Genomic DNA, 144,179 nt, shown 5'->3' on the forward strand with positions numbered 1-144,179 from the left:
AGGGAAAAGTGATATGGAAAAAGACCTGGGGGGACTAGTGGATTGTAGACTAAACTGGAGTAACCAATGCCAGTCAGCTGCTGCAAAAGCTAATAAAGTCTTGGGGTGCATTAAAAGAGGTATAGGGGCGAGGGATGAGAACATTATTCTTCCACTATATAAGGCACTTATCAGGCCTCACATGGAATACTGTGTACAGTTCTGGTCATTGGTACTCGGGAAGGATGTTGCAGTGCTTCAGAGGATTCAAAGAAGGTCAATTAAATTAATAAACAGAATGAAAGGACTGGAATACCCAGAGAGGCATCAAAATTGGGATTATTTACCCTGGAAAAAACTGTTAAGGAGCGACCAAATAACTATGTATAAATACAGGAGGGGACACTATAAGGATCTCACCCATGATCTGTTTATACCCAGGACTGTGACGGTAATAAGAGGGCATCCGCTATGGCTAGAATAAAGCAGGTTTCATCACCAACATAAGGGTTTTTTTTTTAATGTAAGAGCATTTAAACTGTGGAACTCTCTGCCTGAGGACATGGTGATGGCAAAAATCATTTGAGAATTTTAAGAGGGGGACAAGACGTCTTTTTAGAGAGCTATGACATTACAGAATATAGACCTTAAATAACCAGCAGGGTTGTTGACTTGGGTCTTAGAATAATCCCTGGATCACTGTTTGAAAGTTCCTACCTGATTCTGACTGTCATTATGGAATCAGGAAGGATTTTCTTTCCCCCGAAGGGCCTAATTTGGTTTCTGCCTCATTGGGTTTTATTTGCCTTCCTCTTGATCAACTAGGAGGGTACAAACATGCCTTTACACCAAACGATGTATCGTTGGAATGAGCGAATAATGTGAGAGTTCTCTGACATCATTCGCCTGTTTTATAAAAAGACAAACATTTGCTCGCTATATCATCCAGTTGTTCATTCACTATATAAGTGAATGAGTGACTAAACAATCAGTATTTAAAAGCGAATACGCAAACAATGTGCGAACTAATTATTGTTCAATTATTCGATGTGTTTACACTGAAGAGTTATCTTCATTTTTGATTGTTTAAACTATATGTTTTAATTATAAGTTTGGTGTAAAAGGGCCTTAATAGTCTCCTGGTAGAGCTGGAAGAGAGTCCTCACAGAGTTCAGGCAGTGTCAGACAAGCTATGTAGGGAGCTAGGGGTGTACATACCATAGAGGGAGAGCATGCAACTGCTCTGGGGCCCTTAGAGAGAGAGGGCCCCAGCTCTGATCCCATTTTGTAGTGAGAACATATACATGACCTTCCTCCTATAAGGAAATTCCTCGGAGGAATGGCTTAGAACAGAAATCAAACACCTGGGTGGCAAAACTGGATATTGTAATGGGGGCCAATTTACATTTTTGCTATGGGGCCCCACTAGTTCTATGTATGCCACAGCAGGGAACCTGATCTGTGTATATATTGTTGGTTTCCTGCTTTATCTAATCAGTCAAACAATACAGCAGTCATTATAACACTTACCATCTCATAATACATGAGCTAGCTCAGTTTCAGTCTACATTGTAAAGTTAATAGGTAAACAACTTCAGAAAACCTCAGTGCCCAGTGTGAAAATTGGAATATTTAAGATTTTTTTAAATATATGGATATAATCACAGAAAGGGGGGGAAAAACACCAAAAATTATATAAATTTATTTAGAAATAAATTTATGAATTTGTTTTCACCGCCATGTGAATGGAGTGGCAGAAACACCATCATTGGCATGGAAGGCAGATTGCGTGTGATTTAGATATAGATGACATCTCAAATGATATCTCTTAAACAGACGATAGTAAAAACGCTGCATTTGTAAATGCATTTTTAATAGGGCAGAGCTGCTTCGTACAGCGTTATTACTGCGCTTTTAGTGTAGTAACGCAAACAAATCAAACCGATGTCACCACTTTCATTTTTCCTTCCCGTGGCATAGAACACTGCGTTCAAAAACACAATAAAACGCTGTAGACAGCATTCTACCACATTTTTGACAGCATTGAAAGTGCTCCCCATCCACTTCAATAGACAACGCATTGCGTTTAAAAACGCTGAAACGCACGAAAAGAGCGCTCAAAAAATGCCGCGTTAGAAGTGCCGCACTTTATCGCTTATCTGAGAAGCCCCATTGAAGTGAATGGAGACTTATTTACAGCGTTTAGCGTGGCGGTTGAAACTCCACGCTAAACGCTGTAAGAAATGGCCTGTGTAAGATTGGCCTTAGACTTATTATAAAAGATGACGGATTTTAATCAAATTTAGATGTGTTCAAGTATGTGAAATTTACGTAGACTTAGACCCCCAAATATAGACATAGCTGGACTGGCTCACCAGAGAATCGAAGGAACCAGCAGAAGACCACCTCACTTGGAGGTGACTTTGAAGCAATCACTTGTCACTAGGGTTTATTTCTTATGAGATGAACCCAAATATTAGATATTGATGCTTTGTTCTATATGTACAATGATAACAAAAGGTTCAATACTCCAAAGTATAGCTGGAGTATGGACCCACAGAATCATTTTGCCTGGTGGGCCCCAGAAATCCCAGTGTGACAGTAAATATCGAGTTAGCTTACTTGGAGAGCTTGCTTAGTAGCTGTAGAAAAATATCTATCTACATGAGGACAGATGCATTAAGAAAACCAACAAGTAATGGTCTTTAATATTTATTTTTAAAATATAGGATTTTTATTGAAAGTATATTATTACATATGATAAAGTAAAAGAACAATATGTAACATACGGTTACAGAGTTTTGGTTAACATTAACTAGAGACATTGCACACGGACTCAGCATCCAATCAAATATATTTAAAACAATTTGAAATAAAATAAAGAAATGCTTAGTCAATATAACACCACACCAGTATTTATTAGGAAATTATAGTGCCGGTATTTCTGGTGGCACAATGCGCTACTTACTAATGTAATATAGTGAAAGGGATTGGAGTTGTAAGCACACGGCTGCTGTTTTAGAACCTGTGATGTCACAGTCATGTGATCAGGGGCGGGACTCAGAGCCCCGGTGAAGGTATTGGAGTTGTTAGCACACGGCTGCTGTTTTAGGACCTGTAATGACATCACCATCATGTGATCGGGGCCGTGCTCACGGCCCCGGTGACTGATCACAAAACAGTGACATCACCACATGTAACTCACACAGTCACTCACGGACAGGTGGTCATTAGTATTTTGATTATTAAGTATATTCAATGAGTTGTAGAGGTGGACATCCCAATATTTCTAGAATTTTTATTTTTTATTTAAAGCCCATGTGTTCATGTATTCAAACCAACTATTATTATTAACAGTTAATTATGTCAAATATAGGAGGAATTGAGTTGTTGTTCCAAAACTGGGCAATAATAATTAAGAAGCAATTAAAATATGTAGTAAAGGAATACATAAGGTATTGGGAGATCGTTTCATGTCTAAATTTTACAAAGGTAGGGCAGGGTTAGATTTGAGATCAATTGTAAAACCTTAATCCAGAGACCAACAACATATGGACAATCCCACCATAAGTGGAGAAATGTACAATCTAATGAACCGCATCTCCAATAACAATTGGAAAATCGAAGTGATATTTTAAGAGTTTGAAGACATCTATAGAGCACTTTTTACAAAATTTTTCAAAATGGTTTGTACATCTAGATACTAAGAGTACTGAAGAAAACACTTGCAGGCATTGATCATCTGAAATTGGGATTTGTAAATCACTTTCCCATTTTTAAAGGGGTTTCCATAGGATCTAATGGATGACAATTTCAATCTAGTAACAGGTAGAAAGACCTGTATTAGAATTTTGGGAAGAAGGCCATGCATCTAGTTTTGAGGTGGGAAATTTTTAAGTAAATGGCAAACCTGAAAATATTTTCAAAGATCTGTTTTAAGTATTTGAAAATTAGAGGTGAGGTCAGTAAATGGCACAAAGTTTCCACTGTGCCAAAATTGGGGAATTTGAGATAAACTTAAAGTTTTCCAATTGGAAAGACATAGGTTCTCTACTGCAAGCTTGAGTAAATCTGTTGGTCTTTTGAAGAGGAAAATAAGTCATTTTTGAGCTATTAAGTAGATTTTTAGTGAGTATTTTCCTAAAAAGAAATTTTCAATCGGGATATCCTTAATAGAGATGAGCGAGTATACTCGCTAAGGCACATTACTTGAGCGAGTATCTCCCCGCTCGTGTCTCAAGATTTGGGGGCCAGCGGGGAGCGGTGGGGGAGAGCGGGGAGATCTCCCTCTCCCTCTCTCCCCCCCGCAACTCACCTGTCACCCGCGCCGGCCCCCGAATCTTTAGAGACGAGCGGGGAGATACTTGTCTAAGGCACTACTTGCTCGAGTGTGCCTTAGCGAGTATACTCACTCATCTCTAATCCTTAAGCAAGAGAGACCTGAGCTGGTCCACAATGGTAGTAAGTAGAATTAAATAATTGAAGGGGAGTTTAGACCTTTTTTGATGTTGGAATAGGATATCAAATTTGACAATGGATTTCCTTTTCCTTTATGTAAAAGATTGGAGAAATTGGATACGTTTTAAGATATGAAATTGGTATATAGATGGGAACATTACGAGAGAAATATAGAATTTTAGAAAGCATTATCTTCACTGCTGAGCTTTTGCCAAACCAGAAAATCCCATTGCTTCTTAAATGTATCCACTTCTATTTAATAGATGAAATAAGGGTTTAAAGTTTGCATTGAATAGTTTTGAAGATGAATTGTGAAAAGTGTTCTCAAGTGGAGAAGGGCAACTCGACTCAATTAAATGTACTGGCTAGAGAAGATATCCCCAATGAACCCTGTCAAATGCCTTTTCCGCGTCGAATGACAAGAGCAAGGAAGGAATCCAGTGTTTTTCAGCAAATTCAATTAAGTTGATGAAACACCTCGTAGCATCGGAGGACTGTCTATCTTTGATAAATCCCACCTGGTCATATTAAATGAGATTTTAAAGAATATCTGCAAGTCTGGAAACTAGAATCTTGGCATAGATCTTATCAGAATTTAGTAGACAGATGGGTCTAAAATTTGCAGGAGTAGTGTGTGATTTGCCCGGATTGGGAAGGGCAATGATTAAAGAAGTTAACATTTCAGGAGGGAAGGAACTATCTTTAGCAGCATGGTTAAAATTCTTTTAAAGCTATTGAGCAAGAATACTGGCAAATGTTTTTATAGTATTAATTTGTAAAACCATCGGGTCCAGAATAGTTTTCAAAGAAGCTAGGGAGTCTGAAGTTTCTGAGATGGAAAACTCTTTATTAAGAGATTCAATTTGGACATTAGAAAAAGGATGGGAATAGAGATGAGCGAACATACTCGGTAAGGGCGATTTCGCAATCGAGCACCGCGATTTTCGAGTACTTCACTACTCGGGTGAAAAGTACTCGGGTGCGCCGGGGATGAGCAGGGGGTTTCAGAGGGGAGTGGGGGGGGGGGGGGTAGAGGGAGAGAGAGAGGGCTCCCCCCTGTTCCCCACTGCTACCCCCCACTCCGCCGCGCCCCCCCCCTGCCCCCCGGCGCACCCGAGTACTTTTCACCCGAGTAGTGAAGTACTCGAAAATCGCGGTGCTCGATTGCAAAATCGCCCTTACCGAGTACGTTCGCTCATCTCTAGATGGCAAGTATATCTAAAATTATAAAAAAAAAGTGCATTTGTCAATGGAAGATATAAAGTATATAAAAGCAAGGAATACATTTGGTGAAAAATTTATAAAATGGTTTTAAACATTTGGAAAAACTAAAGTAAACTTTCTCAGCATTTTTATTTCTCCATTGGCATAGCCATTGTTTTTTCAGGAAGGACTCCTATTTTTTCATGGCACAATTTGTGCATTATATAATATACTGAGAAACATTTTTTTTAAAAAAAATTCTGGGTTGAAATGCAAAAAAAAATACAATTTTGTCGTATTTTTGATTTCACATATGGGTTTGTTTTTTTTTCAAATGGCTTAAAAAATGTGCAATTTTCAATTTTTGTTTTGTTTTTACAATGTTTACTGTGTGGTAAAACATACATTCATTTTATTGTGTGGCTCAGTACAAATACAAGGATAGCAAATTTGTATAGTTTTTGTACGCTTTTATTATTTTTACAAGAAAATGTTTTGTTTTTTTTTAATTTACTTTGCGTCGCCATATTTTGAGAACTTTTTTCATTCTCATGTTGATGGAGCTGTGTGGGGGAATTGTATTTGAGGATCGAGCTGTTTTCATAGTTACCATCTTGAAGTATATATAACCATCTTTTTTTTTTGAGAGGCAAGGTGATCAAAAACAATAGATAAAAAGAGATATAGCAATATGAATAATGTTATTTTTTTATTGTTTACATTTTGTCTATATAATGTCAAAGGAGGGGGTCATCTTTTAATATTTGGTTTCTCAAAGATTTAAAAATGATATTAAACTTTTTATACTTTTTTTTCCCCATTTGGAGACTTGAACATTCAATCAATTGATCACTTGTATGCTACACTGCTATACGTATGTATTGCTGTGTATTGTGACATCAGTGTTTTTCTATTACACCTGGCCTTTAGCATGGTTTAGTGGCAGTACTAAGATGGCAGACCTGGGGCCTTCACTAGACCCCATGGCTCCCTTTATCCACTTGGATGCTGTGGTCAACAAGCTGTTCAATTTTCAGGAGCAGAATAGCTCTGATTGGGTATAATATACCTTTCACTCATCATATATTGAGTAGACTCATCTCCTGAGCTAACTGTATATACTGCACTGCGGCATGTGATGTACATATACATCACATGTCACAAAGGGGTTGACTAAATAAGGTTTATTAGTTACCTAATACATAAATACAATATAGATAGATGACTACACAATTGTAATTAGCAGAATTTGAGATTGCAAAAAATAACAGCTCAAATTCAAATATTAAGGACATCTGCTAATAATGACCACACCTAATTAGTTGTACCCCTTCAAAAATTCCTTACTTTTTGTTAATTCTCAAGCAGTGTTTTTGATTAACAGATAAGGACATTTCAGTTGCCTAAACATTTCATTGTCTCCGCTCAAGGCTTGCTTCATTAACATAATAAAGTAAGTGTCTCTTCTAGCATTGAAGTTGGTATTGTTGAGCTTATCTAGATGAAAGTCTCAACATGGCGGCTTTTGATCCATATGTATGCGTGTTGAAAGAACCCTCAAGACCTCACTTCATTCTTGTAGAGTTTCTGATCAACATCTCCTGAGAGACTTTACAATAGACCTGTGCAAAGATGCCTTGAGTGATCTCCATTGTATACTTCACAATCAGAAAATGTCAGTATAATACTGAATGATACTTAACTATTCTCATTGAAAGAGCCAAGAATGAATCCGCTTGTCTAAATACTAGCACACTAAGTTTTTGTTGGTAACATGTAAAAAAAAAAAAAAAAAAGAGATATGGAAAAACATTATTTTGAACTCTGTGTCTGCGGCATTCAAGTGGGTCTTTTGAGCACAAAAAAACAACAAAAAAAACAAATCACATTTTTTCTATTACTTCTTTCCATGAAAGCAAACGTTAAATGGACCATTAAGGCCGTTAACGTTTAGATAGCAAATTTTAATAACCATTCAGCAATTTGACATATTGAGCTGAAAATTATCTGTAAAGATCGTGTCACCTGATAAAATGCCCACCAACATCCTGGAACAGAAAGTACTGTAGATTTGCTAATTTGTAAAACAATTTTTTAAAAAAAGAGGTCAACATAAGCCAAAGAGAGAAGCTTGGAAAAATAAAAATACACAAGATAAACAGACTTTTCTCATCATCCCTGGTTCTACGCAAACCATTATAGAAAATGCAGGCAAACAAATGTTGTACCTGTGTTCGGGGGTTAAAAACCAACTGAGAAAGGATCCTCAATCTTGCTTTAATGTCAAAATATGTTTATTGAAGTTATTCCATAAAGCATACAAATTAACGTACAGATTGACATTAAAAGACCTCGAAGTCAGATTAATATGTTTGTTGGAGAGAATACAGGTGGCAGTTACGGCGAAAACATCTAAGACCATACTGTGAGATCAGTGTAGATGGAGGACTATGCCCTAGGCAGCAGTATCTCGTTGGTCGATGTCACGTGTTTTATATCTCTAGACTTCAGGGTTTAGATTCAACAGCTAAATAATATCAAAATACCTATTTGAATTTGTTAAACCGTGTCTCAATCTTGCTTTAAAGAAAAGATCAAATCGCCATGACCAAAAGATAGTTATAAGAACATGTGAACACAAGTAAAATTGGGGATTAATCCGATTGTAAACAGGCATATAGGTGAACTATTTTCAAAAACGCTATACTCGAGAGAAAGCAACAAGAAAAAAGGAATATGGTTTCCAAATTTCAAGTTAAAACCTTAGGAGAACTGTTCTGGGTTACTCTGGTCCATTTCTGGTTGAGCGAAGAGGGTCTTTTCTTAGTTGAGGTTTTAGATTCTTCTTGTGGGAAGACAAAAGACCATTTGGCAAACAGATTTACGCTTCCTTAGGAGAGGAGATACTGCGAGTAACGCCATTTTAAAGATTAGAAATGCAACAGGAAACCCCATTTGTAGGGGGTTTTTCTTTTTTTTTTTTTTTAATTTTTGTAAACTTTTTAAATTCTCTCCGGTGAGAGATCGGAGAAAAGAGAATTCTGTTGAAAGCAATCTGGAAGATTTTTGGCTTGTGAGGAAATTCTCTGAGTTGAGAGCCCCTGATGGGTTATAGGAGGTTTGTAAACCTAATATTATTTCTTCTTGACCTGTCTTCTAGTTCTGCTAGTTTTAGCTTTATGGCTGCAATATCATACTCTACTTTGTTGTGTGTATCCACTAAAGAATTGTGGGCTACTACAAACTCCACTATTCTTTCCTCCAGATACGACATGAGTTCACCCATTTCTATAATATCTGCATGGATACATTAAACAGCTTCTCGGAAGTCTTTTTGAATTGTATTTTTTTAAATCTTGGAACATGGCTTTTAGTGCTTCAGGTGAGATATAATTGTAGTCTTTTATTAGGTAGACAAACTGTTTATGAGTTAAGAGTTATGATTGGTGATAGCTCATAATATAGTGGAAAGGAGGTACGTTTAGTAGAGGAAGTTGCCTTTAAGTCTTGTAGGGGATGAGAAGAGGTAATAAATCCTTGAACGGAATTCTCAAGTTTTAAACTTGACGGTCTTAGATGAGGCTTGAGGAGGAGAGTTGTGGGATATTGTTAATATTTCACAATCATTAGTATTTGCAATGTCTGTGTGAGAAGAAATTGCAACTGAGAAAAATGTTAATTTAGGTGGACTGGCTCCTTTCTTTTTACCTCTTATCATGGTTGTAGTTGTAAAAAGAAAGTTAAATAACAATTGAGAGACAAAGTAAAGTAGAGAAACGTGCCGCTTTTTAAAGTCATAGTGCCTTTAAGTGAGTAAAGGCCCATATATACAGGACGAATGTCAGGCAAAGGATGCCCAACACTCGTTCCCGTTCAGTATTGAATAGTCGCTTTGTCAAGTCAATAGAGAGGGGCGGGGGAGCGCTATGAGAGAAATCTCCTGCAGCCGCCCCGCCCCCCTGCTATCCACTTTGTGAGCGAGCCAACGATACTGGTTCTTTGCACGGGAGCGAGTGTATGGAGGGGACGAGTGTCGGGCATCGTTTGCCCGACATTCGGCCTGTCTAAATGGGCCTTAATTTAGACCACATTGAATATGATCCTTAGTAAACATTGGGCCAACGACATTGAATATATTGAAAGGCAAGAAGAAAAAAAAAGGAGGAGTAAACATAATTCAAGTAGGAGACCTCATTTATAAAAGATTTAAAAATTGAGGTGTAGCCTTTTTGTTATTTGGTTTAGATAAATTCTGGGGAGGATCAGGGAATCCTGAGGGTTGTAAAACTTCAACTCCTGTTTAGAAGGGAGAGAGTGTTGTAGGCCTTCAGATGTTAAATTCACGGTTCTTACTTATGGTTATAAAAGGCGGCCTTTCTATGGCAAGATCCCTTCTGAGATCACTGTGGAGCTTTTATATAAAGCTGAAAGTCTAGGCTGGGGTCTAGGGGCCTCTGTAATGTCTCCCGCAAGGCCGGGAGTGTGGGCACATCTATCACTGCATCTATGGGATCACAGGCTTCAGACCCCTTTAGGCCCGACTGCTAGGAAAGTCCAGAAACACAGCCAGCATGTAGGCTGCAGTGGGAATCACCAGCTGCTTTGCTCTAGGCACTGCTTAAGATGCCACTCAGAGCTCTTGGGTGCCAGCTCAGGTGGGTAATCCTCAGGTGCACTTCAGGTGAGGACCGGGAATTCCACTTTTCTTTGCAGTGACAATAGTGTAATATGAATATGCAGAACAGCCTCCGACATCGGAACTCCACTGTCCTGCATAATGTAACATAGATATGCAGAACAGGTTCTGACATCTAAGATCTGTCCTGCATACTCTTACTTCCTAATTTATCTAATGATATCTATCATTAGAAAAATTAGAAATGAATAGTCCTATTATATAAATGCATGTTATATCAATATACATATACTTACAGGATTATTACAAATGATCTTTCCGAAGTGAAAACACTAATAATACGTTTAATTTTCAAAATGACGGGTCAGTTTTATGTGTTTCGGTTGAGTAATTCCAAGGAATCTACAATGCGCTTTTCCACCCAAAATAAATAAGAATTGGGGAGTGTGTGGGTGGCTGGAAAATTGGATTGGAAAGGGTTAATATCAGTTGTCAAACCCGCCGCTGAACATTACGTAGTCCACAGAATACATTACAGTGGTAGATTTGGGGTCTGACAGCGGGGGAATGGTGGGGAAGACAAGTATAAAACTTACATCCCCAGACTCAGCATGCCATCTACTTTCAGACCATAAGCTTAGCTTATAGAGCTCAAGGCAGCTGATAGAGTATCTCTAATGGCTTTGGCTTAACGAATAGAGTGGAGAAAGGCCACTTTTTATAATGATTCGTCTCCTCAGCTCCACTTTCTCAACTGGCGGCAATTCCACCACTTTGGCTTTAAACTACCCCTTCAGTTGCCCATTTTCTCAGGTAATGAGGTTCTTTTTCAGTTTTTTTTGTTGCCTACCTTTAGGTTTTGCTAATTGTATGTTTAGATCCAAAGTCTAAAAAAAGGCCTTCATTGGGTATTCCCACAAAAAAAATCTTTATTACCTTTGGGCAGGATATGTGATGAATTTATAATAACTGGGGCCTCCCTAATGGGTAGAATAATAGTCCCGGGTACCACATTATTCCTCACCTCTTGACTTCAGTGCGGAGGAGTTTGAATGGAGTGGCAGTCTACTGGGCTGTTGGAGACAGTCAAGGGTCTAAGGTGGATGATGCATGACAGGTATTCTTTCTATGATGCCCTTTGAATCCCTAGGTCATGGGCCACCTCATTAGTTTCATAACTTATTGTCTCAGTCTTTCTGGAGTGTTCTTTTACAAATCACACTGCACTTCACATGTAGCTTCGTAGTCATGTGGATATTCGTTTCTTTCATGAATCTTCTGATGTTTTATGAGGTGTGAGCTATGGTAAAAGCTTCTGTCACAAACCGTGCAGGCATATGGTTTCTCTCCTGTATGCATTCGGAGATGAATGGCAAGATTCGAGTTACGAGAAAACATCTTTCCACACTCAGAACAGCCATAAGGTTTTTCACCGGTGTGAATACGTTGGTGTTTTCGCAGTGTGGAACTGTGCGTGAATTTCTGCCCACATTCCTTACATACAAAGTCTCTCTCTGTTTTGTGGGTTCGCTGGTGGCTTACAAGGTTAGACTTGTCCGTGAAGCCTTTTCCACATTCTACACACTCGTAGGGTTTTTCCCCTGTGTGCGTTCTTTGATGCACTGCAAGATGAGACCCCCGAATAAAAGTTTTTCCACATTCCTTGCAGACATAAGGCCTTTCCCCTGTGTGTATAATTTGGTGTTTTATGAGCGTTGAGCTACAGGAAAAACTTTTACCACAAACATCACAACCAAAGGGCCTATCACCTGTATGAACTTTTATGTGCAAAGTCAAGCGGGCCTTAGAGAAGAAGCTTTCCCCGCACTCGCTGCACACAAACGGCTTATCCCCGATGTGCACTCTCTTGTGTATCACAAATGCCGAGTGGTAGCTGAAGCTCTTACCACACTCATTGCATGTATACGGTTTCTCACCGGTGTGGCTTCTCGAATGACTTACAAGGTTCGGCCGATCTATGAAGGTTTTTCCACATTCATAACACGTGTATGGTTTTTCCCCTGTATGAATTCTATAATGGACATCAAGGTTGGATTTTCGAGTGAAGCATTTATCACACTGACTACACCGGTAAGTCTTTTCACTTACTTTGGGGCGTTTTCGGATACGGATGCTAGGTCTGTCTACTAAGCGTTGCTTGCAAGTTACACAATCTTTCTGTCCTGATTTTAGCTTTGTCCCGTTACCTATGAGGTGGCCACATTCAGAGCACCGTTCTTTACTAATATGAACGTTAAGGTGGGTAGACTGTGAAAGGTCTTTCCCACATTCAAGATACTGGTATGGTTTCTCACCTGAGTGAGTCCTTTGATGCCTCACTAGATTACTCTTCTCTGAAAAACACATTTTGCACTCTTCACAGTGGTATAGCTTCCTACCTGTGTGCATTTTCTGGTGAGACTTTAGTTGAGACCTTTGGCGGAATTGTTTTCCACACTCAGTACATGAGTAATGTTTAACACCCTTTTGACCAAAGTCCATATTAGATTGCATGGATTTCTTTGACTCTCCATTCTTTTGCAATACACCCTTCATAGAACTTCTTTTGACATTATATGGGCTAACGAGACCCATTTGTACCTGAAATTCTTGGTGTAGTCCAGGTGTCTTGTTGTCGAAAAACGTCCATTTATTTCTCTCCTCTTGGAATTGTTCTTCGGGTGTATGGCATAGAATATTATCATGACGGGTCCAATATGAACACTGGTTGAGATTTTTTGAATACACAGGAATCTTGGATGTAGAATCTGCAAAGACATTTTAGTCAATAATTTGGGTACAAAATGATGACAAATTTACTGGAATTGTATAAAGTAGTTTGAGTAAAGGCCCATTTAGACAACAATTATCGCTCAAAAGATGTCTCTTCTCCGAGCTGTTCCCTGCTCGGAGCGCCCGGCTGTTACACAGCCGAGCGGAGGATGCAGAAGGCAACCGCGGTGGCCCTGCTTGTCTTCTGCATCCAGCTGTTCTCTGCTCGGAGTGCCCGGCTATTATACAGCCGAGCGCTCCAAGCGGGGTATGAAGAACATAGCTGGACCACTCTGTTCTTCATACCCAGCCTGTCATCAGGGAGCGGGATACAACTGAAACAATAGTATAAGCTGTATCCCGCTGTCAATGCCTGATAAGGCTCATCGTTGTCTTTCAGCATGCTGAAAGATGACGATGAGCGACAGGATAACGAAAACTGTACGATGTCAGTGCAGTTACACACAATGATTATCGCCAATTTTGAGCGATAATTGTTGTGTCTAAATGGGCCTTAATTCTATTACGTTTTATCAATGGGTTCTTCTTCCTTCTAAAGGTATCTAATCTGGTCTTAACTACATGCTGTACAAAAAAGCATGTATAACTCTAGTTCCCCTATAATAAGTTAGGTCTACCTTTGCAATTACATGTATTGCGCAAGTGCAACTAAAATTAAAAAATGAAGTAACTTTATAAATAGCCCTGGTGTAAAATATGCTTTTGCTTCTGTGCCTTGAGTTCTTATAGGTCTCCGTGGTTGCCAAAAGGTATCTGAACCATAGAAGCAAACAACACATACACAGCATACATCGGAGGTTGAGGTTCAGAGTTTTCATTGAGGCCCATAAGTTTAAAGTTACACTTCTGAAAATGATAGTCTCTCCTAACCTATTAGCCAACATATGTCCTAAGCCTCATTCTCTCATAACTGTATAGTTGCTAATGCTGGTAATTCCAGATGCAGTGCTCATTGCTTTTAATGGAACCTGTGTCTGCAATTAGCAGCATCAGCCACTACACAGAGGTCAGAGCCATCGGCTTCCGCTCTCACCCTTGTGCATTACGGGGCTGACAGCGAACACCCAGTCAGCTGATCATCTGGGGTTCATAAGCGATGAACTGCAGCCAATCAACTATTGATGACCTATCTTGAGAGGGGTATGGTAACAATCTGTTAAAACCCATTTAGACACAACGATAATCGCTCAAAAGATGTCGCTCAAGCGACCTTTGAGCGATCATCGTTGTGTCATTTACAACGCAAGATGATCGCTCAAGATGAGCGATCTCCTTGCACTGCCAGTGGAGGATGCAAAAGACAAGTGGGGTGTCCCCACTTGTCTTCTGCATCCAGCTGTTCCCCGCTCCAGCGCCCGGCTGTTATACAGACGAGCACTCAGAAGGGAGGATGCAGAAGACAAGCGGGGTGTCCAAGCTTGTTTTCTGCATCCAGATGTTTTCTGCATTGAGCACCAGGCTGTTCTACAACCGAGCGCTCCGAGCAGGGTATGGAGAAAAGAGCTGGACCGCTGTGTTCTTCATACTCAGCCTGTCATGATGGAGCGGGATACAGCTGAAACAATAGTATTAGCTGTATCCCGCTGTGAATCCCTGATAAGGCTCATCGTTGTCTCTCAGCACGCTGAAAGACAACAATGAGCGATGGCATAACGAAAACTGCGCCATGTCAGTGCAGTTACAGACAACGATTATCGCTCAAAAGACGGATTTTAATCGAGTTTTTAGCGATAATCGTTGTGTCTAAATGGGCCTTAACACATCACAAAGATCAGCAACACACTTCAACTGTGGAACACATGGTAGTACCACCCAACGCTTCAACCCATCAATGGTTGGGGTTACCCAATAATTTGTCTGCAGATAAATATGTGTTCCTTTTGCTATCAGCTCAAGTCTGAATCTTTTAACTGGCCGGCCTGGACGGGAACATGACGCAACCTGTAGTGTGATTTTTCTGTCCAAAAAACGGAAACCTTACGGAATGGCAGCAAACGGAAGTCTTACTGTTTGCTTTATGTTTTTTTGAAACCCCCTTGAAATCAATGGGCAAAATGTCTTTTTTCTATTTTATTTCAGGTTTCTCTCCTTCAAAAATGGAGCAGAAAGACGAAAACCCAGAACTGAGCCCCGAGGCAGGTGTGAAAGCAGCCTTTGTTTACACTTTTAATTACTTTACAATGGGTTTCGGTGTGTTAAGAGAACAATTACTTTAGAATGGGTTAAAATAAGATAACTTTCTGCATAAAGAGCCATTTACATAGGACGATAATGGCGCTACATTTGTAGAGCACTATTCCTTTACTTTTCGTTTGTTGCTCATATTCAACCAGCATAAAGATCATCGCTGGTTCGCTCAATTCTCGCTGCATCTAAATGCTCCCCGCTCAGTGCTTCACATAGAGAAGTGATACTCAGCGGTGATGTGCCTGTCTAAACGTTCTGCATGAGCACCAACAACCAGCGGTGACGTCACCCGTTGGTGCAGATCATTTAGCAGACAGTCTTTCTGTGTGAATGGGGCATTAAGGGAAGATCTGTCCTGTCTGTAAAGCTCTTTTTACACTGCAGGATTCTCCTTTGCACGAGCAAACAAGATGGTGACGTCATCAGCAGCATGGTGATGTCATTAGACAGGCATATTTATTGTTGACTCGTTCAATGAGAATCATTCGCTTCTTGTTCGGCGTTCACATTCCCTATGTGAAACACAGAACGAGCGCTATTTAAATCTAAATGCACCTTAACTGCTTTTCATGATGAGCGTAGTCATTGTTAGTCAACGAACGGTTAAAGTACCAAAATCATGGCCATGGCCAACACTGCCTTTCTTTCATTGCTCTATATTCATATAAAACAACACAGACTGTAATTCTACAATCAAGCTGTATGTAGATAGTTCTCACCTGTGTCAGGTGGGCAGTTATATTCCCATAGGGCGTCTTCTCCATTTTCAATCTTTTGCACAATTTCCGGTTTTTCACCCACGAAACCTGAGACCAGAAGAGTTTTCTTATCTTTGTAATCGGATTTTGTGCAGAACATTTGCTCAAACAAAACAATGTCGCACCTCCATAATACTTCTCCCCCGTGCTTCACTCTTACCCCCTTAGTGATGAAGTCTGTTTGCGCCTTAATGACAAACTAGTTTTTTTCATTGTCACATTCCAGACTTCGCTGCTGGATCGCGGGCTTCTAGCTCAGCGCTTCAACTTTTAAGTGAAGTGCTGAGCGGCGAGCGTTTATACAGAACGACAAGCCCGCGATCCAGAGATGGTTTTTAAGCTGACAGTCAGCGATAAACACCTGTGAACGAATAACGAGCGATTCTTAGGCATTTAAACTGCACGATTATCACTCAAATTCGTTTGTTTGACAGAAGTTTGAACAATAATCGTCCAGTCTACATGGCCCTATACACAAGCTGTACTTTTTAATAGTATCATTTGCTGATCAATATGACTTTTTGACCACCTCCTATTATGTTTTTTGTAAGCCGAGTCAAGCCAAATTAGCTATTTTCGCCATGTTTTTTGTATTTTTTTTTCACGGTGTGCAATATGTAGGTTTAGTAACATACTACTTTTTTCCTGTGGGTCATTGCAAACGCAGCGAAACCAGATTTGTGATAGTTATTTTACCTTTTTTTACATAATTAAGGGGGAAACATAAAAAAACTAAAATTTTATTAATACCTTTTCACTTTTTATTTTTGTCGCACTAGGGGACTTGAATGCCACTATCGTTTATTGTTCTTATACACTGCTATTGTCAGGGATCTGGGGTCCGGGTACGGTAGTCAATGAGAACAACCCGCAACCCCTGTCCCTACCTACTTGCCCCTCTGGGAAGGGAAGCGTGGCACCGGGACTGATACAGACAAACACTGTAAACAAACGAACACAGAGGGGAGTCAGACAGTCCGAGTCGGCACCTGGAGGGTATGCAGTACAAAAGGGGTTAGGCAAGGCAAGGTCAGGACCGAAGTCCGAGCGTCAAGAGTCAGGAGGGCAATCCAAATATGCGGGTGTAGCCTGGAGACAAACATACACTAGCAATGCTGAAAGGAAACAGGCACGTTTAAATGCTGTCAGAACTCCCGCCCGAGCAGCTGATTGGGTCGGGGAGCCTGGCAGCAGCAGAAGCTAATCCAGAGTACAAGCAAGCCTGTCCCCAGCACTAGCTGGCCAGGTGGAGATAAAGGACATGTTCCCAGCTGCCATGGCAATGGGGACGCGGTGCTCGCTGCATCCCTAGCAACCTGGCGGCGGCCAGGGGTGGTCACCAGCACCAGGGTTTCCCTGCGCCACACGCCAGCCGCCCGGGTGATAGGACCAGCAATGTGAGCACAGAGGCCCCGGGAGCCACTGGTCCTGACAGCTATATTTCAGTACAGCAGTGTATTCTAAAGCCTATGAAACTCAGCTGGAGGCTAAGCCTCATTGGCCACCATAGCTGGTAGACCCGGAGACCATAATCAAGCCCCTATATGCCATAGCAACCCATAGGGACCCTGCAATTACATTGTGAGGAAACGATAGGAAACAGAGGGAGCTCCCTCGCTCTGCATGGCCTTTACATGTTGCAGTCGCATTGACTATGGCATGTGAAGGATTCAACAGTGGGGATTGGCAGTTTCTCCGGTCTCTGCTGTTAGAGCAAATGCCAGGCTATCATCTAACAGCTGAGCACCCACTACACCTGGAATGGGAGACCCGTGCCAGGCTTCTGATGTAGTGCCGTGAAAAGGCACATGCATCGGAAATATGCATGGATAGTCATTAATGGGTTAAACCCTCTTCCAAAGTACTTTCTCCAGTCATGTCTAAAGCTAAATTTAGGCACCTGCCAGTTTCCTGTTCCAGGGAGTAGCACATTTTGGCATTTCAGGTGACAGTTACACAGTCAGAACTACAATTGGTCATAAACATTAGACTTTGGCAGGATCGGCCAGCCATCCAATTTGTAAGGGGACCTCCAGATCCTTTGTCGATGGCAGATTTCTGGCGAGATAAGGATTCAGCAGTTTGTTTTCAATTGCCCGATCTTTTTGTTCTCCGGCAGCTGTGTGCGACAGCGGCTTACTCCCCCTCTCCCCATTCAGAACACATTATCTAATGTGTATGGTCAGCCTAAGCTTTGAGTTCACGGGACTGTAGAGTGTAGATAAATCATTGTCTTCTAACTGAATCTCTAAGAAACTCAGCTCCTTTGCTATCTTTTTTTATCCGTTTCCTTGTTTATGCCAATCAGTGATTTTTTTCTCTTAACTTTTTGGACCACTCTCTTGATTTAGCCATATTTCTAACATGCAGTCAAATGTAATAGTCCACATAGCCCTAGCTAGTCCAGCTACTACATATGTTTTATCTGAAGCACACCTGATACAACTAATGAAGCCCTTGATTAGTTGCATCAGGTGTGTTTGAGACAACAACTGATTTGCAAATGTCTTCTCTAATGAGGGATTCTATTCAGGGGGTTGAATAATTCTGAGGCTGCACCAGTCATTAAAAGTAGCATTTTGTGGTGAATTTGGTAAAACCACTTGTTATATTAGTTGTGAGATGCTATTTAGATTTTTGAAATTAATTTTGAGAATTATTTTGAAAACAACTGTATTTTAATATCAATTAAGACTGGAATTACTACTTAATATTTGAATACCTAATGACAGGAGCATTTGGTAATTATCCATAATGACGTCTTTGTAAAGGCACTTCTCCAGATATCTTAGACATGTCCACTCTTCCTTGGAAAAATGCACGGCAACGTCACTGAATGTTACAGAGCTCTATAATGAAAGAAGAAGAAGAAAAGTAGAAAACAGTTAAAAAAAAAAAGGTTTCTAAGATGTTAATGAGATTTAAATCATCTGTTCCATTAGAACAAACCCTGTCCATGTTCCTTATTCTTGGGACCAGTTCCCCTCTGTTAGCTAGAGTGGAGGGCTGCTGTAAACAGCCGGAGGACTCAGTTTGACCATGTATTATATGATCCCTATTCACCTGAAAGGGCAACATGCAATACCACACTTCTCCTGTAGTGGCCACCTCAGAAGAAACATGCGGCCAACTGCAGCGCCACCTAGCGATAACAAATGATCACCAAAAGGTTTCAGTTGCCAGATCCACAGCAATCAACTGATTGTCCACGTTTAAAGAAGACGTCATCCCGAAAAGACAACCCCTTTAACCCTTGTGTGGTACCATGGGGTCTATTTGACCCGTCTTATTCATTGCAGTTTGAAAATGGCAACACCACAGTTAAGAACTCTCATATTTTGAAACATTCTGTATTGTCTGTAGCAGAGAGTTATAGAAAAGCATATAGAGAAGAGTCTCAGCATTGGTTTATATATGCTCGGCCTTTTGGTTCTGGCTTTGTGAAGTTCCAGAAGATCTTGCACTACCCTACAGTAAAATAGATGCCGGACTATTGGAATTTCTGTATATTACTGTATTATCATTGCTCTATCAACTCAAGTACAATATCCATTGCTTACACAGTTCCTTGCAGGTTCTTGCTCACTTTCTGGTGCAATTTCCAAGGCTGCTGTGGATATTTCATGCACAGTTCTGAAGATGGTATTTTCGGATACATCCCTCTGGTTGTGTTGGGTAGATGACCTGCTAGAACCCACAGTTTTATGGGAAAATGGAATAGAATCTATCAGACTCATGTCCTCCCTGTTATAACCAGACTCATATTCTAGAACTTCTGATGTTCTAGGATACCAATCCCAGCTATGTTGAGAAGTTGAGGTGTCCATAACATGGTCCTCTAAGAATGCTCCCTCTAAAGCAAATGCATTGATCAGTTGTGAATGAGGATGTGCGCAGTCAAGAGTTGCCGAAGACAATTTTTCATCATCAGGTGGTGGTGCTTTAGTTGACGTCAAAGTCACAGAGCTCAGATGACCATCAGATTGTGAGTCTTTGGCCTCTTTATCTAAAAAAGTGAAGACGCCATCAGAAACAAGACAATCTATTTCCTCCAAATTAAGTAGGGTACTAAGGGGAGACTTTCTGTCAACAGTATGCACATGTCTTATGACCAATGGACTCATTGTATCCCAATTCTGAATACATTGTGGGGTTATATGCTGATTATCCTCAGGGAGAATCTTCTCAGAAGCAAAGGAACTACTCTGGGTGGACAAGACATGCATAAAACCAGGCATCCTTCCATCACCAGTACATACAGACTCCACAGGCACCAAATTCCTAACTTCTAGAGCTGTAGTGTCGATTTCCAATGTGCACTGTACGGCTATGTCTACCATTTCTTTAAGATGGTCTTTGGTCTGTATTGGCATGCATGTTCTGCAGGTAAATTTGCTTTGACCCACACCTATCAACTCCAACATCCACAAAGCTTTTAGGAGGCTTCTCATAAGGTTCTAATGAGGAAGCCGTGGTAGAAGTGGACTCCACTGCTTTTAGGAAGAGGGGTGGAAGAACATTCTTCTTCAACAACTTTTTGGTTCCACTTACTTTATAGTCCACATCCGTAGAATCTGTTGAACATATATTCTCATCACTTTTCTTGTCCTCCATAATCTCATTCATAATTTCTTCAAGATTCACAAGGCTTTAAGAATTCAGGCTTCAACCCGGCTGGAACTTCTAGGGAAGGTTGTAAGAATTTGGTTATGTTACAAGAAGATGTAAAATGTGGCCAATTACATTTCTTTCACATGATTCTGTAGGTTTATATTTGTCATCAAGCACTAGAACTTTAGATGACATCCAGACCCAATTATAAGTCGAAGAGATCCATCAGGATTTGTTGGGATCCATTGAAAAGCAGATCTACCATAGTTCCGTTACGAACAGAAGCCATGGCGTTGGTGTGAAGAGTGACTAAAGTAATCAACTGAGCAGCTAACATACAGGGGCACTTTTTAGTGCTGTTTCTAACAAGGCTACTAAGTAGGTGCTGTTTCTTGGGACGCCTACTAACAGCTGATATAGGAAAATGTAATAACTATTGAAGATATAAGCATATACATTTCTCCGTAACAAATGGATGGATAGGATGGAATTAACTACCCAGAGGCTTAACTCATTCAGAAGAGTGTACAGACACTGGTATATACATCAGGGGCATAATTACCACCATAGTGGATTCAAGGGGCCCCAGTGCTTCCTACAATAGTGTTAACTGAATTTGAATCAATGGATCGGTGCCACCTTGGGCCACCACTGCACACGAAGCCCTGACACAAGCCAATTATCTGGATTTATTTGGGGGTCTGAATTTGCTTAGGGGTCCTAATTTATTTAGGAGGACAGGCTTGGGTGTGAATTTATTTTGGTAACTGATCTGGAGTCTAAATATATTTAAGGGTCAGGATTAAAGGGGTATTCTGGTGACATTACTAAATTATTCCCAACCCAAAGGATAGGGGATAGCTAACTGATCATGGGGGACTGACCGCTGTAACGCTCACTAATCGTCAGAACGGGAATTCCGTGTCCCACAAGAAACAGGCAAAATTTATAGCGGGGCAGCGCACATGTTCGGCCACTGCCGCAGTCATTTGAATAAGAGTGGTAAAGATTTCCGAGTGCCTGAACTTGATGATTTCTTGCACTCGCATTGAATTGGATGGAGGGGTGGCTTAGTGCACTGCTGCTCCATTCATTTTGCCAGTCTTTCAGGGGACATGGGACCAGTGTTCTGGTGTTCAGTAGGGGTCCTGGGGGTCAGACCGCCAATGATCAGGTAGTTATCTCCTATCCTGCAATTAGGGAATAACCAAATATCACCAGATTACCATTTTAATTTTTAAGTCTGCCCTGAGGTTTGAATCTATGTTGGGGTCTGCACAGTATATCTCTGAGGGCACATGTTTGGCACTATACAGTACATATAGTACATCTCTGAGGGTACATGTATGGCACTATACCGTACATCTCTGAGGGTACATATATGGCATTATACAGTACCTATAGTATATCCCTGAGGGTACATGTATGGCACTATACAGTATATCACTGGATAGATGTATGGCACTATACACGATATCTCTGAGGGTTGTATTGCACTATACAGTATATCTCTGAGTGTACACGTATGGCACTTTACAGTATATCTCTGAGGGTACATGTATGGCACTATACAGTATATACAGTATATCTCTGAGGGTACATGTATGGCACTATACAGTATATCTCTGGGGGTACATGTATGGCACTATACAGTATATCTCTGGGGGTACATGTATGGCACTATACAGTATATCTCTGGGGGTACATGTATGGCACTATACAGTATATCTCTGAGGGTACACGTATTGCACTATACAGTATATCTCTGAGGGTACATGTATGGCACTATACAGTATATCTCTGAGGGTACTCGTATTGCACTTTACAGTGTATACAGTATATCTCTGAGGCTACATGTGTGGCACCATACAGTGTATACAGTATATCTCTGAGGGTACATGTATGGCACCATACAGTATATCTCTGATGGTTATATGGCACTATACAGTACATATAGTATATCTCTTAGGGTACACGTGTGGCACTATACAGTATATCTCTTAGGGTACACGTGTGGCACTATACAGTATAGCTCTGAGGGTACACGTGTGGCACTATACAGTATAGCTCTGAGGGTACACGTGTGGCACTATACAGTATATCTCTGAGGGTACACGTGTGGCACTATACAGTATATCTCTGAGGGTACACGTGTGGCACTATACAGTATCTCTTAGGGTACACGTATGGCACTATACAGTATAGCTCTGAGGGTACACGTATGGCACTATACAGTATAGCTCTGAGGGTACACGTATGGCACTATACAGTATAGCTCTGAGGGTACACGTATGGCAGTATACAGTACATATAGTATATCTGAGGGTACACGTATGGCAGTATACAGTACATATAGTATATCTGAGGGTACACGTATGGCAGTATACAGTACATATAGTATATCTGAGGGTACACGTATGGCAGTATACAGTATATCTCTAAGGGTTGTATGGCACAATACAGTACATATAGTATATCTCTGACGGTACACGTATGGCACTATACAGTATAGCTCTGAGGGTACACGTATGGCACTATACAGTACATATAGTATATCTGAGGGTACATGTATGGCAGTATACAGTACATATAGTATATCTGAGGGTACACGTATGGCAGTATACAGTATATCTAAGGGTTGTATGGCACAATACAGTACATATAGTATATCTCTGACGGTACACGTATGGCACTATACAGTATATTTCTGCGGGTACACGTATTCCTCTATACAGTAAATACAGGATCTCTCTGCGGGTACATGTATGGCACTATACAGTATATACTGGATATATATGGGCCAGGGAAATCTGATGATGATGATGAATTGTCACGCCATACTAGGAGTTGTGACTTGGCTGACAAATGTTCCCTCACCCTAAGGGCAGATTCACACAGGGGTGAATGCAAGTTGCGCCCAAAATTCTCGAACGCGACTCGCATCGCACAGGACGCTCTAGCCGTGTGCCGTCCGGAGACCGCATATCTACATGTACTATTCTCCTGCGAGACTTGCACAAAAATAAAACATGCTGTGATTTCTCCATCTCGCGAGAGAAAGTTGGCTCATGTAAATAGACCCATTGAGATGAATTGCTCCTATATTTGTGCGTCTCGCAGCGCTCAAAGCTCGCAGGATTCCATCACCCATGGCGTGTTACATGGCGCCGGTAGGGTCACTAAGGGGCTCAACCATTCCCCTTGTGTACACATATATACAGATAAGTTACATTCAGACTTCGCCCAGTTACCTATACGCCCCCCCTCTTGTTCTATAACGGCGTCTTGTTCCCCGCACCGCCCCCCTGAGAGCAGCAAAGACATCTGTAAACAATAGGGTCCTATTGATGGCCGCTCCTCATTGTGCTTATAATCACCAGGACATTATAGCAGCATGCAGCCAGGAGCACACAGCACACATACACAGGAGCAGGAAACACGGGTATATATATATATATATACATACACTGCACTACTCGCCAGGATCATCCCTTGCATTCCTCTCTACAGAAGATTTCCTGGGGAAATGATTGGAGGAAGTGATCCGTGGGCTTCTGCTGCAAAGCATATTGGGGATTGTAGTTCCAAACTGAAGGCAATGCGTGCAGCTGCAATTAATCAGCAGGACATCCAGCCGGGCAGCAGAGCCACTTGGTTCAACACACGGCGATTTGTCATGCGCGAGTTCTATCGAATTGCGAGGACAGAACTCCCACGTAAAAAGAACTCATTCATTTCAATGGCTCGATTCACACTAGCCATTTTTTTTTTCACGGACCGAAAATCTGAGGTAGAAAAATCGCTATTTTTGAACGATTCTTGTTCAAGAATCTTCCATTATTTGATATGACGGCGGAAAAAGAACCGCCACACGCTGTCATGCCATGCGATTTGCATGCGTGCGATACCTTTTTTAGAATCGTTATAACTATTTTCTCACGCCCATGAAAAATGCATGCATGGCGATGTGAATTGCACGAATTGCACCAAAACAACTATTTTTTTTTTTAATAATGTAAGAAATATGTTTTTTTAAATAATGACAACCTTCTACCTCCCTCACACTGGCGGGGGGGGGGGGGGGGGGGGGTTGCCAGCATTTAGTAGTGCGTTTTTAGCGCTGCATTAAACGCTGTACAACGCTCCCATTCATTTTCATGGGGCTGCTCACACAAGCGTTAAAACGCAGCCTTTTTAACTCTGCGATATACGTTCTATTTTACGTTGTTAGCGCAGTGGTCAAAAGCGCATCATTTTTTGCAAACGCCTGTGTGAGGGAGGCCTGAAAACTGTATTTATGATGGCTGCACATGACTGGGCCGGATTCCGTATGCGAGAGCCCACAGCAGTATCCGACCCTGTGCCGAGCCGTATTGGCGCATACCTGCTTTCTTCTTTCACTGGCTGTACTGCGGATATTCCGCACGGCGAGCCGTCAGATATGCGCAGTATGGGGTTTTTTTAAACCCGGCTTTTCCTGCGTTGCAGTCCAAATCTATATGGAATGAGGTCGGCAGCATAGCATAAATACTCACAAAGGAAGACTTTAACTTGCACCATCCTGCACGCTCAAGGGATATAGACTGCCGGATCCCAAATTAGTCCATAGACATATCAGCAGATCGAGCAGCAGATGGGGCCTATATAAAGGAATGTGAAATCCTCACATCAGAAAAAGATATCCTTTATTAGGTCTTTATCAAGCTAATGCCAAAACAAACATACAGACATATATATAAATACTAGCTGATATACCCAGCTTCGCCCGAGTTAATTTGGTACTGGTGTTTATCTGGTGTTCACAGGGAAAATCTTATGAAGTCGTGGTTACTTTAGAGATACCGGAAAAACATATGTTCACCATTTTGCATAGCTCTCTGCGTTACCCAGGAAACATCACGGGGAGGTAACCATGCGACATTTCCTTTATATAAAATGACATCAGGAAGTGAGAGAATTAGATTACGTACATAAAATTTGGACACTAATTCTTTTGCACTTAGAATTGAATAATCGAGTTGGGACCCATTAACTTTTCCTATTTATGACATAATCAATGCCCGTGCCAAATTTCACATTTCTATGACACCGGAAAGTGAGAAAATTACATTCTGTATGTAAAATTTGGACGCTAATTCTTTTGCGCTTAGAATTCAATAATCGAGGTGGGACCCATTAACTTTTCCTATTTATGACATAATCAATGTCCGTGCCAAATTTCAAGTTTCTATGACATTGGGAAGTGAGAGAATTAAATTTCGTACGTAAAATGTGGACGCTAATTCTTTTGCGCTTAGAATTGAACAATCGAGGTGGGACCCATTAACTTTCCCTATTTATGAAATAATCAATGACCGTTCCAAATTTCATGTTTCTATGACACCAAGAAGTGAGAGAATTAGATTCCTCACGTAAAATTTGGACGCTAGTTCTTTTGCGCTAGAATTGAATAATCGAGTTGGGACCCATTAGCTTTTCCAATTTATGACATAATCAATGCTCGTGCCAAATTTCATGTTTCTATGACACCGGAAAGTGAGAAAATTACATTCCGTACGTAAAATTTGGACGCTAATTCTTTTGCGCATAGAATTGAATAATCGAGTTGGGACCCATTCACTTTTCCTATTTGACATATTCAATGCCCATGCCAAATTTTAAGTTTCTATGTGAGAAAATTACATTCCGTACGTAAAATTTGGACGCTAATTATTTTGCACATAGAATTGAATATTCGAGTTGAGACCGATTAGCTTTTCCTATTTATGACATATTCAATGCTCGTGCCAAATTTCACGTTTCTATGACACTGGAAAGTGAGAAAAATACATTCCGTACGTAAAATTTGGACGCTAATTCTTTTGCGCATAGAATTGAATAATCGAGTTGGGACCCATTAGCTTTTCCTATTTATGACATAATCAATGCTCGTGCCAAATTTCCCATTTCTATAACACCGGAAAGTGAGAAAATTACATTCCGTACATAAAATTTGGATGCTAATTCTTTTGCGCATAGAATTGAATAATCGAGTTGGGACCCATTAACTTTTCTGATTTATGACAGAATCAATGCTCCTGCCAAATTTCGAGTTTCTATGACACCGGGAAGTGAGAGAATAGATTCCATACGTAAAATTTGGACGCTAATTCTTTTGCGCCTAGAATTGAATAATCGAGTTGGGACCCATTAGCTTTTCCTATTTATGACATAATCAATGCTCGTGCCAAATTTCACGTTTCTATGACACTGGAAAGTGAGAAAGTTACATTCCGTACATAAAATTTGGACGCTAATTCTTTTGCGCTTAGAATTAAATAATCGAGTTGGGACCCATAAGCTTTTCCTATTTATGACATAATCAATGCCCGTGCCAAATTTCGAGTTTCTATGACACCGGGAAGTGAGAGAATTAGATTCCGTACGTAAAATTTGGACGCTAATTCTTTTGCGCATAGAATTGAATAATCGAGTTGGGACCCATTAGCTTTTCCTATTTATGACATATTCAATATGTGTGCCAAATTTTAAGTTTCTATGACATTGGGAAGTGAGAGATTTAGATTACGTCTGCAAAATTTCGACACTAATTCTTTTGCGCTAGTATTGAATAATCGAGTTGGGACCCAATTACTTTTCCTATTTTGGAGATAATCTATGCTTCTGCCAAAATTCATGTTTCTACGACATCGGGAAGTTGGAGAACTTTTGGCGAGTCAGTCAGTCAGTCAGTGAGTCAGTGAGGGCTTTCAGCTTTATATTTATAGATATAAAATTGAATGTATGTCTGCCTGCGTGCGTGTCTGTCTGTCTGTTTGTCCTTTATGCGCTACTACGCCATTCATCCGATCGCCATGAAACTTTGGGAAGTTGTTGAGTACACTCCTGGGAAGATTATAGGCATAGTAAAACTATCCTACGATAAATGGCGCGCATGCGTGTGTCGTCGACAGTTACGACCCCCCCCCCACGTAGATCGTTCGATTTCCATCATTGCCACTAATTCTCTCACTTCCCGATGTTGTAGAAACATGAAATTTGACAGGAGCATTGATTATGTCATAAATAGGAAAAGTTAATGGGTCCCAACTCAATTATTCAATTCTAAGCGCAAAAGAATTAGCGCCCTAATTTTACGTATGGAATCTAATTTTCTCACCTACCAATGTCACAGAAACTTGAAATTTGGCACGAGCATTGATTATGTCATAAATAGGAAAAGTTAATGGGTCCCAACTCCATTATTCAATTCTAAGCGCCAAAGAATTAGCGTCCAGATTTTACGTACGGAATTTGCGTGCGTGTCTGTTTGTCCTTTATGCACTACTACACCATTCATCCGATCACCATAAAACTTTGGGAAGTTGTTGAGTACACGCTTGGGAAGATTACTGGCATAGTACATTTATGCTACGATAAATGGCGCGCATGCGTGTGTCGTCGATAGTTACGACCCCCCCACGTAGATCGTTCGATTTCCATCATTGCCACTAATTCTCTCACTTCCCGATGTTGTAGAAACATGAAATTTGACAGGAGCATTGATTATGTCATAAATAGGAAAAGCTAATGGGTCCCAACTCGATTATTCAATTGTAAGCGCCAAAGAATTAGCGTCCAAATTATATGTACGGAATCTAATTTTCTCGCTTCCCAATGTCATAGAAACTTGACATTTGGCACGAGCATTGATTATGTCATAAATAGGAAAAGTTAATGGGTCCCAACTCGATTATTCAATTCTAAGCGCAAAAGAATTAGCGTCCTAATTTTACGTATGGAATCTAATTTTCTCACCTACCAATGTCACAGAAACTTGAAATTTGGCACGAGCATTGATTATGTCATAAATAGGAAAAGTTAATGGGTCCCAACTCCATTATTCAATTCTAAGCGCCAAAGAATTAGCGTCCAAATTTTACGTATGGAATCTAATTCTCTCAGTTCCCAATTTAATAGAAACATGAAATTTGGCACGAGCATTGATTATGTCAAAAATAGGAAAAGTGAATGGGTCCCAACTCGATTATTCAATTCTAAGCGCCAAAGAATTAGCGTCCAAATTTTACGTACGGAATCTAATTCTCTCACTTCCCAATTTAATAGAAACTTGAAATTTGGCACGAGCATTATGTCAAAAATAGTGTCTTCACTGTGCCTGCGTGAGGCGTCACCTAACACACGCAAAGCTTCCAATCGTGTCATTAAAACATGCCCACAGTAGATTTCAGTACAAGTATCTTTATTGCGCCTGTGTGAGAAATCACCTACCAATCGCGAGATTTTGCTCTGTCGTACCTCCCTGGATTTCACATTCCTTTGTATATACCCCATCTGCTGCTTGATCCTCTGGCTTTTCCTGCATCGTCACTAGGTGATGACGCAGGTACACGTGACCTCTCCGCAATGTTTTTGTGAAAAAAACGCCGGTCGGACGGCTTCCATTAATTTCAACGGAAGCTGTTCATGCGGAATCTGCACAGAAATAAAGCATGCTGTGATTTTTCCTCCGCAAGCGGAAAATCGCAATTGCTTTCTAGAAGCTCGTGGAGAGGAAAGCACGTTTTGGCATAGCATGCTATGGGCAGGACTTTCTGTGGAATCCGGGGCCGGACTTCCGCTCCGGATTCTGCAATGCAAATTCGCCCATGTGCAGCCTTAATACCCATTTACACGCAAGATAATCTTTTAAATGATTGAAAGTTTTTACAGACAATGATTCGCTCAAAATTCACTCAGAAGTGTTGCGTGTAAATGTACTCATCTTTCACTTTTCTGCTGAACGATGATTTTATGTTCAGCATAAAATCCATTGTTCGGCAGAAGAGCTGATAGCAAGGACTTCACACTGTGTTCTCTGTGGGGAGCACTAATAACATTGTCTCAGCTGTCAGTCCCACGGCAGAACAAAGGAAATGTATTCAGAGAACAGACCACCTGCTATTCTGAATATAGCTCCCGGTGGCTCACACGCATTAATAAACTACTAATTGGCATTAGTACCAATTAGTAGTTTATGCAAAATGATCACTCAAAAGCCATTTTTTGAGCAATCAACTTTGTGTGTAAATGGGCTTTTAGCAATCTTTTTGCATAAAGTGTTAATGGACTCTTCCTTCTTTAACACATATAAATGTTTCCATTATGTCCCTCAACCCTATTTTCTCCTCCTGTAACATATATAAAGGTTTCCATCATGTCCCTCAACTCTATTTTCTCCTCCTGTAACATATATAAAGGTTTCCATCATGTCTCCCATCTCCCTTCTCTTCTCCTGTGACATATAAAAAAGGTTTCCATCATGTCCATTCTCTCCTCCCGTAACATATGTAAAGGATTCCATCATGTCCCCCCTCTCCCTTCTCTCCTCCTGTAACATATATAAAGGTTTCCATCATGTCCCCCTCTCCCTTCTCTTCTCCTGTAACATATATAAAGGTTTCCATCATGTCCCTCAACTCTATTTTCTCCTCCTGTAACATATATAAAGGTTTCCATCATGTTGCCCCTCTCCCTTCTCTTCTCCTGTGACATATAAAAAAGGTTTCCATCATGTCCATTCTCTCCTCCCGTAACATATGTAAAGGATTCCATCATGTCCCCCCTCTCCCTTCTCTCCTCCTGTAACATATATAAAGGTTTCCATCATGTCCCCCTCTCCCTTCTCTTCTCCTGTAACATATATAAAGGTTTCCATTATGTCCCCCCTCTCCCTCCTGCAACATATATAAAGGATTCCATCATGTCCCCCTCTCCCTTCCCTTCTTTTATAACATATATAAAGGTTTCCATCATGTCCCCCTCTCCCTCCTCTCCGCCTGTAACATATATATATAAAGATTTCAATCATGTCCTCCTCTCCCTTCTCTCCTCCTGTAACATATATAAAGGTTTCTATTATGTCCCCCCTCTCCCTTCTGTATTATATATAAAGGCTCCCATCATGTCCCCCTCTTCCTTCTTTAACACATATGAAGGTTTCCATCATGTCCCTCATCTCTCTTCTCTCCTCCTGTAACATATATAAAGGTTTCCATCATGTCCTTCCTCTGCCTTCTCTCCTCCTGTAACATATATAAAGGTTTCCATCATGTCCCCCCCTCTCCCTTCTCTTCTCCTGTAACATATATAAAGGTTCCCATCATGTCCCTCATCTCCCTTTTCTCCTCCAGTAACATATATAAAGGTTTCCATCTTGTCCCTCATCTCCCTTTTCTCCTCCTGTAACATATATAAAGGTTTGCATCATATGTACCTCTCCCTCCTGTAGCATATATATGTTACGTGTGTTGCTGAGACATGTTGTACTACTGTGCTTCCAGCAGTATAGCACTCTCAGGGTTAATGATTGAGCTGGGTGGGTGTGGTTCTTCCTGCTAGCCAATCTCCTGGGTCTGTGCTCTGTGCTCATATATAAACCCAGCTCCTTGTCAGTCTGTCTGGTGTTCAGGGTGAGCAGTCATGAATCTTTGTCTGTTGCAAGTCTGCTGTGTGATCTGTATCTTGCTGGTTCATGTCCGTTTGTTTGTTTGTTTTTATTCTGTCAGTTTTGTGTCCGCTTGCTGTGTGACCTGTAATCTGTGTCCTGTCCCATTGCAGCTTGCTGTGTAAACTGTGTCTGGTTCTGCTGGACTTCTGGTTAGTGTAGGGACTAGCAGTATAACCAGGAGCCGTGATGTGGCCTGCTAGCTTTCATGTTTTGTACAAAATGTCAACTAATACCTGGTATTTATATTCAGCTTATCATCTGTTACTAGTGGTTACATTTTGGCTGCTGTATGCTGTGTATTCTGGCTCTGTGTGTCCTGTTGTTCAGTCCCTGTCATGTGGTAAGTGAGTGTGTCCTGTTGTGGTGCAAGGCTCCCAGGATCAGCTAAGGCCCAGATCCGAAGACCGCTGGGCTGCCCTTATTGGGGCAATGTCCCCGCTTAGGTAGGGCCAGGTCAACCTCCCGGTAGCACAGGGTCAGTTTGCCAGAAACTCGTGAACTCATCCAGTCCGCTTTGGGTCACGATCGTGTGGGCCCCATGCTCAGTTTGCCCACACGATCATAACAATATAAAGATTTCCATCACGTCCCCCCTCTCCCTTCTCTCCTTCTGTAACGTATATAATGGTTATTATCATGTCCCTCCTCTCCCTCTGTAACATACGTAAAGGTTTCCATCTTTTCCCCCCTCTGTTCTCTCCTCCTGTAATTATATATGTTTCCATCATGTCCCTCCTCTCCCTTCACCCCTCCTGTAACATATATAAAGGATTCCATCATGTCCCCCCTCTCCCTTCTCTCCTCCTGATATATATATATAAAGGTTTCCATCATGTCCTCCCTCTCCCTTCTCTCCTCCTGTAACATATATAAAGGTTTCCATCATGTCCCTTCTCTCCCTTCTCTCCTCCTGTAACATATATAAAGGTTTCCATCATGTCCCTTCTCTCCCTTCTGTAACATATATAAAGGTTTCCATCATGTCCTCCTCTCCCTTCTCTCCTCCTGTAACATATATAAAGGTTTCCATCATGTCCCTTCTCTCCCTTCTGTAACATATATAAAGGTTTCCATCATGTCCTCCCTCTCCCTTCTCTCCTCCTGTAACATATATAAAGGTTTCCATCATGTCCCGCTCTCCCCTCTCTCCTCCTGTAATGTATATAAAGGTTTCCATCATGTCCCCCTCTCTTCTCTCCTCCTGTAACATATATAAAGGTTTCCATCATGTCCCTCCTCTCCCTTCACCCCTCCTGTAACATATATAAAGGTTTCCATCATGTCCTCCCTCTCTCCCTTCTGTAACATATATAAAGGTTTCCATCATGTCCTCCTCTCCCTTCTCTCCTCCTGTAACATATATAAAGGTTTCCATCATGTCCCTTCTCTCCCTTCTGTAACATATATAAAGGTTTCCATCACGTCCTGCTCTCCCTTCTTTCCTCCTGTAACATATATAAAGGTTTCCATCATGTCCTCCTCTCCCTTCTCTCCTCCTGTAACATATATAAAGGTTTCCACCATGTCCTCCTCTCCCTTCACCCCTCCTGTAACATATATAAAGGATTCCATCATGTCCCCCCTCTCCCTTCTCTCCTCCTGTAACATATATAAAGGTTTCCATCATGTCCTCCCTCTCCCTTCTCTCCTCCTGTAACATATATAAAGGTTTCCATCATGTCCCTTCTCTCCCTTCTGTAACATATATAAAGGTTTCCATCATGTCCCCCCTCTCCCTTCTCTCCTCCTGTAACATATATAAAGGTTTCCATCATGTCCTCCCTCTCCCTTCTCTCCTCCTGTAACATATATAAAGGTTTCCATCATGTCCCCCTCTCCCTTCTCTCCTCCTGTAACATATATAAAGGTTTCCATCATGTCCCTCCCCCCTCCCTTCTCTCCTCCTGTAACATATATAAAGGTTTCCATCATGTCCTCCCTCTCCCTTCTCTCCTCCTGTAACATATATAAAGGTTTCCATCATGTCTCCCTCTCCCTTCTCTCCTCCTGTAACATATATAAAGGTTTCCATCATGTCCCCCTATCCCTTCTCTCCTCCTGTAACAGATATAAAGGTTTCCATCATGTCCCCCTCTCCCTTCTCTCCTCCTGTAACATGTATAAAGGTTTCCATCATGTCCTCCCCCTCTCCCTTCTCTCCTCTTGTACAAGCGTCCTTTGAGGGTGTTGATTCTAATGTGCACATCTTTTACATCTTTCTTTAAATCTGAAATCTCTTCCTTGACTGTTTGCGTGAATTCTTTAAAGAGATCCCTGATACATTCTTTGGTAGGCAGGGCTTTAATGTATTTTTTTATGTCTGCGTCTGAAGCCATCAGTCGTCTTCAGATTCGTTTTCTAGGCCTAGGGAAGAGGCAGTGTGGGTTTTATTAATCTCTTCAGATGGCATCTGGTTTTTGGTGGTTTATGTGTAGAGTATTATGGGAAGGGTTGGGGTCTAAAAGTCTCTGGTGATTTCAGTGCTACTTTTGTGAGCTTTCCCACATTGCCTGTCTGGTTATCGTTACGCTGCGACAGTCGGGGAAGGATTGTGTTCACATATTATGCCTTATAATAACAGTTGCTTCCGGCAAAGAGTCTTTATAGATGATTGTAGGTTGTTATATTATTTTCCACCACCGGGTGGCACTAGGGCTTTTACATATAGTATTTGAAAGAAATAGAGCAATCCTAATTTTTTTTTTTTAAAGTTGTGGACTACTGTGGAAATGTTTAGATTAGTCCGGTTAATAGACTGTAGTTCAAGAAATGTGGTTCTTGAACGAGGGGACTCTTTATCTCTCTCTCTTTCTGTATAGGCGTTGTTCTTAAGACTCCCGTGAAGCAGCTCAGATTCTCTCACCTTTAGTTTTGAGCACCAGACCGGGCGTCCGTGAGCGCAGACAGCGCGATCGCAGAACTTCCGGCCCCCCACCACCTCCTTCTCCTCACCTTGTTCGTGAGGTTTTGAGCAGCATGACTCCAGCTTTTGTTTGTTGCTGCGGGAATTGCGTATCTGTCACAGCACTCGCCATGCGCTCCTTTTCAAAATCGAGGCCCCGGCTTCTCCTCTCACTAGGCGCGGGAGGTCGTGGTGTATAAAGGCAGCTGGGAGTGGAGGGAAATTCACTTCTGTCGCCAAGCCTCTCCAGGTGATCTTTCAGCGGCAATTTACAGGAGTGGTAGTCTTGGAAACTTATTTTATAATACTGGTTTCTGATGCAGTTGCAAGAAGCTCTTACTTCTTGTGACTACTCTCCCTTCCGGCGTAGCCACGCCCCCTGTCAGTTTTTTTTAAACATGACAAAAACATGGCTTTTTAACATGGGTATGTAGACTTTTTATATCCACTATAACTACCTTTTTTCTTGTTGTTCTGCTCAGTTTTGCCATGGTGCATGACCGTGGCCATGAAACTGTCTTCCACAACCTCACCTCTGTAGCAGTTTGGCTTTTCCTCACCTAGTTTTAAGCCTCCTACACAGCTGTTTCTGTTTATGACTGTGTTTCAACCTACACATGAAAATGATCAGTATCACCTGTTTGGTATAATTGGTTAATCATACCCCTTACTATAATCCTACAAAATCCTTGAATTTGTGCAAATGTACCTAGAAGAAATGATGTTGGTCTGAAGACAAAGGGGATCACACCAAAAATTGATTCGATTTAGATTGCTATTTTGTTCATTCACTTTGCATTTTGTTAACTGACAAAATAAACTATTAACACTTCTATTCTGCCTTTACAACATTTTTTCCACACCTGCCTAAAACGTTTGCACAGTACTTACTGTATAAAAGTTTTCATCATGTTCCCCCCGTCTTTTTCTTCTCCAATCTATACAGGCGGTAGACAAAAATATACAAACACAGTATGAAATGCATGACCTATGCAACAAGGTACCATTGGTCAGGGGTTTGAGCCACTCAGCAGCTGTTACCAGATGGCTCCCAAACCACCCAGAGCAGGGCAAGAGGTGAAGTAAACATAAATTTGGTGGGAAAACTCTCAACCAAGCAGACGTCAAAAGGGCAACTCAACACTAATGGTTAAAATCCCACGCATTTCGTAGTCTTTCCATATTTTTGTCCACCCCCTGTACAAGTTAATTTCTTTAAATCTTTCCTGATAAGTTTTGTTCTTGAGACCTTCCACCATTTTTGTAGACCATATGTGTCAAACACAAGGCCCACGGGCCGAATCCGGCCCGCTGCCTCGTGTTATGTGGCCCGCGGCGTGACGACACCGCTCACCACTGCAGCGATTACCAGCTGGGGTGCCGCAGCTCCCTGCTGGTAATCACGTTGTTACTGCTGATCCCGGCTCACACTGACGTCATATACTGCCTGTATATTTGCGTACGTAAAAAGGAACGCAGATGGGCCCACGGAAATGGTGCGCATATATGCTGTGAATACATAGGTTTCCTGCGCATTCACCACGTATTTGCGCGGCCCATTCACTTCAATGGCCTATTGGGGTGCGCAGTACGCAACAAAATAGGTCATCCTGTGTGAAAATATACATCATGTGAATGAACTCAGTGAAATCAATGGCTTCTATTCACTGCATATTATGTACGCAAATACGCTTGTGTGAACAGGCCCTTACTGTACTGTCTTAGGCCCCCTGCACACAGGCAGAAACTGCGCGGCGGGATTTCCTGCAGAATTTCTGCCCGTGGAAGCTGCCATAGGATTGCGTTAGAAAACGCAATCCTATGCAGATGGCCGCAGTTTGTCTGCGCGAAATCTTGCACGGTAAAAAAAATCGCGGCATGCTCTATTTCTGTGCGGGGCAGCCGGCACACAACAGAGCTGGAGCCGCGGGAGATGAGTGCCGTGCTGGTTCCTGCAGGGGCTCGGGTCCGGTCCCGCTGCGAGAATTCTCACAGCGGGATCTGACCCGGCCGTCTGCAGGCGGCCTTACAATCGGCCCTTTGAAGGTCACCATAAGCCTGATGTGGCCCTCGGTGAAAATGAGTTTGACACCCCTGTTGTAGACGGTCTTTCCATAGGTGAGGTCTCCAGAACTGAATGCAGTATTCCGGATGTGGTTTCAGCAGAGCTCAATACAGCAGGATCACAATCTCCCTCTTTCTACTGGTTATACCTCTAGCCAAACGTCCTACTTGCTTTCTCTGCTGCTTGACTGCACTGTGGACTCCTTTTTGAAGCTGTGAAAAAAATCAGAATCCCTAAATCCTTCTCTTCTGAAGTCCTGGATAAACACAGAACAGCTGTTATGATATTTAGTCCAAGGATTCCTTCTCCTCCTTATTTTACATGTGGAAACATTTGACTACAGCTTACATCATTTTGACCATTTATCTGGTAAAGCGAAACCGTTTTCCATATTACAGACACTACCAGGAATATCAACTATTAGCAGGGGGACAGCAGACAACAATAGCCATCAATGAGGGGAAAAAAGACCCTAGCATGTCTCAGAAGTGGGAATTTACCAGCGGGAACATATTGATGGGCAGTTACAGAAGAAGGAAACGCTGACTGGTGATAGAGTGTGTGTGGCATGTCCCTGAATAGTAACTCTAAGATCCTAGACTGACTAATTGTAAGGAATTACAGGTGTTGCTGATTGTAAGGAACAAACGTCTCTCTTTATAATGTTTATTGTACGTCTTCTCTCCATGCATAGTTCCATACAAATCCCATAATAATTGTAACGGTAATTTAACTTCTTAACCCCTTCCTGCCCTATGACGTAAGGGTACGTCATGGCAGGCTGGTACTTTGCGCAAAATGACATACCCTTACGTCATCGAAATAGCGCGAGATCATGACTGACCTCGCGCTATCCCGCAGCGGGAGTCGGCTGTCAGTCACAGCCGGCGTCCCGCTGTTAACCCGTTCCCTGCTGCGATCTAAGTAGATTGCGACAGGGAAAGAGTTCACAGAGGGAGCGTGCTCCCTCTGTGTCTCCGGCCGGCTCTTGCGAGAGCCCGGCCTGTCGCCATGGCAATAGGACGCCAGACACTGGCGTCCTGTAGTGCCAATGCCTATGATCGTTGTATAAGCGATAAGGCATGGCAGGGCAGTAGCTCTGCCATGCCTTATCACAGCGATCATAAGTGCAGTGATGTAAACCCCTCAGAGGGACTCAAATAGTGTAAAAAAAAGAAAAGAAAAATGTAAAAAAAAAAGAAAAATGTAAAAAAATACTTTTTTGTGCTTTTTCTAATATTAGCATAAAAAAAGGTAAAAAAATTTAAAACCCCACATATTTGATATTGACGCGTCTGTAATGACGTGTACAAAAAGTTGAACACGCTTTTTATTTTGTACGGCAAAAAGCGTAAAAAACGCTAAGAAACAGAGGCAAATAAAAGTGATCAAAAAAGCCGTAGATTCCCCAAAATGGTACCAATAAAAACTACAGCTCATCTCGCCCCCATAGAGCTCCGTACATAGAAAAATAAAAAAGTTACAGGACTTTGAATGCAGCTATAGAGAAAAAAAAAAAAGGCCAATAAAAAGGGTTTTTATTGCAAAAAAGTGTAAAAACCTAAAAAAGTATAAGAATTTTGGTATCGTTGTAACCGTACCGACCCGCAGAAAAAAATTTCGTGTGTCATTTATGCTGCATGATTAACGCTGTAAAAAAAAAATCTATGGCAGAATTGATGCGTTTTCTCTCCCTGTTATCATAAGAAAAATAATAAAAGTTTTACAATATAGTCTATGTACCCAAAAATCGCACCGATAAAAACTACAGCTCGCCACGCAAGAAACAAGCCCTTATGCGGCCGCGTCAACGGAAAAATAAAAAAGTTATGGCTTTTGAAAAATGGAGATGGAAAAATACCAAAAATCGCTTGGTCCTCAATGCCAAAATAGGCCGTGTCATTAAGGGGTTAAAGAATACACATTTTTCAGTGCTCTAGTATTTCATGTATTGCACCTAATCTGAACCAGTAGGAGGGTGAAATTTCTGACAATTTGTAATAAATCTGTAATAAAATTATAAAGCTATGATTGCATTTATGAATCCATCTATGGTTTCCATCCTGTGGTTTTGTCTAAAATACCGAAAACAGCCTTCAGCCATAATCCTAGACCAAATCATAGGCTGTCATTCCTAATAGCATGCTCTACTAATATTTTGCCCGACACAAACAAACGGAAACCTGTTGAAACACAGACCATTTCAGTAATGGCAGCCTATCGAGCTGTCCAGGGTTCTGGCTCAATGCAGTTTTCAGCAACCCGAGGACGAAAACCATAGATGGGTTTACAAACACAATGTGAATGTAGCCTAAAAGTGGTTGTCCCGCTTCTAGTTGTTTTGCTGCAGGAAGCAGACAACTCTGTACATTGCACAGTGGCCCACACTGGTACTGAAAGTTGAGTCCCATTCAATGGAGAAAGTTCAGAGAAGAGCTACCAGGATGGTGAGTTGTCTGCAAATCATGTCCTATGAGGAACAGTTAAAGGATCCGGGAATGTCTAGCTTGCAAAAAAAAGGCTGAGAGGAGACTTAATAGCTGTCTACAAATATCTGAGAGGCTGTCACAGTGCAGAGGGATCAGCCCTATTCTCATTTACATAAGGAAAGACTAGAAGCAATGGGGTGAAACTGAAAGGGAGGAGACGCAAATTAGATATTAGACAGTGAGAGAGATCAATGAGTGGAACAGGTTGCCACGGGAGGTGGTGAGTTCTCCTTCAATGGAAGTGTTCAAACAAAGGCTGGACAGACATCTGTCTGGGATGATTTAGTGAATCCTGCACTGAGCAGGGGGTTGGACCCGATGACCCTTCTAACTCACTCTATGATTCAATAGGACTCAGCACAGAGCTGATTTCTACAGGAAGCAGACAACTCTGTTATCTCAACAGTGGGCAGGCCTGGTATTGCAGGCAATGTTTACATTTACTTCAGCGGGCACTTTGCCTGCAATACCAAGCCTGGCTACTGCAGTGGCATGGGAGCTGATTGCTTCCTACAGAAATCACTTCAGTCCAAGGGCACACCAACCTGGCAAACAGCTGTTCAGCAGGAATTCCAAGTGGCCGACCCCTGCCGATCTACTATTGATGACCTTTCCCGATGATAGGCTATCAATAGTTTACAACTGGACAACACCTTTAAGGCTAGTCCATATTTCACGGTGGACCGTCCGTCATCTGTAGAAGACTTTAAATTTGTGGTTTAAAAGCTACAAGCATTAATGAAGTATAAAATGTATAATTTATAGTTCAATTAATACATGAATTCACCAAGTTAATCACCTGGTTGCTTCAACATTGACATTGCCAAACACATTGAATAGATAACAGTACATTCATAGATTCAAAAAAAAATAGAGACTGAATAGTCTGAAGGCCCATCAGGCTGTTATAATTTACAACCCCAATTCCAAAAAAGTTGGGATGCTACACTCATCAGGAAAGCTTTAAACTAGAATACAGGAAGAGAACTGAGCCAGGAAAAAATTATACAGCTAATGAATACAATTGAGAACCAGATGTGGAAAGAAAGACAAAGACAAACAATTTTGAAGGAATGTAGAGGAGTAAAAGACAACGATCACAAACTAAAATGGTTTTACACAAATGCACAGAGCATGGAAAACAAGGGAAATTGGAGCTCCGAACAAAGGAATAGAAATATGTCCTAGACTTCACGGAAACTTCATGACCAAGTTCTTAAAAAAGCATGACATAGTGATCATGGAAGATTTTACCTATCAGACATTTGTTGGGAATCTCTCTCAGGTAAAAGTAATGGATTCAACAAATTCTTATCTGCTCTTGCTGACAACTTTATCTTGCAAAAGGTCAAAGAGAAAACAAGGGGATCTGCTATCTTGGACCTAATTCTTACAACAGGGAGGGAATGATTGAGGAAGTAAGAGTGGCTGGAACCTTAGGAGGCAGTGATCATGCTATCCTTGAATTTTGGATAAAAAGGGGAGGAAGACCTGAGAAAACTCAGACCTCAAGGTTGGATTTCAGAAGGGCAGATTTTAATGAACTCAGAAAGAGGATAGGAAGAATCCAATGGCTGGATGTTCTTAAGGACAGAAATGTCCAAGAAGGTTGGGAAATATTGCAAAATGAGATTCTCAAAGCACAGTCGTTAACAATCCCTAAAAGGAAGAATGGGAAGCATTTAAAGAGACCAGGATGGATGAACACAGAACTTGTATACATGTTAAAAAGGAAGAAAAATGTGTTTATCAAATAGAAAGTGCACAATAAATGAAAAAAACCAGACCTCCAGGGAATCTGACCGTGGGATAAGAAGCAATCACTTACTTTACACGGGGGTCTCAGATGAGAACACCCCCTAATTCTGGTTTGCAGTGTAACACAATCGTATTCTCACAGGCTTGAAAAGTTGGATTCAGCAAAGATCAGGTTTTCAAACTGTTATTAAGAAATGATATATGGACTTGCCAGTTCTTCACAGGCTTCTTCTGGGAAGAACCAGGAAGAGTATATATATAGTGCAGTCTGCAGAAACTGTAGGGCAAGTGACAGAAAAGCTAAAGCTAATAATGAATTGAGGCTTGCAACAGAGGCTAAGAGAAATGAAAAAGGATTTGGGGGGTATGTCAAAAGCAAAAGAAAAGTCAAAGATGCTATTGGATGTTTACAGGATGAAAATGGTGAATTGGTTAAAAATAAGGTCAAGATGGGTGAACTTTTAAATTCTTATTTTATATCTGTTTTCTCTCAGAAAGTAGATGTAACATCAGCTGATCTTCCCTGTGCTATTGGGGGAATAAAATAATGCAGGCTATCTGTAAGCAGAGAGATGGTGAGGGAACACTTAGCTAACTTAACTCTTTAGTGATGAAGCCTGGCTAATAGCTAGAGGCTATTATCTGTGCTCAGATCCTTTGTTCTCCATGGGGAAACAATGCTATCAGCACTCCCACCCCCCGTGGAAAACCAATGATAAAAGTGAGTGATGATTTTTAAGCGAGCTTGATTTTAATGATCAGCAAAAAGTGCCCGAAATACGGGTGCCCTGCGCCATTTCACGCATCGATTATCGCTAAAACGATCGCCGATTAGCAAATTTTTAGCGATAATCGTCCAGTGTAAATGGGCCTTTAGATATTAGACAGTGAGGGTGATCAATGAGTGCAACAGGTTGCCACGGGAAGTCTTCAAACAGAGGCTGGACAGACGTGTCTTAGATGATTTGGTGATCCTGCATTGAGCAGGGGGGGTTGGACCCGATGACCCTGGTGGTCACTTCCAACTCTACCATTCTATTCATGAAATGATTTTGATATCTCATATAACCATATTTTATTCACAACAGACCATATGACACATATCAGAAGGGGAAAGGGAGACATTTATCCATTTTATTAAAAAATTGATGGCAGCAACACATCTCACAAATGTTAGGCCAGGGCAATGTTTACCATTGTGCAGCATCCCTTCTTCTTTTTACAACAGTCTGTAAATGTCTAGAAAGTGAGGAGACCGATTGCTGGAGTTGTAAGAGGAATGTTGTCCCATTCCTGTCTGATGTAGGATTCCAGCTGCTCAACAGTCCTGGGTCATTTTTGCTGTAATTTTTGTTTCCTAATACACCAAATGTTTTCTATTGGTGAAAGGTCGGGATTGCAGGCGGACGGTTTACCTTTCGGACTCTTCTTCTGTGAAGCCATGCTGTTGTGATGGACGCAGTATGTGGTTTAGCATTGTTATACTGAAATATGAAAGGCCTTTCCTGAACGAGATGTTGTCTGAATGGGGCATATGTTGTTCTAAAACCTCTATATACTGCTCAGCATTGATAGTGTAAGCTGCCCATGTCGTAGGCACTAATGCAACCCCATACCATCAGAGATGCAGTCTTTTGAACTGTGCGCTGATAACAAACTGGATGGTCCCTCTCCTCTTGAATCCGCAGGACACGGCGTCCGTGGTTTCCAAAAAGAATAAAAAAATTTGATTCATCTGACCATAAAACAGTTTTCCATTTTGCCTCAATCCATTTTAAATAAAGGCATTGAGGTTCTGGATTGTGTTGATATTTGGCTTCTTCTTTGCATGATACGGCTTTAACTTACATTTGTGAATTGCACGCAAACTGTACTCACAGAGAATACTCCTGAGCCCATGCAGTGATTTGCATTACAGAATCATGCCTGTTTTTAATGCAGTGACACCTGAGAGCCCGTAGATCTCAAGTATCCAATATTAACTGTCCTATTGGCCTTGTCCCTTGTGCACATGAATTTCTCCAGAGTTTCTCAATCTTTTGATATTATGTACTGCAGATGGTGAGATATTCAAAGTCTTCACAATTTTAAGTTGAGGAAATTTTAAAAAAATTCTTAAACACAGTTTTTCACAGACTGGTGAACCTCTGACCATCTTTGCTTCTGAGAGACTCTGCCTTTCTAACATGCTCTTTTTATACACGGTCATGTGACTTAGTAGAGGATTGACCATCCAGCTGTTTTTCATTAGTACCACTCAGCCTTTTGTTACCCTGTCCTAACTTTTTTATTGTTCTCATGAATTTCTAAATGAGTTAATTTTTTTAAAATGAAATGAAAAAAAGTCTCACTTTCATCTTCAGATATGTGTTCTGTTGTGAATAAAATATGGGTATATGAGATTTCCACATCATTACATTCTTTACATTTTACACAGTATCCCAACTTTTTTTGAATTGGGGTTGTATGTACTAAAGACTTGGCCACACAGCCACAAGTTGGAGAGGAGTCAAGAATATCTGTAATATACACATATACAATCTTTTTTTTAAGAAGTCTATATCCTTGTAACTTCACAGCATGCCTATATGTAGCAGGAACTGAGAGGCACCAAGATGTAAATTTATATATTTGAGGTCAATCTGCTGAAAAAATATGTATGAGTTAATGCAACATTAGTTTTGGACTCATGTTAGTTCTTTGTTTCTGAAATAAGGCATAAATGAATATGTTATGTTATTTCTTCCTTGACGTAGATTATTTATGTCTTCACCCCTTTCACGCTGGTTGCCTCAGATTGTCTGAGGTCAGTTTTGGGGACTATAGCGTTAGCCAGTTGCTCACCTCTCCGATGGATTCGTTGATGCTTAATTAGCGTAGAACAATCTGTAAAACTTTTTCCACAATCATTACACGTGTAAGGCTTTTCCCCAGTGTGAATTCTTTGGTGTTTAACCAAAGTCGAACTATCTGTAAAACACTTTCCACAGACCTTACAACAATATGGCCTCTCCCCGGTGTGAATTCTTTGGTGTTTGATTAAGGTTGAGTTGTCTATGAAGCTTTTGCTGCAGTAGTTACACACATAGGGCCTTTCTCCTGTATGTATTCTCTGATGTTTGACCAAGGTTGAACTATCTGTGAAACTTTTACCACATACTGTACATGGAAAAGGTTTCTCTCCAGTGTGGAAGCGCTGATGGACAATGAGGTGAGAGTTACAAGAGAAGCATTTGCCACACACTGTGCATGTGTATGGTTTCTCTCCGGTGTGGGTCCTTTGATGCTTAACCAGGGTCGACCTAGCAGCAAAGTTCCTCCCACAAAGCATGCAGGCAAAAGGCTTTTCCCCTGTATGAGTCCTCTGGTGTTTCACCAGAGATGAACTGTCAATGAAACTTTTTTCACACTGTGAACAAGCAAATGGTTTCTCCCCGGTATGAGTTCTCTGGTGTTTAACCATAGCTGACTTTTTGGTATACCTGTTTCCACACGTCATGCATACAAATGGTTTCTCTCCAGTGTGCACTCGCTGATGTATCACAAGGGTTGAACTGTCGGTGAAACTCTTTCCACATTCCCGGCAGACGAATGGTCGATCTCCGGTGTGAGTTCTCTGGTGCACAATTAGATGAGAGTTACAGGAATACGTCTTTCCACACTCTTTACATGCGTATGGTTTCTCTCCAGTATGACTTCTACGATGGACTACTAAGGTTGAGTTCTCGGTAAACCTTTTTCCACATTCAGTGCATTCAAATGACTTCTCCCCTGTGTGGATCCTTTGATGTTTAACAAGATTTGAGCGGTCTGTAAAACTCTTTCCACACTCAACGCAAGTGAAGGACTTTTCCCGGGTGTGAATCCGATGATGCTTTACTAGGTTTGACCGGTCAGTGAAACTTTTCCCACAAATTGTGCACGTGAAAGGCTTCTCCCCAGTGTGAATCCTCTCATGTTTCACAAGAGAAGGACGGTCCGTGAAACATTTTTTACAATACGAACAGGAGTATGGTTTCTCACCGGCATGAATCCTTTGGTGTATGACAAGGTGTGAGTTATAGGAGAAAGTCTTCCCGCAAACTGTACAAGCATGGGATTTCTGACCTGTATGGGTTTTTTGGTGCTTTACAAAAAGTGCACTGTCTGTAAAGCTTTTTCCACAATCTATACAAAGGTATGTGGTCATTTCCAAGACCTTTGCCCTTTTAGGATCTATGGAGTTGAAGATGTTGTAGCAGTTGTCTACCATTCTTGTGTAAGTCATCTCAGAGTGGTCTTGAATGTTGTTGTAAACATACTTTTCGGCCGGGCTCTTATCAGCTTCTCGATTTGACGTTGTGCAAGGTTCTCCTAATTCACTTTTTACGATTTCTGTCCAAAACAGAACACAAAACAATACAGCTGACATTACTAATAAAACCACAAAACCGATAAAAGGTGAAATTTAACACTATCAGACATCGGGCCCCCATCCACAAAATGATGTAACATATACATACATTTACCTTTACTGTAGTCTTCATCATTAGATGCTCTAGAGTTTAGTTTTGAGTTCTTTGATAAGTGTTCATCTTCATAAGACATTGCAGAAATCTAGGGATAAAAGTATTAAGCATTAGATCATTACAGAGACTGTGTCTTCCCAATGTCTCAGGGTTGATCTGCAGCAGCTAGTTAGAACTATCATTCTGTATATGGTGGTATCTCAATAACTCTTCTACAAAACTGAGGCTATAACTTGCAATATTTTGTGGGTGTCGTTCAAAACTGTGACGTATGGGCTACGGTGAACCACCTTAAAGGGGTTTCTCCACTTAAAGGGGTTGTCCCACGAAAGCAAGTGGGGGTATACACTTCTGTATGGCCATATTAATGCACTTTGTAATGTACATTGTGCATTAATTATGAGCCATACAGAAGTTATTCACTTACCTGTTCCGTTGCTAGCGTCCTCGTCTCCATGGTGCCGTCTAATTTTCAGCGTCTAATCGCCAGATTAGACGCGCTTGCGCAGTCCGGGTCTTCTTCTTTTCTGAATGGGGCCACTCGTGCCGGAGAGCGGCTCCGTGTAGCTCCGCCCCGTCACGTGCCGATTCCAGCCAATCAGGAGGCTGGAATCGGCAATGGACCGCACAGAAGAGCTGCGGTCCACCGAGGGAGAAGATCCCAGCGGCCATCTTCAACCGGTAAGTAAGAAGTCACCGGAGCGCGGGGATTCAGGTAAGCGCTGTGCGGATTTTTTTTTAGGTCCCTGCATCGGGTTTGTCTCGCGCCGAACGGGGGGGCTGTTGAAAAAAAAAAAACACGTTTCGGCGCGGGACAACCCCTTTAAGATATTTCTTCCCTATCCACAAGTAGTGTGATAAATGTCTTATCGCTGAAATCCTCAGCGATTCCAAAACCAGCGCAACCTGAATTCTTTATGTGAGGTTGTTCGCAAGCATGACCACTGCTTCATTTAAGGCCTTTTTAGACACAACGAGATTCGCTCAAAGCTGTCTTTTGAGCGATTCTCGTTCCGTCTAAATGCAGGAACATCGTGCAGTTTTTGTGCACGAGTCACTAAATTCTAGCTTGCCAGAATTGAGCAATCAGCTGTTATCAGTGGAGCAGGCTGTTATCAGCCTGCTGCACTGATAACATTCTCTCAGCCTGTGTCCTGGCAGTCAGAGCGGAGAACATAACAGCAGTTTGCATATGCAAAGCAGCTGTATTGTTCTCTTAATGTCCCACTCCGCTTGCATATTCTATAGTAGCTAATTAGCTACTATAAAGTATGCAAAGATAATAGCTCAAAACTGTCACTCAAACTGTCTTTTGAGCGACCATCTATCAGTGCAAATGGGGCTTTACTCCTATACGAAGTAGGGAGATAGGCAAACACATCAATCTCCTTTTACTCCCTTAACGACACAGGGTGTACAGCTAGGCCCTGTAGGTTCGAGGTTTGTATGGAGGAGGATTGTGGGTCAATGTGGGTGACGGCTGTTTTTTTTGTTTTTTTTTACAGCAGACACCTGCCCATAACAGCTCCGATAAGCCGAGCCACTCATCGGAGCTGTTAACCCTTTAAATATCGCAATCAATTCTAACAGCTACATTTAAATACCCCGACCAATGTACAATGTCCAATGTCCCATACGGTCCCCCGCAATGAGATCGCAGATTGCTGTTGTAATGGTGCCTATGAGCTACCTCCCTTTTTTTTCATCGAGCATAGCCCTTTCTTTCCCTTTTTTTCTTGCAATCATATAGGGGAGGTGAGGGGAAGTGCCATATAGTATGAAATCAGCTGCGGGTATGCGGCTGATTTCCATTCAAAATCCGCACCAATGGTACAGATTTCCACTTTTTTTGGAATGCAGAAATGCTGCAGAATTTGCTCCATCTTCTTTGAAATGGCCCTGTACATTTTATAACAACAGAGGCAAAAATCATACATCATTTTAAGCCCCACCCCCTCGTGACACCCCTCTTTCCCACTTTGACCCCGGAAAAATCTGACCACTTTGGCTATAAAGAAGCTTTGAAGTATACTTTAATTCTCTAGAAGGTGGCCTAGATGATGCTCTGAAGCACAAAAAATATCTCACCTCACTATTTTCTTGGAAGTTCTCATTGTCAGACATCTGCTCCTCAGCAGGGCTGGGATCACTTTCCGACATCTTGAAAGATTTTACAAGAGAGGCGACTGGAGCTACAGGCAGAGAACGCACATTATGACATCTGTATGTACTGAGCCAAATAATTCAGTAGTTCCCCCAACCTATAAGGGTTGTGGTCTACAATAGTTACCTACATTGTACAAATACCGCACTAAACTCTTGACCATAACAGAAAACAGGATTTTTCCACTCATTATAAGAAGTACCTTTATTGAAGTGAAGCTTTAACTTAAAGCCTCTTTAGTCCACAAAACTAGTGGCACTCCTTATAGACGGAAACCGAATCGACCTCATTATAATCAATAGGGTCCATTCGTCACTGTCATATGAAGGTTTTGTTCGGCCACCCGGTGCCATTATCCTGCTCCCATAATGGCAAAAAAGTCAATGTGAACAAGCCCTTACTGAAAAATTTTGACAAGAGCAAGCTTTCGCGACTACTTAAAGGGGTTGTCCGAGTTGTAATTTTTCAGTAAAATCCTGTTCCCCATGCTACAATATAACTAACTGGCATGTACTCACCTCTCCCACGGTGTCCCATAGCGCAGCTCGGTCCTCGCTCCTTTATTTGTTTACAGGCTGTAGTCCCGCCCAGTTTATGAGATATCACAAGCAGCACGGCCAATGACAGAGCTCAGTGACTGAGTGCTGAGCTCTGTCATTGGCTACAGCCCCTGTGATGTCTCGCAAATAAGCTGGGGCGGCCTATAAATGAGACATTAGAGGGGACACCGTAAGAGCGGGGAGTATATGCCAGTTAGTTATGGTATAGTGTGGGGAACTGGGCTCTACTGAAAAAATACAACTCGGACCACCCCTTTAATAAAGTCAACGGGAGTTGCTGTTCAGCTCTGCAGCCATGGCCTCACTAACTCTATCACCAATTTTCTTATTTTCATACACCCCTCCGTTTACTCGTACGGGCTCTTCTTAAATCTGGCTTCCAGCAATGTCAAGTGGGTGGTCTTCACCGCTCATTATTGATGAGTGACGTCAGACTTGATGACCACCCATTTGACAGATTCAAAGTGCTGGGAGCCGGACCTAAGCAGAGCCCGTATGGGTAAACAGAGATGAGTGTGCGAAAAAAGCCTGGTTACAGTCAGTGGTGCTGTGACTGTAGGTGTCTGGAGTGAGTGTTCTGTTCCGGAGTTGCAAGAGAGAGGAAAGGAGAATGCTGTTCTGCATGTGAGCCACACAGACACCATCTGCTCCATGTGGTTTGGAATGGAAGAGGCTGAATGGTATCCATCAGCCTGCCCTGGGCCTGCTTTATGCACCTCCCACTTAGTTGACTAAGAGGGACCTTCTTGCAACATCTTTAGCGAGGAACTCAGCTGGTATAAGCATTGGCATGTTCTCTAGCTCCAGTGCCACAATAAGTCTGTGCCCAAGAGATCCAAAGTAGACCATGGGCATGTACTGGACCACCCATACTCCCCCCTGCACTCCATGTATGGGTAGTGGGGGGGCCTCAGAATATTTTTGAAGACCAAGGATCTACAACGTTGCGTAGCCAAAGTTCACCTCTAACATCAATGGAACGTGGTGCTCCGCAGCTTCCACGTCGGTTATTGCCAATAGTGCCATTTGTCCCCTCATGATACGCGGAACAAGCATCACTAGTGATTGGATTCGAATATATTATAGACACCCTAATGTAAAGAGGCCTTTCAGAGTTGCCCAGAGCTGCAATCACAATTCTGCTCGTTGTCATTGGAAACAGTCAACAAGCTTGTCATCAGACACACCCGTAATAGCTTAGCTCCTATATTGCAGTAGTTTGGGTTTTCATACATCAGATTACATGTATGCTAATCACCAGATAAAACTCTGTACTGACCGATAATTAGTAAAGAATGCTGATAGATTTCAGCTCTGAGGTTCTGCAGAATAGTGAGTGCAGCTCTGGGGTATAATACAGGATGTAACTCACGATCAGTACAGGATAAGTAATGTATGTACACAGTGACTCCACCAGCAGGATAGTGAGTGCAGCTCTGCAGTATAATACAGGATGTAACTCAGGATCAGTACAGGATAAGTAATGCATGTACACGGTGACTCCACCAGCAGAATAGTGAGTGCAGCTCTGGAGTATAATACAGGATGTAACTCCGGATCAGTACAGGATAAGTAATGTATATTACACAGTGACTCCACCAGCAGAATAGTGAGTGCAGCTCTGGAGTATAATACTGAATATAACTCATGATCAGTACAGGATAAGTAATGTATGTATATAGTGACTTCACCAGCAGAATAGTGAGTGCAGCTCTGGAGTATAATACAGGATGTAACTCAGGATCAGTACAGGATAAGTAATGTATGTACACAGTGACTCCACCAGCAGGATAGTGAGTGCAGCTCTGCAGTATAATACAGGATGTAACTCAGGGTCAGTACAGGATAAGTAATGTATGTACACAGTGACTCCACCAGCAGGATAGTGAGTGCAGCTCTGCAGTATAATACAGGATGTAACTCAGGGTCAGTACAGGATAAGTAATGTATGTACACAGTGACTCCACCAGCAGAATAGTGAGTTCAGCTCTGGAGTATAATACAGGATGTAACTCAGGATCAGTACAGGATAAGTAATGTATGTACACAGTGACTCCACCAGCAGAATAGGGAGTGCAGCTCTGGGGTATAACACAGGAGCAGTACAGGATAAGTAATGTATGTACACAGTGACTCCACCACCAGCAGAATAGTGAGTGCAGCTCTGGAGTATAATACAGGATGTAACTCAGGATCAGTACAGAATAAGTAATGTAATGTACACGGTGACTCCACCAGCAGAATAGTGAGTGCAGCTCTGGAATATAATACAGGATGTAACTCAGGATCAGTACAGGATAAGTAATGTATGTATACAGTGACTCCACCAGCAGAATAGTGAGTGCAGCTCTAGAGTATAATACAGGATGTAAATCCGGATGAGTACGGGATAAGTAATGTATGTACACAGTGACTCCACCAGCAGAATAGTGAGTGCAGCTCTGGAGTATAATACAGGATGTAAATCCGGATGAGTACGGGATAAGTAATGTATGTACACAGTGACTCCACCAGCAGAATAGTGAGTGCAGCTCTGGAGTATAATACAGGATGTAACTCCGGATGAGTACAGGATAAGTAATGTATGTATACAGTGACTCCACCAGCAGAATAGTGAGTGCAGCTCTGGAGTATAATACAGGATGTAACTCCGGATGAGTACGGGATAAGTAATGTAATGCATTTAAAAACGTAGTCTGCCCCTTGTGTATTAATTCATCAGGCATTGTAATGCAACCCAGGTTCATTAGAAAGTTTTCTGGCTGACTATCACTGTGCCCCCGAGGATGATGTGGCATCTAGGGCCACATCATTATTATTATTGTATGCTACATGGGGAAAGAGAGGGTCCACGTCTTTAACAAACACGGGTAAGTTCATTCCTTTTATGATGCCAACCCGTTTAACAGGCTATTCAAACTGCCATAAATAACACATAATTGTGGGATAAAAGTGCTCATATATACTTTGAGCATCAATTTTTCATGTTTTTTCAGTATCTCTGCTAGCTGTCACGGAATGACACAAGATGACAATCGTTCCTGGTCACCATCACTGGACTCATTCTAGAAATCACATCTCCCTTGTGTAAGGAGTTAGGGACAAATGTCTTCATAATAGTACAGATAAGCACTCCTTGGTAGTAAATGGTTCCCATTCACTGACAGCAAGAAGACCCCTTGACAGACAGGAGTGGGGACTAACAGGGACTATAGAGCTGGAGCTGCGGCTGTATTTGAGGGGGTTCTTCAGTTCACCCCTATAACATTGTAAGGACAGCGCTGTGACACATAACAGGCTACCAGGCAGTCTGCGAAGGAGTACGGCGGCTCCCTGCGCCCATAAAGCTGCACACAGCGCAGCCGACTCATCCCGTCACTCCCCGTAATGCTTCTCTCTTACCTGCTACAGCCCGCAGCCTTTGTGTGGGAAGGTAAAGGGCTGTGGCCGGAAGTCAGGCTTCTGATTGGCTGCAGCGCTGCATGACGTAACCAATAAGCCACACACCCGGGAGTTGTAGTTCTATCAACAGCCGTTCTCCCTTCTCACAGGCTAATACCGGCCGTAGGACTTCAAATCCCATAATACTCTACGTTAATTTTTTCAAGCTCTGGGCCTACGTCACTTCCGTTTACTAATACCCTTTGGGAATTGTAGTTTTTTTCTTTTCGGCAATACATTAGTCTGAAGGGGCAAATGGACTACAATTCCCAGATGCCTTTGCAGCAGAGGCCGGTGGATATCCTGCTGTTATGGGGGTTGTAGTTCTAAATGAAAGCCTGCTAATCCTGCTCTTATGATGTGGGATTTGTTTGGAGCACCATGATAGATAATGGCAGTGACCATTGAGAATTGGTGAATACGGAACCGGTTTGAATACCCTGCTTTGTAGGATGCATGCTGGGTATTGTAGTAGTGGTACAGCAGCAGGACTACAAGTCCCAGCATTCTCAAGATTGTCAGTGCAACTGAGAAACAAGGGATCAGGTAATGTGTGTGCAGAGCATGAGGTGTCATGTCCTTATTGTCATGTGTGTCATCCTGTGTGTGATGTGTGGAGATGGGAGGGACACATACTATATAGGTTGCTACGGCAACAGCCCCCAGCTGGACGCTAATCGCACAGTTTTTGGATGGAAGCAACATTTTTTCATCCGCTGACAGAAAGCGGAGATCTTAAAAATGACGAAAAATGGAAACGCAAAGATGGTTGCATAATGAGAAGTTATGCACTTCGAGAAGAATCTGCCCCGCAATAATCGTGGACCGCGCACTTCCGTATGGCGCCTGTTCACATCTGCGTCGGAGGGTCCACTTGGAGCTTCCGTTGCAGATCTGCGTTAAAACTGTAGTAGTGCGAACGATGTGTAACGAAGGGGCGTCTCTAAGTATTGTGGCCGCCGTCACACGGACGTATCTGCATGTGCAGGGTGGGCTGCGATGCTGAGCGCGATATCGCGTTAGCGCACGTGCAATATACCGGCAGATGGGAGGCATTTTTCTGTACAAAAAAAAACAACGCCCCCCATCACTGCAGCGAGTTTGCAATCAGCAAGCGTTTCCCATTACTTTTGTTTTTTTTCCCGCTATTTTCAGACAAGTGTATTGCCACACGTCCGTAAAACGAACCCAATATGTAACATGCAGCGCAAATATGGCCTTGTGAACCCAACCTCAGGGCGGCCTCACACGGGCGTGTTTACATGCAAAATTTGTGCGCGATATTCAGAGAATATAACCCATTGATTTCACAGTGTCCGCGTGACCTTTTTTTGTGCGCGCAGAAAAAAACAGCGTGCTCTACTTTTGTGCGCAATGTCACTGCTGTCCATTTGTAAGCAGCAATCGGTGGAGGACTACCGGCGCTTCAGCGCTGGATCGCCGGGCGAAAAAGAGGAGATGCGTACCGATCCTCTTTTTTTATGGTTTATGATGTTTTTAGATGCGGTGTTTTTGTTGTTTTTTTTTTTTGTTTTTTTTTTTTTTCCCCCCATTTTTTGGATATCCCCATTAAGCAGCTGGCATTTTTGCAGCCTCTTGTCAAATTCCCTACCGCTGTAGAGCCGATGTCATATTTGTCACCGCAGTTGTGCAAATATGGTGGACAATATGATGGGCTTCTTACAAAGACGGTATCATTGGCATACAAGCCCAGTGTGGAGCCCCGTCCGAATAAGAGGAAACCCCCCTGTAGAGTCAGTCTCCACCATGTACCGTCCCTGAACCCCTCTTCACCTCCTCGCCCCCAGGGCTCCCCCGCTGCCTCTTTCCAGAGCTGTACATTGAAGCTGTTGGGCCCTAGTGCAAAATCTGTGACGGGGCCCCCTAATAATACTTAGTTTATAGTATTTTATCCCCATGTGGGTAAGTGAGACCTTTATGAGCCTCCAGGGCCCGGGTGTGACTGCATCCTCTGCATCCGCTATGGTCATGCCCCTGCCTGTCTCTCCTCAGGTTCTACCGGTAGACATTTACCCAACACCCTCCTGTTATCCAAAGTTTTAGGCATCACAACTAGAGATGAGCGAGTATACTCGCTAAGGCACTACTGGCTCGAGTAATGTGCCTTAGCCGAGTATCTCCCTGCTCGTCCCTGAAGATTCGGGGGGCGGCGCAGCTGACAGGTGAGTTGTGGTGGGGAGCGGGGGAGAGAGGGAGAGAGAGATCTCCCCTCCGTTCCTCCCCTCCTCCCCGCCCCCTGCCGGCCCCCAAATCTTTGGGGACGAGTGGGGAGATACTCGGCTAAGGCACATTACTCGAGCCAGTAGTGCCTTAGCGAGTATACTTGCTCATCTCTAGTCACAACCATAGAGAGTTGTTTTTGCCATAATTTCCCTAAATCCAATCAAAAATCATAAAACTGTTAATAAAATAGTAAAACCCACAACCATAAATGTGTGAACGCCCCTTCTCGGATGACCATAGTATTTAGTATGTACTAGAGCGGTTGTGTGCTCTGATCCCAGCTTATACCCTCCCAACCCCCTGTACCTATCCCTGACCCTTATTTAGGGTGTAATCCTATATGGGTCGGCGCTTTCTTCTATTTTAGTGTAGGGTTGTCCTTCTAATCTTGTTACTCATGTTTTGGTTGGTCTGTCTGTCAATAGCCAAGTGGTATGACCCATATAATTCTACATAGACAGTGAAGCTTCTATAGGAGGAGATCAGTAGGTTCAGGGCATGGGTCATGACGCTCCACGGTCATTAAAGGGGCTGTACCACAATACACTTTTAGCATCTATTTGTACGATGTGATAAGAGTCTGATTGGCGGGGTCTCACCGCTGACGACCCCACCAGTCCTGAGAGTGGGGGTTCTGTGTCCCCCTCTGCTCCTAACTGCGGGTTCACTACACACTTGCAGTGGAGAAGAGATTAAATGGCGTGGCGGTTGCACACGTGCGGTGCCATTCCATTCCTTCCAATGGGATTGCTGCAGATAACTGCTACCGGCGATTTCTGTCAGCCCCATTGAAATGTATGGAGCTGTGCCGCACATGTTCGGACGCCGCGCCATTCAGTCTTCCCCCTCACTGCGTAGGGTGCAGTGAGCCCATAGGCGGGGAGATCAGATACGGGAACCCATTTTCAGGGTCAGTGGGAGTCTCAGTGGGTAGACCCCCACCAACCAGGCTTATCACCTATCCCATGGATACCAGTTAATCTGTAACAGAATGAAGACTAGGAGACCACATGATAAGGAGGCTGGACTGACAGCTTGGTTTTCATCCCTTCCAGAACATTCTATTCAGCTAATCTATGCCCACAACAAAGACACTTTATTGTGGTGATAAGTTAGCTGATAAGGTGGTGCAGGAGAGGAGAGAGCAGAGGGAAACCAAGCTGTTCAGCTTCACTGATGGATCTCATATTAACCCTTTGCAATCCAATTTTGGATTCAGGGTTTCCTAGGGGGCTTTCTCTTTCTGCCATTATACAATGCCACCATCTGCTGGCTAGTGCCAGTACTTCGGTATAGGACATGCTGGAGAGGCACCCAGCAACAGAACAGCAAGTAATATACAGTAAGAATACCCTGCCGGACGTCTTCCAACATCGGAAGTTGTACAGCCTTCAATCAGAATGTCTTTAGACGTCGGACAGTGGATTGGAAATGGTTAAGACTTTAGACTGCAGTTTCTATATACAGTGATATGTAGAAGCTGCAGAAGACAAATGGTGTGAAAGGTTTTAATTAAAACATTCGTAAAAAATGAAAAATACACGTATTTAAGTAAAAAAAAATGCCCCCAAAGATGTCCATAGCCTTTAAATTACATTTTGCATCTTAGAGCCTGTGTGACCGATATGTGAAACCTTATAGCAAGTATGTTAATATGATTTTTGTTCCCTTTTGACTCAAAGTACTAGTAGGTAGAGAAGTCCAATGCCTTCTGGAGAACCAACACTGAATAAATAGAACTGGTATCATAGGTAGGTAGTGGTTCACCACCACTGGATAAAAATGGTGTACAGGTATGTCTAAAATATGAGCTAACCAGGAGGCAATGATTCTCTTTCAGGTACTTTGGCAGCTGAACTTATGGAACAGTTGGATGAGCTTACAAATCCTTAGGTAAGAACCTACAATAAAAAAGTTGTTTTTTTTCTAAGTCTGTTTTACTTAATTTATTTCACACATCTTACACTCTACAATGGCAGGATAATCTAACATTATGTATCCCGTACAGTTAGCGCCATAAAAAAACAATGCCAAAACTGTCTTTTTTTTGTCACCACCGCTCCCCCCAAAAATGAAATTGATCAAAAAGTTCTATGCATCCCATAGATACTAATTAAAACTACAGCTTGCCCAACAAAAAAAAAAACAAGCCCTCACACCGCTCAGTGAACGGAAAAATAAAGTTACAGTCGTCAGATTGAGTCAAAAGCAATTTTTTTTTAATGTTTTTATTTTTTAAGTAGTAAAACGTAACAAAAGATAATCTCATTTTTTCGCCCTACCACAAATGCCATAAAAATGGTGCAATTGAATATTTTCTTCATTTCACTCCACTTTAAAGTTTTTTTTTTTCCATTAAATGGTACCATTAAAAATTACAACTTGTTCTTCAAAAAAACCCCCCAAAAAAACCAAGCCCTCATACAGAGCCGTGTTGACAGAAACATTAAAAAAGTTATTGTTCACAGAGCTCAGGGATGAAAAGGCGAAATGAGAAAAGAAAAATTGGCTGTCTCCAATGTTACCGATGTTCATAAGGCAGGCAATGCCCGACAAAAAGTATACTTCAAAAATACTTTTTTTTCCTGACTTTTTGGAACTCATCAAGACTGATTATGTTCATTTATTTAGGTTTTACGTTAAAGCTAAAAATACCGGCCCGGCACTGTCATTCTATTACACCCTGCCGTAGACAGGGTGTAATAGTAATTCTACTGTGGTAGGCCTGGAGACCTTTAATAGGCCACCAGCTGCAATGACAGCCAAACGGAGTTGGGGTTCCAACCCAGCGATCAGACTCCCACCGATTAGAAGGTTAGAGAGGCTGGATAGGGATAAGGGATAACTTTTTATCTTGGTGTAACCCCTTTGTTTTCTGTTGCTTAACAAATTTCCTATTTCTTTCTCTGTAGGACGCGTTTTTGCAGAATCATGCCTAGCTGTTTGGTAAACCAATGTGTTAGCAAAACTGGAAGAAAGGGCCAAAGTGAGCAGATAATTTTGCACCCCTTTCCGAAGGATGTGTCAAGAATAATAGTTTGGCTGCAGCAGACCGGTCAGATCTTTAAAGATCTCAATGCTTTGGCGCAGAAGATCTTAGATGAAAACAAGCAAAACAAATATCGCCTGTGCTCGTGCCACTTCACTCCAGACTCGTATATTATCAATGTCAACCATCATGGAAAATCTCTGCGAGTCGATGCTATACCAACTATTTTTCCAGTCGTCAAAGAAGGAGAATGTATTATCGAAGAAAATTTGAAGAAAAGCCGCGCAAGAAGGCGGAAGAAACCGGATATAGCCTGCGACGGCATCCAGCAGTCTTTAATACAGCTTCCAATTAATGACAGACTAAAATTTGAAGAATTGCTTCAGGATGTAGAATTGACAAAAATTGGATTTTGTAGCATCGGAACACAGACCGATTACACACTAGTAAATTCAGTTCTTGTTTTCAAGGAAGACCAAACAATGGGATCCAATGTTCTGGATGGACCGTTGACGCCCGGTAAGTATCAACATTTTCAGTTATTGTCTGTTTAGTCCAGTTTCGTCATTCATAGCACCACTGCAAACAAAGGCAACGTTGGGTGAGTGACAGTTGCATTATGCGTAATGGGTGTTGTGAGACTCGATGTTCTTCAGGCAAGTACCTGGAAATGGTTCAGACAGACACAGTGGCGTAACGATGGTGCCATTTGTCTCTGGATGCCAGACAACAAAACGGAGCTGCTCGTGCTTAGTGTCAATCCTTTTTACCGGTAGGGTCTGTCGGGGGGCATCCTGAACCTGGTCACCTTGTGTACGTGCCACCACGCATCCACTGGTCCCAACACCTCCTAAGGCCACTTGCACACACAGCGTCGGTAAAATGCCGTGGCGTTTTTACTGCATTTTTGAGCTGCGTTTTGGTACACACTGAACGGCGGTCAACAGCATTTTTTAATGCACCCCATCATTGTAATGGGTGTTGAACTGTGTTAAAAAAAACTTAAACACACAAAAATAGACCAGACAGTGCTTGAAAACCGTGGCGTTTCTAACGCTAGTCTGCGAAGCCCCATTAAAATCAATGGAGGCGTTGTACAGCATCTCAAACGCCACGGTAAAGGCTGTAAAAAGCTTGTGCAAGAGTGGCCTAACAGTCTGGTCAGACGCTCCTCTCTACTGGTGGTCTGTAGGGGGCGTCCTGAGCCCGGTCACCTTGTGTGCCCTCACACATCCACTGGTCCCAACACCTCCTAGCAGTCTGGTCAGACGATCCTCTTTGCTGGTGGTCTGTCGGGGGGTCCTGAGCCCGGTCACCTTGTGTGCCCTCATACATCCACTGGTCCCAACACCTCCTAACAGTCTGGTCAGAATGGCTGGTGGGGGACATTTCATCAATACGACCATCCAGCTTCTCACATCCCAATAATGCGCCCCTCTCAGACTCTGGTAACGGGGTGAAATCTCTTCTCTGCGTCGTAGAGGCGTCTAGTGGTCAACAAGCTCTACACAAGCGGAAGAAGAGGTCACTAAACACAAGGAGCCTCCGAAAGCCTCTTATAGGCCAAGAGGGGAACCACTTTTAGGGCCTCAGGTGACAAGACCGTTCATCTAATCACCACAACTCTCATCATTTACATATCTGCCTGAGATGGAACTGCAGGGCGGGTTTTGCAGCAAAATGACAATTTCTTCTAGGGGCCGGATTTTTTGACAATGGGTGTATATAAAATTGGTTATGTTATCAATATTTTAAACCTGTTAGACCTGGAAAACCACTTTATTGAGAACCTTTTTTTTTTTTTTTTTTACTAATGCCATCAAAACTCATGAAGCCAATACAGATGGGTTTTAGGATAGATATCGACTTTTGAAGCAGCATATCACTGATCAACACCAGCGGGAAGACCTATATAATCTTGGCCCACTGGATGAGGAAGATGTTTTTTTTTTTGCATTATTCCTAGCTGAGCAAAGAAACCCCTCTGTGCACAAATATAAAGAACATTGTCAACAGCCCAACAGCCGTTAAAAGGTACCCATTTTATTTTTGAAGTACTTCATGCTGATGAATTACTTAAAGGGAATGTGTCAACAGAAAATTACCTAATATATAAATCACATTTTTGTGCCAAACTTCAAAAATAATGGGCAGTGCTGGCCTTTCCCTTCCTTGAGATCCAGCTCACTCCCTGCTTCTATATTGACATACTTTGAAGTTTGACTCCGAATGGCTCTCTGAGTCACCTGGGCCGGACCATGCTGGCCTCTCCCCACCTACATCCTCTAGAGTGCCAGCTGTCTCCTTGTACACACGCAGAGACAGAGCTGTCACTCTCGCGGAAGTTTGTGGGGAGAGGCCAGCGTGGCCCGGCCCACGTGACTCAGAGCGCCATTCGGAGTCAAACTTCACGGTACATACCGGTCCCAGGTTCATTCAGCATAAACCTGGTGACAAATTCCCTTTACGTAATACATCACAGCAGAGTACTTCCTAAAACTAATACAAAATACATTAATAAGTTACAAATAGATTAAAAAAAACATTTTTATTATTACTAGTTGTAAAATGGACAATCCTCTTAACTATTTATATACCTGCCTCATTCCCCCTAACTATTTATATACCTGCCTCATTCCCCCTAACTATTTATATACCTGCCTCATTCCCCCTAACTATTTATATACCTGCCTCATCCCCCCCTAACTATTTATATACCTGCCTCATTCCCCCTAACTATTTATATACCTGCCTCATTCCCCCTAACTATTTATATACCTGCCTCATTCCCCCTAACTATTTATATACCTGCCTCATTCCCCCTAACTATTTATATACCTGCCTCATTCCCCCTAACTATTTATATACCTGCCTCATTCCCCCTAACTATTTATATACCTGCCTCATCCCCCCCTAACTATTTATATACCTGCCTCATCCCCCCCTAACTATTTATATACCTGCCTCATCCCCCCCTAACTATTTATATACCTGCCTCATCCCCCCCTAACTATTTATATACCTGCCTCATCCCCCCCTAACTATTTATATACCTGCCTCATCCCCCCCTAACTATTTATATACCTGCCTCATCCCCCCCTAACTATTTATATACCTGCCTCACTCCTCTTAACTATTTATATACCTGCCTCATTTACTATACAATTGCATACCAGAAACATAAAAAACTTCCATAGTCTGACCTTTCCCCTTTGGTCGTTCTGAAAGGCAAGTCATGGTGAATACTACGTGATGTTTCTGAAAAAGTGAACGTTACTGTGGATGATCTCAGACTGCTTAAAAATGATACTTCATCCATGAGGACTTCTAGAGCACTGATTCTTCCTCCAAAGCTCAGCAACCAAGGAAGGCCAAACAGGATATGGACTGACATGCCAGAAGTCATGGGACAGGAACTCCTTTTGTAGTACCCCCCCCCCCCCTTCCCCCTCATAGACCAGTGAAGTGCAGCAATCTGACATGGCATCAATTCCACAGGTGGATTGAAGACGTCTGGAGGAATGTTGCCATCTACAGCTCCGTAGTATTTTTAGTGCAGGTTCTCAGGTGCAAGTGGACCTCTTCACCATATCCCAGAAATGCTCAATTGGACTGAAGTCAAAAGAATGGGCAGGCCACACCACTCGTAGGAACGCTCAAGAATGCTCCTCGAATCAGTTTTGGATCACTTGGGCAAGGTGCATTATCCTGCTGGAACATCCCATCATTGTGGGGGGTGCATGAAGTCCATGGGGGGCTGAAAATGGTCACCAAGCAGTAAAACATACCGGTCAATGATGTGTTTAGGCGGACCAGTACACCAAACGCATGCCATAACAACACGCCCAACACCAGTATGGAACCACCACCAGCCTGCACAGTACCTTGTTGACAATTGAGGTTCATGGAGTCTGCACTACATATGATCCCTGCCATCATCCCAAAACAATTGATACCATGACTCATCAGACCATGCCACGTATTGCCAGTCCTCTAGGGCAGTGTCTCTCAACTCCAGTCCTCAGGGACCCCCACGAGGTCATGTTGTCAGGATTTCCTCAGTGTTGCACAGGTGATGTAATTATTGTTGGTACCTCAGACATTGCCACAGGTGTTCTTACTATAGGATATCCTGAAAACATGACCTGTTGGGGGTCCCTGAGGACTTGAGGGGAGAAACACTGCTCTAGGGTCTAGTTTGCAACTTCAAGAGCACAGGTGAGGCACCATGTCCGCTGTCATGATGTTAACAGAGGCTCTCTGGTGGGTCTTCTGCTCTCACATCACATGGAAGCTAAAGAACGCTGCACTGACCTGCGGGATATCCGTGTGGGGCCCCATGCATTGAATGTGATTTCTGCCAGTCTCGCTTATGGGTTCTTATGGATGATTCTAGCCAGACACCGCCAGTCACTATCATTAGGCGCCGGTGGAGCTGTCTACTATGGGTCGTAATGCCTTCCATGACATCTTCCTGATACACACTTAACACAGTGGATCGAGGAACGTTAAATGCCCTTACAACTTCGGAAATGGAATGTTTCATTCATCTGGCGTCCACTTTTATGCCTCACTCGATCTCCGATGACTTACCTTGAACACGTTGGCCAGCATTCAGCCTTGCTCACAAGATAACTCCTCACAACTTATACAGGTATTGGCGCTCTCAAACTGGCACTTGAGGTAACGCCACTTCATAATTTACATACTGCTATCCCAGGACTTTTGGCGTGTCTGTGTCAAAAGACAATTTATTGATTTAGAGCCATAGCACCTCCGAGTGTTTAATTGAGTCTAAGATGATGCAAATGTATAAGTTCTCTTAGGGCGCTATTACACAAGCGCTAAAGGCAGCCGCTAGCGCTTTTGTGTTCCCAACAATTGTTAGGCAGCACCCGTAAGCACTGGTGCCACCTGGCATTTAGCGCTATTAAGCTGTAACAGTGCTAATTGCCCGTGCTTACGAGTGCTGCTCAACAATTGCCGGGAAAACACTAGCGCTTGTATAATAGGCAAGGCGAAGGGTGGGAAGCATGGGGAAGAGGGGCATGAGTGGAAGAGAGAGAGAATAGGGAAGAGGAAAAAAAGGAAAAGGGTTTAAATTGTATGTCGGTGAATTGGGGGATGGGATAGTTTGAGTTGTGAAGGGGTTAACTGTTGAGCAGGGTTCTGAATTCCATTGAGTCCTGAAATTCAATCCTATAACACCATGTTTTTGAAAATGTTGCCTGTGATTCTTTAATAGAAGCTGTGAAGTCCTCTCTCCCCACGAACTCCTCTACTGTGTTGAACCATAGTGAAATAGAGGGTGGGGAAGTTTGTTGCCATCATTTTTGGATACAGGTTCTTGCTGCGTTAACCTGATGGCGCTCTAACGAGTGATTCTTTGCGGACAAACCCAAACTATCTGAAGTAAGGTTTCTTGCTCCAACCCACATCTCCATCAGAGTGAAACCATGATGGTATCATTTTATGTAAATTGGAGGGCACCCTGTACCCCTGAGAGAGCATCTTGAATCCTGCTTCTTGAATTCTACTAGAGATACAAGATGTGTGATAGTGTAAATTTTGCCTTTCTGCTCCATCATGAGTGGCAGTAACAAATCTTTCTCAGGACTCTGAATGTAGTTGGGGTTTGGAGCACCGGAATGGGCGATTAGGATATTGTAGTTACCTAAGAGGGTACGTTGGGTGGAATCTTCTTCACTGCAGATAAATTCGAAAGGCATTTTCGTCCTTGAAAATTCTGATGGGTGAGGTAGGGATGTAAGGAAGTGTCTGGGTTGGATGATGTGCCAAGACGGCAGAGGGATCGGATCTATTATTCCTCCCAGTGTGTCTGCAGAAAGCCAACATCTCTCTAGGAGAAAGTGGTGGCCTCTAAATCGGTTGTTAGAGAGCCATTGGCGAAATACCTTGCTTTCCAGGCCAGGTGGGAAGGCCGGCTTACTTAGGGTAGGAAACAAAGGGGAGGTTGTGGGAGAGACACCCGGTCTGGGGAAGACCTGAGCGGTAACCTTCAGGGCCTTATTTCACTTTTAATTATTGTTTCCTTTGAACAAACGTTTATGGTGTACTCAAGGATTATTTTATCTAAATATGTTTACGATTGTGTGCTGATTGATTTCTTAAGATATAATTTTAGCTGGTGGAATCCATTTAAAAGCTGAACATTTTTTTTCTACCCTTGGCCACCACTTGGGATGGTTTTGTAGCTTACTGCATACTGTTGCTGTTCTTTTTTCTTTCAATGTATGCAGTAAGCTCCCTCTAGTGGTGGCTGCAGGTAGGAGGAATGTTGGCTTTTAAATCTCTTTGCAGGGCAAAGAACTCTGTGTTAGGAAAATAGAGCTAATACCTGCTATAAAGATATAAAGCTGAGTGTTGGGGATCCTGAGCATGGACCCCCGCTAATCAGCTATTGACCTATCTTGAGGATAGACCCTCATTACTGTAAGGGGCTAAATGCCCAGAATACCCCTTTAATGTCATGACGTATTATCACTTTTCTAGATGCTTCAGTTACGTCTTTGCGTCTGATGTCCCAGTTGAAGATGCAGATGGAGTCTTCGTTACAAGAGGTAATATGTTATGCCAGATGCTGTCCTTCTCAACACAACTCCCCTTGGCTGGTGACCACTTCCAATGCCATCCATACGACCTGATAGGGTTAACGTATAAGGCTCATCCAGTTGTTAAGACCCCCTTAGCTGGGCTGGTCTGCTTACTGTCGTTGAACGAAAACATTTCTGTTTACACAGAGAAGCTGAAGGCCTGCCCTAGAACTGCTAGCTGTAGCCATTAATATTTGCACCCTTTTTGATGTACAGCCTGGCTTAGGATCTTACTAGAGCTATTACTCCTTCAGTAGTCTTTGCTCCTTTATATCTAAGGTTCCAATCAGATTTGAGGACGTGGCGGTGTACTTTTCGGCAGAGGAGTGGGAGAGTTTGGTACTTTCGGAGAGGCTGCTGTACATGGACGTCATGCTGGAGAACTTTTACACCCTTTCCTCTCTGGGTAAGACCCTATGGTTATAAGGGGAATTAGTTTTTGCAACATTATCCCTCCATAATAATGACTGTGTGTGTGGGTGGTGGGGTGAGGGGTGGGGGGGGGGTGGAGTGGATGTGCCAGAGGTCCTGTATGTGGCAGGGAGACAGAAGTGCTTCACACTTCTTTCTTCCCCGTCACCCTGCCACATACAGGACCTCTGGCACATCCAAAAATTTTTTGGAATTGTCACCCCCAGGCATCCTGTTGTGTTCAATCCAGCCCCCACACCAGTATTTTTCCATGTTCTTTTCGCTATACTCGCGCCAACCGTGGTGGAGCGTCATCTGGTTGGCAGCACCTCCATCCTTTGAAACACTTCGTACTGCAGAACTATTTCTTCACTCTCACTGGGTTTTGCTCTACCCTTCTTTTTCATCTCTTTTACTCACAAATGTATTATGTGGGCTGTTGGTGGCCCCTCAGTCAGGACTCACTGATCAAGAATTAATGGTGTTTGGTACCCATATTATAATCGGTGAATTCAGATTGTAGGCCCCAATGGGGACAGGGACCATAATGATGACTGTACAGCGCTATGAAATCTGTACGCACTATATAAATTAATCAAATCTATAATTATGTCATCACTTCTGATGGTTCTAAAACCCTTTTAAATACTTATGTCATCAGTGGAGGTCATCACCAGGAGGTGATACTGCATTTGACTGATCTACGTAGCCCCTTCACTCTACTAATATATGAGAAGCTCCGCAATTAAAGCCCAAAACGGGCAGGGATGACACAAAAAAAGAACCCATTATTTGAATGGCTCCATTCATACGAGTGATTTTTCGCTCAGACCGACGTCCTATTGTTGTGTGAGTCTTACATGAGAATAGGGCATATGTCCGGCGTCTCGCACAGCATACAGGCGGAGTATCTCAAGCGCAATTTTCTCTCAACCATATGAGTATGGCCTTAAGGAGAAGTGAACATCCACCACTGTCTTCCAGCTGTCATTATTTTTTGTGGGTTTTTTTGCCCTTCAATGTAGTTGTATAAGGCATTATTCACGTAGACCCCCCCAGTTCTACCAACAGAACAAGTTAAAAAATAATCACTGTATGTCCTATTATTTTCGCAATTCATGTTATTTTCTATGGGAGCATTTCAGAAAACGGATCACACTTGCATGCCTGTGCAATTCATTTTTAAGGTATGTTACTATGGTGACCACATAGGAAAAAAAAAAGAACCAGAACCTTACGATTTTTTGGAAGCGCCTGAATTAGGATTTATTTTTGTGTTCCCCGTGTAGCAGGATAACTTTTATTCTAGATATACAATGTTTGTTGTTTTTCCTATGTCCCACTACTTTGCTCAATACGCACATCCTGGGATAAACTGTTCCAGAAGTTTCCATCCTCCCAACCTAGGTTGAAGTTTAACTGCTGACAATAATGTTATGTCTCATTTGCTTCTATAGGCTTTATGTATGAAAAACCTGAAATCATCTCCATAATTGAAAAATTTCAAGAACTTTGTCATACGGCAGGTAAGTAGGAGAGATTAAAGGAAATCTGTCATCTGAGTCTTGTAGATTCCTTGACCTCACAGGTTTTGAGTATTTGTACCACAGTTTACAGCTCCTTATCCACTTCTCCCAGGCTGCACCTTCCACAGTTCGCTTGCAATCTTCAGATAGACTTCATGCTATTGTGATTCTTAAAGTGGTGGATCCGCTAGGTCTGAACTTGGCCGTAGAGATTCTAAAGAGCTCACTTGCTCAAGCTTGGGGAACCCCCACCCCAACACAAACTCATCAGGATAAAAACCACATTACTCAAGTTCTTGGCAAACGTCTTTAGATTTAAGCCAGAATTGCACATAAAGTAAAGAGGAGACTAACCCCATGAAGATGCTGCATTCTAGGAGCAATGACCCACCTTGGCCACCTACCTTTCAAGGACTGACCATGTCTGCCAGCCTTTGAATACAGGAACTCTTGACTTAAACATTTAACTCTGTGCTTATTGATTGAAGACCCTTCTCTCGTCTCCCTTTATAGGAAAAAGTGCACTTTGCTGGTAGACCTTCCTTGCCTACATGAAATTCTCTCCTTGGTTGGTTGGATTTCTACAGAGTACATAAATCGAAGGTGAAATATATGAATCTTCTGTTTTTCTGTTCCAGATGTGCAGCCCATCACAATGAAGGAGGAACCTGAGTATTATTTAGAGACTGATGTGTCCACTAGATATTGGAGAGCGGAAAGTCCTGTGTGCAGCAAACAGGAACTTTTGTTACAAGCGCAGATGTGTAATGGAGTTGAGCAGCCGGTCTATCATTCAGAAGACTCTACAAGACCAGACGCGGTAGACCAACGTTTTTATAATGGTAATTTTGTTTTATATATTTTTAAAAATCTTTGACATTTAACTATGCATTCTACTGTGTTTTCCCCCAAAATAAGCCCTACCCTGGTTTTCGGGGGGTGGGGTTGAAATATGAACCCTCCTCTTAAAATAAGCCCTAGATAAACTACATGTAAAAAACAACCCAAAACAATACTCAACTAGCAGCCGACGTTCGGGTCCCTTGCGCTGGGCTGTGGCGCTACTGCAGGCTTCAGTGTCCTCCTGCATGCTGACAAAGCAGTTCTTCCTAGTAGTGGGGCTTGAATACCCCGCCTCTAGCAAGCTAATGCTCTGATTGGTTAATCGAGCGCCGCTTCAGCCAATGAAAGTCGACACTGGATTAACCAATCACAGCCATTCAATGATGTCATTCAATGAATGGCTGTGATTGGTTAATTGAGCGGCCACTCTTATTGGCTGACGCGGCGCTCGTTTTGATGCCGGAGGCTGGGTATTCAAGTCCTGCTACCAAGAAGAGCTGCACTGTCGGTGTGCAGGAGGACATGAAAGTATTATAAGACACACCCCGAAACTAAAACACAGTGCCTCTTTCGAGGCAAAAATTAATATAAGGCAGTGTCTTATTTTCGGGGAAACTCTGTAGTATGCATATTCCACCATAAACAGAACCTGTCATGTTATTCATGAAATTTGATCCGTGGACAGCATGTTGTAGTGTAGGAGGAGCTGAGCAGGTTTTTTTTTTTTTTTTTTTTCATAGAATCATATAACTTTTAGTTGTTCTTTTTTTTAAATCTTAGTTCCTGCTCATCCTGGACTTAGGAGTCCAGTGGGTGTTCCTTTCAGTGACTGACACCATTCCATGTGTACCATACATAGAAGTCTGTGAATCATTGAGTAGGACCACCCACTGGACTCTAAGTCCAAAATGAGCAGGTAGGATGAAAACATTACAAGACGGGGGGCTTCCTTTTATTGCTTCTAACATTCTTTTCCCTAACTGTTCTGTAATTAAATCAAAACCCAGATCTTCTTGCCACTTATGATTCATTTTGTCCAGTATCCTTTTTGAATGAGATTTAAATGGTCACTGACTTTTCGAACAACGTGTGCCTATGTGGTAGCCTATGTGATAACTACCAAAAGTGTAATTTGCTTTATTTTTAAATAACATTTTTGTGCTGAAAATCCCTCTAAAGTGCTGACCAATAGAGGTCTCCTTTCCTTTTAATTTACTGTCCATTGCCTGTTATCAAGTGATGCTTGTCTATAGTAGCAAAGACAACCTGATAGAGAACAGGAAGTGGAGGAGAGAGTGGCTCATGTTTCCCATAGAAGTCTATGGAGAGTGGAGAAGGAGAGAGAGAGATTCAGACAAATGCTGCTGCAGCTAATAGTAAGTGTTTATTGTCTCACAACTGCAACAATCACATCTTTCCTCCATGATGCTGCTACTTATCAGAATGTGCTGCAGAGAGAGAGAAGATATCCTACTCCCTGTGTGTGTAGTGTATGGAGACATTACAGCTAGTCTCCACCCAACAGCTCAGGGACAACTAAGAATTAGAGATTGTAGAGAGGAAAATAAATGCAGGAACCAAGTCATATAATGGACCGAAATTGTGTTATTCCTCATGTGTACACAAATAACAGCTTATTCTAGAAAAGAAAGTCAGGTACACTTTAAAGATATGGTATCATTTAGTAGGCTCTTTCTTTATGTATTTATGAACCAATACAACTTTTCAAGTTCCTATACACTTAAAAATAAAGCCAAACAAAAACCCAATGGGGTCAACTGAATTCCTTAAAGGGGTTGTCTCGCGGCAAACATCAAAATTTTACATTCCCCCTGTCACCCCCCCGGCATAAAATAGCAATTTAAAGCGGTTTTTAAGCCGCTTGCTACTTACCGATCCGACGAAATATGGAGTTATAAAAATCTTCTCCCTAAGATGGCCGCCGGTCCTTTCCCAGGGATGCACCATGGGTTTTCTCCCATGGTGCACCGCAGGTCTTCTCCCATGGTGCACCATGGGCTCTGTGCGTTCCATTGCCGATTCCAGCCTCCTGATTGGCTGGAATCGGCACACGTGACGGGGCAGAGCTACGCGATGATGCGTAGAAGGGGGCGGAGCCAGAACACCGCTCGTGCCCGGACGGACCAGAAGCAGAAGACCGCACAGTGCAAGCGCGTCTAAAAACGCCAGAAGACATCAGAATTAGACAGATCCATGGCAACGGGGACGCTAGCAACGGAGCAGGTAAGTGAATAACTTCTGTATGGCTCATATTTAATGCTCGATGTATATTACAAAGTGCATTAATATGGCCATACAGAAGTATATACCCCCACTTGCTGCCGCGAGACAACCCCTTTAAGTGCATAGGGAATTCCCAACTCTCCCCCTATGAATGTTCTCGGGTAAAAAGATGGTTGGATATCAACATTCTCTGTCCCTTTTTCTCACGGGGGATAAGCCACCACCAGAGATGTCTGTCAGCAGCTTATTCCCTGTTCTCATTGAGAACACGTGCTCAGATAAGCCATGTGTATGTCGGGTTCAGAAAACTACCTGTTAGCTTAGCAGCTATTGGAGATAGATGGCAGGCTGCACTGATCAAAAACTGCAGAATTGAACTTTCCTACTAAGAATTAAGATCATTTATTAGATCTCAAAGTATTTAAAGGAAACCTTACTTTCCAGTTTGAATGAGGGTAATAAATCTTTAATTCAGACATATAAAGACTTACTTGCCTCTGAATCCAGAATACCCTTAAGTAAACATTAAAACTAGAGATGAGTGAACGTACTCGTTTAGGGCGATTTCGCAATCGATCACCGCTTTTTTCGAGTAACGGACTACTCGGGCGAAAAGATTCGGGGTTGGGGGTAGCAGTGGGGAACGGGGGGAGCTTTCTCTCTCTCTCTCCCCCCCCCCCCCCCCCCACTCCCCTCTGCTACCCCCTGCTCCACCACGCCGCCCCCCGAATTTTTTCGCCCGAGTAGCCAGTTACTCGAAAAAAGCGGTGCTCGATTGTGAAATCGCCCTAAATGAGTACGTTCGCTTATCTCTAATTAAAACCCCTGAATGGGATGCATAATACCCTTACTACTCTTTGGTTGGAGCCCCTTCTCTCATCATCGATTATAGGAAAATATTGCTCTTTGCTCATTGGCCTTCCTTGCCTACAGCTCTATCTCCGGATAGCATGTTCTTCCTACTAATCTACATGAAAATTCCATCCTGGTTGGTTGGATTTTTGCTCATCACGGCCCAAAACAACAAAGGTCACCTATGAATCTTCTGTTATTTCTGATGCAGATCTGCAACTCGTCACAGTAAAAGAGGAACCTGAGTATTATTCGGAGACGGAAGTGTCCACCAGATATTGGGGAGAAGAAAATTCTGTGTGCAGCAAACAAGAACTTCAGTTTCAAGCGCAAATGTGCAATGGGGTTGGACAGCCGGCCTATCGTTCAAAAGACTCTACAAGACAAGACCCGGTAGACCAAAGTTTCATTAATGGTAATAAGTCGTCTTTAATTTAAAAAAATATATACTTCTTATACAATCTAGAATACCTATTCCATCATAAATATATACGTTACAGGAAACCTACCAGTAGGGCCACTCGTGGCCAAAGATGGCAGTATCCCGATGCTACTCCGCAACCTAATGAAAGTGGTCTCATTGCAACTCGCAAGTTGCTAAGACTGTGACCGTGAAATCACAAGAAATCTATCTGGTTACACATTTTCATTATCAATCTATATATTTTTGCCGCATCCTGAATGATTTACACTTTGCGCAATTTATAGCTGTGAGGGTCTTTGAGAAGGGTAGGGAGTAGAGATGAGCGAGTATACTCGTTTCGAGTAATTACTCGATCGAGCGCCGCGATTTTCGAGTACTTCTGTACTCGGGTGAAAAGATTCGGGGGGCGCCGGGGCAGGCGTGGCGGATCGGGGGGTAGCAGCGGGGAACAGGGGGGAGCCCTCTCTCTCTCCCCCCACTCCCCGCTGCAACCCCCCACTCACCCACAGCGCCCCCCGAATCTTTTCACCCGAGTACGGAAGTACTCAAAAATCGCGGCGCTCGGGCGAAAAAGGGGCGTGGCCGAGTAGGCTTGCTCATCTCTAGTAGGGAGGCTTCCTTAATTTCTTTCAATATTCTTATGTCTCTTCTGTATTTGTAGATAAAAAAAAATCTTCTTGTTTGCGTCGTTTTATCTAGCATCCTTTCTGATTTCAAATCAAAATGTAACCCCTTAGTGACCAGCCATACGGGTTTCAATGGAGGTCATTAAGGGTCCTTAGATTAGGCCACTGTGTTTTTATGGCAGTCCAATTTATGGTTGGCATGAGAGTCCCGTGCGGGGGAGACCTGGGTCCTGGATGTTAGATAACAGCAGGACCCTGCACTGATGACCGAGAGCAGCGAAACCTCCATTCCCAACGGCTTAACCACTTACATGTCACAATCAATAGCTATCACAGCATATAAGCATGTGACAGAGGGAGGGGACTCCTTCTGTCATCCATTGGCACCCTGCAATGCGACTGGACGGTGCTGATGGATTCCCAAGGCAGCCAGAGGCCTCATTAATTCCTCCGAATTTGCCAGGCATGCCAGCCTATTGGACTCTTTCTTCGGCAAGGTCTGCTTGCTAGTCGTTCAAAGGTATACTATACTGCAATACATAAGTAGTACAGTGTAGTGTACCAGCAATCAAACTATCATATCTTTAAGTTCCTTGGAGGGACAAAAATGTTTAATGCAAAGAAAATGAAAAACCCCTCCACTTTTTCCTACATATTACATATTGCGACATTCACAACAATCCCTATTATACAAGTATTATGCCCGTTATGCCACATGATAAACAGCAGGAAAACATTTTTTAAAGCAGTGCAGAAATCGATATTATTCATTCATCGGCTTCCAAAAATCACAATAAAAGTGATCAAAAAGTCACCTGTAACCCAAAATGGTACAAAGGTACAAAAGGAAACTATGCCTGTTATGGGTCATGGAAAAAATCTAAATTTGGTATTGCTGTAATCGTTTTGACCCACAGAATATAAGTAATATTTCTTTTAGACCATACTGAGAACTCCATAAAAGAAAACCTAAAAATAAAATTGGGGGGGAATAGCTGTTTTTTTTTTTTTATTTGTTTTTTTTTTCTTTCCTCTCAAAAAAAAGTAAAAAGAAATAATTAAACAATACATTATAGGTACCCCAAAGTGGTTCCATTGGTAGATACAACTCGTACAACACAAACCAGGCTTCATATGGCTATTTTGACAAAAAATAAAAATGTTATGGCTCTTGCAATGTAACAATATAAAAACGGAAAAAAAATCCTGGTCGCTAAGGTGTGAAATAGGTCAGTTATTAAGGCCTATTTATTATAGTTATTAAGGCCTTATTATTATTATAGGCCAGTTACTAAGGGGTTAAATATATAGTATAATTTAGTGGTCTCTTTCCTTACATATTCATGTAATGATAGAGTGTCTGCAGGTGCCCTTACACGTAAAAGTAAAGTCGTCTGAACCCACCATTTCTAGCGGGGCTGGCTGACTGTGTATGGAGTTGTTCCAACCCTCCCCCAACAGATGATGTCAGAGGAAGGAAGCACTTGCCATATTGAATTTTAACATGTCCCATCCAATATTCTCATTGGAGTTAAACTGACGCCAGAGCAACTGAGAAAACCTGCACGTGTATGGAATGGTCCTAAAGAATAGCTGTTCAGCAGATCGCTATTGAAGGTGTATTGTCAGCTTCACTGATCAAAACTGCAGAATTTGAGTTCTCTCCCAAGCCCTAAGTGTAACAACACCGACTGGACATTAAAATGCAAAATTTGACTTCAGCTTTTTTGGTTATTAACAGTGTCTCCCAGTTTTTGGATTCCCCCAGGATTTACAGTAAGGCTGAAATTGTGTAACAACTGGAAAGTTGAATGAACCAATAAATGAAGCATGTATCAACACTAGTAGATAATAAAAAATGCAGGAATATGAACTTGCCAATAGCTGAAAGGAATAAAATGATTATGGTAATCTGATGATGAAGAATGAAGATAATTATGAGTCATGTAGTGGAGCAGATGATTGGTGTAAGCAAAAATAATATGCTGACAAAATCTAACCAGTAGCTCTCCCTAAGTATTTCCACAATCTATCCCTGGCACTGACCCTAAAACCAGACACCACTGTCCTTGAGGAGATCTCTAATAGCGGCTGTTTCTGAAACTCAATTCCTGAAAAACAATGAAAGGCCACTTAGACCCACAGAAAAGAAAACCAAACTGAGCAGAGTTGAACTAAGAAGCAAGACAAGACTGATGGCAACGGCGAAGGATAAGACAAGAAACACAAGGCTAGGAAGCAAGGACTGGACTATACATAACTAGGAGATCAAGGTGGCACTGAAAGAGACAAAGCTAGGCAAGACACAAAACACTAGAAGCATAAAAGGATTCACATGCCTAGGCTAGGAACAAGATACTAGAAGAAATCAAGTAATACTGAATTTAAACACCTATAGCTTACACTCTAACCAGTAATGCACTGCAGAAGCCAGGAATAATTGACCTATAAGGAACGCCTCTTCAACCAAGGCTGGACTACAGCGGTGTGGTCAGCTGACCCACTTCAATCGATCAGTTGTGGAACAGTTACATTGCAACTGTTCCACAACAACAAGCTAGAAGGCAGGAAACGATGAAACAGCAGGATAATTTGTGCTGATCTTAACACTGAGAACTGATGGACGATCTTGATTTGTAAGTTTTTAAAAAAGAATCCTTAATTTACAGTTTGTTTTCCTGAACAAGCTTAATAAATCTCTAGTTCAGACAAAAGGTGGCTTGCCAGCCTCTAAATCTAGGATCCAGTAGCTTGAATACTTAATCCCGTGCTAGGCCCACATGACATCCGTACTGTTCTTTTGTTGGAGCTTCTCCTTCATTACATGAAAGTAGTAGCACATTGCTCGCAGATCGCTCTGGCCCCTAAATCCATGTCTGGATACTGCGTCCTTTCAACTAAGGGTGGTTTTACATGGGATGACTGTCGAGAACTCAAGCATCCGACAACCAACCTAAAGATTATCACTTCTGCGTTTTCACACAGGACCGATAATTGCTCACTGAATGGAGGTGGATCATGCCGGAGATCTTTTCTGGCCACCCTCCTCCATTCAGAGTAAAGGCAGTTGTGACATACTGCTTGTTTGTATGGTCTATTAGTCGCTTGCTTTTTACGCCTCCATAAAATGAACAATGCGTGAATGAATTATCGTTCAATGGTTGGCCTTGTGTACACTGAGCAAATCCAACGATTAATTGAATGATAACCTTTCCATGTAAAGGGGCCCTAATCTATATGAAAAGCCCACCTTGGTTGCTTAGATTCCTACCACTCATGGTGTACATATAACAACGGTAACCTATACACAGCGCCTTGGAATTAATTGCATGTTAAAATACTGTAATTAATAATAGAAATCTTTGTTTTTCTGTTACAGATGTGCAACTCATCACCGTGAAGGAGGAACCTGAGTATTATTCAGAGACTGATCTGTCCACTAGATATTGGAAAGCAGAAGGTTCTGTGTGCTGCAAACAGGAACTTCTACTACAAGCGCAAATGTGTAATGGAGTTGAGCAGGCGCTCTATCGTTCAGAAGACTCTACAAGACAAGACCTGGTAGACCAAAGTTTCTATAATGGTATATAATGGTAATAAATCTTTAGTTCAGACATATGGTGGGCTGCCCGCCTCTGGAGCCAGGGTCCCATAAGTTAAACTTTTAATCCTGTACTAGGTTCACATCCCCCCCCCCCCCCCACCCAACCATCACAACAAAGGTCACATATGAATCTTCTGTTTTTCTGTTGCAGATGTGCAACCGATCACAGTGAAAGCGGAACATGAGGGTTTTTCAGAGACTGATGTGTCCAGTAAGAGAATGGAAAATTCTGTGTGCAGCAACCAGGAACTATGGTTAAAAGCAAAAATGTGCAAGGAAGTTGAACAGCTGATTGATCGTTCAGAAGACTCTACAAGACAAGACCCGGTGGACCAAAGTTTCCATATCGGTAATAAATCTCTAGTTCAAACACATGATGGCCAATCTCAAGGAAAGCCGTGTATTGGGTCAGGTGCCACCAAGTCTGGACTGATGACTGAGTGTAAATCACACCTCACTGAAAGACATTACACATGCACAGACTGTGGAAAATGTTTCAACCGTAGTTCACATCTCTTAAGACACAAGAGAATCCATGTAGGCGAGAGGCCATATTTCTGCGATAAATGTGAAAAAAGTTTCATCGACAGCTCCCAGCTTGTTATACATAGAAGGACCCATACTGGTGAGAAGCCGTATGCCTGTAGTAGCTGTGACAAAAAGTTCATATGTAAGTTGCACCTTGTGAGACACCAGAGATCACACACAGGTGAGCAGCCGTACGTGTGCAACAAATGTGGCAAAAAGTTTGCTCAGAGCTCCAATCTTCTCACTCACTTGAGGACCCACACTGGGGAAAAGCCGTATTCTTGCTCTTATTGTGAAAAAAGTTTTATCCGGAGGTCCCATCTTGTGCGTCATCAGCGGATTCACACCGGACAGGGGCCTTATGCATGCAATGAATGTGACAAAAGCTTCACCGAAAGTTCTGGCTTGCTTAAACATCTGCGAACCCACACGGGGGAAAGGCCTTATATCTGTAGCCAGTGTCCGAAATCATTTATGGACAAGTCTGCGTTGGCTAACCATGAAAGAACACACACTGGAGAGCGTCCATATGCTTGTAGGGACTGCGGGAAGACCTTCTCTCACAGCTCCGCACTGGTGAAGCATGTCCGTACTCATACTGGTGAAAAGCCATATGCGTGCGGAAACTGTGGGAAAAGCTTTTCTCAGACCTCGGCCCTTGTGAATCATGAGAGAACTCATACCGGACAAAAGCCTTTCGTGTGTTCTGACTGTGGGAAGTGTTTTACACAAGCATCATCTTTGGTTAAACACCAGCGGACTCACACGGGAGAGAGACCGTACACATGTGGAGAGTGTGGGAAGAGTTTTACTTACAGCTCCGTCTTGGTTAAGCATGAGAAGACACACAAAAAGCAAAGAGTTGTTTAAAAATACAGGGTGTCCACAGAAATGCCTATCCAGGGGCAGAAGCCAGCAATGCTTGGTGATATATGTGTGGGGCATCCTTGTTCCTGCACTAAAAAAACATAAGGGGAATCAATGTAGGTCTAATTAGCATAACAATGCATTAATTCATTGGTGGCAATTAAAAATGCCATGAGTGAACTAAAGGAAATTGGAGCAAGAACAAAAAAAAGGAAGAACAAGGAGGGTACGATCTGGTGTAGTAAGTTCAGTAACATCGATGTAAAGTGGAATAGCTATTGCTCTCACCTGGTAAAGTTGTGCCAGAATGCACACAAACAACCTTAAACCACAAATGTGATGGGCCCAATGGGGAGTTGCAAGCCTGAGTTAGGCCACCGGAGGGCCTTTCCCAGAGCTCAAAACTGTTATTGTATTGCAACAAAGATTCAACTGACAAAGGCATTACTGCTCAAGTACTGACCAATTAAAACGTCCACCTTTGTTTCCAATTAAAGTTCACTTTTTATTTATGGAAACAAAAAAACAAACATAAAACTACACGTTTCAACCTCAGAATGGGGTCTTCCTCAGGTATACGAACTAGAAAAAAGCAAAGTCCAAACAAGCATTAACCAACCCTGCCAAATAGGGGGCAGAGTGACAACAAAAAGACTAACCAGCCTATAGGCACATGAATACCAATAGATACATATTCATCATTCACAAAAACATACCGGGGAAATATACTTTGTCAAAAATAATCCCGCCCCTAGGAGTTGTCGTTTTGCTGCAAAACTGGGCATGCAGTTACATCTCAGGCAGATATGTAAAGCTTAGCGTTGTGGCTTGATTAGATGAGCGGTCTTGTCACCTGAGGCCATAAAAGTGGTTCTATTGTTGACCAATAGACTCCTCTGCGACGCAATCCAAGAGATTTCACCCAGTTGGCGTACTTGTATGTATATCCACATGTCTTCGGCATCCTCCGCTCACAGCGCTCGGCTGTATAACAGCCGGGTGCTGGAGCGGGGGAACAGCTGTATGCTGTCTTCTGCAGCCTCTGCTGGCAGCGCAAGGTGATCGCTCATCTTGAGCGATCATCTTGCACTGTAAATGACACGATGATGATCGCTGAAAAGTCGCTTGAACGATTGTGTCAAAAACAGCCTTAATAAGAGCAGCCTGTGAAACGGTGACCCCAGAAAGCCGACATGCTGTCTGTTCCGCCACGCTCAACCAGGTACGGCTGCTGACGGCGGTCATTGTGAACATTCTCTGTAGGTTAATAAGGCTTCCTATTTTGTTTCCAGTCCTGCATGTGTCGTTATCCTTTACAGTCAGAAACTGTTTGTTTGTTATGCTAATTCATCTTAAATTGATTCCCTTCAGTAATTTTTGCACAACCGCACACAACGCTGGAAAGATCTCTATTGCCCCTGGACAAGTATTTCTGTGGACACCCTGTAGATGAAGAATTTTAAGCGATTTCAAACTCTTCCACCAAATTTTTAAGTCAGTCTAGAATTAGCAAAAAGGATGCACTTACCTTTTTTTAAAGTTTTCTCCAAAAACAGCACCACACTTGTTTATGGTCTGTGTCTGGTACTGCAGATCAGCAATATTCGTTTCAATGGTTCTGAGCTGCAGTACCAAATACAACCCATGTGCAAAGGTGGCGCTGTTTCTGGATAGAAAGGAGATCCTTCTTTTCTTATCCTGGTCACGCCTCTAATTTGAAAAAGTTGAGCACTTTGTGGACACTGTTTAAGACGACTGTACCAACTGGCATACATCTTTTTTACGTTCTGCACAGTGTTACTAATTTTTGAAGCCGTGCAGCCTCATTCATTAAGCCTGCTGTCCCGTTTGCCCTCGGTTCACATAAAATAGCAAAAGTATGTGACTGTACAAGTCATTAAAGGGAACCTGTCACCTCCCAACAGCACCATACACCATTATGGTGCTGTCAGGGAAGGTGACCAGGAGACGGGTGAGTATGACTCTTCTCAGATGGCCATGTGTGCTCGGTCCCATACAAAGGAGAGCATGTGCATCGCAATCGGAGAAGAATCACATGGCCGTGCATTGCGATCTTCGGTAGGTGACAGCAAGAGGAACCAGGGACTGGATGAGTCCTGACCTGCGCAGCGTGTTTGGAGGAGTCTGAGTGATGCGTATAGTCACATGACATCACAGCACTGTTCATCTAGAACACCACTGACTGCCTGTCCGCTGTCTCTAACACTATGTCCTCTCTCTTCCTAAAACTGAACCTCTCTAAAACTGACCTACTAATGTTTCCGCCGTCTGCTAACCGACCTGATCCTGACATCTCCATCTTGGTGTGTGGCACCACCATAGCACCCAGCACACCCGCTGCCTTGGGGTTGTATTCGACTCCAATCTTTCCTTTACATCCAATCCCTTGTCCGAACATGTCAGCTGCACCTCAAGAACATCGAAAGAATCCGCACTTTTCTCACCGTGAACGCGCTAAAAATGCTCACTCTTGCCCTAATCGTGTCTCGGCTCGATTACTGCAACTCGCTGTTGATCAGTCTCCTCCACGTCTGACTCTTTGCTCTCCAGTCCATCCTAAATGCGACAGCCAGGCTCATCTTCCTGTCCAGCCACTACTCGGATGCTTCTGCCCTGTGCCGGTCACTGCACTGGCTGCCCGTTAAATACAGAATTCAATTCAAACTCACTACCTTCATCCATAAAGCCCTCCACAGCACCGCGTAACCCCATATATTACATCCCTCAACTCAATGCACTACCCAGCTCGCGCCTCTATGCTCCGCTAATGAAATCAGATTAAGCATCCTTTTATCTCCCACCTCCAAGACTTCTCCAGAGCAGCACAAGTCCTCTGGAACGCGCTACCCAAACTATCCGGGTAATACCTGACACACACAATCTCAGGCGTACTCTAAAAACCCGCCTCTTACGGGGGACATACCATATCTCCTAAACTAAACCCCTCTTTACTCCGCATGATAACATGCTCCCTGTCCTACTGACTGCAATCCCTGCTAGCCACCATCAAATGCCCCCTGCAGTCACACCGTTTCTACCGTCACACGGCTTAATGTCTGACCATTGTCTATGTGTATAACATCCCTCACTCTCCACCTCACCATACCGCGCACATCTCCAGTTCCCCATGTTTTGTAAGCGCTGCAGAATATGATGGTGCTATATAAATATAGATTATTATTATTACATGCCCCTCCATCAGCAGACATTTTGAAAACATCAACCAGCTACAGATGGGACAGTAGGCATAAAAATGTAAGTGATTGAGTTCATTTAAAAAAAATCTGTGCTCCTGGTGCCAAAACATCATAAAATAGCCTATACTTTCTTCTCCCAGCTCCCTGCATGTCCTGCACTCCCTATTCGTCTTCTGTGCTGTTTTTTCTTTGATAGGCTGCAGTCAGCCTTCGTACAAGCACTTAGGCCTGTGATTGGCTGCAGCAGCCTGTGAAATCCCATAAACATGCTGCTGTAGCCTGTGTACACAGAGGAGACCCGCTGGTGCAGGACATGCGAGGAGCCAGTAGAGGTAAGCATAGTTTATGATGTTTTGGCATCGGAAACACAACACCCCTCTAAGAAGACGGCATAGAAAGTGTTATATTTATATAATATATAATTATGTATTTGAATTGACGGCCCCTTTAAGAGAAATTTACACTACTTCATATATATATATATATGAAGTAGTGTAAATTTCTCTTAAAGGGGCCGTCAATTCAAATAAAAACATGGCACAATCTTTGAGTGGTCATTATATAAGGAACTTACCAATTACACTTTTTGACCAAAGGCTCTGACTGACTTCCGTTGTACTACAGTGTCACATGACTTGAAGTGTGCCATTGCTGTCATTGTGGCATGATGCCCTTTTGACGATCATGTGATCTCTGCTTGCCCCACCCCTTACATATTGACAACTCCTACATTAACCAATATTTTTATTTGAACGTACATTGGGTAACATTGCTCATCCTGTGGCCAACTCCTTTAACCTAAGGACTCTACCTCCTAGATCAACAGTGGTCTAGCAGAAAAATGGACCGAAATACCTCAACCGTATCTGTCAGTATTGAACCACCATAAAGTGACCGCCTGTTCACAATAGGCCTTACTATTTGAAAATCGAGAGTTTACGTGCTTTACTCCCATTTACTATGTGTTTTTAGACACTTTCAGACAGTTTTTCCAGCTTATCTGAAAAAGGGGAATGGCCTGAATTGCACCAAACAATTTCATTAAATCAACATGAATTGTGTCAAAATTTTTGCACAATTTTTGGCATAAACTAAGCCAACTAATAGGTGGTTTAAACTTAGACTCAACAGTCCTATCATTTTACAGATTTATCATGGAGCTACGGAGATAAACCTGGCACAATTTAAGACTGTCTAGTCTTAGTTTGTACTGTCTAACTTTTAGACAGTATCCGTAACTAAGCCGCAATGTCTGTACAGCTCTGATGAAACCATCTGTGTTGATTGTCATTTGCTTCCTTGCTACCTGTTAAGAGGTGTGAAGTTCCATTTTGAGATTTCAGGGACTAAACTTAGTTTTTTTTGTGCTTTTTAATGTGGGCACTCCAACCCATCGTAAAGGAAAACTCAATAGTACCACAATCCAAGGGCCTGAAGGCTTCATGTCAAAAATGTTCTGATCGAGCTATAAGTAGATATGAAGACCCCATGTTGCACCAATTGAAGATTTCAGCAATGGTTAAAACTTAAGGAGCTAGTAATACAGTAGTAGGGCATGTGGGAATAAAAAAAAAAAAGTATAAATGCTCAGTCTCAAAAATTGTTCAAACCCACACACAGCAATGCAGAATGTAAATACCATGCTGTCGCCTGATAGGAGAGGTTTATGACTGCCACCACTGGAACATATGGAAACAGACGCCATCAGTGGCAGCCGGGCTTTATTTAGTCAACGACACAAACAGGGACCTGGCTGCCACATACAGGCAGGTTTGCAAACTGGACTCAGTCAGCATGGAGCATGACAGCCTAATGCCCAGGTTCTATCCACCCTGTGTATATTGTTTATACCTTTCTATACTCTGTATTTACAGTTTACATTGGTGTCCATACAGGTTACCAGGTCCTAAATTAAACATGTTAATAAGTGACTTATGTCTCTCCTGCGTGGTTGGTAACAATAGCAAAACACATCAAAAAATGTTGAAAATAATAATTTTTATAAATTGAAATTGCAGGATATTTGTCCTTCATGTGTCAAGCTTGGTGGGGAGTCTGTGACCAAACTGGAAAATACTTTCTTGTGCTTTATGGTAGTAGAGGGGTAATACTTGCTTTCTAGGTGGTCTAAAATAGTAAAGGGGTTAATGTCCTATTCCCTGGTGATGTAGGGTAGTGGAGTGGTTAATGCAGGTCTCCCAGCTTGCCTAGGGTACTGGATGAGTCAATGCCTTTTTCAGTGGTGGTCTAGAGTAGTAGAGAGGTTAATGTCTGCTTCCCAGCTTGCCTAGGGTACTGGATCAGTCCATACCTTTTTCAGTGGTGGTCCATGGTGGTGGATAGGCCAATACCTGCTTCTTAGGTGATCCAGAGTATACTAGATGAGTTAATGCATGCTTCCCTGGTGATCTAGGGAAGTGGACTGGTCAATGCCTACTTCCCAGGTTGGCTAGGGTAGTAGGGATGTAGTAGTAGATAGGCTAATCCTTTTTTCGGTGGTGGTCTAGGGCAGTGGACAGGTCAATGCCTGCTTGCCTGATGGTCTAGTGTAGTGAACAGATTAATGTCTGCTTGACTAATGGCCTAGGGTAGTGAACGGGTCAATGCCTATTTGTGTAGTGGTCTAGGGTAGTGGCCAGGTCAATGCCTGCTTCCATAGTGGTCTGTGATAGTGATAGGTTAATGCTTGCTTCCCTGATGGTCCAGGGTAGTGAACAGGTCAATGCCTCTTTCTGTAGGGGTCTAGGGTAGTGTCTAGATTAATGTCTAGTGTCCAGTGCTTTACACTCTTCCTCAGCCACTGGTGTCTGCTATGTCATGTATCTCTTGACAAAGAAGCTAAGTATGGTGGTGAGATTTATGAAAACTGCAGTGGTCCATAGTTATCAGTCAAATTCCACCTTCAATTTTTTTTAGAGGCCTTATATGTATGGCCCTAATCGGTTGCCATGTGCAGCTACTCTCACTTTTCTTTTGGACCATTTTTGATACTGTAAATCTCTGCCTCCTAGCCAAGACTATTTGTAGGCTAATGGTAGGGGGTTCCCCACAGCAAAGACCATATCCTGGTTGGTGGGGTTAAAGGGTTGAACACCCGGGACCCCTAGGTGCAGCCCTCACATCTAGTCCAAGACAAATCGGTTTAGAGGCACAGCGGATCCACATGCCTTGCCCTGACAGTTTGCTTAGACCACAGATCCCACCGATGCCCAGTCGGCCAAGTGTGAGCAAATGACCAGAGAAGCCTCATGACAACACCATGGCCATCTGGGAGCCATGGATCCAGCAACTTCTGTCCCAAGTCACAGCCAAAGCCATAGCTCCAGTGTCTGCTCACATCACGGCCCAGGCTATACCATTGCCAAGTCTAGGTTCACACAGTGGCAAACTTGCAAAAAGTGTAAAAACAAAAATAGGAACAACCAAATGATATTCTATAGTAATTCCTCCTTTATTATAATTACATAGAGCAGCGGTACAACAATGATATGGAGAACACTTTTTAATTACATTTTTGTGCATGAAATCACTTTGCCTACATATTACATAAAATTAGATAATCCTAATTGTTCTATACTAAAGTATTACGAGGATTACACAGGCCTCTTTCATTGGCATTGTGGTTACTGCTGTAGCTTGAGATGATTGCGTTAGCCTTGTGCAATATAATGATGAAAATTACGGCACACTAAACTACATTTTCAAAAATATTAAAATACACACACACATATATAATTTCTCACATATTACACTGAATAACCTGTTTAATAAATTACTCGGGTTATTATGGTAAAGTAATAGCCGTAACTAGGCCTGCAGAGGCCGTGGGTGGAGGCCGAGCATAATAAGGTTAACAGGGAAGTCGAATTGAAAGGGTTAACCAGAAAGAAGTAAGGTGGAGGTGATGCGAAGGAAAGGTGGAGCTAAAAAGTGCGCGAAGAATCGTTGGCGATGTCAGAGGAGAAGAGATCGCAAGAAGAGAAGAAGGAAGTCCCAGCCTCTCGCCCTATGAATGTGGTAGTTTGGGGGAGGGCATGGTTAAGGGTTTATAGAAGATTTTGAATGGAGTGGGGGGGTTAATAAACATGGTCATGGCAGCAGCGAGTGGGGGGCTCCTTGGAGTCAGTAATGAATTTGGTTGGGGGGGTTGACAGGGTGTGGAAAGCTACCTTCCTCCTCTGTTTATTGATGGTTGATCTTGGGTCTGTTGTCTTTTGGCTCTGACAGGTGGGGGAATCCCTGCAGAGATGGTGGTGTGTCTAGCCTTGTAAAGGCTAGTGGGTCTCCGAGTCAGTTGGAGTGCGGCTGGAGGCATTTAGTGTGTATATATATATATTTTATTTTAAATGGAGAGGTGACAGATGTTGGGGCTCCAAGGACCTCCCCTCATGTTGGGGTTTAATATTAATTAATGTTGATGGGTAATTTATTATAATTGATGTAATTTGTTGCAAACTTTTCATTACTTTCTTAACAAATAACTAAATTGCATTATGGATATTTTATTTGCATTAATGGGGTTATTTGGGCTTTTTTTAACTGATGACCTATCCTCTAGATAGGTCATTAGTAATTGATGGATGGGGGTCCGCCGCTCGAGATCCCCATCCATCAGCTGATCGTCTGGTCCGGACATCATCATCACTGGTCAGAGGAGGACGTGGGAGCGCTGGCTTCACTCCCCTTGAAATAAACAGGAGTGCCGCACCTTTTCTACACTTCCTGCTCATCTCATGGTCAGGACAGGATGTGGCATCCTGATCATGAAAGGAGCAGGAAGGATAATAGGAGCGCGGTACTCCCACTGATTTCAACCGCAGTGAAGCCAGCACTCCCACTCCCTCCTCTGACCACTGACACCTTCTACATTGACAAGATGTAACGTAAAACCAGGCTTGGTGAACGGACAGTACTGGGGCTGACTGCACAGAGCTCTAATCCAAGCCCCGCTCCAGGGCAACATGAGACACCTACGTAGGACTTATTCTACAGTGCTATTAAAATACTGCGGCACGGTTTTCTAAGGCCAGTGTTTTTTTTATGCCGATCTTAGATAAGTTATGAAATGTAAGATGCGCCAAATGTTATAGGACACACAAGCCTCTTATTCCATTTGGTGCATCCTGGGCTGCCGTGCCACACTTCATGAAACCTGCTGTAGTTGGCCCATTTACACGGAATTATTATCATTCAAACAAGCAAAAGTGAAGGATAATCATTCAGTGTAGACGCAGCCAACGTTCGGACGACGAACAATAATCGTTCGCTCTTCATTCGTTGTTCATTTTATGCATGCAGAAGAATCATCGTTGGCTCGTTCACTTCTCGTTCAATTGAAACACCGATCGTTCAGTCCTTCTCAGACACTTATAAAGTGAAGATGAACGACTGAAGGATTTCTCGTTTGAACGAACCAACGATGTATCTGCCCGAGTGAACTCTAACATCGTTCGCCTGTTCAAACGATCCACGGTTTGATGTAAACGGACCCTTAGGTATCGTCTGACCAGGTGTTCTGCCACAGTGAATGGTTTAACTCTTACTGCCACGTTATTACACAGATAGCAGCTGATCGTTGGAGGTCCCAACTGAAGGACATGTTGTGATTTGCCTATTTTGAAGTGACTCATCTACCAAAGTAGGGATTGTCCAAAGTGAAGAGCAGTTAGTACAACAGTGAGAGTTTTACATGACGGCCAATCTCTGTCTATTTGTCACAGTAGTCGCTGCAGGGGAAGTAATGTTTGGCTGGAGATGACTTCCCATGACAAGGGTTAGAGAAGCCGAACCCGTGGCGATCAGCTGACAATGCCCTCATATAATCCCCATCTTACTGTATATGTGTGTTTACATCAAATCCATCTGCGAACAATAGCCCAACCTGCTTTCGCCACTGCTGCAGCTCCAGCGGCAAACGGCCCAGCTGCTGGAGCTGCTGCTTCAGCAGCAAATAATGCTCCTGCCACCGGTGCTGCTATGGGGGCTGCTATCGCTGCCCCCAATGCTCCCAAAGCAGGAATACCATTTATTAGAAGTTTAATATTGTGACTCTTGCAGAATTTGTCTCCTTCTGTAACCAAATAGATCTTCAGCTTCTCCAATTGTTCATTGCGATCCTCTTCATTTATGTACCTGTAAGATTTCTCACATTTCTGGTGAAGTTCTAAAATCTTGTTTGAAACTTGATCTCCTATTTTGATTTTCCAAAAGGGCTGGGGAGACAATAGGCAAGAAAGCAATGAGTGTCCTTCTAGAAAGCAGATGAAGTAGTAGTTTATATACTTGGTGGTTACAGGGGGTGAGCTGCCATGTTGATTGATGGCTAAGGACACAGAGCCATGGTTCACCCAGCAGTAAGTAGATAGAACCAGCAGTCTACATTCTACGGGGAGGCAGAGACCCCCTCTAAAAGTAAGTAGAGCAGTGGACCTACGAATAAAACGGCCCTGGCTACAAGTGACAATTACACTTAGCAACTCTGTCACCAACAACAATGGTTTAAAATCATTGATCTTTATCTGTATAATGGATAATATCTTTGACCTTTTCCTGTATTTCCAGCCTCGGGCCCGGCTCAGGCGAGACCAGTTTCCCTCTTTCCTATGTAATTTTTAACAAAGAATTGAAGAAGAAAGGCCCAGAGAGTAATAGCAGTCTCATCTCCTTAGGACAGAATTGGAAGGGGGACGGAGGACAGCAGTCATTGCTTTTAACAACTCACCCAGTTACTGAGGAACTCTTGAAATTCGTTCTTTATTGCTTGCATGTTTTCTAGATTTGTTTTCATGGAATGCATCTGTAGGTTACAGAAGTAATAGTTTATAGTAGCACTTTTACTTTTTTTGCCTCTTTACACTTGATTATATTTATTTTGAGGATGGGGTAAATGGGAAAAAATGTAAATCTGTAAATTCTCTATTGATTTCATGCAGTATAAATAATAGATTATCAAACTACTAACGACCACTCATCCGTTAGTATGTATGTATGTGAGGGAGTGATTCTCCCCCTGGCAACGTCACAGCTCCACCCCTGGCAATGTTATAACTCTGCCCCCCTGATGACGTTATAGCAGGTCTTAACACACTGAGAATACAACTAAGCCATTATTATGTCAAACACAACTCAGCGGTCCTGATAGGAGACACCGACCTACCGCCACCACAGAGATCTGGCGGGCTGAAGGACCTGTGGTGACGTCACTGCTATGGGAGGTCTGTCTGGAGTTTGGTAGTACTATATACTGGAAAAGCCAACAGAAACTACCAGGACCTGTAATGACGTCACTTATGTGGGTGGAGTCAGGGATCACATGACCAGGGTCTCATCACTGTATCCAGGAGCTGTGTTTGTCATGTGTGCAGTCAGCATAAATGTAGTAGAGCTGCGATTGACTGTTTGTCTAATGTGCTGTGCATGTAATGTGTATAGTAAGCATTGATGTATGTCATGCAGCAGAGCTGCATTTGTAACCATGTGCATGTCATGTAGCACAGCTGAGTTTTCAACATTCGCGTGTACTGTGGCACTGTGTCTGTCACGTGCATGTCATGTAGTAGAGCTGAGTTTGTAACATGCGCATGTCATGTAGCACAGCTGTGTCTGTCATGCGCATATGATGTAGCAGAGCTGTGTTTGTACCATTGGCATGTCATGTCTGTCAAGAGCATCAGAAAGGTAGATAGACAGCAGCACTCCAAGAGTTACCACTCTGTAAGGAAGTATTTCAATGTGGTGCCTGCTCCCAGAAAGCCTTCAGACCCTGCAGTCAGTGATAATTTCAATTGCATAAATAGGTGCAGCACTCATGAACTCATTACAAAGTCCAAATGGGTTAAGAAGCTGTAGACTTTTTATTTTACTTCATCCTAAAGAGCATGCGACGTTTCGACCATATGGAGGTCTTTGTCAAGCATGTGTTTGTACATGCGCATATCATGTGTCTGTGTCTGTCATCAAGCTGTGTCTGTCACGCACATGTCATGTACAGAGCTGAGTTTGTTACATGCACATGTACTGTGGCACAGCTGTGTCTTTCACACACATATAATATAGCAGACCTGTGTTTGTACCATGCCCATGTCATGTCTGTCCGATGCATGTCATGTACCAAAGTTGTGCTGTGAGGCGCATGTCATGTAGCAGAGCTAAGTTTTTAACATGTACATGTACTGTGGAACAGCTGTGTCTGTCACGCGCATATAATGCAGCAGAGCTGTGTTTGTACCATGCGCATATCATGTACCAAAGCTGTACTGCGCATATCATGTAGCAGAGCTGTTTCTGTGCTGTGCATGCCATGTACCAAAGCTGTGTCTGTCAGGCACATGGCATGTAGCAAAGCTGTGTCGGGCATGTCATGTAACAGAGCTGTGTCTGTCAGGGACATGGCATGTACCACAGCTGTGTGTGTGACGTGCATGCAACAAAGCTGTGTGGCGTATTGCGCCACCAGAAACACTGGTACTACAATTTCCTCATAATTACTAGTCTTTATCCTATGTCTCAGTACGATTTTGGCGATACTGAATTGTATGTTTTAGTACTTTTGCTGAATAAAACCTGTTGTATTGAGAAAGCAAAATATAAATTTTGTTTCGCCATTTTTCCATTAATTTAGCTGTTTTAGGGCTTGTTTTTTGCATGATGGGATGTATTTTCTTGGCACTTCTTTGGGCATATATACCATATATACTCGAGTATAAGCCTAGTTTTTCATCACATTTTTTATGCTGAAAAAGCCCCCCATGGCTTATACTCGAGTGAGGTTAAAAAAAAACAAAAAAAAACAAAAAACCCGCAATACTCACCTCCCAGCCGGCGTCTGTGTCCCAGGCACGATGGTCTCACCGGCAGTGCGGCAAGCTGCTTGAGAATTCTCCCCGCTGTCATCTCCCTGCTCAGCTTTGAATTCCCCCGCCGTCAGCGCTGTGTAGGTAAGTGCTGTGATTGGCTCAAGTGCCAGCCAATCACAGCCGGCGCATCATCATTCACAGCCATTCAGTGGATGACATCACTGAATGGCTGTGATTGGCTGGCGCTCGATCCAATCACAGCAATTACTTACACTGTGTTGACAGCAGGGGAATTCAAAGCTCAGCAGAGAGATGACAGCGGTGAGAATTCTCAAGCAGCTTGCCGCACCGCCGGGGAGACCATTGCGCCGGGGACACAGACGTCGGCTAGGAGGTGAGTATTGCATTTTTTCTTTACCAAGTATATACTGGAGTATAGCTCGGCTTATACTGGAGTCAATAAGTTTTACCAGTTTTATGTGGTAAAACTTAACTCGGCTTATACTTGGGTTGGCTAAGGCCTTAGTCAGACGGGCGTTTCTTGCCGCGATTTGCGCATGCGTCCGGCGATTTTTTAAAACCATTGCTTTGCAATGGTATCGGACACATGAGCGCTTTTTATGCGCTCGTCCGATAAATTATAGAACAAAAAATCGCAGATCGCACCTATCTGCGATCTGCGATTCCTGTTCTCTTCTGTATATGCGCTCAATGGGGCCGGCGGCAGCAGCGCCGACCCCATTGAGAACATATAGAAGACAAATCATTCTTCTCTGCCACAGCTGTAACAGCTGTGGCAGAGAAGAACGATGTTTGCCCATTGAATTCAATGGAGCGGCAATACAGCCGCTCCATTGAAAGCAATGGGCTGCCGGCGTGCGCGGGGTGAATTGTCGGGAAGGGGTTAAATATATAAGCCCTTCCCGGCAATTCATCCTAAAATGTGTTAAAATAAAAAAAAATTGTATACTCACCTTTCCGCTGCAGCCGGAGTCCAGCCGCGGCTGCTGTCAGTTCTCCTGAACTGCTTCTTGGCACTATTCAGCCGGCGGGGCTTTAAAATCCCCGCCTGCTGAATGATCTGCCTCTGATTGGTCACAGCCCTGACCAATCAGAGGCTGAAAACACTCACACACCCATTCATGAATTGATGAATGGGTGAGTGACTGCTGCCTCTCAGCGCTGAGCCAATCAGGGGCAGGTCTGACTCACATCCATTCATGAATTCATGAATGGGTGTGAGTGAGGCATGCCTCTGATTGGCTCAGCGCTGAGCCAATCAGGGGGCAGGTCTGACTCACACCCCCTTCACACCCACTGCAGGACGGCCGCGCGGAGCTCCGGCTGCCGGCAGAAGGTGAGTATACAATTTTTTTTTATTTTTACACATTTTAGGATGAATTGCAGGTAAGGGCTTATATATTTAAGCCCCTACCGACAATTCATCCCGGGCTCGCCCGCAGCGCATTGCTTTCAATGGAGACGGCTGTATTGCCATCTCCATTGAATGCAATGCGCTGGACAGCTCCGGCCCGTTTCTAATGAAACGCGGCTAGGAGCAGATTTTCGGGCGACTTGCGCGCACCGGTCACGCGATTTGCGGATGCGCATCCGTCATGTGATCCGCAAATTGTGGAAAAAAACGCCCGTCTGACTAAGGCCTAATACTCGAGTGTATACGGCAAGTTATTGTTTGACTTAAAAAAAAATTCTACAGGGGTGGGAAAAAACAGCTATTTCAACTTATAGGCATAGAAGTCTAAAAGTGATGTTTGTCACTGTGTGCCTAAACAATGACATACTGTAGAGAGTAAAACCCAATTGCAGAGTTGAAGAGTAGAATGTGAGAAGCAGAAATCCCTTACCGCACCTCTCTAAGTGCCGGGGGACCTCTTCTATGACTGAAGTAAGGAAACTTAAAGGGGTTGTCCTGCGACAGCAAGCGGGGTTATGCACTTCTGTATGGCCATATTAATGCACTTTGTAATATACATCGTGCATTAAATATTTGCCATACAGAAGTTATACACTTACCCCCTCCGGTGCTGGCGTCCCCTTCTCCATGGCGACGATGAAGCCTCTTCTCTGGTCGCACGAACAGTCGCGCTTGCTCAGAGTGAAATCCTCCGCTGGATGTGTCTGGGCTCACGAGCTGCGTCCTGCCTCCTTCCTCTTCTCCGCGTTATCGTAGCTCCGCCTCCGTCACGTGGTGCCGATCAGCCAATGAGGTGGCTGTAATTGGCAGTGGAACGCAAGACTGGAGAAGAACATCCACGGTGCACCATGGGAGAAGACCCGCGGTGCACCATGGGAGAAGACCAGTGGCGCCATCTTTGAAAGAAGAATCCTCAAAGCTGCAGAACGGGGATCCAGGTAAGCGAATTTTTTTTTTTTTTTTTTAAATAACAAATGGATTCGTTTTTACTGTGCACCATGTGGGGGTCTGTTTAAAAAAAAAAATTTAGGTTTCGACGCAGGACAACCCCTTTAAATTCTTGTAGTACGGCCTATGCAAAAATGTACTTGAAGGAGGCCCAACAATGTTACTCAGTATGATTAGTCATGTAAAGTATATGCACAAACCTATATGCCATAAACCTTTTGTATATGTATTATATTTCACCTGTACAATTTCTACTGTCTGCAAATATATTTGTTGAATGACATCACATACAATGTAATCTACACCTATTAGTAGATAACTTCACCTCACCTCAGTAGGGCTGGAGATATTGTACCTCAGACCATTAATATGTGACACAAACACCTGCAGAAAAGAACATAGTTGATATCCTTTAATGTTTTAAACCCTGAAACAATATAATTTTTGACAATGTGGCTTTTTTTGAGATACTATAGCTGCCATTGCAGCATTGTAGATAGCTTAAAGGACATTGCGGTTGCTATTTTGCACAATCTGTGGCTGTTATCTAAAAAATATGCTGTAAAAGTGAAGAGTCTGGATAGCAAACTCTACAGGACACACTATAGCCAGAAGAAGCATTCATGGTGGCCTGGGCCAGATTGAAAATACAGGGAAAGTGAACTAAAAGAGTGCAGTTGGAAACTTTGCAGCGATGGACTTAGTAAGATATGTGTGTATTGATTTTTCATGCAAAAATGATGCACTTATCTTTGTTTTTGCATTGACTTTTCCTTCTCATGCATTTAGAAAGCCTCATATTTGGCTTTCGGACTCAACTACATTCAAGTTTCTGGCTTGGGGGTGTTCCGAACACTGATTAGCTGGTCTTTCTCATGAATGTGCACAAGCTCAGCTCTCCCTCCCCTCTCTTCTTTCAGAGGCTGAGTAGCATAACCACGCGCAATCAATACTACACAGCTATCTCATCTTCTCTCTCTGTAGCCGCTGGACCGATTTCCCCCTCACTGATAATAGAAGAGAATTTACCCAGAATGAATTACAGTGCTCTGTTAGGGTGTATTCGCACAAACGATTATCACAGGAGCATTCCATTTAATCCGATAGAACTTATATGTAAAAAGAACCCATTATTTTCAATTCATATGAGCGATTTGTCTCTGGGACTGAGAGTCTAAAATAAAAAAAATATTGCAGCATGTCCTATTTTGGGGTGATTCTTGTTCAAGAATCACTCTTTATTTCTTATGGAAGCGTGAAAAAAAGCGTGATCGCATCCATAAGGAGTGCTAAAACTACTCACCCCCATCCTCTGCGATGTCCCGTGACAATCTCGTCTGGAAAGGACCTTCAGCCGTCTTCTGCGGATGCGTGCCTAAGGAAACATGGCGACGCATGCACAGAAGACCAGATCGGCGCAGGGGATTTGTAATCTCCTGGCTCCTGACTACTGAAGGTAGCCGGGAGGCAGGAGATGTCACCAGGGATATCGGATCAAATGGATAATGGCGATCATAGGGAAAGTTCTAAAAAGTTAAACTTGAAGTTTCACCTTCCCTCATGGATAGGATCCATGAGAGGAGGGGAAAATACCCACCTCTGTCCTCTGCGATGTCCCGTAATATGTTGGGCGCGTGCGCAGAAAGGGTCGCGCCTCGGGAAATTTAAAATCCCTATGCTCCAGGCCAGCATGTGCAGCGGAGAGATGTCACCGGGGACTGCTGTATGCTGATTCTGGTCACATGATCACTGTTATCCAATGGATAACAGCAATCATTTAAATTAAAAAAAAAAAGTTTAAAAAGTTTAAGTTTCATCTCCCCTCATAGATCATATCCGTGAGGGTAAATGAAATTACATACCTAAGGCCCCCGGATTTACCCTTGGACCTTCCCCCAGCTTCTGCGCACACACCTGTTTTCAGAATGGCGGACACATGCGCAAAAGTTGCAAACAGAGCTTACGTGGTCCCTGGTCACATGATTGCCATTATCCAATGGATAACGGTGATCATGTAAAAGTAAAAAGAAGCTAAAGTCATTTGTGGGGGTTCTCTGTCATTTTGGCTGCTTAAGGGGTCTACAAGTGGGCAATGGGGCCTAAAACATCTTCAAGGAAACTTTCTGTCCTGAAGGCCACCGGCTGCTCTTTTCGGTTTGGGCCCCGTTGTGCATACAGACATAAGATTAGGGCCAAAATGGGTATGTTTCTGAACACAGGACAAACAGGAGTATCCATTTTGGGGTGTAAATCCTCTTTTTCTTGTGCACTATAGGAAAAGAATATGTCTTTAAAATGACATATTTGCAAAAATATGAAATTTTATTTTTTCTACTCTAAATTGCATTAAATCCTGAAAAGAAACAATGGGTTCAAAATACTCCTGACCCCCCTCAGTGACTATATTAAGGGGTGGAGTTTTTAAAATGGGGTCATTTGGGGGAGTATCTATCATTCTGACACCTATGAGCCTTTGCAATCTTGGCTTGGTGTAGGAAAACAAAGTGTTCCTCACAATGTTAATAATCAATGTTAAATTTCTACGTCTCCTAGATAGTTTTTAAAAAAATAAAGTTTTTCAAATGTGCATCTAGAATAAAGTAAACAGTGAAAATATATATCTCATCAAAATTTTGTACAGTATCATTGCACATATTTGAGATATTATAGTTGAAAATGTGAAAAAAATAAAAAAAATTTTTCAAAATTTTCTGAGTTTTGGCACTTTTAATAAATATACACAAATTCTATCGGTCTATTATTACCACCTTAGGGCTCCCTCACACAGGCGTTTACTTACTTTCATCATCTGGAACATTTCACTACATGTGAGTGTATTTCTGTCAGCAGATCTAATATTGAGCTGGACTCTGCTCAGTACATCGGACAGATATGATCTCAGACTGTCCCGGAATTCTGGATTCATATCTGGGAAAATAGCAAAAGATCATTTATACCGACATCATAGCACACACATATATATATATATATACATACATACATACATACATACATACATACATACATACATACATACATACACTGCCGGTCAAAAGCTAAGAACACCTCAATGTTTCCAGATGCAGCTTCCATTGATTTCAATAAGACCCCAGCCTGCAATTACAAGCACCGGCCACTACAGGTGTCAGAGCACACTGACAGCGGGCGCTGCCTGGAAAACCACTTCAACGTGCCATCTGCAGGTATGTATGTATGTGTGCATGTAGTAGAGATATATGTGTGTGTGTTGCAACGCAGCCCCTAACCAAGCGGAGGCCCATGGGCCCACTGCCAGTTACAGTCTCTCCACCATGGCCAGCGGGCCGGCTGTGGTTGATGGCATGCCCACAAACATCCAATACACATAACACTTGTATTACACATTACAGCTGAAGCATACAACATACATTAAATATTTATAGGTGCTGGAGAGGACCCTAAGGCCTCCCTCACACAGGGCGTTTTTGTACAGCGTTTAGCGTTGCATTTTCAGCCCAGCGCTAAACGCTGTACACGGCTCCCATTCATTTCAATGGGGCTGCTCATATGGGGCTGAAAACACAGTGTCTTCCTACGCTGCGCTTTGACAGCGTTGCATGTTCTTTTTTGGGGCGTTTTCAGCCCTGTGTCGCCCATTGAAATGAATTGGTAGCGGTTTTGGCAGTGTTAACCGCTCACCGATTTTTGGGGGGAGGGCTTGCAATAGAAGAATTCCGTGGAATTCCGCAGCATGAAATAAACCACGGCATGTTCTATTTGCTGCAGGAATATGCACGTCCGGCTTCCACAGTAGTCAATAGAAGCCGTCCGTGTGTATAGAAGCGGAAGTATCTTGTGACTACTCGTCCCCACCAGCCGCATCATGCACGTCGGCACGTCAGGTGGGATGTGCACAGCGAATCCGAGAGGTGAGTATGGGGTCTTGGGGGGGCGCCGTGACGTATTCCGCTGGCGGAGTCCGTCACGGCCTTGGGCATTAGCCTTTAAGGTGGCCATACAAATTGAACAGATGTTGATGGTTGAACGAACAATCACCTGGTGAACATTTTTTGTGGACACATTTTAGTCCATATTGGTTATAATAGTTATTCCAGTTATTCAAACTGTCCATACACGTTCAATATCACCACAGATGCCTGTGAAGATTGGCGCATGCACAGTTCATCACCAGTGACATACCAGCTGTTGTACAAGTACACACCAAACCACAAAAGTGAAGATTTTGACAGTAGAGGTATGTGACCTCACTGTGGATCCACAGAATGGTACATATTTTTAACAATAAGCCTTTTGCTTATGGTAGCCTAAATAGAGTTCTAATCAAAATTATTCAACCCCCATTGCAATTTAGGTTTGTTTGACAAAATTACAAACTTTCAGTTTTTTTCAAAAAATAATCAAACAAGAACAATTTAAATAGCTCGACACAACTAATATAACAAACCACAAATCAGGTGTTGTTCCAAGCACACCTGATGCAACTAATCAAGGGTTTCATAAGTTACAACAGGTGTGCTTTAGATAAAACGCATGAAATACCTGGGTTGGAGAGGGCTTTGTTTACTGTGAGTTTTGATTGCATGTTAGAAATATGGCCAATAGCCCATTTATATTGGACAATTATCGTTTAGACTTGTCCAAGATCCCGCGGGAATTAGAGCAATAATCGTTTTCCCTATAAATACATGCAGTGACTGAATGAGAGTTGTTCAGTCGTTCAGTTTCTGCATGCAGAAAACTGAACAACATGCTATTTAGTGTAAACTGCGGTTGTTCACTTCTGAACGACTGCCCTTTTACTGTGAATGGGGGCAGGCAGAGGAGAGAACGCTCCTCAGCCTACTTCGCCTCCATGCCGGCAGCGATGGCACTTTCAGCAATGCCAGCAATACTCGCTCCTGTGTAACACGGGCGAGCATTACTAGGATGAGCTGCCGGGCATCGTTGCCCAACAGCTCATCCTGTCTAAATGTGCCATAAGTCAAGAAAGTGATCCAAAAAGAAAAGAGAAGGCATCATTGTCTAGCACAAACAAGGAAAAGAATACAAAAAGACTGCTTAAAGACACTAAATGTTCCTAGAGATACAGTTAGAAGCATAGTTCATAAGTTCAAAGTTAAAGGAGCACTGGCTACACTACCTGACGTGATAGAAAGATGAAGCTATCTTCATCTACCTGCCACCAAATTCCTGAGGAGGTCGGTGGTCAAAAACCCTCGAGTGAATGCAAAAGACCTGTAGCGAGATTTGGTGGCAGCAGGCGGGGACTGAGATTTCCGCTTGAACAGTAAGACGCGTAGAAAACACTGAAGGTCTTCACTTCTGATCTCCAAGACGCACACCTCTACTCACCCAAAAGTACAAGAAAATTTGTCTCTAATATGCTCAAAACCATATAAATAAGAAGTTTGGGGATTCTATTTTGTGGAGTGAAACATGAACTTTTCAGGCCTATGGATCAGCGGTATGTCTGCAGGAGGAAGAATGAAGCATACGCTGATATGAACTCCCTGCCTCCAGTGAGGCATGGAGGTGGTTCGGTGGTGCTCAGGGGCTGCTTCTGGAAATCTGCAGTGTGTGGATGACAAGATGAATTCAATAAAGTATCAGGAAATCCGGGGAGAAAACATCATGCCTTCTGCAAAGAAGCTGAAGCTCTGGTGTCATTGAACCTACCAACATAACAATGACCCAAGCACACCTCAAAGTGCACCAAAGCTTGGTTTCAGAAGAAGTCCTGGAAAATTCTGGAGTTGCCATATTAGTCTCCTGACTTGAACGTATTTTTTAGAGGCCATTATCCATGAGGAATGGAGTAAGATTCCCGAGGAACACTTTCAGAAGCTGGTGTTGGGCTATGCATCATGTTTGTAGCAGGTCAAAAAGGTGCTCTACTGAGTACTAAAGACACTTGAAGAGTTCATGTTGAATTCAGAGACTGCAGTAGTTATTAAATGCGGTATTTTGTGTTGATTTTGTAGAAACCACTTGTTAGTTTCTTTGAGCTATTCAAGCCCTTAACAACCGCCCATACGTCTTGGCTGCATGGGAAGCCTGGTGCAGGTCTCTCATGCTAGGGAGAGCGGGTGCTCGGCTGTTGGATGACAGACCAGCACGTGCTCTAACAGTGGGAACCAAAAAACCTTTGATTCCCGCTCTTTTACCCTTTTAAATTGCTGCGGTCATTGCGACCCCGGCATGTAAACGGCTAAGAGAGGGAGAGGGGTCTCGATGGGTTGCTATGGCACATGGAGCCTTGGATATGGTTACAGTGGCCGATGAGGCTCAGCTTCTGGCTGAGCTTCATAGGCTTTCTAATACACTGCTATACTGAAGTATTGTAGTGTATTAGGAGAATGATAAAATATGGAGATAGTGGGACAAAAATAAAAAAGTTAAGCATAACAAAATTGTAGAAAAAAACCAAAACATCAAAATTATACCTTTCGCCCTTTACTATGAATGGTAGTGCATTTGTAATGAGCCAGAGAAAAAAGCTAGTACATTATTTAACCCACGGAGTGCACGTCATTAAAAAAAAAAAAAAAAACATGGCTAAAATAGCTAATTTACCTATCTCGGATTACTAAAAATGGAATAGAAAGTGACCAAAATGTTGCACAGATAAACAAATGGTAACACTGCCGTAACTATAGGGGATGCGGGGGATGCGGTTGCACCTGGGCCCTGGAGCCTTAGGGGACCCATAAGGCCTCTCTTCTCCATATAGGGGGCCCAGTACTATGAATAAAGCATTACAGTTGGGGGCCCTGTTACAGGTTTTGCATTGGGGCCCAGGAGTTTCAAGTTAACCCTCTGTGTTAAGCAGTTAAGAGAAATTGGGGGCTCCCAAGAAAAACTTTTGAACGTGGGCCCATGAGCCTTTAGCTACGCCCCTGAATGGTGCAATTAAAAAGTGCAACACATCCCGAAAAAAAAAAAACTTTACACAGCAACGCTGACAAAAGAAGAAAATTGTTAGCAGTTTTTGAATGCAGCGATAGACAAAAAATGTGAAAAAGCTACATAAATTTGGTATTGACGGAATCCTACTGGCCTGCAGAATTAATTTAACATATTATTTATACCGCACAGTGAACGCTGTTAAAAAAACTTACCAGAATGGCAGATTTTGTTAATTTTAGCTCTAGAAATAAATGAAATAAAAAGTAATCAAAATGTTAAATGTTCCCAAAAATTGAATAAAAGACGACTAGAGTTTATTGCGCAAAAAACAAGCCCCCATAGAGCTCCGACGAAGGAAAATAATATTGTTATGTCAGTGACACAAAAGCAAATCTTTTTTTAAAAAAAGTGTTTTTTTCCTGTACTAAATTAGCAAAACATAAAAAAACTGTATAAACTTGTTATCGCCGGAATTATGTTGATCCAGAGAATAATGTTATTATAGTGTCCCAGAACAGAATTCTAGACGCTTCCATAAGTGTCATACATGTCTGTCTTATGTGGATGCACTGTGCAAAACTGTCATGTCTATTTTCTGTATGTGTTGCACAGCTACAGCATCTGAAGGGTTAACTACATTAAATTCCTTGCTTGTGAGCTCTGCTGCATGTTGAGTGTATCTATCTTACAGTGTCATGTGACGTGGTGTGGATGAATCTATAAGTATGAGCGTTTGGGTTAGAGAGAAGTCGAGTCTTGAGCAGAGATCCATCTTGTCTCCTGAGGAGTGCCCATCTTCCACCTGAGGGTTTGCTACCACAGAGGCGTACGAGGACACCATCAGCCCTTGTGTCGCTGAAGATGGAGGAAAAGGAAAGACCGCCGGAACGTATGTAAAGCGCATGGGAGTGAGTGAGCCTCAATGTTTCCCTCCCAAAAGTCCCACCACAAGAGAGAGCCATTGTAAGTAACTACCGCTTCAAGTGACTATACTCTACAGCTAATAACAGTGCAGAAGTCTATCGAACCTCTGAAGAACATAAGTCTATTTATGATTCCTATGCGGCTGTCTGAAGTCTGGATCACCGTATAGTGGTACACCTTTAACTGACACCCACGTGTGCTGAAGTCTATGAGAGCGGGGTGATCATTATAGCCATTTTGTGGCCATTGACTTTCACGTCAAGTATTTCTGAATATTCACTGTTTTCTCGCACTGTAAATCCTGCATTCTGAAGTCTGTTGTATTGTATGGAAAAGTCACTAGTAAAGTTTTATTGGGCCTCCCCCATTCCGGAGGACCCGAGGTATTTTACACTTGTCCAGTGTTATTATTGCGCTGTGTGTGAATGCCGGTGTATGGAACGGTGATGTCATGAACTGATTAATACAACCCCCATCGCACCTGTCATTTCCCGTAACAGGAAAATTGTATACAGTTTATACCTCGGCCCCCGTGTTACAAAAACTTTGGCAGTCACAAACAAAATATTATATATATATATATATATATATATATATATATATATATATATATATATATATATATATAACCTGTTACATTATCACATTATGTATTTTGCAGACTGAATCTCGTAAAAATGAAATCCAAAAAACAAAAACGGCAGAATTTCTTTTTCTTCCCCACTCCAACAAAAAAAAAAAAGGAATAAAAGTTATAGAATACATTACATGCACCCAAAAATAATGTCGCTAGAAAATACAACTTGCCTTGCAAGAAAAAAGCTGTTATATAGCCATGTGGATGGAAAAAGTAAAAAGTTATGGCTCCTAGAATACGGCGATGAAAAAAACCGAAAAATTAGTTGGCCATTAAGGCTCAAACGAGCCTCGTCACTAAGGGGGTAAGTTGTTCTTGTTTGATTGTTTTTTGCAATCAACTGAAAATTGGTAAATTTAGCAAATAACCCTAATTTACAATGCAGGTTGTATCATTTTGTTTGTAATGGTACATCAGCTGGTTCTGTATAGTTTATTATAACAACAAAACCAATTAATACATAATGTTACCTTTCAGTCTTCCCTTATCATCACTAGTGATTTGACTGCCTGGATGTGGCATCAAGAAGCATTCGGAGGGACAATGGCGAAGAACCTTTAGAAAAGTGCAGCCCTTGTATTTTTTCTTTATCTTCTGTCCAGCAAAACATGAAAAGAACATCAGTTTTGATGGTAAACTGGAACCAATGATGAAGATGCATCCATTGAGGACGCCAGACGCCTATTTTATAAAGCCTGCCAAAGATGCCACCCACAAAAGGGTCTTGATCCCCTTAACCAATCACAATGTCTTTAACAGTCCAGGAATAACCACAGACACACTCTAAACAAAGGAAAGTCTGAGAAATTGAATCAGTGCTGCCCTTGACAGAGACTCCGTATCAGAGCGATGACACAAAACAATCACACCCAAGTTCTGGTGACGCAAGTTAAAACAATCGCGCATGCGCTCATATCACCGCTGCAAACTTTGAAGAAGAGCTAAGATAATCCCATCCACCTCCTGGTGTCGAAAAAGCACAACTTCTTCCTTTTTGATGGTAAAAATCTATCACCAGCTCAGGGGGGCGGCCATGGGGAGCGTTTGCTCCCCACTTATGCGAACATCTTCCTGGGCTGGTGGGAAGAGAGGTTTGTGTTCACAGACAGCTCTTAGGGATGGACTGACAATGTGCTTTTATGGCTCCAATATATGGATGACGTCTTTGTTCTATGGATGGGCTCAGTCGACCACTTCTTTGATTTTATTGGGTATTTGAACACCCTTGGACTACACTTCATGGCTGAGATTCAATAGTAATAGTGATTCCTGTTAGTTGCCCCAGTAGTAATTGTGACTCCTGTTGGTGGCCTCAGTAATAATAGTGACTCCATAGTTGCCTCAGTAAGAATAGTGACCCCTATAGTGATCCCAATAGTAATAGTGACCCCTATAGTGATCCCAATAGTAATAGTGGCCCTAGTAGTAATACTGCCCCCATTAGATGCCCCAGTAGTAACAGTGCCCTCATTAGTGGCTCAGTAGTAAAGTAATAGTGACCCCTCCATAGTGGCCCCAGTATTAATAGTGTCCTTCTTAGTGGACCTTTAGCCCAGCAGCAACCCAACGCCCTCAATCATGCATTTAACTCAGTCCAACTGTGACTTCGCATCGGGGTGGGGGGCACTGTTACTGTAATTAGGCTGTGAACCCTGACCTCTTCCCACAACCCTAGACATTTGCACTGCATACAGGAAGGCGTCTGCGTGCAGGAACGCAGACCCCAGGGGGATCAGAGGTCAGAGTCTGATTACAGCAGCAGTGGCCACAAGACTGAAGTGACAAACGGAGTGAGTTAAATGCATGATTTATGCTTTGGGGTTGCTAAATACCAGTATTGGCCTTTAGACTTGATTACTGGTCGATCTATTGAGCTAACCCCAACTATAATGCTTCATTCATAGTACTGACGTCCTTATAGGGGGAGAGACCTTATGCACCACTAAGGCTCCAGTGCCCAGGTGTGACCGCATCTTCTGCACCCATTATAGTTAGGCTCCTAAACTTTTCCCTACTTCTTTCTAACCTAATGAATGGAGTTTAGTAAGAAGGGGCAGATGGAAAGAAGTATGGATGTTTATAGCCTGTAGCCATGTACACACATAGATCTGCATAGAAGCTGTAGACATAAAACGGTGGGATATTGGTAATCAACAATATAGTGTCTTTGTAAAGTTGCTTCTTCTTATAGTTAGGTGAGGTGTACATACCATTATATAGAGTCAGTCTTGTGAGTCCCGGCTCAGACTGCGCTAGCAAGAAATCCTGTGCCAGAAGCAACTACCACACTATTAGAATTGTTGGACTATTGTAATACACAGTAATGTAATTTTACTGCACAGGAAAGGGAACATGTAAAGTTAATCAAATGTGATAATTAGAGATGAGCGAGTATACTCACTAAGGGCAATTACTCGATCGAGCATTGTCCTTAGCGAGTACCTGCCCGCTCGGAAGAAAAGGTTCGGCTGCCGGCGTGGGTGAGAGGTGAGTTGCGGCAGTGAGCAGGGGAGTCGGGGGAGGAGAGAGGGAGAGAGATCTCCCCTCCGTTCCTCGCCGCTCTCCCCCGCCGCCGGCAGCCGAACCTTTTCTTCCGAGTGGGCAGGTACTCGCTAAGGGCAATGCTCGATCAAGTAATTGCCCTTAGCGAGTATGCTCGCTCATCTCTAGTGATATAATATAAAATTGCAAACCTGCATTTCCTTTTTGAGGTAGGATTCAGCATAATTTGCTCCACATTTCTTCGGGTGATACCAATTCCGAATCAAGAAATCAAAGTACTGGAGTAAAAAAAAGTTAACACTTAGGTTACCATAGAGAGCATTTGTCTGATAGCAGCAAAAAGAAAAGTAAATGAACCCCTTAGGGATTTACTGAATTGATTACTACAGTAATACAATGTGGTTTAATTGTCTATAATCGTGACTTACATCACAAACACAATCCAACTAGTAACACAAACAGTTGTACCGCGAGAGCTGCATGCAGCACCTTTTCTTCCATCTAAAAGCCAGCTGGGCGGAAAGCAGGCGGACCCCTTTATAGTCAACAAGGTCCGTCCAGCACTGTTTGGTTCCGTCCAAAGACGAAACCATTTGGCCATGGGAATTCTCCTGTCCTGCTCCCTGGACGGAGCAGGAAAGCGGATTTCTCAGTGAGGATATGAAAGCACCCTAAATGAACCCTTGAGTTTAGTAATTTGTAGATCCTCCTTTAGCAGCAATCACCTCCACTAAACGTTTCCTGTAGCTGCAAGTGAAATTTGCATAACGTTGAGGAGTTATTTTGGATCATTCCTCCCTGCAAATATGTTTCAGTTCATTAGTATTTCTGGGATGCTTTGCATGTACAGCCTTCTTCAGGTCATGCCACAGCATCTCTATAGGATTAAGATAAGAATTCTGACTTGGCCATTGCAAAACACAAAACTCCTTTTTCACCAGCTCAAATAGCACATGGACACTCGTCTCTGGGCTATTTGAGGTTCGTGGATCCTACACATTATATGTGCTATTGGAAACGGACTAAATTAGGACATGCAGTGATTTATTTTCACATGGACCATCAGCCCATGTGAAAAATCCACTATGTAAATAGCCACATAGGCTATTATGGGTCCATGTGCCATCCGTGAACATATGGACAACAAACGGCCCAACAATCTAGTAGTGTGAAAGGCACAAAAGCGTAATGTTTACAAACACTTGGAGAGGCACAATAAGCTTGTTTGTTTCTCTCACATCTGGTGGGCAAATACTCTTGAACAGTCAAACAGTTTTGTTGAGGCCTGAAGGACTATCTGTCCACTGCAACTAAAATCCTCCTGTAACAATCCGGTTCAGGTTTGGAGTCTTATTGTAAATAGTGCGGATTGGTAGCATGCTCAGGGAAGCCAGAGGTAGATACACAGGTAGGTATCAGTTCGCAGTACAGAGGAGCAGGCAGTTAGCATAGTCAGGGAAGTCAGAGGTCGCTACACAGGTAGGTATGTCAGGTAGCATTATGGAGGAGTGACAGGTGGATAAGCTTGACTACTGGCTGGGAGCACAATAATCTTGCAAGGATGGAAGCTGCCAGGCCAGGTTATATAGCATGAGCAATCACAAGACAGGGTGTAGCCCATCAGGAGTGAGTTAGTATGTATGGGAACAGGTTCAGCAGACAGGAGAGCCGTCGCCTGGGGCACAGGAGGTCACAGATTTAAGTCCCAACACCTCCAGTTAGGTTGGACTCGAGATGGCTGATGCCTTGCAGTTATGGGTCTAAGGGACCACAGCATGTCTCGCCTATATGTTATTGCAACAACCACTGGTATATTCTCTCCATAGGATTCCTCTTTCAGAAAGGAAACTACTGCTGTGTTCTCTGCCAGAGAAAATCATGCCGACTGACAAACACTATGTGCCCCCCATTGCTATTGGATGGTGCGAACCTGTGCAGGACTCCATCTACAAAAGGGTAAACAAAGGGTAAAAATTGAAAAAAGAACATTAGACTCTTCTGTTGGCACCATAATAGCGGATCAATTTTGATCTTTGCTGTGGTGCTTTCTCTCTTCCATGTACCTTACTATGCATACTTTGGCCATAACAAATGTGTCAGGCAGACGGATATGGATCCACCTTGCCACACACCAGTTTAATTTTGGGCAAACTGGGGAATTGGGGAATCCTGGTTTTCATGTTTGATCACTCCAAACGGGATACAAGGAGAAACAAAGTGGGATATGGTCTCTGCAAATGAAAATACATAACGAGAGCCGGCTCTGTATGAGCTTCTGAACTTGGCATTTACCATAAAGATGTATCGCATACCTTTAAATTGTGCAGTTTATCACTGCCGACTCCATAACTGTAAATCTGTGAAATAACAGAAATTATTAGCAAAAATGTACAAAAAGCTGAAATCGGTATTAATTACATAGGTTTTTTTCTCACCTCAAGATAATCGATATCTGTTTCTTTAATGCTGGAATTCACATTGTACACCTAAGACAATGCAAAAGAAAGACATGTGAAACACATACACAAGTACTGTATATAAGAGATGTAGATGTATATAAAACATACACTGATGAACTGATATTTATATGTAAGTGATTACAGTTGTGGTCCGGAGCCTTGTGTTGTAACCCGAAAAGGACAGATATCATGGTCAAGAAAAGCCTGGGGTCAGTAACGGTGGATATCAGTGCAGTAGAAAGGTAACGTAGTCAGCAGGTCGCCAGAGTTCCTGGGCTTCATGTAGCATTTCCCTTAGCTTCTCCAAAGTTTCCCGTAACATCGACAGCTTATGCTCAACCGTAATAGTAGTTGTATTTACCAGAAGGTCGGAAATTAAGACCGAATGTAGACCAGAGATAGCAAAAACAGGGATTCTGAGAACAATGCTTTAAGTTGTTATAGGCAAATTCTGCTGTTGCCAAGTAGTCCACCCAATCATCCTGGAAGTAGGAAATGAAACAGCGGAGGTATTGTTCAAGAGTCTGGTTGGTCCTTTCAGTCTGGCCATTGGACTAGGAATGAAAGGTAGAAGACAAATTGGCCGTAATCCCTAAGGCAGTTAAGAAGCTCTTCCAGAATTTTGGGGTACACCCCTCTATCAGAACCTACATTATCCGGAATACTGTGGTCTAAATATCTCCTTGATCATCAATCCTGCAGTTTGTTCAGCAGTAGGAATCTCTTTGATGGGAATAAAATGGGATGTGTAGTGGCCCGGAACAACGGGGCCCCTCGTAATGCCTGAATGGAGTTGTCTTGTGCTTAAGTGTTGTCAGTGTCTTTCATGTTGTATGAATATGATGTGCATTGCACTTCTGAAGCACTGAATGGGTTAATTGTCTGGTATGTAGAGTGTCTGAGAAATGTATCTTGTTGTTTGTCACGTGACCATGTTTTATATATGTAGTTGCAAGGTGTATGCAAGAGAGTTCGTTGTTGTTCTGTGCTGGACTTGGCAGCAGTTGGAGAGTGAGTGGAGCTGCTAAAGACCCACACAGACACCCTCAGTCCATGGGGGCCATGATGGGAGAGAGAGAAAGGTTACCTCAGCTTTCCCTGGGCCCATTACACCCAGGAGATATTAGTGGTTTGCTCCCGCTGAGGTTCTTAACCCATTTACGACCAGCCACTGTATATATACGGCGGCTGGTGCTGGGCTTAAAGGACCACCGATCGTAAAAATACGGTGGTGCTCTAAGCCTCCTGTCTCTGCAATCAGTCAGAGGCAGGTACGGGTTATCAGCTGTTAGTGACAGCTGATAACCCAGAGCAGAAGACAGGAGGGGTTTTTAACCCTTCCTGCCTTCTGCTTCCCCGATATACAGTGCTCAATGAGCACTGTCGGGGCAAAGTGAAAGTAAGAAGTTCTTTCACTACGGGAGCCTCGGGGGGTCATGTGACCTCCCGGGATTCCCTGCTATTGCAGAGCTGGAGGGTCAGAATTAGACCCTGGCAGCTCTGCAGGTGACTAATGTCACCACAGGGGTTGCTATCCCCTGCAACTGGGGATCCTATGGACGCCCCAGCTACAGTGGGAAAATGTCAAATAAAGTAAAAAAAAAAAAAAGTGAGTGTCCCCCAGAGGTCTTATATGACGTCATGGGGGACATAGATAGTAAAAAAAACAATTACATACATAAGTAAAACAAAACAACAGAATAAAACAACAAAACATACATAAAAAAAGAATAACACAAAGCAGACGCCAACAGAAACCGTCACCGTATGCGCCCTATAAACCAAAACCATACATACTATATATCAAAACGTCCGAAATAAATAGAGGAACCCATTTCCATACTTTATTTTAGTGTAAATATAAAAATAATTTTTTTTAAAACTATAAATGTTAAAAAAATCATTTTTTTTAGCATTTTACCCCCAAAAAAACTAAAAAACGGGAAAAAAAGTCAGTGAAAAAGATATTAAAAAAATAGTCCTATATGTCACGGAAAAAAAAACGCAGCAAAAATAATGTTGGTAGCTAAAGGAAAAAAAATAGAGCAGTAAAACCGCCACATGGGTAAAATCCCTAAAAAGTGTCTGGTCCTTAAGGTACAAAACAACCTGGTCCTTAAGGGGTTAAAGAAAGGAAGAAAGTGGCCCGCCATTGCAGAGTGGAGTGTGTGTTGGACGTGAGTGCTGACCGGTAGAGGGCTGGAGAGGAGAAGAGGAGTTGTGCTGGGACCGGAGCAATACAGATAACTGAGACTGTAGACTACTTGATGTACCTGTGATTTCCTCCCTGTGATACCACATTGTGAAGTTTGTACTGAATATCCTGCTGGTGTGGATTATTTCTTGTTAGACTATAAATAAGTTTATTCACGTAAAGTGGTAATGCCGACCATTCCCGACTTTGCTAATTCAAACTACTATGTGAGTGTGGACCAGATCTTTCATCGCCCAGATTCACCAGGGAAGAAGGAACAGTGGCGTCACCCATGACAGCCTGATGCCCAGGTACATCAGACTGTGGGTTCCCTGTTTGTAGGCCATCCCTCAGCTACTTGGATGCGTCCCGTGCTACCATCAGGGTGGGAGATGGTAGAGCCCCGTGACAAGGCCGAAACTCTACCCCGCTGTCTCGTAGGCTGAGGGCCCACTCCCCCGATGCTGCAGATGGCAGATTTCTTTTGAAGGGGGGAGACCCACTATACAATCCAATGATCCAGGACATGAATGGAACTGAAAGAGGTTGAGGAAGTCCTAACAGAGGAGATCGTGGGGTCTTGTTTTGTACACACGTTACGCAGGAGACAACATATCTTTTCACACCGTTTTTACAACTGGGCCACCAGAAAGAACAAAGAAATAGTTCCAGAGTCTTTGTGGCTCCAAGATGACCTGCAATAGTTTTCTATGTAAGAGCAACCCAGCAATTGTTTCTGCACATTATTCCCCAAGGTTCCTATAGTTCACTTAAAAGACTCATAAACGTGGTCAAAAGCAGAACCAACTTGTGGGGGGTGTAAAATTAGCTAATATATTCAAACATCATAAAAGACCTTGGCTGTGATTTTTAGTAAAATACTGGAGAAAAATGCTGCATTTATGTTACGTACGATGGTACGACAATTATTATCACTGCTGTGCATTTCACTTTATACACTATGAAATAATAAAAATACTTCATAAAAGCTTAGAAACATCACTTGAGTTTTTCTCCCTGTGTTCTTCTCCGATGCATCGCATATAATATTAGGCATACCTGATTAATAAGACCTCTATACAATTTAGGTGATACTCATAGCACAACAAATACTCTAACACCCAGGCTATTAGAGCCGCTTCTGAATTGTACAGTTTTCTGCAATAAATTATCCTTTGGCTCTGATATTGTAATCACTTACATATGTCATCATGTGATTTTGATTTTTTTGTCAATGAGTGTATTTTTACATGCAGAAAACTGTACCTGTGAGACATAAAATGTATTGAACAAACTCCAGTAGAAATATTTACACCAATAAGCATAAAGGGGTTGTCTAACTTTTAACTCTTGATGGACTATTTTCAGGATAGGTAATCAATAGTAGATCTGTGGAAGCCCTATAGATGGGAACCCCCTGATCAGCTGTTTGTATGGTCTCTGCTCTTGTGCAGGAAGCCGATCTGTTTTGGAAGCAGACAGCTCCATTCTCTCTGCAGTGGCCACTTTGGTATTGCAGGCAAAGTTTCCATTGAAAGAAATGGAAATTTTGTGTGTAGTGTCAATCTGCGCCCCTGTAGAGTACGGTATTCCGCTTTTGATTCCCACCTTTTAGCATAACAGGAGAGTAGATACAAAGTCCAACATCCTTTCCAGAGGTCTGAACGTGACCATGTATCAAATGACTACCTATCCATTTGAATGGGCGCCGTGTAATCCCACATTTCATTTGCAGATGATCCCTATTGGGTCTTCATTTGGATAAGCGGTTGTCCACATGGGACATCCACTTTAATGATGGCTACTATAATTGGTATAACAATTGAGATTTTCAGAAAGGAAGAAAACCTTCTTTCTGGAAGGAGAGCTAATATGCATCCCTTTTTTTCCTCAGCCAGTTTGGCATGGCCAACAAGACTTCATGCACCAGCTTCGCAGTTTTTACAAGGAAAAACTATACCCTCCAACCCCAGGACCACCATGGGTAAAATAAAGGCTACTTACAAGGTGTGAGCTGAGAAGCATGTTTAACATGCACATCTTTATGTTGGCCATTCTTTCACCTTCCATATCCATCGATCCTTCTGTGTCCAACAGAAATACAGCTATCTGCAGGCATAAGGATAGAAAATGGGCTGTATGAACTCGAATGGACATACATTGTGAAAAAGGAAATGTATTGCTCCACATCCAATACGTATAGCAGCAAAGCAGACAACTATGCTTTATTGTAATTATGTCTTAGGCAGCAACTCTGATGTTTCCATATAGGCTTCCTTTATCCTCTGTGTAAGGGGGAAGGCACTGCCCCCTTATACAGTGCAGGGCCTGGCCGCTCAGAAAGGCGTGTAGCATCAGAGCAACAATCCAGTCTAAAGAGAAGTACAGTTTTTAGACAGACTGTGCTATACTGTGACAGGATCATGTCTGACAGAAAGCCTGTGATAAAGAATGCTGATGTGTCTGATGATGTGCAACAAGATGCAGTGGACTGTGCCTCATAAGCTATAGGGAAATATAACATTGAGAAGGATATAGCAGCTTATATTTAGAAGATCCTGGAACTTACTAAGGCATAGCAGAGGGAAGTCCCCCAGAAAGGTCCTGAAAGGATAGAAGGATAGGACCTACTTGGCCTATAAAGGAATTATTGCTGCATCACAGCTAGAGGCTGCTGGGCTTTCCTCTGTTTGCTCAGTGGAACAGTGTCATTCTTGTGTGTCTGTGCATGTGCTGTGTGGTGTGATCAGTACTGTTCAGAGTGCGTGGTGTTTTGTGTTGTATGCAAATCCCTGGTGTGTTGGTGTGAGCTGCGTTCAGCCCTGCTGCATTTCGTTTGCCATCTAGGTCTAGGTAGATCCCTAGGTTCCAGTGTTGGGCTGTCCCTGTCGGGAGAATCGCCCCACATGCAGGCAGATTTTATGTGGAAGTTTTCTTAGAGTAGGGATCCATGAGACAACGAGGACCCTAGAAGTGGGCTCGTGGGCTTAATTATCTTGGCCAAAATACAAACTAATACCTCATACAATCTATAGTTATTCTATCTAGCTATGTGTGCAGGTAAGTGTTTTGAGCATTTGTTAGTCATGATTTATGTCTGTTTCTTAGTTATGTCCACTGTTTCTAAGTCCTCCGCAGTTTTGCTAGTTCGTGAGTGTGAAAGACATAAAAGTTGAGGTCGGGCCTCAGAAAAAATCTGAATGTGTGCACACAAAAAGAGAGACTATAGGGACTATGCATTTCTACTTGTCGCAATAAGCTAGGAAAGTGTGTTCTCAAGCATTTTTGAGCAACTGGGACTTGACAGGTAATTCAGAGACTTGGAGAACTAGGATGTATTAACGCCAGTTGCAGACCATCCTTTGGACAACACCACTATTACTTGTGGACAGCATGCATCAAGCTGCTGATATTGAGTCATTACATATTGTTGAAGTACCTTTGTTGGTTGAAACACATTGTTGAGATTGTTGGTTGAACTACTGACTATGTTCTACAGTTGTTGTTGATAGTTAGCAATTGGATTGAGAAACAACTGAAAAATGACGTGATTTTTCTCATTTTCTCCACTTCTATAGCCATTTTCTTTTTACAGCTATTTTTTCAATAAAAGTTTATATTTTTGTAACTCTGCCGTCTGCTTTGTATCCTAGTATCTGTGTCATCCGTCACCCACTGTGATATCTGCCCCAGGGGTATACATCACTTGGAGCTGTAGTTTTATAAGAGCTGGGGGGCCATAGGTGGCACAACAATACTCTACAGTAGACAACAGAAGCTTCTACAGTCATGGACCTGGCTAGAGCTAAGAGCCGGTGTAGCTCAGCATATGCAGAACAAAGTGATCACTTACTTTTTGTCCATTTTGCTCTAAGATGAAGGGTCCACTCCATATCCAAATCCCTGAAGTAACTTTGTCTGAGCCAGGCTTCCAAGGAAAGCCCTTAAGTATTTTGTCTTCTGCTCCGAGATCAAATCCCTTACCTGCTTCCTACAAAGAAAAAGAAGAACAAAAGGATATAACCTCTTTGAATAGATAATATATATTTATGTGTTGTCATATCATCCAATATAATGTATTCCAAGCACAAACGTCCCTAGCCCTGTATGGTGATAAGCCTAACCAATGTGACTGTATGCTCTTATAACTCTGTTCACTGGATTTCCAATTGGTTTTATCAGAATGCAATCTACTGCATTAAATATATGACTGCAATATTAATGACCAGGGTAAAGCTGTTTAACCTCTTAGATGCCATCATAAATCTGGGCTGTAGCAGCTATATGGCAGAGGAAGGGGGTATTCAAAAATTTACTATGGGGCCGAGCCTTTTCTAGTTATGGCACTAATTAACCCCTTGTAGTGTTACCCACATCACATGCTAGGGAAGTGTGTATGTGACCACACCTGAAAGATTCCTAGGTAGTCTTGAAAACTTGTTTTTTTTCACCGCGTTTTCCGTCAGTCTTTAAAATGTAATCAATGTATAAAAATTCCATAACTTGAGAGTCTCAGTTTTTAGGTTTTCTATCCTAAGCATAGGCCATCAATATTATAATCCCAGAAAAAAAATGCTTGGTATGCAAACTCTACGAACATCTAAGTTCTTAGAATTACATATTTTCTAGTATTCTAGGTTTGAAAAGACAGAGGCATCACTCAAAGGGGTTTTCCAGGCAGTGCCAGGCTACACGAGGGTTGGAGAAGAAGACACTGCTCAAACCCCTGTGTAGTGGCCGGCGTTCGTAATTGCAGGCCCACCTCTTGTTGAAATCAATGGGAGAGCGCTTGTAATTGCAGGCCCAGCCACTACACAGGGATTGGAGTAGCGTCTTTTACTCTGACCCCAGTGTAGCCGGCTGTGACAGTCGGCGTTGCCAGGAAAACCCCTATAAAGCTCTTGGGCCCTGATGCAAAATCAGACATAGGACTCTTGATCTACCATGCGTCATTTGTAATACTGGTGTTTTCTTATGTGGCAGAGGAGCCTTTGGGTCCTCTCAGGCACCAGAGCCGGTGTGCGTCTGCTATCTCTGCACCCCCTATAGAGCCTAATGTCCTCTCACCTGACTTTGAAGGGCTTTCATAATGTAATTCATTAGAAAGGATTTTCCTGTACGCTTCTCTCCAATCACACTTATCAGGTAGACGGGGTATTCTTCAATTCTTCGACCCAGGAAGCACCGATGCAGGACGCGCTCTTCTAGGACTAGCTGACCATTCTCGTCAACACTTACTAGCTGCAGGGGCTGAAGAAATAAGGAGAACGTTAGTTGTCATCACTTATCATACTTTTTAGAAATACACTAGGGCAGATAATAGAGCCATGTGCTGAAGGTGAAAAACTGGGGTAAGGGGGTCTTGAAAACTGATGTGGGTGGTCTTCACTGTAACCAACAGTTCATCTTTTAAGATAACCACACCTGCTGGGTTCCCCATGATTGCCGTCCCACATTGTGGAGGATACACACGGCCCTGTCTATGGGAGATTGGGAAATGACCAATAACTGTGGGAAATGACCAATAAAGAATGGTTGTGCCAAGTTTCAAGTTTGTACGAGACTGGGAAGTTAGAGAATTAGATTAGGTACATTACATAGGGGTCGCTTACTTTTGTGCTTAAAATTGAATAATCAAGTTTTTGATTTTTTAATTATGCCAGTATTCATCACCCGGCGCTGAAGAACACTCATGCAAAATTTCACTCAAATAGGACCAGAACTGTGGATTTGTATACGACACAAAAAATGGATTTAGCGTTTTATATACGAGGGGGTGCTGATAAGTCTTTGGCTTTACCCAGAAAGAAACGAGATAGGAAGATGAAACTTTACAGTATTCCACATACTCTCCACTGATGCCAACACACTTCTTACCTCGGGATTCCAAGTTCTGTAAGCCTTTCAAAAAGAAGGATTTCGGTTGTGTCTCAAACCAGTCATCCGTAGCAGCCATGGCATCAGGAATGTTTGAAATTTTGTACCCTTGAAGTGTTTCTTCAGGTTTGGAAACAGATGATAGTCGGAGGGAGCTAGATCTGGTGAATAAGGTGGGTGGTCAACCAGCTGGAAGCCTAGCTCCACCAGTTTTGCCGTGGTCACAAGTGCAGTGTGAGCGGAGTGTTATCCCAGAACACAGACGCCATCACCTTAGTGGCTGATTTTTGCACCCTGAACTTCTTTGGGTGAAGAGAACCACTGTGCCTCCACTCTTTTGACTGCTCCTTGGTTTCAGGGTCATACAAATAAATCCAGGTCTCATCCATAGTGACCAGCCGATCCAGGAAGTTCCGGGACCGTGAAGTTTTGACTCGCATGCTTTTCTGATCTGTGGTCAAACATTTGGGGACCCCCTTTGCAGATAGCTTCTTCATGTTCAAATGCTCATGGATAATGACACAAACACGTTCTCGAGAAATCCCCATGATGTCTGCTATTCCTTTAACTGAAATTGGCTGATTCTCCAGTATGAGGTTTTGCACAGCATCGACGATCTCCGGAACAACAACCTCTCCCGGTCGTCCAGGACATTCCTCATCATTGGTGCTGAAGTGGCCCGTTTTAAATTTGGCAACCCAGTTCTTAACTGTAGAATATGAAGGACATTGATCCCCCAATGTCTGCGACATATCACCATGAATATCCTTCACGGACTTTCCTTGCAGAAACAAGAATTTTATCACTCCTCCGCTCTCATTTGCGGTGAATATCGCCTTAGACTCCGCCATTTTGTTTTCCCGCCTGCCTAGATCACTGTTGCCATAAGCAATACTGTTCTGTAAATGCCATAAAGCAAGACCTCAACCAAAAAAGTGGCACAATTGCTTTTTTCCATAGATTCCCACTTAAAAATATTTATTCATTTGTTATAACATTATATTCTACATTAAATGGTACCATTAAAAAGTACAACTTGTCCCGCGAAAATCAACCCTCAAACAGCATTGCCAATGCGAGATGACCAAAGACCAAATTAACAGTAAATACCATGAAAAACCAAGACACAAAAGCCATTTTTAGTTCATCTCGCCTCCCAAAAACAGGAATAAAAAGTAATCAAAAAGTCATATGTATATCAAATGGTACCAATGAAAACTACAAGTCATCCTGCAAAAAAACAAGACCTCATACAGCTACATAAGTCTTCAAATGCAGCAACACAGAAACAAATCCTGGGATACAAATACTGTAAGTGCTTTATTGTGCTAAAGTAGTCAAATTCAAAAACTATATATATATTTGGTATTGTCGGAATCGTAACAACCCATAGAATAAAGTTTATTGATATTGCACATTGTGAAAATATAAACACCCAAAAATAAAAATAATGATGAAATTGTAGGTGTTTGTTTTGTTTTGCACCCCTCCTCCTTCAAAAAAAATGTAAACAATTAATAAAAGTTATTCAATACATGATATATACCCCAAAATTGTTCCTATGAAAACTAGGCATCATGCTGTTCCACTGGAACACAGAAGGGTAAAATTTTAATGGTCTTTAACCCCTTAATGACATGGCCTATTTTGGGCTTAGGACGCAACAATTTTGGCGGATTTTCTTCTCCGTTTATCAAAAGCCATAACTTTTTTATTTTTCCGTCGACGCGGCCGTATAAGGGCTTGTTTTTTGCGTGGCGAGCTGTAGTTTTTATTGGCGTCATTTTTGGGCGCATTAACTATATTGTAAAACTTTTTTTTTTTTTATGATAGCAGGGAGAGAAAACGCATCAATTCTGCCATAGATTTTTTAAATTTATTTTTTACAGCGTTAAATAAACCCTTTTTTTGGAAATCTTTTTTTTTTTTTCTAAATCGCTGCATTCAAAGTCCTGTAACTTTTTTATTTTTTGATGTACGGAGCTTTGCGAGGGCTTATTTTTTGCGAGACAAGCTGTAGTTTTTATTGGTACCATTTTGGCGTACATACGGCTTTTTTGATCACTTTTTTTGCGTTTTTAGTGAGGCAAAATGCTAAAAATTAGCATTTTGCCTCAGTTTTTTAGCGTTTTTTTTGCGTTTTTTTCCGTGCACAGTCAAAAGCATATGCAGCTTATTGTACGCGTCGTTACAGACGCGACAATACCAAATATGTGGGGTTTTATTTCTTTTTTTCCTTTTTTATGCTAATCTGAGAAAAAGCATAAAAAAAGGCTTTTTTACTCTTTTTTTTACATTTTTTTAATTCATTTTTTTAATCTTTGTTTTTTTTTTGCACTGTTTGTGTCCCTCTGAGGGATTTTAACCACTGCCCTGATGATCGCTGGTATAAGGCATGGCAGAGCTACTGCTCTGCCATGCCTTATCGCTTGTACAGCGATTATAGGCATAGGCAATACAGGACGCCAGTGTCTGGCGTCCTGTTACCATGGCGACAGGCCGGGCTCTCGCAATAACATCGCGAGAGCCGGCCGGAGACACAGAGGGAACGCGCTCCCTCTGTGAACTCTTTCGCTGCCGCGATCTACTTAGATCGCGTCAGGGAAAGGGTTAACAGCGGGGGGCGCATCTCCGATGCCCCCCCGCTGTTGCAGCGGGACACCGGCTATGACTGACAGCCGGCTCCCGCTGCGGGATAGCGCGGGATCATATGTGATCCTGCGCTATCTCCAGGACATAGTACCCTGCTGCCAGGACATAAACTTACGCCCTGCAGCGGGAACGGGTTAAGGTTAAAAATACTTACATCACTAAGGAGCTAAATTGGGTTGGGTACTGCATTACTTCTGTGATAACTACAGTGTTAGGCCTCGGTCAGATAACCGTTTTTTGCCGCGATTTGCGGATGCGCATGCGATCTGCGCATATATAGAACCATTGCTTCGCAACGGGATCGGTCACATGGCCCCTTTTTATGCAGGTGTCCGATAAATTATAGGACACGAGGAATCGCAGATCGCGCCTATCTGCGTTCTGCGATTCCTTGTGTTCTATATATGCGCTCAATGGGGCAGGCGGCAGCTAGTATTCACACACGATGAGTTTTGATGCGTTTTCATGCACACAAGAAGCAAGTGGGGAAGAGTGACAATTTCCTCTGTCTCTGGTCTAAGATCAGTTCCGTATCGACCCTGTGAGAAAAGGACATGGTTGAGGACCCTGTGAGCTTGGACTGTTAACAGATTTTTGGTAGTAAATTAAGTGATGACTTTGCATATATGTCATAGTAACATAGTAACATAGTTCGTAAGGCTGAATGAAGACAATGTCCATCTAGTCCAGCCTGTCTAGCCTCCTGTTTTGTTGATCCAGAGGAAGGCAAAAAACCCCAAGAGCAGAAGCCAATAGCCCTTTTGGGGAAAAAATTCCTTCCCGACTCCCTAATGGCAATCAGACTGTTCCCTGGATCAACCCCTAATAGTTCCTACTCGCTTGTATACCCGGATTAACAAATAATCTTAGATTTATACCTTATAATATCCTTCCTCTCCAGAAAGACATCAAGTCCCCTTTTAAACTCCTCTAAGGATTTTGCCAGCACTACGTCCTCAGGCAGAGAGTTCCACAGTCTCACTGCTCTTACAGTAAGGAACCCCCTTCTGTGTTGGTGATGAAACCTGCTTTCTTCTAGACGTAGCGGATGCCCTCTTGTTATCGTTGCAGTCCTGGGTATAAACAGATCCTGGGAGAGATCCTTGTATTGTCCCCTCATGTACTTATACATGGTTATTTGGTCGCCTCTTAACCTTCTTTTTTCTAGAGTAAATAGTCCCAATTTGGATAGCCTCTCTGGGTATTCCTGTCCCGTCATTCCATGTATTAGTTTAGTTGCCCTTCTTTTTACCCCCTCCAGCACTGTAACATCTTTCCTGAGCACCGGTGACCAGAACTGTGCGCAGTATTCCATGTGAGGCCTGACAAGTGCCTTATATAATGGAATGATAATGTTCTCGTCCTTCGCCCCTATACCTCTTTTAATGCATCCCAAAACTTTATTTGCCTTTGCAGCAGCTGATTAGCATTGGTTACTCCAGTTTAGTCTATAGTCCACTAGTACCCCCAGGTCTTTTTTCATATCACTTTTCCCTAGCGGTACCCCATTAAGTGAATATTGGTAACATACATTCTTGCTGCCCATGTGCATAACCTTACATTTATCAACATTGAACTTCATTTGCCATTTTTCTGCCCAAGCCCCTAGCTTATCTAGGTCAGTTTGTAGTCACACATTGTCCTCCATTGCATTAATTATTTTGTATAATTTTGTGTCATCTGCAAATATTGATATTTTACTGTGCAGCCCCTCTATCAGGTCATTGATAAATACATTGAACAGAATGGGGCCTAATACTGAACCCTGTGGCACCCCGCTAGCGACTGTGGTCCAATTGGAGTATGAGCCATTTAATTAACCCAATTACACACGTTTTCACCCAATCCGAGCTGTCTCATTTTGTATATTAGCCTATTATGTGGCACGGTGTCAAACGCTTTAGAGAAGTCCAGATATACGAGATCCATAGACTCTCCCAGGTCCAGCTTAGAGCTTACTACATCGTAGAAACTGATCAGATTTGTCTGACATGAGCGACCCATGAATCCATGCTGGTGAGGAGTTATTCCCTTGTTCTCCTTGAAGTGCTCATCGATGGCGTCTCTCAGAATCCCCTTGAAAATTTTTCCCATTAGTGAAGTGAGACTTACCGGCCTGTAGTTGTCAGGCTCACTTTTGGTCCCCTTTTTATAAATTGGAACCACGTTGGCAATGCGCCAATCCAATGGTACAACACCGGTCTTGATAGTATCTAGAAAAATTAGGTATAGCGGCCTAGCTAACTCATCACTTAGTTCCCTTAGTACCCTAAGGTGTATTCCATCTGGGCCTGGCGATTTATCGATTTTAATCTTCTTTAACCTGTTCAGCACTTCCTCCTGGGTTAGGTATGACATATTTGGTGAGGTGTTTATTTTATTCCCCTGTATCTCGTGTGACATTTCCTTTTCGTTTGTGAATACGCTTGAAAAGAAACTATTTAATAGATTTGCCTTCCCTCCATCATCTTCAATGATTTCCCCTGCATTATTTGTTAAAGGGCCAGGGCTCTCCCTGCAAATCCTTTTGCTGTTAATATAGTTGAAAAATAGTTTAGGGTTGTTTTTGCTCTCTTTGGCGATCAGTCTTTCTGCCTCCTCCTTGGCAATTTGGATCGTATCTTTGCATATTTTGTCTTTTTCCCTGTACGATTTTAGCGCTTCTTCGCTGCCTTGTTGCTTTAGTAGTTTGAACGCTTTCTTTTTTTCATTTATTGCCCCTCTTACCGTCTTGTCGAGCCACATTGGTTTCCTTTTGGTTGAGATTCCGCGTGTGATTTCATGCGGACAAATCACGGCCGTCTGCCTAGGATTGCGTTTTCTAATGCAAGCCTATGGCAGCGGCCACGGGCGGAAATTCTGCTGGAAGTTCCGCTGCGGAATTTTCGCCCATGTGCAGGGGGCCTTACTGTGTAAATAAATCTCTTTAGTTGGAAAACCCCTTGTAGGGACCATTCACACGGGGATGGAATTAGTCTATATGGACATTTCTATGTCACAATGTTATCCCTATGGGGCTTGAATTCTGCACCTGTTAAAATCCGTGTCTCTACTTCAAAACTGCAAGATTAAATTCAGCAGCAGAAAAATTTTCTGTTGTAGAATTAGGACATCTTGTGGAATTGTTGTAGCAGATTTCTAACTTACAGGAAATGGAATTCAGCATTTAAAGACTGCTGAATAAATCGCAAGAACTTCCACAAAACACATTAAAAATGTAACAAAATAATACAATAATTGACTAAATCTGCATCTGCACTGCCTCCGGCAGACAATTCTGTCCTGTGTGAAAGGTACCTAAGGGGTTGCACTTTAACTTACAGGGTGGCCTCCTGTAAGTGTCACTGGAGAGATGGTTCACTTCCTTTGGGAGGAAATTCTATTTGACCTTCTTCTTTGAGAAGAGCTATCATAATGCAATTTATGAGTGGTCACTTCAAGAACGTTTGTACGATGTCTACCAAAGATAGTCTGACCTCATTTGGTTCTTGGTTGATGCACGATGGACATCTGTATCCAAATTTTTGTTTAGTATCCCGATATTCAGAGAAGCAAACGAAGCAGAAGTCGTGTCCACACGGTATCTGGATGGGATTGCATGACTCTTTATTGCAAAGTCCACAGATGGGATTGAGCAGCCTGCAGTAATATAGAAATTTAAAATGATTAAATGCCCAAATTTATTTCAATAAAACTTCAAAAAGGTCATTTTAGTCATATACGGCCCCCAGTGCCGGACTGGAGTGCCTAGGGTCCACCGGTACAATTCATTTTGGGGGCCCACTGTACCGCTGGAAGGCGGGGCCTAGGATGGGCCTAGGATGGGAAGACAGTGGCCGGCTTCCCGATGCGCCTAGATATAACTTCAATCACTCTATGCGTCTTTATGAACAGATAAGCTAACCATTTTATTATATGGAGGTGTTGACTGGCTGATACGCTGCCTATCTGTGTGGGGTTGAGGGGATGGAGGGCCTACTCCTAGCTCAGGGGCCTCCGGGGAATTCACCTGTTCAGCTCTGGGCCGGTCTGAGACTGGGCCTAACTACTCTAACTACGCATTTCAACCTAGCTTGTGGGATCTACTGTTAAATAGATTTATAATGTGACAACTACTTTACTGAGATGGGATATGCTCAAAGCAGTTTTTACTTCCCTTCCCCCACTTCTCTTACTCAACAGTTTGGGAGGGGTAAGGCAGTAGATGAATATGAGTAGATGGGAAACCCATTCCCAAGTGTTAAAATCATTACACGTCTGCAGGTCATCCTGAAAGTCATGGAGATGTAACAGAAACCCATGGCCTGGTCATATACCTAAAGGAAGAGTACTGGACGGAGTGTAGATCTCACTCTAGGTGCTTAGGCTAGGTGAGATGAAAGTCCAGTACAGGACTTCTTGGGTCCCAGTTAACGCATTCGTTTCCGCTAAGCTCTTCACTGGGACATAAAAGACTACAAGTTCAGGCAGCCTGAGTTAGAGCCCTGAACACAAATCCAATGTGGACTTCTGATTGTTTGCTGATAAATGCTGTATGTTATTACTGTGTTACCCCCCAAATAAGACCCTGTCTTATATTAATTTTTGTCGCAAAAGAGGAGCTAGGTCTTATTTTTGGGAGATGTCTTATTATACTTACCTAGCAGGCTTGGTCCAGGTCCCTCACACTGCTCTCTGGAGCTCCGGCGCACGTCTTACAGTCCTCGGCTGCCAAGAGAAGATCTCTTCCTGGTTACGTGATTCGTAAATCCCGCCCCTAGAAAGCGATGCCTCTGATTGGTTTATTGAGCGCTGTATTGCTTGGCTGAGCAGCACTCGAGAACCAATCACAATAATCACATTGTTTCATGTTGGATCCAGCATTGTTCTTCCAAACAATAAAACGGAACCTTTTGAATCTACACCTTGGACGCGGATCCAGCGTTATTTATATATACAAGGTTTCTGACATACGCTGGTCTCCCTCCCATGTGCCGGGTGAGCTCATCTCTTTCCTCTTGAAATTTGTGTCTGAGCGCATTTATATAATTTATTCATCGCTTCCTGGAGGTGAGATTTATGAATCTCGTAACCAGGAAGTGATCTTCTGTGGGCACCCAAGGACTGCAAGACCCGCGTTGAAGCCCTGGAGGGCAGCGGAAGGGACCTGGATCTAGCCTGCTAGGTAATGTATTCCTTTTTTTATGTAATGTAGCTAGGGCTTATTTTCAGGTTAGGTCTTATATGTCACCCCCCAAATTAGGGTAGGGCTTATTTTCAGGGTAGGTCTTATTTTGGGGAAACAGGGTACTAGGTAAGCAGAGTACTGTCTAGTTAACGCCCAACTGGGCAGGTGTTTTGTTTCTATTTGTGTAGCAAAGTTAATGTGCTGCAAGTGGCTGTTTTCCACTGACTTTTCTGTTGCTGGGATAAAATAAAATATATGGACTATGTGAGTGACTGTGTCCTTGCCAATCCCAACCCCCAATGCAGACAGTGCCACATGTGGTGGAAGATGCGGGCAAACCTGGTTGCTAGGGGCAACAGCATGACAACCTGTTGATGCTAAAGGACAAAATCTGCTTATGTCTTAGGTTAAACTTGCTTTAACTATGCCATCATTTAATTAATCACAGAGGCAGTGTAAATTCTTTTAAACTGGAGAAAGCAAAAAATCTCTGAAAAAGAATAAAAAAACTAATCTTTATTTAACGCATTAAAATATCTATGGCGGACAGACTAAATTAGGACCTCTCTGTATACCACGGGTTTATAGATGTTCACCCTGGATTCCTCAATTAAGAGGACTAAATACAAAGGGTCAACTAAATACTCTACCTTATTAGGCACAAGAGGAGTATATATATTCGTGATTGTCAGCCAGGTGTATGGTCTAAATAATACACCTTACCATATAGCATATAGATAGATCATGTGCACTTCAACACATATAATACACTAGCTGACATACCCGGCTTCGCCCGAGTTAATTTGGTACTGGTGTTTATCTCGTGTTCACACGGAAAATCTTATGAAGTAGTCGTTACTTGAGAGATACCAAGGAAAAAAATATGTTCACCATTTTGCATGGTTCTTTGCGTTACCCAGGAAACACCACGTGGAGGCAACCATGCGACGTTTCCTTTATATAAAATGACATCAGGAAGTGAGAGAATTAGATTACGTACTTAAAATTTGAACGCTAATTCTTTTGCGCTTAGAATTGAATAATCAAGTTGGAACCCATTAAATTTTCCTATTTATGACATAATCAATGCTTGTGCCAATTTTTAAGTTTCTATGACACCGGGAAGTGAGAGATTTAGATTCTGTACGTAAAATTTGGACGCTAATTATTTTGCGCTTAGAATTGAATAATCGAGTTGGGACCCATTAACTTTTCCTATTTATGATATAATCAATGCCCGTGCCAAATTTCAAGTTTCTATGACACCGAGAAGTGAGAGAATTAGATTTCATACGTAAAATTAGGATGCTAATTCTTTTGCGCTTAGAATTGAATAATCGAGTAGGGACCCATTAACATTTCCTATTTATGACATTTTCAATGCTCGTTCAAATTTCAAGTTTTTATGACATCAGGAAGTGAGAGAATTAGATTATGTACGTAAAATTTGGACACTAATTCTTTTGCGCTATCATTGATTAATTGAGTTGGGACCCATTAGCTTTTCCTATTTATGACATAATCAATGCTCGTGCCAAATTTTACGTTTCTATGACATTGGGAAGTGAGAGAATTAGATTACGTATGTAAAATTTGGACGCTAATTATTTTGCGCTTAGAATTGAATAATCGAGTTGGAACCCCTTTACTTTTCCTATTTCAGACATAATCTATGCTTGTGCCAAATTTCATGTTTCTACGACATCGGCAAGTTGGAGAATTAGTGGCGAGTCAGTCAGTCAGTGAATCAGTGAGTGAGTGAGTCAGTGAGGGCTTTCGTCTTTATATATATAGATGAGTGGGACAATGCATTCCCAATGCCATCACACACATATATTGTTACCACTACTCAGACCCGAGGACGTAAACGGTATATCTTAGCACATCTAGATGTAGAGCCGAGATACACTCACGGATATTGTCAGTCCTCCCCCCCCCTTTTTTTTGTAGAGACATAGTGATGAAATATTATCCCTCACTGGTCTAGCCCACCAGATATACTGACATTAACCCCCTCACTGCTCTAGCCCACCAGATATACTGACATTAACCCCCTCACTGCTCTAGCCCACCAGATATACTGACATTAACCCCCTCACTGCTCTAGCCCACCAGATATACTGACATTAACCCCTCCTAGTTGAAATTAAAAGCAAATAAACTTTATTCTAACATTTGTTTAAAAAAAAAAGTGCATGTGCACTTTTCAGATGCTTCTTTTGCATTTCAATTCAAACAGATGAATCTACAGCGGTAATCACATGGAGTTCATATAATGAAAACAAGGTATACGTGACCGCTCAGCCACTCAAAGGCTTCAGAGGCCATAGAAGAATCACCTGTGAGCGGCTGTGCGGTCACGTGCACAATGAATGGTGGCAAAACTAAAGGTGGTATCTATATTAAAAAGGGGGCAAAAGGTGGCATCTACATGAAAAACAGGCAAAAGGTGGCATCAGTATGTACAAGAGGGCAAGAGGTGGCATATCTAAAGTGGTGACAGGTGGTATATCTAAGAGCAGGCAAGGAGTAGCATTATGTCTAAAGGGGGAAAAAGGTGGCATTATACCTAAAAGAGGGCAATAGGTGGCAAAATCTAAAAAGGATGGGGGGGTGGCATATATAAATATTTATATAATCTAATTGAAGAACCCATTGAAGTTAGTTATGGGCATGGTGCTTTAAAGCAGGGGTCCCCAACTCCAGTCCTCAGGGACCACCAACAGGTCATGTTTTCAGGATATCCTATAGTAAGAACACCTGTGGCAATGTCTGAGGCACCGACAATAATTACATCACCTGTGCAACACTGAGGAGATCCTGAAAACATGACCTGTTGGGGGTCCTGAGGACTGGAGTTGGGGAACACTGCTTTAACCCCTTAGTGACGAAGCCTGTTTGCGCCTTAGTGACGGAGCCAAATTTTGGAAATCTGACATGCGTCGTTCAACGTGGCATAACTCCGTAAAGGCTTTACATATCCCAGTGATTCTGACATTGTTTTTTCGCCACATGTTGTACTTCATTTAGATTGTAAAAAGAGACCGATATAATTTGTGTATATTTATTAAAAGTACCAATATTGGAAAAATTTGGAAAAAATTGTCATTTTTTCACATTTTCAACCGTAATATCTCAAATATGTCCAAACATACTGTACAAATTTTTGATAAGATATGTATTTCCATCTGTTTACTTTATTCTGAATGCACACTTGAAAAACTTTTGTGTTTTTTTTAACCATTTAGAGGACGTACAAATGTAACATTACTTTTCAGCATTTTGAGGAGCACTTTGTTTTCCTGCACCAAGCCAAGTTTGCAGAGGCTCATAAGTGTCAGAATAATAGATACACCCACAAATGACCCCATTTTAAAAACTACATCCCTTAGTGTATTCACTGAGGGGTGTCATGAGTATTTTGACCCCACCAGTTCTTTTCAAGAATTAGTTCAATTTAGGGGACAAAAAATAAAATTTCATATTTTTGAAAATATGTCATTTTAAAGACATATTTTTTCCTATAGAGCCCATGAAAATGAGGATTTACACACCAAAATGGATACCCCCATTTCTCCCGTGTTCAGAAACATACCCATTGTGGCCCTAATCTTATGTCTGGATGCATAACGGGAGCCAAAATGAAAGGAGTAGTCGGTGTCTTTCAGAACATAAATTTTGCTTGAAGGCGTTTTAGGCCCCATATCACTTTTGTAGAGCTCTTGAGTGGCCAAAACCAAAGAGAACCCCCACAAGTGACCCCATTTTGAAAACTAGACCCCTTAACGAATTTATCTAGGGGTGTACTGACCATTTTGACCCTACAGTTTTTGAATGAATTCAAGCCAAGCAAAAGGAAAAAATTGTGATTTTCATTTTTTTGTCAATTCTGTCATTTTAAAAACAGCTTTTTTTGTACAGCACACGCATGAATGAAGCCTTTCATCCCAAAATGGATACCCCTGTTTCTCCCGTGTTCAGAGACATACCCATTGTGGCCCTAATCTTATGTCTGGATGCACAATGGGGCCCAAAACGAAAGGAGTAGTCGGTGGCTTTAAGAACATAGATTTTCCTTGAAGGAGTTTTAGGCCCATAGCACTTTTGTAGAGCTCTTGAGCGGCCAAAATCAAAGAGAACCCCCACAAGTGACCTCATTTTGAAAACTAGACCCCTTAATGAATTTATCTAGGGGTGTACTGCCCATTTTGAGCCCACAGTTTTTGAATGAATTGAAGCAAAGCAAAAGGAAAAAATTGTGATTTTCGTTTTTTTGGCAATTCTGTCGTTTTAAAAACTGCTTTTTTGGTACAGCACACACATGAATGAAGACTTGCACCCCAAAGTGGATACCCCTGTTTGTCCCGTGTTCAGAGACATACCCATTGTGGCCCTAATCTTTTGTCTGGATGCACAACGGGGCGCAAAATGAAAGGAGTAGTCGGTGGCTTTCAGAACAGAAATTTAGCATGAAGGTGATTTAGGCCCCATTGCCCACTTGTAGAGCCCTTGAGCGGCCAAAACGACAGAGAACCCCCACAAATGATCCCATTTTGAAAACTAGACCCCCTAACGAATTTATCTAGGGGTGTACTGTGTATTTTTACCCTACAATTTTTGAATAAATCTAAGCAAAGCAGTAGGGGAAAAAATACAATTTTCATTTTTTTGGCAGTTGTATCAATTTAAAAACTGTTTTTTTTGTACAGCACACATAGGAATGAAGACTTTCACCCCAAAATGGATACCCCTGTTTGTCCCGTGTTCAGAACCATACCCCTTGTGGCCCTAATCTACTTAAAGGACGCATGGCTAGGCCTATAATGGAAGGAGCACCCGTTGGATTTTAGGGTACAACGGAATAAATTCCAGGCCCCATTGCCCACTTATAGAGTCATTGAGCGTCCAAAACTATAAAGACCCCCACAAATATCCCCATTTTAAAAACTAGACCCCTTAACGAATTCATCTAGGGGTGTACTGCGTATTTTGACCACACAGTATTTGAATAAATTTCAGCAAAGCAGAAGCAAAAAATTACAATTTTCATTTTTTTGGCAATTTTGTCAATTTAAAAACTTTTTTTTTTGTACAGTTTACATAGGAATGAAGATGTTCACCCCAAAATGGATACCCCTGTTTGTACCGAGTTCAAAAACATACCCATTGTGGCCCTAATCTACTTACAGGACACATGGCAAGGCCTGTAATGGAGGGAACACCAGTTGGATTGCAAGGCACAACTGAATACATTCCAGGCCCCATTGCTCATTTGTACGGAATAAAAATTGACTCCCTAAAATCCCCCCCCCCCTCCACGCCCTTTTCGGCGTTCCCCAAATCTTAGATAAAAGTAATAATGTGAACTGTGTAGTATTTCCAAAGACGGGTAATTATGGAGGCTGGTTGGGATGGGCACATGGAGCAATAAAACCGGGTATCCCCCCTCCTCTCATGCTTTTTGGGAGTCATTTTTTGACCTCAGTGGCGGGGATGGGGTGTAAAAAGTGGCGTTCCGTGAGTCTCCGTAAGCTTGACGAGGTGCGGCGGTCTCACACAGAAGGCGCTCAACAAGCTGCTCCTGGAACTGCAGGAAGGCGAGAGTTCCCGGGGCTTCTTGTAAATTGCGTATTACAGGTAGCGGTCTGAATAACGCCGGGCTCACGCAGCCGTAGGTGGATCCCGGCTGTGAGCCCGGCTGTGACCCTGCGTACGGCCGCGTAATGTACTGCGCATAACTGCGTACTTACACGGGCGGTCATGCGCAGTACACTTTTTTTTTTGTTGTTTGTATTTCCCGCACCGTCGCTTAGCGATGACGCGGGTACCCGCAGCCCGTATACAAGGTAGTTGCGTATGGGCAGCGGGTATATCCATGACCATGGAGCACAATGGGCTCTATGTTGCGGATATCCGCGGTAAAATAGAACCTGCTGCGTTCTCTTTTCTGCGAGTGGATTACGCAATTCCAACCCGCTAATGTGAGCGGAATTGTGTAATCCAATGCGATTGATCTGCGTATTACCGCTAATCAAACGCATGCGGAATCCGTAATTCCTATCTGGTCATGTGAGACCGGCCAAAGGTAGATCGCTACCATTTTTTCACGTGACCGGGGACCGCTCAACGAGGCCACCCGTCACTGCTCCAGGCTCTCTGTGACCGTTGGTCGCCGAGAGCAAGGAGATATTAATTTTCCTGGGCTCCCCGACTCTTGCGCATGTGTCCGGTGTTTTGCCCGCGGTCGCATGCGCAGAATACGGGAAAGTTCACGGAAGAAGATTGCGTCGGGGTGCAAATACGGAGGCCTCCGGTAAAAAATTTTATCTCCTCTCACCGATCGCATCAGTGAGGGGAGATGAAGCTTCACCTTTTTTTAACTTTTACGTGATCGCCATTATTCTTTGGATAACGGCGAACACGTGATCAGGAACCGCTCACCGCGGCCCTCCGTGAAATCTCCAGGCTCTCGGCTAAGTTTTGTAGCCAGGAGCAGGGAGATTTTGAAAAACCACGGCTTTTGCGCATGCGCCTGCCACATTGGTGACGGGCGCGTGCGCAGAAACTGGGGTGAGGTCCGCGGATAAATCCGCAGGCCTTAGGTACGTCATTTCATCCTCCCTCACGGATATGATCCGTGGGGGGAGATGAAACGCAAGCTTTTTTTAACTTTCTAAAACTTTTTTTTAACTTTTTTTACTTTTTTTTTTTTTACCTTTTACCCCTTTTTTTATTTTATTTTTTTTACTTTTTGCACTTTTTTTTTAACTTTACATGATCACTGTCATCCATTGGATGACAGTGATTATGTCCCTGGTGACATCCCTCTGCTCTTGGCTACACATGGCAGCCAGGAGCAGAGCAATTTTGAATTTCCCGGGGCTCGAGCCCCTCTGTGCACGTGCCCGATGTCAATCATCGGGCGCGCATGCGCAGACGGGGATTTCGGGTCCCGGGACATCGCAGAGGACCGGGGGTGAGTATCTTCACCTCCCCTCATGGATCCGATCCATGAGGGGAGGTGAAACTTTACTTTTGTTTTACTTTTTAAACTTTTTCGCGATCACCGCTATCGCAATGGATAGCGGTGATCGCGGGCCCGGGGACCGCTCACAGTGGTCCCCGGTAACACCTCCTGGTTCCCGGCTACCTTCAGGAGCCGGGAGCCAGGAGATTTTAAATTTGCCGGGGACACCCGGGCTTCTGCGCGTGCGCGTGACGTCATCGTCAGGCTCGCATGCGCAGAAGGCCGCCGGCGGGTCCGGGAGGACCAGATCTCCGGGGGACACCGCCGACAAGCCGTGTGAGTATTTTCAGCTGCCGTGATGGATCCGATCCATCATAGCAGCTGAATTACTACTTTTTTACATTGTTTTATTTACTTTTTTGCGATCGGCGCTATTCATTTTATAGCGCCGATCGCAATGCCGGGGGGGACTGCCCGCATCCTGGGATGACAGCTCCATGCTGTCGGCTACCTGCGGGCACCGACAGCATGGAGCTGTCACGTCCTCAGGCCAGTGGGCATCAATCCAAAGAGGATGCATAAAACTACGTCCTCTAGGATTAAGGCCCACTTTCTGAGGACGTAGTTTCCCGATGGGGCCGTCGTTAAGGGGTTAAAGCACATAAAAAAACAATGGAATATAATGTTGCTGTTCTACTGCCACTTTTAGTGGCATATCATAAAGGAGCCCACTGAAACTGTCGCCCAAGGATCCGCATAAACCCAGAGCCTGCCACGAAGGCAGTAACTATCAGCATCATCAGTAAGAATTCTGGCTTGGCATACCGATGAAATAACTCAGCACTGCTAGGAGAACTAGAATTGCTACACAGACTTTGTTATTTCATAATACATTTTATTTGATTGCACCCCTTGAGATAATCTAGCATACGCCCCAGTTGTGTTAAGATTAGAGATGAGTGGGGGGGAGAGGGAAAGAGAGCTCCCACCTGTTCTGCGCTGCTACCCCCCGCTCCACCACGCCACGCCCCTCCCCCCGGCGCCCCCCGAATCTTTTCACTCGAGTAGTAAAGTACTCGAAAATCGCGGTGCTCGATTGCGAAATCGGCCTTACCGAGTACGTTCGCTCATCTCTAGTTAAGATTCATCGCTTTAACCTGTTTGCAAATTTCCATATTGTATTTTGACTTTATTAGTAGTAAATAGGCTTTAATATATCGTCCTGTGGAAGTTTGCTGCTCCTTCATTCCTCCAAGTAGCAGGTTGCACGACTGAAGCTTTTGTCTAGTTCTCCCTGTTGTTAAATGGAAAGTTTTCCAACAAAATTCCATATGGATAAAAAATTCTTAAAGGGGTTGTACCACAATTACAAGTTATCTCCTATCAACAGGATAGGGGTTAACTTGCTGATCGGTGGGGTCTCACCATTGAAACCCTAACGATGTCAAGAACAGGGGTTTCATGTCCCCTGTCCTCCTCAATGTAGGGTTACTGCATCCCTGCAGTGTAGAATAGACGGAATGGAGCTCTGGTCATGCCGATACCCCAGCGGCACCCACTATGGTATTTCGTCAGCCCCACTGAAGTCCATGGAGCATTGACAGTGAATGCTCGGCCAGCACTCCCTTCATGCTGAAGTCACAGGCAGATTGGGACACAGGAGCCTTGTTCTTAAAATCTGCGGGGGTCTCAGCAAGTTATCCCCTGGACAGGTTATAATCATGGTAAAACCCCTTTAAAAGAGTTGTCTCTCATCAGAGACATTGGTCGAATATCTGTTGGCCACTGCTATGACCACCACTAATCACCAGGCTTCTGTGGAGCTATGAGGATCCTTGAAACCTGGGTAGGGCTCTTATAGAAATAGGGTTGGTTTGGAGAGGGGAACATTTTAATAAGAAGTAAATAATAATTACTAGTAGACCCCGCAAGTACTATATTAGTAGAACAATCAGACTTCCTCTTACCTTCTTCTTTTTCTTGTATTTCCAGCGCATGGAAAATCATAGAAAATTGTAAATCCTGGGTCTTTTGCCATGTTAAGTTTGGGAAGTGAAGTAAATGTTGTGTTGCTACCTGTCCGTTGTCTTTTGTTCTCAGTGACTCCTCCTCTAATGTTATCAGGCTCAGGAATAGAAACTGAAACTTTCTACTTATCTAATTACATTTTATATTATGCCACGTTATAGTATACGTCAGTGTTTTAAAAATCATATAATATAGATAGACAGATGTCCCTTAAAGGGGTTCTGACACGACTAAGGTTTTTATGCTTTTGTCATGCCTTTGGCAGTCTCTGTTCAGTAAGATTGTCTGTACTGTATGATGTATATGGTATTGCTTTATTTCTGGCATTACTAGATAGACTTTCTGTTAGGGCTCCATCTAGTGGGCATTCATATACTGAGCCTCAGTGTATTTTGTCCTCTGAGGGATGCTGTACCCTTTACCCATGACCTCAGTTACATCATCAGCTCAGCCCACAGTAGCCATTTTCTGGCACATTCCCTCCATGTCTGGACTGCTCTAGAGACCCTCTGCAAACCTTTATTATCCAGGCTCACAGCGGCATCGTCGGTATGTGATAACTTCTACCTGATGTCCTACTCTTAACATCCTGTGTATATTATGTTTCCAGTTCCATCATTATACCACTTCTATAGTTTCTAGTCCTATGTGTGTTATTCAGATAGCATAGAATGTGTCCTAGTGTAAACACATGCACGCTTATCATCTCTCATGGCTGTATTATATGCTTCCGGTCTTTTCACATGTATGTAATGTATTCTATGTACTGCTATGTTAGTGTACATTCCTAAGTGCATTATTTTCTTTGTTCTACAGTTTTACCTCTACCTTGCAATAAAGTTGAAAGCGGACATTGCTCCATCGTCATTGTGTTGCAGGGAAGGTTATCTGCCTGTCTACTTATGCTCCACTCATAGGGAGGACAGAACAGTAAAACGACGGCCCCTCACAGCCTGGATAGAGTAAAACGACGGCCCCTCACAGCCTGGATAGAGTAAAACGACGGCCCCTCACAGCCTGGATAGAGTAAAACGACGGCCCCTCACAGACTGGATACCAGTAAAACGACGGCCCCTCACAGACTGGATAACAGTAAAACGACGGCCCCTCACAGACTGGATACCAGTAAAACGACGGCCCCTCACAGACTGGAGACCAGTAAAACGACGGCCCCTCACAGACTGGATACCAGTAAAACGACGGCCCCTCACAGACTGGATAACAGTAAAACGACGGCCCCTCACAGACTGGAGACCAGTAAAACGACGGCCCCTCACAGACTGGAGACCAGTAAAACGACGGCCCCTCACAGACTGGATACCAGTAAAACGACGGCCCCTCACAGACTGGATAACAGTAAAACGACGGCCCCTCACAGACTGGATACCAGTAAAACGACGGCCCCTCACAGACTGGATACCAGTAAAACGACGGCCCCTCACAGACTGGATACCAGTAAAACGACGGCCCCTCACCGACTGGATAACAGTAAAACGACGGCCCCTCACAGACTGGAGACCAGTAAAACGATGGCCCCTCACAGACTGGAGACCAGTAAAACGACGGCCCCTCACAGACTGGATACCAGTAAAACGACGGCCCCTCACAGACTGGATAACAGTAAAACGACGGCCCCTCACAGACTGGATACCAGTAAAACGACGGCCCCTCACAGACTGGATAACAGTAAAACGACGGCCCCTCACAGACTGGATAACAGTAAAACGACGGCCCCTCACAGACTGGATACCAGTAAAACGACGGCCCCTCACCGACTGGATCCCAGTGAAACAGGGACTTCTCACAGGCTGGACAGCAGGATACCAAACCACGCTTTGCGCAATATGCAGAGATACTGCTACAGGATGCCCACTACAGCGGTAAGCGTGTAAGCTCGTCCGGAGCGTCACCATGTCAATGTTAGAGACTGGACTGTATGAGACAAGGTCTCACATCTCAGCTAGCTCCAGAAGCTCAAAAGGGTCAGTGAGTAGCTCTACAGTCGCCATTGCTCCTGCAAAAGCGGAAGCCGCCAAAATGTGAGTGCATTATGCTGAGCAAGAAAGGCAATTAAAAGTAGAGAAAGCACGCATGGAAGCAGCACTGGAAAAACTATCAGTAGAGAAAGAAGCTGCAGCTGCTGTGGCTGAAGCAGAGGCTTTGGAAGAAGCAGCGATCTACGCAGGTGAAAGATTCAGCAACATGTCTAGGCGCAGTTCTGGTCACCAAGACAATCTCCAGTATACTTCAGACTATGTTCAGCTACATGCTAAGTCGGGTGACGACTCGTGCTCAGATCCAGGAGAGGAGTCAAACCTCCAAAAAGAGCTCCGCCAGCAACCGGTAACACAGCAAGTGACCTCAGCAGACCAAATGCCCAACATCAAATTAGATAGCAGTTTGATATTCAGTCGGCCCTCGGTACAACCTGAGCTTGAACCAACAAATGTTTGGAGTACCGCAGTCGCCACCAATAAGAAGGAACCTGTAGACTGTGACTATTATCATAGCAGCGTGTCAAAGAATCGCGGTAACTCACTAGGACCTCCACAAAGCAACTTACCTTCAGATCTACCATGCAGAGATGAAGGTATGACAGACCTCGTCAAATTCTTTGCACGACGTGAGCTAATAACTAAAGGACTCACAAAGTTTAATGACAGACCTGAAGGCTATAGAGCATGGCGTTTGTCATTCAGAAATATGATCAAAGATCTCAACCTGTCTGTAAGTGAAGAAGTTGACCTCCTAGTCAAATGGTTAGGCAACGAGTCAGCAGAACATGCAAAGCGAATCAGAAACATCAACATTAACTACCCAAGCAGAGGACTAAAAATGATATGGGAAAGACTGGAGGAGTGTTATGGCTCACCAGAAGTGGTAGAAATTCACTCTTCAAAAGGATTGAGGATTTTCCTAAGATTCGCAATAAAGGATTTCAGAAGCTGAGAGAATTAAGTGACCTGCTGATGGAACTCGAAGTTGCTAAAGGTGAGGGAGACTTGCAAGGTCTCGCATTTTTAGACACAGCACGTGGTGTCAACCCCATTGTACAGAAGTTACCTTACAGTCTACAAGAAAAGTGGATTACTCAAGGCTCCAAGTACAAACAACAGCACAACATCTCATTCCCTCCATTCTCCTTTTTTGTGGATTTCATACACCAACAATCAAAGACTAGGAACGACCCGAGTTTTGACTTCTCAACATTTGAAACCACTTACACCAGAGCTAACAAACCTGCTTCACTTCGTAACCCGAAAGCTACACCTGTTGCAGTACACAAAACCAGCGTATCTGCTGTGTATCCCTCAACAAGAGACCCTTGCAAAGAGTGCCCTCTATATAAGAAGCCCCACCCATTGCAGAAATGTAGAGGATTCAGGGAAAAACCTCTTAAGGACCGGAAAGCCTTTCTCAAGGAAAACCAAATTTGCTACAAGTGTTGTGCCTCAACATCTCATCGGGCGAAAGACTGTACAGCAAACATCGAGTGTTCAGAATGTCATAGTAAGGAGCATACCACGTCCTTACATCCCGAGCCCGCCCCGTGGACTCTCACGCCTTCAGACCAGGCTACAGAGCATGGCGGGGAGGAGAAAGTCACAGTACTTCCTGAAGTGTCACCCCAGTGCACCCAAGTCTGTGGGGAGGGCCTCAGAGGTAAATCCTGCTCTAAGATTTGTCTTGTTAAAGTTTATCCAATTGGACACAAAGAAATGGCTGTAAGGTTGTATACCATTCTTGACGATCAAAGCAACAGGTCCCTTGCCAGCTCTACTTTCTTCGACATCTTCAACATCGAAGGACATAGCTCTCCATATTCACTTAAGACTTGCACAGGCGTGACTGAAGAAGCCGGAAGAAGAGCTACTGGTTTTCAAATAGAATCCATAGATGGTGAAACATCCCTGCCTTTACCTAAACTGATAGAATGTAATCAAATTCCAAACAACAGAGAGGAGATTCCAATGCCTGAAGCAGCATTACCACATAAGCACTTGAAGACCATAGCCCATCTCATCCCTGCTTTAGATCCTAAGACTCAAATAGTGCTTCTGCTTGGAAGGGACATCATAAGAGTCCACAAGGTCAGAAAACAGGTAAATGGCCCTCACAATTCTCCATTTGCACAGAAACTAGACCTAGGATGGGTCATTGTAGGTGACGTCTGCCTAGGAAATGTCCACAAACCATCCACGGTAAATTCCTATTGCACTAATACACTGGAAAATGGACATCCATCCTTTTTCCAGCCGTGTCCTAACAGGTTCCTTATAAGAGACACACCTAACAGTATTTCATACTCTGACTCTACGGAAATTGGGACCCATTTCTGTGACGAAGACAGAGACCACTTAGGATGTACAGTGTTCCAGAGGACAAAAGACGACCACAAAATCGCCCCCTCTATCGAAGACGAAGCCTTCTTGACCATAATGGAACAAGGCTTTTTCAAAAATGAAACAAACAATTGGGTGGCACCACTTCCTTTCAAAACTCAGAGACTCCATCTCCCCGACAACAGAGATCAAGCACTGAAGCGCTTTTTCTCACTCAGACGCAACCTTCTAAGAAGACCAGATATGAGTGAACATTTCTTCACATTCATGGGGAAGATATTTGGAAACGGTCATGCAGAAGTTGCTCCACCCCTAAGAGAAAAGGAGGAACACTGGTACCTGCCAATCTTTGGTGTCTACCACCCTAAGAAGTCAGGACAGATCCGGGTAGTATTTGATTCCAGTTCACAATGTGAAGGAGTCTCCCTCAATGATGTTCTCATGACCGGACCAGACCTCAATAACACACTATTAGGAGTGCTCATTAGGTTCTATAAAGGATTAATTTCCATTGTTGCCGACATACAGCAGATGTTTCATTGTTTTCTAGTGAAAGAAGAACATAGGAACTTCCTGAGATTCTTCTGGTTTAAAGGCAACGACCAAACCAAAGACATAATGGAATACCAAATGAAAGTACATGTTTTTGGCAACAGCCCATCTCCTGCAGTCGCCATCTATGGACTCAAAAGGTCTGCCCGAGAAGGTGAAGAAGAATATGGACAAGATGTCAGGCAGTTTGTAGAAAGAGACTTTTATGTGGATGATGGCCTGAAATCACTTCCATCACCAGATGCAGCAATCGACCTACTCAAAAGAACCCAAAGTATGCTTGCTTGTTCGAACCTCAAACTCCATAAGATAGCTTCAAACAGCAAGGTTGTCATGAAAGCCTTTCCCACTCAAGATCACGCCAATGACCCGAAGGATCTAGACTTGACAACGGCCACAATACCCTTGCAGCGCAGCCTAGGACTCAACTGGGACCTCAACAACGACACCTTTACCTTTCAGGTGGATCAAAAGCCAAAACCATTCACACGACGCGCTGTCCTATCTACGATCAACAGCATCAATGACCCGCTTGGGTTTGCAGCTCCCGTGACCATTCAAGGTAAGATGCTGCTCACAGACTTAACTGCAGATACATGCGATTGGGACTCCCCACTTTCCCCAGAGAAGGAGTCATTGTGGGTAAAGTGGAGAGACTCCCTGGTAGAGTTATCTGACCTACACGTTCCTAGGCCGTATGCACACGTGCCTACTGCAGAGGTCAAGTCTAAAGAGCTGTGTGTATTTTGTGTTGCCTCAGTGAAAGCAATTGCTGCAGTTGCCTACCTCAAAACGATTGACATTAAGGGCCAGACACATATTGGGTTTGTGATGGGAAAGGCAAAACTGGCACCATCTCCTGAGCCTACCATACCAAGCCTGGGGCTTTGTGCTGCCCGACTGGCAGTAGAACTAGCTTAACTCATTGTGACAGAAATAGATATGACACTTGATGACCCAGAATTTCATACAGACAGCAAAGTAGTGCTGGGCTACATTTACAATGAGTCTAGGAGATTCTATGTGTATGTGCATAACAGAGTCCAAAGGATTAGAAAGTCATCAAAACCTACTCAGTGGCACTATGTACCGACTGATCACAACCCAGCAGATCATGCTACAAGAGCTGTACGGGCACCACTCCTTAAAGACACCACATGGCTCACAGGGCCAACTTTCTTCTATAAACCTTTACTGGACACTCACAAGAAAGGCACTTATGAACTGCTAGATCCAGAGATCCAGATGACCCTCCTTTGCTTACCCCTTCTACTCTACTCACGCAAAAGTTCAATGCAATTACAGCTCCTGCTGGTGAGCTTGATTCTAAAGACTTGCACAAGTGTCAGTGGAGGCGGGTACAAAGCTTGGCAAATGTGTTTTGGGAAAAGTGGAGGAAACAATACATCTCAACCTTACAGACGAGGAATAAGTGGCATTCCAGTAAACCCAACATGGAAGTTGGCAATGTTGTTCTTGTCAAGGACTCTCAGTCAAAAAGAAACGAATGGCCTATGGGACTCATAACCAAGGTTTTTCCTAGTGAAGACGGGAAAGTCAGAAAGGTGGAAGTCAAATTGTGCAAACAAAATGAGCCTAAACTCTTTTTCAGACCTGTTACTGAACTAATTTTATTACTCACAACGAAGAGGTCTTAATGTGGTAACCTTGGGTTACCAGACAGGGAGTGTCATGCCTTCGGCAGTCTCTGTTCAGTATGATTGTCTGTACTGTATGATGTATTGCTATATTTCTGGCATTACTAGATAGACTTTCTGTTAGGGCTCCATCTAGTGGGCATTTATATACTGAGCCTCAGTCTATTTTGTCCTCTGAGGGATTCTGTATCTTTACCCATGACCTCAGTGACATCATCAGCTCAGCCCACAGTTGCCATTTTCTGGCACATTCCCTCCATGTCTGGACTGCTCTAGAGACCCTCTGGAAACCTCTATTATCCAGGCTCACAGCGGCATCGTTGGTATGTCTGTACTTCTACCTGATGTCCTACTCTTAACATCCTATGTATATTATGTTTCCAGTTCCATGATTATACCACTTCTATAGTTTCTAGTCCTATGTGTGTTATTCAGATAGCAGAGCATGTGTCCTAGGGTTATCATCTCTCATGGCTGTATTACATGCTTCCTGTCTTTTCACATGTATGTAATGTATTCTATGTACTGCTATGTTAGTGTACATTCCTAAGTGCATTATTTTCTTTGTTCTACAGTTTTACCTCTACCTTGCAATAAAGTTGAAAGCGGACATTGCTCCATCGTCATTGTGTTGCAGGGAAGGTTATCTGCCTGTCTACTTATGCTCCACTCATAGGGAGGACAGAACAGCTTTAACAGCCATTGTTCACTGGTCTGCCTAATGGAGACAAAGAACCCATGATTTTTGGCGTGCTAAAGCATAAAAACCTTATACTTACCTTTTTGTTGTGTTGTTGTTGTGCAGCGGGGTCATCTCCCAGCAGGCTTTCTGCTTCCACCAATGAGCCAGGACGGGCGGCCCCCCTCTGGGATTGCACACAGGTGCAGAAGACAGGTGCCCTCTGACAGGAGTCAGGACGGGCCGCCTCTCCACTGCGCATGCGTAGAACTTGCAGTTCAGCTAGGACAGACGGGCCGCTCACAACAAGCACTGCTTGTGACATGGCGCCCGTCCGTTCACCTTGGAAGTTGCTCACGGACGGAGCAGAGCAGGAAGCGGTCATTTTGACCGCTCCAGCTCTGCTTCAAGAAGCCACAGAAGAAGATGCCCAAAGGAGGGGACATGCCTGACGATCAGTCCTGGCCAGGCAAGGTAAGTAAACCTTTTTTTTTTTATGTCAGAACCCCTTTAAGGTGTTAATATTATATGATTATATTATTATAGCCCCTCCCTGTAATGCTCTCTAGTGTCCATAATACCAGCCTGAACATGCTGGGGGCTGTAGTTTCCTCGCTGTAATTTCCTCTGATATGTCATAATGGCAAGGAGATATTGACAGTTATAGTTCTCTCCCTGGGTGTAGCTGGGGGAAGCAACTGAGGCTCGGCTAGGATGTGCCTGCGCTGGAGTATCAGATTCACTCTGTATTATTAGCAATCCCGCCCCTAGAAGAAGTTGTCTTTTTGCTGCTAAACTCAGCATGTGGTTCCATCTCAGGCAGATACGTAAATGATGAGAGTTGTGGTGATTAAATGAACGGTCTTGTCACAGGAGGCCCTACAAGTGGTTCCTTCCTTGGCCTATAAAAGGCTCTCGGAGGTTCCTTGTGTGTAGTGACCTCTTCTTCCACTTGTGTAGAGCTTGTTGACCACTAGACACCTTTACAACGCAGAGAAGAGATTTCACCCCGTTACCAGAGTCTGAGAGGGGCGCATTATTGGGATGTGAGAGGCTGGATGGTCGTATCGATGAATTATCCCCCCACTGATTGTTCTGACCAGACTGTTAGGAGGTGTTGGGACCAGTGGATGTGTGAGGCTACATGAGGTGACCGGGCTCAGGACGCCCCTACAGACCACCAGTAGAGAGAAGCATCTGACCAGACTGTTAGGAGGTGTTGGGACCAGTGGATGTGTGAGGGCTCTTTGTAAAATTTTGCAAATTCTGCTATTTTCTCTCAGTTGTTGGAGAGGGCTCTACCACGGGAAGAGATCCCCAAGACAAAACTGTGATACCTCTGTCCCCCCAGTGATCTTGCTTGGGTCCTGCTACATTTAGCCCTTTGGCTAAAAAGGGATTTAGTTTGGAAGGCTAATTTATCATTCAAATGCTTTTGGGCTGCGATGAGATCCAAACGAGCGGAGACAGTGTGAGAGCATTTTTACACTTTCTCAAAGTTTTTCGATTTCAGCTATGAGGGATCCAGGGCCATAAACTGGTTGATATTTGGAAGGTATACATTTGCAAAAGTATATGTGCGGCCTGCCAATTTACCCTTTAGAAATAGGAAGCGCCTCTCTCTGTCGGTGCAATGGTCAAGTGATTCTCATGGTACCCCCCTGGAGATTAATATACTCACACTTCTGGCTTTTGTCCTGTGGTAACTGCTGTGATATGCATCAGGGTCTCTAGGGGAGAGAAGAGCAGGAATCGAGCCCTCCTTAAAGTAGGTTTCTTGGAAGTAAGCAATCTGCAGCTTCTTGCTCTAGAGTAGCCGGAGGAGAGAGGATCTCTCATCAGGAAAATTGAGCCTTTATGCAATAAGTGAGGTAAAAGAGATGGTGTCCATGACAAGTCTCCAAGGGTGTAAAATAAAAAGAAATGAATAACGATAATTGAAGCTAGAGAAATAAATGAAAAAACAACACAAAGAAGAAAAAAAATAAAATTAAAGATGTGGGGCTTAGAGACAAGAAATAGAAAAAACAGTAGAGTTGGAGAAGGGTAAGAAGGAAGAGTGATAAGAGCACAGACCCCTAATTTCTAGTTGGCCCCTGACTGAACCTGGCTAGTCCAAGAACAGTCTAGAGGAGATAACCATGGTGAGAAAGCTCACAGTGGTGAGTCTCAGGTGGCCACTCAATAAATAATGGCAGTATACAAGACACCAAGCTAGTTCCTCAGCGTGAATGGAAAAAAGCCTCGCTATATGAGGGAAAAGAAATAGCTATTGGGGAGACAGAAATGGCTTATCCGATGTCTCACCCGAGAAATCTGGGAGAGACAGGGGAAGAGATGTCATGCTATGTTAGCCATTAGGCAGCAGAATGGTAGGACAGAACAGGTTAGAGTCCGCTGGGCGTGGATAGAGTCCAGCCTCTAATTGCATTATTTGGTAAGTGGGACAGAAGAGAAGGGATCAAGTCGTGATGATACAAAGAAAATGACAAATGTCCTCTTTCCATCCAATCCAAGCTTATTTTGAGCATTGATGACATTGTTTTCGTGTCTGGAGACCTCGGGGTGAGCACCTCAATTCTGCCTTTACTGTGGAGTAGCACACTGCTGCCGACTGCTGGTGTGATGGGCTGGGAGACCATCGCTTATGACGGTCCCTAGTGGTGGTACAAGGGACAATGATAGCGATATGTTCAGGACATCCTGCAACCACATGTGTTGCTCTCATGGCGGCTTTCAAGAGGCATTTTCCAGCAGCATAATGCTCGGCCGCACACAGAAGGGGGTCATAGGAGCCCCCACAACATTGTCACACTTCTGTGACCAGCCCGGTAACCAGATTTATCACATATATTGGACCATCTGGGACATCAACTTTGAGAGCCTACGAGCTTGCATGATTTAGAGGCTCAGTTACAGCAAATGTTGAGGAATATGCCACAGGACACCATAAAGAACCAGTATGCCTGCAAGTCCGGCCATATCACATCTTGTATCCACGCTAGAGGCAGCCCAACAGAGTACTAGAGCCTCCATGCCCACCCCCCTCTTGTTGTAACCCGAGCAGACAGATATAATAGTCAGCGGAAGCCAGAGGTTGGTAACGGGAAGTATCGCTTTGCAGTACAAAGAGCAGGTAGGTAGCGAAGTCAGAGGTCGGTAACAGTAAATATCAGCTTGCAGTATAGAGGATCAGGCAGGAGGTGAAGCTACTCTATCTGTGGGGGGGGGGGGGCACAATAACCATGCAATGGAAGGCTCAGGCCTATATAGGAAGTCCAATCAGGAGCAGGGCGGAGCCCATGCAGGAAGGTAGGAACCGGATTAAAAGGTGCAAGGACTAGGCTGGGATTCAGAAGGAGAATCCCAGGTAGAGCTGCCGCCTGGAGCACAGACGTTCCCAGGTTCGAGTTCTGACACTAGAGGTGGCTCAACAGGGTACTTGAGCCTCCATGCCTGCCTGTATCATTTCTCGTATCCAAGCTAGAGGCGGTACAACAGGGTACTAGAGCCTCCATGCTCGCCCGAATCACATCTTGTATCCAAGCTAGAGGCAGTACAACAGGGTACTAGAGCCTCCATGCCCTCCCATATCACATCTTATATCCAAGCTAGAGGCGGTACAACAGGGTACTAGAGCCTCCATACCCTCCCATATCACATCTTATATCCAAGCTAGAGGCGGTACAACAGGTCTCCCTTCAAGGGCTCAGTTTTTGGCAAAAAGTGATCCTTTTGCTCTGATATTGCAACCACTTACTTATATCAATGTTACAATCACACAAAGAAAATTTCATTTGATTCCAACAACTCCTTCTAGAGGAGAGATAGTTTTTTTGTTTTTTTTTTACAATGAATGTGTATAGAAATATATATAATAAATGACATACATATAACTCAATAATTAAAAACATTTATTATTAGTAGTGTAAAAAATCCGTACAATTCATCATAAATGATCTTCCATTACTGACAGAGCTTAAAACATGAAATATTCACAAGCAAAAAACAAAATATGGCAGAACTATACTGGACAATCATACCTTAACAGGAATATCACCATGAGGCATGGATGCCAATAGAGCCACAACATATATATACAATTAGTCAACTAAAGCAGTGGTTCTCAACATGAGCGTTATCACCCCCGGGGGGGGGGGGGCGTTTTACTTCTCAAGGTGGTGGAGGAATCGAAAAGGAGCGGCACAAGGGCATTGGAACATAAAGGGGTGGTAGGGGGGCGTTCTGTGTTTGTTTTGTTTTTTTGTTTAGTAACTACATTTTTCTAAAAATTAGTCTGTCAGCTTCCACAAAATGCTCTAATTTCAGCAGGTCTGGCTTGGTCTTCCCTATCGGAGTCGGTAAATGTGCACTGAGTGGACAAGCTCAGACAAGCCTGTAGACTCTATTCCTAAATACAATAACAATATTAACCCCTTAGTGACGAAGCCTGTTTGCGCCTTAGTGACGGAGCCAAATTTTGGAAATCTGACATGCGTCGTTCAACATAGCATAACTCCGTAAAGGTTTTGCATATCTAAGTGATTCTGACATTGTCTTTTCGCCACATGTTGTACTTCATTTAGGTGGTAAAAATAGAACCTGTGTATATTTATTAAAAGTGCCAATATTGGGAACATTTTGAAAAAATTGTCATTTTTTCACATTTTCAACTGTAATATCTCAAATATGTGCAAACATACTGTACAAATTTTAGCTAAGATATATATTTCCATCTGTTCACTTTATTCGGAACGCATGTTTGAAAAACTTTCGTTTTTTTTTTTAACCATTTAGGAGACGTACACATTTAACATTACTTTTCAGCATTTTGAGGAACACTTTGTTTTCCTGCACCAAGCCAAGTTTGCAAAGGCTCATGAGTGTCAGAATGATAGATACCCCCACAAATGACCCCATTTTAAAAACTACGCCCCTTAGTGTATTCACTGAGGGGGGTCAGGAGTATTTTGACCACACCGTTTCTTTTCAGGAATTAATGCAATTTAGAGTAGAAAAAATAAAATTTCATATTTTTGCAAATACGCAATTTTAAACACAGGATTTTTTTGGACACCATCCCAAGACTGCAAAGGGGGCGCTGCGCAGAAAACGGTTAGGACCACTGAACTAAAGGGTCCTGTGACAATCACATAGTAAGGGCCTTTTTACACGGGATGACTGTTGATGCAAGATACTAGGTGATATTATCGAATGCGATGGTAGCGTGATGCAACATCAGGACAAGCAGAACTTATTGTTGAACTCTTTCTACATCAGATGACCAAGCTCTCAAAAAAGTATGACATAGTGATTATGGGAGATTTTACCCATCCAGACATTTGTTGGGAATCTCTCTCAGGTAAAAGAAATGGATCCAACAAATTCTTATCCGCTCTTGCTGACAACTTTATCTTCTGAAAGGTAGAAGAGATAACAAGGGGATCTGCGATCTTGGACCTAAGTTTTACCAACAGGGACGGAATGGTTGAGGAAGTAAGAGTGGCTGGGACCTTAGGAGGCAGGGATCATGCTAGCCTTGAATTTTGGATAAAAAGGGGAGGAAGACCTGAGAAAACTCAGAAATGTCCTAGAAGGTTGGGAAATGAGATTCTCAAAGCACAATCGTTAACAATCTCTAAAAGAAGGACGAATTGGAAGCATTTAAAGAGACCAGGATGGATGAACACAGAACTCGCACACATGTTCAAAACACAGAAAAATATGTTTATCAAATGGAAAGGGGGGGGGGGATATCTAAAGAAGAATATAATGTGGTCTGCAGAAACTGTAGGACAAGTGTCAGAAAAGCTAAAGCTAATAATGAATTGAGGCTTGCAACAGAAGCCAAAAGCAATAAAAAAGGATTTGGGGGTATGTCAAAAGCAAATAAAAAGTCAAAGATGCTCTTGGATGCTTACAAGATGAAAATGGCGAATTGGTTAAGAATAGAGATGAGCGAACGTGTTCTTCCGAGCTTGATATTCGTGCGAATATTAGGGTGTTCGGGATGTTCGTTATTCGTAACGAACACCATGCGGTGTTCTGGTTACTTTCACTTCCTTCCCTGAGACGTTAGCGCGCTTTTCTGGCCAATTGCAAGACAGGGAAGGCATTACAACTTCCCCCTTTGACGTTCAAGCCCTATACCACCCCCCTGCTGTGAGTGGCTGGGAAGATCAGGTGTCACCCGAACATAAAAGTCGGCCCCTCCCGCGGTTCGCCTCAGATGCCGTGTGAGTTAGATGAGGGACAGTGCTGTTTGTACCGGAGCTGCTGTAGGGAAAGAATTGGTAGTTAGTGTAGGCTTCAAGACCCCCCAAAGGTCCTTATTAGGGCCACTGATAGCTGTGTGTTGGCTGCTGTTAGCAGTGGCAAATTTTTTTTTTCTCAAAATCGGCTCTGCAGAGCGTTGCACCCGGCATTAGGGACAGAAGTGCTGCATAGGCAGGGAGAGTGTTAGGAGTGAGTGTAGCCTTCAAGAACCTCAACGGTCCTTTCTAGGGCCATATTTAACCGTGTGCAGTACTGTCCAGGCTGCTGTTAGCTGTGCTGCATTTTTTTTTGCTTCTCAAAATCGCCTCTGCAGAGCATTGCACCCTCCATTGATACTGCAGGGAAAGAATTGTATAGGCAGGGCCACAACACAGTTATTATTTATTGAATATACGCAGTGCTGCCTTTTGGTGCAAAAAAACGGAAAATAATTCTATTTGTCCTGCCTCTGTCTGTCCTAACGCCGGTGGACACGTGTCGGCTGCGTGTGCAACCTGTAAAAATCAGACGCACCCAGCTACGTTTTACTCCTGGCTTTGCCATTTGCTTTCCTTAATTGGGAAAAAAAATACCTGCTCTGCCACAGTTAATAACTCTGCTACCCTCATGTTCTGTGACACATTAGCAGGAAAACAGCACAGTTATTAAACTTCTCATGTTCATAGAATATACGCAGTGCTGCCTTTTGGTGCAAAAAAACGGAAAATAATTCTATTTGTCCTGCCTCTGTCCGTCCTAACGCCGGTGGAAGAAAAAAAGAAACACAGCAGCACTCCAAGGGTTCAGCCACACCGCTGGTGCAAGGTACAATGCAATAGCCCAGTTAGGATCCCGACTCCCTGGGTCCACTGTTGATCAGCAATGTAGAGAGGAGGAACTAGGCAGCATTCATTTGAAGTCTTCTTTATTAAATAGCCATGAGAAAGCAAGCAGCCACGTATCGACCCTGTGCTCGGGTCTTTATCAGGGTCGATACGTGGCTGCTTGCTTTCTCATGGCTATTTAATAAAGAAGACTTCAAATGAATGCTGCCTAGTTCCTCCTCTCTAACGCCGGTGGACACGTGTCGGCTGCGTGTGCAACCTGTAAAAATCAGACGCACCCAGCTACGCTTTACTCCTGGCTTTGCCATTTGCTTTCCTTAATTGGGAAAAAAATACCTGCTCTGCCACAGTTAATAACTCTGCTACCCTCACGTTCTGTGACACATTAGCAGGAAAACAGCACAGTTATTAAACTTAGATTATACATTCACTAGAGGCAGTGGGGCCTTTCGTTTTCAAAAAAGGGAAAAAATTATATTTGGCCTGCAGTCTTGCGCCAATTTATTAGCTGCCTGTGAAATCAAATCACTGGTAATACAGCATGCTGAGGGGTAGGGGTAGGCCTAGAGGACGTGGACGCGGCCGAGGACGCGGAGGGCCAAGTCAGGGTGTGGGCACAGGCCGAGCTCCTGATCCAGGTGTGTCGCAGCCGACTGCTGCGCGATTAGGAGAGAGGCACGTTTCTGGCGTCCCCACATTCATCGCCCAATTAATGGGTCCACGCGGGAGACGGTTATTAGAAAATGAGCAGTGTGAGCAGGTCCTGTCCTGGATGGCAGAAAGTGCTTCGAGCAACCTATCGTCTACCCGCAGTTCTGCGCCGTCCACTGCTGCAAATCCGAATCCTCTGTCTGCTGCTCCTTCTTCCTCCCAGCCTCCTCACTCCACTACAATGACACCTGCTCAGGAGCGGGAACACTCCCAGGAACTGTTCTCGGGCCCCTGCTTAGATTGGGCAGCAGCGGTTCCTCTCCCACCAGAGGAGTTTATCGTTACTGATGCCCAACCATTCGAAAGTTCCCCGGGTCCGGGGGAAGAGGCTGGGGACTTACGCCAACTGTCTCAACAACTTTATGTGGGTGAGGAGGACGATGACGATCAGACACAGTTGTCTTGCAGTGAGGTAGTAGTAAGGGCAGTAAGTCCGAGGGAGCAGCGCACAGAGGATTCGGAGGAAGAGCAGCAGGACGATGAGGTGACTGACCCCACCTGGTGTGCAACGCTTACTCAGGAGGACAGGTCTTCAGAGGGGGAGTCAAGGGCATCAGCAGGGCAGGTTGCAAGAGGCAGTGCGGTGGCCAGGGGTAGAGGCAGGGCCAGACCGAATAATCCACCAAGTGTTTCCCAAAGCGCCCCCTCGCGCCATGCCACCCTGCAGAGGCCGAGGTGCTCTAAGGTCTGGCAGTTTTTCACAGAGACGCCTGACGACCGACGAACAGTGGTGTGCAACCTTTGTCGCGCAAAGCTCAGCCGGGGAGCCAACACCAACAGCCTCACCACCACCACCATGCGCAGACATATGATGGCCAAGCACCCCGCAAGGTGGGACGAAGGCCGTTCAGCGCCTCCGGTTTGCACCCCTGCCTCTCCCCCTGTGCCCCAACCTGCCACTGAGATGCAACCCCCCTCTCAGGACACAGGCACTACCGTCTCCTGGCCTGCACCCACACCCTCACCTCCGCTGTCCTCGGCCCCATCCAGCAGTGTAGTTCAGCGCACCGTCCAGCCGTCGCTTGCGCAACTGCTGGAGCGCAAGCGTAAGTACGCCGCCACGCACCCGCACGCTCAAACGTTAACCGTCCGCATAGCAAAATTCATCAGCCTTGAGATGCTGCCGTATAGGGTTGTGGAAACGGAGTCCTTCAAAAGTATCATGGAGGCGGCGGCCCCGCGCTACTCAGTTCCCAGTCGCCACTACTTTTCCCGATGTGCCGTCCCAGCCCTGCACGACCACGTCTCCCGCAACATTGTACGCGCCCTCACCAACGCGGTTACTGCCACGGTCCACTTAACTACGGACACGTGGACAAGCACAGGCGGGCAGGGCCACTACATCTCCCTGACGGCACATTGGGTGAATTTAGTGGAGGCTGGGACAGAGTCAGAGCCTGGGACCGCTCATGTCCTACCCACCCCCAGAATTGCGGGCCCCAGCTCGGTGGTGGTATCTGCGGAGGTGTATGCTTCCTCCACTAAAGCACCCTCCTCCTCCTCCTCTGTCTCGCAATCAAGATGTGTTAGCAGCAGCATGTCGCCAGCAGTCGGTGTCGCGCGGTGTGGCAGCACAGCGGTGGGCAAGCGTCAGCAGGCCGTGCTGAAACTACTCAGCTTAGGCGATAAGAGGCACACGGCCCACGAACTGCTG

The 144,179-nt window shown here is 43.2% G+C and overlaps 4 protein-coding genes across 5 annotated transcripts; 1 reads left to right on the forward strand and 3 right to left on the reverse strand.

Annotated features, from left to right (window-relative positions):
* Nucleotides 1-7,924: 7,924 nt before the first annotated feature.
* On the reverse strand, nucleotides 7,925-20,685 carry LOC136612760 (zinc finger protein 879-like). The gene is made up of 5 exons (XM_066593401.1): nucleotides 20,566-20,685; nucleotides 19,575-20,020; nucleotides 18,737-18,863; nucleotides 15,976-16,062; nucleotides 7,925-13,044 (listed from the first exon to the last, which is right to left on the reverse strand). The coding sequence occupies exons 2-5, from the start codon at nucleotides 19,839-19,841 to the stop codon at nucleotides 11,486-11,488; spliced, it is 2,040 nt and encodes a 679-aa protein (XP_066449498.1). The 5' UTR covers nucleotides 19,842-20,020; nucleotides 20,566-20,685; the 3' UTR covers nucleotides 7,925-11,485.
* Nucleotides 20,686-42,752: 22,067 nt separating this feature from the next.
* LOC136612759 (zinc finger protein 271-like) lies at nucleotides 42,753-51,051 on the reverse strand. Of its 2 annotated transcripts, XM_066593399.1 has the most exons (4): nucleotides 50,963-51,051; nucleotides 46,925-47,028; nucleotides 44,837-44,924; nucleotides 42,753-44,702 (listed from the first exon to the last, which is right to left on the reverse strand). In XM_066593399.1, the coding sequence occupies exons 2-4, from the start codon at nucleotides 46,994-46,996 to the stop codon at nucleotides 43,090-43,092; spliced, it is 1,773 nt and encodes a 590-aa protein (XP_066449496.1). In that variant the 5' UTR covers nucleotides 46,997-47,028; nucleotides 50,963-51,051; the 3' UTR covers nucleotides 42,753-43,089. The 2 variants fall into 2 exon arrangements, with proteins under 2 accessions (XP_066449496.1, XP_066449497.1); XM_066593400.1 differs by lacking the exon at nucleotides 50,963-51,051 and having other exon boundaries at nucleotides 44,831-44,924; nucleotides 46,925-46,952.
* Nucleotides 51,052-51,482: 431 nt separating this feature from the next.
* Nucleotides 51,483-78,476, forward strand: LOC136612761 (zinc finger protein 300-like). The gene is made up of 11 exons (XM_066593402.1): nucleotides 51,483-51,547; nucleotides 54,928-54,996; nucleotides 55,086-55,138; nucleotides 56,158-56,753; nucleotides 62,748-62,815; nucleotides 63,128-63,254; nucleotides 64,717-64,785; nucleotides 65,424-65,627; nucleotides 68,936-69,139; nucleotides 73,154-73,357; nucleotides 73,530-78,476. The coding sequence occupies exons 3-11, from the start codon at nucleotides 55,119-55,121 to the stop codon at nucleotides 74,774-74,776; spliced, it is 2,739 nt and encodes a 912-aa protein (XP_066449499.1). The 5' UTR covers nucleotides 51,483-51,547; nucleotides 54,928-54,996; nucleotides 55,086-55,118; the 3' UTR covers nucleotides 74,777-78,476.
* A 4,252-nt stretch (nucleotides 78,477-82,728) lies between these two features.
* On the reverse strand, nucleotides 82,729-127,533 carry LOC136612762 (RING finger protein 112-like). Its single transcript, XM_066593403.1, has 13 exons — nucleotides 127,422-127,533; nucleotides 116,797-116,959; nucleotides 109,859-110,041; nucleotides 108,645-108,782; nucleotides 106,796-106,900; nucleotides 102,574-102,624; nucleotides 102,451-102,495; nucleotides 100,330-100,416; nucleotides 98,107-98,230; nucleotides 91,970-92,097; nucleotides 89,500-89,553; nucleotides 84,713-84,787; nucleotides 82,729-84,203 (listed from the first exon to the last, which is right to left on the reverse strand). Exons 1-13 carry the CDS (start codon nucleotides 127,490-127,492, stop codon nucleotides 83,844-83,846), a joined length of 1,584 nt encoding a protein of 527 aa, XP_066449500.1. The 5' UTR covers nucleotides 127,493-127,533; the 3' UTR covers nucleotides 82,729-83,843.
* Between the last annotated feature and the right edge of the window lie 16,646 nt (nucleotides 127,534-144,179).

The sequence above is a fragment of the Eleutherodactylus coqui genome, chromosome 2, assembly GCF_035609145.1.
Source record: "Eleutherodactylus coqui strain aEleCoq1 chromosome 2, aEleCoq1.hap1, whole genome shotgun sequence".
NCBI classification, from domain to species: domain Eukaryota; kingdom Metazoa; phylum Chordata; class Amphibia; order Anura; family Eleutherodactylidae; genus Eleutherodactylus; species Eleutherodactylus coqui.

What these genes read in the sequence shown, in the direction of transcription:
- LOC136612759 (XM_066593399.1), bottom strand. Translation starts at nt 46,996, where the DNA reads ATGTCGGAAAGTGATCCCAGCCCTGCTGAGGAGCAGATGTCTGACAAT. An exon ending in ACTTCCAAGAAAATAGTGAG is followed by an intron (nt 44,925 to 46,924) that starts GTGAGATATTTT and finishes TTTTATCCCTAG; the next exon opens with ATTTCTGCAATGTCTTATGA. An exon ending in TGATGAAGACTACAGTAAAG is followed by an intron (nt 44,703 to 44,836) that starts GTAAATGTATGT and finishes TGTTTTGGACAG; the next exon opens with AAATCGTAAAAAGTGAATTA.
- LOC136612761 (XM_066593402.1), top strand. Translation starts at nt 55,119, where the DNA reads ATGAGCTTACAAATCCTTAG. An exon ending in ATGAGCTTACAAATCCTTAG is followed by an intron (nt 55,139 to 56,157) that starts GTAAGAACCTAC and finishes CTTTCTCTGTAG; the next exon opens with GACGCGTTTTTGCAGAATCA. An exon ending in AGACCAAAGTTTCTATAATG is followed by an intron (nt 73,358 to 73,529) that starts GTATATAATGGT and finishes TTTCTGTTGCAG; the next exon opens with ATGTGCAACCGATCACAGTG.
- LOC136612760 (XM_066593401.1), bottom strand. Translation starts at nt 19,841, where the DNA reads ATGGACACCTCAACTTCTCAACATAGCTGGGATTGGTATCCTAGAACA. An exon ending in AAGAACCTGCAAGGAACTGT is followed by an intron (nt 18,864 to 19,574) that starts GTAAGCAATGGA and finishes CTTTCATTATAG; the next exon opens with AGCTCTGTAACATTCAGTGA. An exon ending in CCAAATGCTCCTGTCATTAG is followed by an intron (nt 16,063 to 18,736) that starts GTATTCAAATAT and finishes TTCTGGTCTCAG; the next exon opens with GTTTCGTGGGTGAAAAACCG.
- LOC136612762 (XM_066593403.1), bottom strand. Translation starts at nt 127,492, where the DNA reads ATGGCAAAAGACCCAGGATTTACAATTTTCTATGATTTTCCATGCGCT. An exon ending in ACCTCAAAAAGGAAATGCAG is followed by an intron (nt 98,231 to 100,329) that starts GTTTGCAATTTT and finishes TTTGCTGGACAG; the next exon opens with AAGATAAAGAAAAAATACAA. An exon ending in TGATAAGGGAAGACTGAAAG is followed by an intron (nt 92,098 to 98,106) that starts GTAACATTATGT and finishes CTATTTTCCCAG; the next exon opens with ATATGAATCCAGAATTCCGG.